We start from the raw sequence: 144,179 nt of genomic DNA on the forward strand, positions 1-144,179 counted from the left end.
TGGTTATGATTGTTCCTCCCTTTCCCACAAAGATAACTAAACTACCACTGCCCCAGACTGAAGCCCAGCATTAACCTATGTCCTGTCAGGCTCTGTGTTAGTGAAAGCCCAGCAGCAGCACCAGGATGTGCAAACACAGATCAGTTCATTCCTAATCCACCCCAGAGCTCACAGTGTGCTGCAGACTCCAGGGCCAAACTGCAATGTGCACACAGCTTGCATTGCATATTGCACTGCCTGGCACCCAGCTGTTCCCAGCAGCCTGTCCTTTGGAGAGCTTGAGCAGCCCCACTGAACACAATTCCCTCTGAGAAACACACTGGCTTAGTGACTTAGTGACTAGAGGGACATCAGTCTCTCAAAGACAAAAATTTTTGATTCTTGAACTCACAATGCACCAGAAAAAACATGGCTTCTTTGATTTCACACAGGGTCCAAGCTCAATCTCTTAACACACTGCAGCTCCTCTCCCATGGTCTCCAGGGCTATGCATCTTTCCTGGGAGGTCTGTGATCTACACAGTTAGAAGATAGAAACAGGGTAGGGTGATCTATAGATTGACTGCTAGCTGATCCATTGGGAGTACCAATACTGCTGTCAGATGCTAAGGCTGATAGAATGTTGAATTAGATTCAATCCTGCTTGGCAGCTTTCTGAAATCAGTAGCTATTATTTGTGAGGGAAAGAAATTGCTGTTGAACATGACCCACCTTTTAATGCTGACAGTTATGGCGGCCATGGGACTGTGATGTGCACAGGCATTGAGTATTTATATTTGGAAGGAATCTGATTTTCTGTAATCCAAGTTAATACAATCTGTTGCTTAAATCATCTTGTGGGATCATTATTATTATTGGGTTTGGCATTTTTAACTATTGAAGATTCCTGTTTGAGATAGAGAGTTTCCCACAAGATTGCCTATGTCTGAACTGTGTGGAAACAACTACTAAAACTCAGAGACTGAGGCCAAAAATATTGAATTCTAACTCAAGAAGACATGTGGACTTCACAAATAGTGAGGTTATAGCTTGTGTAATTACTAAAAGTGTTCTCGGGCAATACTGGCCTGAACAGGAGGAAAAGATGGACTCCTTGCTTCCAGAGGCAATTGCCTGACACAAAAGAGACACACTGTTAAGAGTTCTCTGAGCTGCTACCATTTATTTTTCTGTGAATAATGGATTTCTGTCTCTTGACTGTCACTGCCGCATTAAAACTGCATTGAGTTGAATTTCTCTGCATATCAGACTAATCAATAACAGATCAACAAAGTATCTCTCTTGTGCTTCTCTTCCTTTCAGGTGTTAGCTCATCAAATGGGAATGGCAAACTGCAGCTGTATAGTATTTTCTGGAATTGTTATTTATTTGGCACTGGATTATCACATAAACAAATGGAAAAATATGCTTTGGGTCTTTCCAGTTAAGCATGTGTGACAATATCTGTGGCACAGTTCCTACCAATAGCACTTGATGAGTTTGAGGGAACAAGAATAAATCTTTTAGGGGATACTCTTGCAAGGGATTTAATTCCACATCTCTGGGAAATGCTGAGCATAGATTTCCTTATCTCCTACAGAGTCACTAGTAGTGCAATTAACTTCCCATACATCAATCATTGAGTGAGTTATCGAGCAGACAAGTCTTGCCCTGTGATTCCTGCCACCTACCCTCTCACCAGTGACATCCACTGCAACTCTAAAATCAGCAGCCAGCTAGATTTAGAGACATAAAAGTTGCTAGCAGTATAAATTCCCTATCTTTTTACTTGCAACCTCTGTTGTCAGCCTGGGTGTCTAAGCCTTGTCAGTTCAATCCTTTTGTGCCTATGCTATGGAAAAGGTCCCTATTTATAGCTGGACCCAGACAAAAGCATAACCTTTACAACCAAGGCTCTCAAAAAATAATGAACTTTCTTGCCTTCCACCAGTGCTTACCGAATTAGACTGGCCTAGGGGTTTCTTCCAGCAGAAGATTTAGCCTGACCAGAAACAGAGATTAGAAATACACAACAGTGCTGATGTTTAATTTTTAAAGGAACTCCCAGTGGAATGAGTTTGCCTTGTTGTTTTTTTTCTGTGGTTTTTTTTTTTTTTTTTTTTTTTTTTTTTTTTTTTTTTTGTATTTCACAAAAGGATTGCACAAAAATGAAATCTGAAGCAGTTTTGATGAAAGCAGTGAGCCCTGTTGGTAAGTCATTTAATAAGCTAAACAAAGCTCTTGACAGTTCACAGTAGGAAATCTGATTCAAAAAGGGTGGAGAGAGTGATCTGATAGATCTGTATTTCAACATATGTATTTCATCAAGTAAATCTTTACTGTTTCCTGCCACCTAATGGTATACGTTAAAAATTACAAACCAGTAAGACAATTCTCAATTTATACTATTTCTAATAGATATTGATATATTTAATACACTCTATATTAAAATTAAAAATCGCACCTAGATTTTTTTTTTTGCTGGGATGAAGAGAATTGATTGGGTAAAGGAAAAGAGAAGTAATAATAAATACCACAATAAATACCACAGCTACTTTATTTAAAGACAGCTGCAAGTGGGTGACTGCAGTGGTGGAGAATGCAGTGCCACACTGAAAGCAGCATTAGAATCTGAATGTGAACCAATACCTGAAATCTAGTCTAGGAAAAACCACCTAGAACATTCTATAACTGCACAGATGGTCAAACTAAAAGGAAGAGATACATAGAAGCAAAAAATCTCTTGCAGTTTGGAATAAATTTAGGCAAACTGACAGCTGAGTATGGCGTTTGGCTCTTATAAAATTAGTAGCACAGGTATCCCTAAAGTATGGTCTGATTATGGGTAGCTTTGATTATTCACACTCTGAATACAGTTCTCTTCAATCTTTTCCTGCTTGACAGCAATGAAACATGGGTCTGGATACTGCACTGACTTATGCAATACTGCTTCTCTGGCTAGTGATACTAGTTCAACAAATGGCTGGGTGATGCACAAAAGTTGATGTCTCCACATGTAAAAGTTTGGCATATTTTACAATTATATGGCTGCAGTAGGACTTGTTCACTGGCTGGTAGCGTACACATTTGGTATGTTTAATGTCAGAAATTACTATTAACATTCTGGGGAGAGATTTGTTACTTTTGTAACTGATCACAGCTCCCACTCCGATAGCACCTGAAGGCCGGACTGTGGCAAGGTGAACATTGCCTCAAACACTTATTTAAACCTCTTGAATGTGTTGCTTGGTACATGGTTATCTCTAGAGCAGAGCCAGCCAGCAGCAGACAGAAAACTGTGGACACCTGTTGGGAACTCATGGGATCCAAATGTGACTTCTTTAAATCACACGACCATTACTTAAAGCCATCTTTGTATATTTGTTTTTGAACACTACTTATAATGTCAGCTATATGTGTATATATATATATATATATGTATAAACATATATACATACACACAAATACATTCCATGTACCTGAAGAATCCATCATTCCACATCTTTCTTAATCTGATTAAGATTTATGATTTGAAGAGTGGAAGTGATGAGAATCCAGTATGTTCTCAGGTAAATTGTTCCTACATTTAGCTCTCTCAAGGATAAAAATGTGATCCCTATTCCTCACACAAATTGGATTTAATTATGACTTTTGTGGCATTAGAATTGTGAACAGTTGAGTATTAGAAATCATTTCCCTGTACAGGCGTTTCTAGATTAAGTTACTAGAAAATAGAGTTAAATATGCTCTGCAGTTTCAAGGCAATTAAAACTGATTGAATTAAAGAGAGTGGGATCCTCATCCTGTAATTATGAAATACTGAAATGTCATATAAAGAAAGCTGAATAATGTCTCTATGGAGAGACACTGCAGTTTCTAGCCTTGATTCACTTAATGTTATTAATTTCTCATATAGTTTTAAATAGGACTGTCTTCAAATTAAGAGTGCAGTATTTAAAAATCTAAAAGCAATTGGTGATGAAACCTGCAGTTACTATTCCAGACTGAGTGGGAAGCACTGTCTTACTACAGAGATTGTCATATGGCAGAAGTAACTGGGTGATTTCTGACCTTACATGAAAATGAGTGCAAAACTATGCCATTAAAGATTATTTTCATATTTTTTTCCCTGCTCTCTGCCAGACTACAACTTGTCTGGTTCCAGATAGGTTGCCCTGACCTGCTTTTTATCAAAGTGTAAAATAATAATTTCTCTGCTAAACTGCAAAAGGATTTCTGGCGTTTATGCTACCTAAGATGAAACCATTTATTTCTAATTCCTGTTGATCAAAACCATTAGTGCTCTGGTCTTGTTCAGTTTGTCTTACTCATTCTTAGGGGTAAGACAACCCTTCTGTTCCCACATTTAATCTGTACAGGACTGACAATAAAACCAGTCAGGCCAAATGGTACAACTTTTCTTTTTCATGTATCCAAGAAAGAAATGACTCTCCCTAATCAACAAAACCCCCCATTTGTCTGAGGGAGGAGGGATGGGAGAAAACAGCTCGAAAGTATCAGCACAGAAAAAGGACAAAGCAGACAATAATTAGGGTAGAAGGAAGACAGAAGACAGCAAACAAAGCATGAAAACAGCTGTAACACCACGACCTTGTATTAGCATGACAAGAGCGCTTAATAGCAGCTCCTACAAGAGGGGGTGAAACAGCTAATCAGCTGTTGAGGTGGAAACATGCAACAGAATTCCTTCCACAAACCACAGAGCAGGGAGGAAAACTTACAGCAACACTACAATGTCAGACAGAAGTGACAAGAAAACAACTGTGCTCGAAGGAATGCAACAGAAATCGCCTGGATGCTTCATCATCTACAAAAATGTAATTTAAAGTAACACCTACTAGGAAATGTGACAAGTTTAAGGTCCAGTTGCAAGCTATGTAAAAATTTTGAGAGATTTTGAAATAGAATAGTAGACTTGGAGCCATATGTTTATGTCCAAAACCAATACTGCAGTTTGCTCACAGTGAGATCCATGTAAATCAGAGGCAACAACATGGACTTCAAAGGAGTTACATCTGAATGATGCTGCCGTAAATATGGGCATAATCTGGTCTGGGTCAGTAGGGTCTGCAACCATCATCAGATCCTTATTAACTGCTTTGCATGATTATTCACAAATTATAGTAATCCCTGCCAGAGTTTTTTAATGGTTGTCAACAATACTAAGGAGTGCAAAATGACTAATACACACAGATGGGGAATGAAGTTGATTATCAGCTCTTAATGTCTGCTGTACAGATTTAACAGAAGTGGCCCTAAGTGACTGAACAACTTCCAAAAGAGAAAAATGTCTTCAAAATGTAATTGAAGTTGCTGGAATATCACAACATATACCAGCAGCAACATGGATATAATTATTACCCCATCAGAGCTGGAAAGAGATAAATGCGGGGACTAAACACCACTAAAATATTGCTCAGCCAATGTACATTTGGACAAACCTCTTTGACTGCCTTTTTTTTTTTTTTTAATTACCAGTGCAAATATCCAAGGCTGTGTGGACAAGCCATCTTTTGTACTCAAAAGACAACAACAATTTAGGTGTTAGTATCTCCAGATACTTTTTTCTCTTTCACGTAGGTCTGACTTGCAGATGAACTTCTTACTGAAGATATTTCTTCTTTCCACCCTTCCATCATAAATGCTATAACTTCCTCTGTAAGATACTGGGCCACACGACCATTCTTTTCCTTTTCAAGTTCTGTGTATCACCAGGTATAGGAGACAAGAGTCACAGCATGGTATCTACTATCTGTACATAAGCAGAATATATCTTACAGTTTATAGTATGAGTTTAGCAATTCACAGTAACTGACACATTAGTAATAGATGACAGACTCACATGTAAAGTAATTCCTTTCTATACTATTGCTCTCCATCTTTAAGTATTGCAGATCTTGCCACAATGATGTGAAATATAGCTAAATTCCTCCTATTCAGACACATTGCTTTCTGAGACAAAAATATTTGAATAGTAAACTTGGATATTTTTAATATCTTACACAATTAACAATACATATTACATGATTATATATATCACGTGATGGCTATGATGTTTTCCAGGTCCTAAACTTTTTCAAACATCTATGCATTGCCTTCAGTTGAAATTGGAAACAACCTCAACATTTGACATTTATAGTCCTTGTTCATTGCAAAGATGGCTTTTCTATTGTTTGCTAAAATTCTCAAGCCCTTTAGAAACTTAAATAGTGCCTTTTCCTCCTGGAGTATACTGGGATATGTTCAAACTTGTTTGATCCCATGATCAATCACTGAAAACTTGAGTACTTTTTCAGCAGTATCTAAGGATAAAGGGCATGTTAAAGAGCAAGTGGATGGTCTCCCCAGTTAGGAGGAGGATTAAGCCTTTTATTTTGCACAAATCTTAATGATTAAGAAATTGTAAATCAACATGAAAAAAAATTTTTTCGCAAAATACATAATGAAACAATAGTCTTCAATGAAATGGAACTGTGATCATTACAAGGATATTCAGTAATGGCTTGGAACTCAGATAGAAAAAAAAATCTAATCATAACAGTTATACATATTTTATGTTAGACATGAAATCTAACATTCCAGTGTTTAAACCAGGTCCTGTTCGTAGAGGGTTACATACGACCCCTCTCATTTGAAAGAGGTGATGCCATTTAGATATAATTATAATTTCTAGCCTTTTTCTTTGAGGCACAATATTGAGTTAGAGTTCTTGGAGCAAAGTAAAAATGCTAGCAAGAATGGCTGGTCTAACAGATAATATCAAAACAGACAGAGAAGAACAACTCAGAGCTTGTCACATGCATTGGAGGCTGCATGAAAGGGCTTGAGAAGAGGCATGCACGGGGACAAGATGTGAAGCACTGACAAAGGGAAAGTCAAAAAAGATTGACCTGGGGACAACTAAAAGGCAGCAAGGATGGGTGTACAGAGGAAGAAATGGAGGCTGCAAAAGTAGACCAAGTAGGTCAAGGAGATTCACCTGGATGATGGATGGAATGTGAGGTCGTCACACTTGGATGAGGAGAACATTAGAAATAACGTTTTTATAAAATCTAACAAAGAAAACATGTGCATATAAAAAAATCATAATTTCAATAAAACAATGTAACAAGAGTCTGAGCAAGAGTGTTTGGAAGAAAGGACCTTGGAAAAAATTAATTTAAAATAAGACTGAGAGGCAGGCTGGATGGGCATTTGAGAGGGATTTTGAGAGACAGAGTAGAACAGGTAATATCTGCAGGTCTATGAATTCTTTTTACCCTTCTGGGGCAGTTGCTGGGGTAGAATTTGAGGATTTCAGATATTTGTGAAGGAAGCCTAGAAGAAAGATGGAGAGTTTTATAAGAACATGTAGTGACAGGACAAAGGGGAATGGATTCAGACTGGAACTGTATAGGTTTAGAATGGATATTAGGTAAATAATTCTCTACTGCAAGAATGGTGAAGCATTGGAACAGGTGGCCCACAGACGCTGTGGATGCCCCATCCCTGGAAGTGTTCAAGGCCAGGTCGGATGGGCTCTGAGAGCATCCTTGCCTAGTGAAAGGTGTCCCTGCCGCTGGCAAGACTGTTGGAACCAGATCATCTCTAAGGTCCCTTCCAACCCAAACCAGTCTACGATTTGTCAGTTCTGGGGTGGTTCCACCCTGAAGTGGTGGAAAAGAGAAGAATTTAAGGGGAGAGGTGAAGTCTTTGGTTTCAGCCACGAATGGGACAGCACCGAGGTGAGGCCTCCTGTGGCCATGGCTATGGCTGCGGCCATGGCTGTGCCTATGCCTATAGCTGTGCCTGTGACTATGACTGCGGCCATGGCTGTGCCTGCGCCTAGGGCTGTGGCCTTGCCTATGACTGCGGCCATGCCTGTCCCTCTGGCCATGGCTTGCGGCTCTCCCTGTCCCCGTAGCTGTGAGGGCGCACGGGAGCAGCGCGCTCCCGCCCTCAGGGCGCTCTCTCGGCTGCCGCGTGCCGCGCGCCTACCCGAGCCCGAACCCGGGCCCGAACCCGGGCCCGAACCCGGGCCCGAACCCGAGCCCGAACTCGCGCCCCCCGGCCACGCCCCCCGCACGCTCGCAGCAAACCACGCTCCCTCCCACTCCTCCACCCACCGCGGAGCCTCCGCTGATTGGTCATTGTCCCGGCAGCGCTGGCCAATGGGAGGCCGGTGCGGGACCCCGCCTCTTTAGAACGCGCTGCCGGCGGGGGGCCGGCATCGCGGCGATGGCGGCGGCGGGGCGGGCGCTGCGCGCGGCGCTCCCCGCCGGGCTCTGGGGCCGCCTGGCCCCGCTGCCGGGCGCGCCCCGCCGGACCGCCGCGCACTTCTCTTTCCAGCCGGACCCGGCGCCCAGCGAGTACGGTGAGAGCGCGGCTGGCCGGGGTCCACCCCGCGGGCCGGCCTCAACCTCGCTCTGCCGCCGGGTCCGCCCTGTCGCCCCCGCCTTCTTGGCGGAGGCCGCCAGCAGCCCCGTCCGGGATGGGAGGGAGGCAGGCGGCAGCCGCCGAGGGCCCGCTGGGGCGCTGCGAGCCGCGCCCCGGGCGGCGGAGGCACCGCACGGCCGTGTGACCCCGCTGTGTCCTCTGCACTTCCAGCCGCAGAATTCGGGTGTCCGCAGAATTCCTGGGCTGGGGGTGGGAAGGGCCCTGCAGGCCGCTGGCCGGGCGGACAGGCCCCCTCGGCGGTGGGGGGCGAAGTGTTTCGGGCTGTCAGAGCCAGGGCTGCGGTGGATGGGCCCATGGTGTGCTCTCTGAGGCCGTCCTCGGCCGCTGTCCTGTACCAAAAGCTTCTAGCAGTAACGTATCTTGACATCTATCCTGGTTTTTGTACGGCATGCTTAGGTCATGAGTGTGATAATAAACCTGTGATGAATAAAGACTGCTTGCTGTCCGCTGAAAGGTTCGAGGTCGTGCTCGTGGTCACATGGTTGAGAGTAAACACAGATAAGTTGGAAATGAGCAGCGCATGGCGTTTGACTCATTTCTGAGATGCTTCCCTGCAAATGGCTAGTGCCGTGTTCTCCTGGAAGAAGCCTGCCAGCTGCAGAACAGCTGTTTCTGTCACGTGAACCTCGCTATCCTCTAGAAAACTTGGTACTTGGTTGGGTGCCTTGGTGTTGCATCTGGATCACGAGCGACAGAAACAGAGTTTCCATTAGTGACAAAGATGTACAGGTGACCAAGGTGCCACACGGTGAAACTTGGGCATGGCAGGTCCCTGCTTGAGATCATGCAGAGAAGCTCTGGAGTGGCATGCCAGTTATTGCCACTAATTAGTAGAAATCTAATTCCCCATGAGTCAAAATACACTTTGAAATTCTGTGAAAAGCAGTGAAAGTGAGATAAAATTATGGCAATACGGATCCTGATATTGTTGAACTATTGCTTTTCCAACTTCACCGTTCAAATCTAAAAGGCACAATTAGTTTTCCCTTTCCTCTGTGGGGCTATAAAAAGGCCTGTGTTATAAGCAAGAGAAGCAGGTTAGAACTTTTGTGGTAAGAAGTCTCTGTAGCTTAAGTAGCTTAAGAAATAGCCATTTATTTATTTGAAATACTGGAAGGATGGTATCTTGTAGAAAAGACAAACTAAGTACTAATGTGGGTGACTAGGGAAAGAGAGAAACAGCTGCCATTCCTGAGCTTTTCTTCTCTTGAATTTGTAAATTCCGTTCATTAGGGCTTTTGTATAACTTGAACAGTTCCCATAACATTTTCTTTTCCACATTTTACTCTCCTTAAACGGCCGTGTAAAGTATAACAAGTGAAGTTAGCAAGCACAAGAGTGTGTAGGAATGCAGCTATTCAGCTACTCAGGTGTGGTGTGACACGAGTCTAACAAAAATATTAACGTTAATTAAAGGTTTAGAAGAAAGGGAAGCTGAATGTTTGTTGAGAGGTACTATAACTTCTGGGAAAAGAATGTATTTCACCTTTCTGAGTTCTAACATCTGCTAGTTTGTGTGGGATCTTCATCTAATAATCTCATTTGTTTATTTAGTTTTACACACTGTGTGTGTTGGTAGGTAGCATTTGCCCGGACTGTGGCTTCTAGTCATGACTGAAGAGGTTTTGCCAGTAAAGAGCTACCAAATGTATCCGAGCAGTTTCTTCCTTACTTGGTTTCTTTTAAGAATTACTGTATTTGCTTGGAGAGTATGAATTGGTCACAGTAGTGAGGACTAGGCTACTGTTTTGGTCCATCTTTGCTTTCAGGTCTCCTGGTTTTTCCTGAAAGTGCTGGAATGAAGAAGGGCATTCTGGTAGCCTTGGTATCAGTTAAATAGCTTGCTTTACTTCAGCACCGAGTTTCTTTCTTTGAAGTATGGATTTGGAGCTTCAGACACTTACTAACTGTAGTGCAGAGAGCAGGCCAGTGTCTAGAAAATTTCTGATTATAATAGATGTATGTAAATGGGAAAGTCTGGAGCTTAAAAAAATGTGATCAGTTCTCAAAACAATATTGTGTTGGTTTCTTCCACTGAAAAGGAAGGCATTATTCCCAGTCCTTGACTGAGCTTTGCAAAGCTGCATCTGCTCTAGGCAAGAGCATAGTTTTTTGAAAAAAAAGTTGGAAGTGGAATTACAGTCCTTGGGAAGGCCAAGTATACCATGCTCAATCCCATCTACCCCATAATTTAAGTGTATTCAACAAATGAATCTTGGGTATTCCTAACGGGGATCTTGTTTTTGATGGTTAAGCTTTTAGACATGTTTGCACCAGTGTTTTCTAATATACTTTGTGTTTTGAACCAAATTAAATTGCGGAATGATCATTTTCACACAGGGCAAACTCAGAAGATGAATCTCTTCCAGTCCATAACAAGTGCCTTGGACAATGCTTTAGCCAAAGATCCAACTGCAGGTACCTTGCACTTGTATTTTGCTTTATACAAATTGTATTTCGGTTTGCCTATCTATGTACAATATTTAATGTATTTCTCATGGCTTGTAAAGTTTTCTAATAAGTTATTACTACACTTTGATCTCAAATCTTAAAAATGCGTTGCATTAACAGATTACTAATGGATTATATGGTCTAAAATGCAGTTGTAGCTTCTGTATTAGCTTTGTGTATTTCACTTGAAAGTGAGTACAGAAGATACATAATTTAACATGTTTAAAGTATTACTGATGAGAACTGCCCTTGAGGGCAGCTTGAGTCCCACTAGTAGGAGTTTTAAAAATGTAAACATTACATTTACATTTCTTAAACTTTCTGTTCCCTAAAACTGGTATTTTTTAAGAGACCATATATTCCTTGCTCTGTGCATTCTGCTTTCTTCCCTGCCCTCCAAATTTAATCTATAGCTTTACTGTCTTCTGTTCATTGTTGTGCATAAGCAGTGTAAGATTTGCTAGGCATTGTGGTCTGGATAACCCATGACTTGGAAGATGCTGCTTCATTATAGTGGGATTTGAAAGGCTTACCATAAACTATTGCACAAAACTATTTACTCCACTTTTAACTCTTATATATAACAGGAGATCTTTTGCATCTGTTGTCCTAACAAAGGGATGATGATGGCCAGATATCTGAAAGAGATGCTTCATGCCATGAACACAGCTGCTAAGGCTGCATCATCTTGTGTAATTTTGGGTTTTCTTTTTAGTTTGTTAGTAGCCCTTTTTGGCATTGCTTGAATCACTGCTCAACCTACAGTTTGAGTAACTGTCTAATTTGTTGGGACAAATTCCGTGTTGTCTGTCCAGTACTATGCCTGTGTACATTCCCTCTCAATCTCAGCTGTTTGATATGCACCTCAATTTGATTAAACTTAGAGTACTGAGGGTAAATTAGGGCCAATAACAGATTTTATTGCCATTTCTGTAGAATCAGCTGTATAAAAGCAAGTGGAATGTTAGTCCATCAGGAGCCTAGACTCATATATAATCTTGAGTCTTTAGAGAGCCAGTTGCTCTAAGGTTACAGTCTTGCTCCTCAGCATTGCAGGGCTTAGTCTTTGTAAAGCCCTTTGCAAGGCCATGTTGGAGTTCTATGGTCCAGATGTGAGTTCTCAGAATCACTGCACTTACTGAACTAATTAGGACTTTTCACAATGGAAAACATGTCCTTCATATGTTTTTAGTTGTATAGGAATTGAGCAATTGTTGTTTAAGTGTGGAAATCCTCATAGTTGTGTTGATGAGAATTAGAATGTCTCCAGGAAAATACATTTCAGTGGCTGAACTGAATGAGTAAATCCCTTCAAGTCTTCCATTTGTGGATACCAGCATTAAACGGGAATATTTTTGTAGATGCCAGCTGGCTCAAAAGTAAGGAGCCATATGGTAACAAAAAGGACTTGCAAAGATTTTAAGTACATAAAACCCCACCCAAATTGTTAAAAATTAGAGAAGTGATTTAAGGACATAGTTCAATCATACACTCCATGAGTGCATTCCTTTTACATCTTCATAGAATTTATTTTTCTTTGTGGTGTCACTGATGTGATTAGCACAGGTATGCTAATCCCTTTTAGTGATTCCAATCAGAAATTTATTTTATTGAATTAAGAATACTATTTGAAAGGCAAGAAGGTTAACTTATTATTTTGTGTCCTTTAGAATATGGAGAATATTGAAGAATTGTGGAATAATTAGAACTGACCCTGCTTCATGCAAACACCTATTGGTGGTATTGCTGCACATCTTACATGCTTAAAAATTTGAAATGGACAATAGTTGTTTCTGTGAAACAGACAACAAAACTGTGTTAAGAAAATTAGACATAACCATCCCCTAAATTAAAAGAAAAAACCACAAACAGATTAGTTGATATGAAGCTAAGTTTTAAAGGCATATACTTTTAGTGATAAAACTTTATTGACTACAAGAATAGTAGTGTTAAATACTGAGAACTGTCCTAGTTATTAAACAGTCATCTTTTCTGTAAAGGAGTTCCTTTGAAGTCACTCTTCAGGGGTCTGGCAAGTATGTTTGAAGAAGGCTTGACATTTCATATTGGATTAATATTTTGAAAAAAAAATCAATTTGATGGTTTTCAAAACATTATATTTATTGAAATCTGTGGATGAAGAATGAAAATGGTTCTGATTTGAAGCAGAAAGCTGAATTTCAATGACTCATTTGTGACTGAGTGTAATTGCTTTTTGGAATTTTACTAATTTAATTTTAGACACTGTGTTACTATAGGATATTTCAAAAAAGTAGATAGCTAATGAAAGCCTAACAGAATAACTGTCATGAATTCTGTTTTGAGGCAGCTGTGTTAGTGTTCTGATTCCTCATTAACCATGGTTCTTCATTTGTTATAGTCAGGCTGTGCATGAGAAATGCTTAGATCTAGATAAATCTTAAGTGAAATGAAATGTTAGGAGTTACTTTTGTTAGCATCTCATATAAAAGCCTTTGAAACACGATTGTTTAAAAGTAAGATGTGTTGGAGTAATGTTAACCTCCCCTACTGTTCTTATTTTCAGTTGTATTTGGTGAAGATGTGGCCTTTGGTGGAGTCTTCAGATGTACAGTTGGCTTGCGAGACAAGTATGGTAAGTTTATGTAATTTATAAATCTGACATCAGTTTCATATTAACATCTCTGCTCTTTTTTTTTACCCGTTTTGCTGTGAGAAGTGTTGTTGCTGGCATGGTAAAAATCCATAAAATCAATGTTTCATGTAAGCAGGCTAATTAGTGTATAGCATTTTACAGGTCTTGGAAGCTGGTTGTGGAGACAGTAACATGATGCAGCTTTTAATTTGGCAATTGCTACTCCCCCACTGGGCTATTACAGAGAAGAAGAGGTTATAACATACTAAGTTTCAGTAGCCTACTTTCTTCAAGGTACAGAGATGACTTGGACCTTTTGCAGCAAGTGATTAAATCTATTCAATGATGATAAAGATGTGTTACAGCCATCTTGGAGAGCAAACATGCACCTTTTTTTGAGTAAACCAAAAAAGGGAGAGGACGAAGACTATACTTCTAAGAAGTTTCAGAAACACAACCATATTTTGTTGCCTTGCTTCTCTGCTTCAATTATTATGTAGATGTTCTCTTGTTTACATGTTAGTGTTCAAATAGTTTGACTTGAGCTTCTGTTAGCCATGATCTTCAGAGCTGCTTGTTGAGACTGAGTTACATTTCTGTAACTGGTGTGATATATTGACTGTGTGTACTAGACTCCATATGAAAACCAGGCCTCTGAGACAGCAACCAGTTGCTGGAAACATGGACAACAGAAGATGTTGTTTGGGAAGTAAGTAACAGCAGCAGATGGTTGTGTAAGCAACCTTCTTGGGTTTTAGTGAATATCTCCAGTTTAAAAGACAGAGGGGACAAACTTTATATTGTTAAGGTGGTGCTGTGAGGATCATTTGATGGGTTTTTTGATGAAGGTGTCATATAATATTGGAATGAAGAGATTATTTAATCTTTGTAGTAGCATTTTATTGATAGTGTGTTTCAATGTGCCATGTGTTTCAAAGACTCTGTGACAGCCCTCAGTGCCCTGACAGAGCACAGGGGGTCTGTTGAGGGAGTGCAAAGGACTGTTTACACTGTGCTCCATCAGCATGATAACCAGCAGTCACAGCACATCAGCAGCCTAGCTAGAGTCAGGTTTATTTCATGCGTATAATAACAGAGATTTTTAGTGAGATTTTTGAGGAAGCCATGGTGTGACTTCAGGAATATTTGGAAAGAACTCCTTTAAAATGTGAGAGGGAACATGGGAATTGTGCTTACATGAAGTACAATTGTACTTATATGAACATTGAACAAGGATTAATGAAGCTAGTATTGCCATTTGCTCAAAAAGGGTACTAACCTCCTCAGGGTGAATAAGAGGAAATACGAGTTTGAACAGGAAGAGAGCCTGAAGATAAGGTCCTGAATTTAGGACTCATTTACAGAATGGGATTTCAATTTTGTAAGGCAGATAAGAGGACACGGGTAACTCAACTTCTTTTTTCACTGATAGTGAAATTCAGTAGAAAACAGGCAGTGGCTGAAGAGGGAATGGCAAAGATGAAGTGGAGGATGTACTAAAAATACAGTTACAATACTGAGCAGAAACAGAAAAGACCGAAAGTGCAAAAAATTGAAAGAGTACAGTGTTTTGAGGGGTGTGTCTGCCCATCAGTGCAGTCTCAGAGATTAAATAAATTCTAGATGGAATGCTTGTTTTAAGAAAATAAGGAGGAATTCCAGATGGAAGTGACAGCCAACCAACCTGATCTTATGAGATCTTATGAGGAAGATTACGTATACTTACTGACTCTTTCCCCTTCTCCCTCCTGAAATTATAGTAGGTGATGCAAATAATATAATGTGAGGTTGTTTCTATATGTTGATATAAAATATGAAGGAATGGGGATTTTTTCTTCTATCCTGGAAGACAGGCTGATTTTTGTTTCATTTGTTCAGTTTCTTTTTCCTTGTAGATAATTAAAATCACTAGGTGGCAGTCTATGCCTGTAAGTTGTTATTTTGATAAAAACTGATAGTTCATTTTAAAGCACTTTTATAGAGGTCAAGGTCTAAATATAATCTAATATTATAGAAGGAAGAACTTGATATAGTAATTCTCAGTAGTAGTATTACAGAGATGTTGGTTGGTGTCCAGAATGTTACTGAAGTCTCTCTGGAGAGACAGAAAAGAAATTTGCTTTTAGAATAAATTGGTCATTAAATATAAAAGCTGCTTATTTTTTTTTTCCAGTGGAGTGTTACAAACATAGCCAGAGGCCTGTACTAGTAAGTGAAGGAAAGCTTATTGACTTTTTAAGGAAATAAATGCAACCTTTTGAGCAGATGAATTTTTAATGTGTTGCCAGGAATTATGTTTAAAAATATTTAATTAAGGAACTGTATGTAAATAAGTCAGTATGTGGAAGTTTAATTTTCATGGTAGTGTGACTAAAGATGGCATGTTTGGTCCTATGCATCTTATGTGAAGGTCTGAAATACATTATTCTAGTTTCCTGGCATTGAGTTGAATGTTTAAAAATCTGTTGCTGAATAATTCTGAAAATTAGTAGGCTTTCTGAAATACTTATGCAGAGTGCTCCTTTCAGATAAAGGAAACAAGTGTTGGGCAGTTTTTTTCCTTTGTCCCCTCTCTCTGGTCTGGTACCCTGGAAGGCATATTCACGTTTTATTTTTTATCTCCTTCCCCATCACCCTCTGACAGGTTTTAGATTGTCACTGTTTTGCAGAAGTTAAATCCTCTAAACTCTAGAGTATCTTTATTGAAGTAAGGAATGCCTGCTATTCCATAGTCCTGCTCTCTGGAGGTGTTTCCTGTCCTTAGAACAGTGTGATGTAAACTGCCTACTGTGTTTTCATAGCCTAGGTAATGTGTGCAAACACTTTTAATTTTTTTTTTTTAAAGGGAAGTACATTATTTTTCCAGTCCTTCAGACAAAATGCTGGCCATTTGTCTTTGAGTCTGCAAATGGATTTGAAACAATGATCTTGAAATAGGAATATATGTTCTGTTGCTCTGCCTGAAGTGTGAAATAAGGTGGCAACATGTAAAGATTGTTATCATCCACATGACAGAAATATAGAGGAGATCAGAGGTAGGAATTAGATGATAGGAGGTAAAGAAATTGGATGATAAAATAGGGGTAAGAACAAGGTAAAAATGGAAAAAGTGGACAGAAGTGAGGACTGAGAAACAAGAATAGCAGAAATAGTGATTGACAAGGGATGTAACTCAGAAGAATGCTAGGGCAGGTGTTTTTTGTGTAACTCAAAAAAAAAAAAAGACCTCTCTATCCTACTGTGGCCAAGAAATGAAAATTACATAAACAAGGAAGTGAAGTGTGTGTATGTGTGTGTATATATATATATATGTGTGTGTGTATATATGTGTGTATATATATGTGTGTGTGTGTATATATATGTGTATATATATGTATATATATGTGTGTGTATATATATATGTATATATGAATGTTCTTTCTGCTGTCCTCCAAACACCCACAGCTTGGGGACTTCCTTACCTGTGAGTGCCTCTGTGGTGTTTTTCTTTCATACCATTCTGGCCTGCACTTGAGAATCTAATGTGCACGAGGGTAAGGATCAGGAGCGTTTTGACTATTTCAGAGCTTGATATTTTGAGAATGTGGAATAGGATCAGTCCTTTCTCAGAACTCTTGAGAGTCCAACAGAAGAAAGGTGAGCTTGGCAGGTCTTTCCCCATAGCAGTGCTTGAATAGGGGCTGACTTTTTTTGAGTGTATATGTTCACTTTTACAGATGAAGTTTGCAAACCCTTTGAGGTTCTGCTCAATTTCCTATTGCATAGCAACTTGCAGTCCTTGTCATGGAATGTCCTTCTGTTTGCCATCAGGGGAGTCTAGGTGACTGTATTTACAGGCCTGAATAGATTGTTTTCTAAGTTTTTGAGCTATTGAAAATTGTTTTTGACTGAAAGAGTAGTGTAAATGAGTCCTTTACTTTTTGAGTAGGGAATTCCTGAATAATACCATTTTCATTCCCTTGCAACTATTTGCAAATATAGGTAGAATGTGAATACTTTGAATGGGAGTTTTTATTTCAAAGATTCTCTCAGTTCCAGGAGGATGTCACTGTGGTATCTCCTACCAGAAGCAAATGCTTGCCCAGGGTATAAGTGACTTGGCATAATGCTGTCCCTCAGGAGTTCTGAACTTACTCCACAAAGAGTTGGCTGAGATACCAAAGCGGATCTTTGTGGAGATACAGCAGAAATGCTTTTTTCAGCAGTTGTTAGCTTGAAATGTTTTGGAGTGAATTTGTCTTTTGCTTGTGTGGTTAATGTGTCACTGTTTGGGATCCTCTGTGTGATCGCAGAGTGAACAAGAGGAAGATGGGGCTCTTCCTTTCTGGATTAATGTCCCATCACTGATTGAAGAGTTCCTGACTCATGGCTTTTTAGTTCTTATCTGTTCTGTTTGGTCTCTGTTATTGCTGTTCCCCTCTTTTTGTGCGTCAGTGCACACAGAGATGTACTGCCCACAGCAGCTTATGATACCCTCAAACACAATCAATTAAAACAAAGTGCTTTTCCTAAGGTTTCTGTGTAACATTGCTGAAATGTTCTGGAGGGATGTTTGCTGCCTTTATTAGCAATGCAGTGTTGGCTGTCAGTTTGTGGCCTGATTTAGTCCCCAGGTTTTTTCTAATCTACTGCTGTGCAGCCACTAATTGATTTTTTGCTGGGTGGATGCTTGATAAAATGAAACTCAGTAAAAACAGCTGTGTGTCACTCCTATATGTGCGTAGGATAAAACAAAATCAATCTCAGCTGATTTCCTTTTAGGTAATACTGAGGTATACACATGGCTAGAGACATTAATACATGCAGGTAGTAGTAAATATGTAATAAACAGCTTCATTTTTTTTTTCTTCTTACTCATTTTCGGTTTTGTCATGTAGAGTGGAAGGAGAATGCACAAGTTACTTGAAATTTAATTCTCTTTTTTTCCTAATGTTTTCAAGCTTATAGGATTATTTTTTATATAATCCTTCCTGTGCTGCTTTATTATTATTATTTTGATGCAGCTAGGAGTGTAAATATAGTTGCTAGGATTATTTTCTTACAAACTGTATTTTGAAAAAAGTATGAAATAGGTGGGGAGCAGATTCTAAACATTAATTTCTGTCTATTCAGCCAGTTCAGGATATTTTCTTGCAAATTGATAAATCACAGGCAAAAAAGAAACATCAGGAGAAGAGGTAACACTTGTATTGAATCCTGTGAGAACAGGGAAAGTTGATCAGAAATTTCCTCTGTGGCAAGTTTCAAACTCAGCGAAAAGCAAGTGACTGAGCTACATATGAAACCACAGTTGTAGCTGTGAAAGAAAATAGTATCCTTATGTTCCTTATGTCAGGATGACCTAGCCACATTAGCAATCAGCTGGATGCTTTAAAAATGATTTTATTTATCACTTCCATATTTGTTTTTCTTTTCTTTCTGTCTTCCTTACAAAATTTTTTCTCTGAAGCACAGGGTATGTGTTGGGACAGATCAGCTGGCAAAGGCTGTTTTTAGCCTTCAGTGGTGAAGTTTCTCTGGCTTTCCTACACACATGGTCCCAGTGCAGGATTATTGTTATGATTTGAAGCTTTTCTCTATTGATCAGTTTCTCTAAACTCTTGTTGCTGCAGCTGGAGGATATAGGGCATCCAAAACCAGATACTTTCCTCTTGTGTTTTACTGAGTAAAACCTGGTTGCTTACAGCTCTCTGTTGTTACATTCCATGATAATGCTAGCTTGTCTTCAGCAGTAATGTTTATTTACAACACCTGATCCACTGTAATCCCTGGTTGTTATTCTGTAGATCTTGTGTCTAAGGTGTAAACACGTGTGTGAGTTTTCAGGGAACGCTTCATTCTCAGTAAATGAATAGTTTATTTATAGTCCAGTAAACTAATTCACGAGTCTTTGTTTATTTGGCCAGGAGATGGCTGTACCTAGCCATGCTCAAGGGACACCAGCTTTTCAAAAATAATAGTAGTCATTCTTTGAAGATAAGTATTTACTTGAACACAATATTATTCTATGAGCTTTAGCTGTAGAAAACTCCTGAAAGCAAGTTCTGTGTTTTAAATGAAAGCCTATGGAGGAAAACACGAGTGAGAACATAGAGTTGTCCCCACGTTTTGTTATGGTATTTGGTGAAGGTTGTTGGCTGAAGTTTGGATGTGCTTGCAAAAACTCCTTAATGTCCTGATGGCTTTTAGTAGCATGAAATGATGGGAGAACTTTTTGGAGCTGAGCTAATAGAAGTAGATGTAGTATAGGGTTGTTTTTAAAAAAATTCTGATCATTTGCCTCCAAAATACATCAAATACTTTAAAATGTTTATATTGTAAATATTTTTGGTAGTGATTTCAGGACATTTTTTATTGTGTAGACTACACGTAATGTTACTGGTAAGGTAGCAGATATCTGTTAATGGAGATTCTGGGTTGTTCTGGTTGTTTTTGTGGTCCCAAATGTTACAGTGCAAAGGTAAGAAGTACAAGAACACAATTTGTATGGGCTGTAATGCAATATATTAAGGCAGTGTGTTCTGCCTCCCAAAAGCTATGAGTAGTTGGGTCTTAATTCAACAGGTAGGAAGACACTGAAGTTTTTATGTGGAATTTTGAATCAATAATCATGTTGTCTTTTATATTCTTTTAGAACATAACCATAGGCTTTTATGAGGAAGAGGAAAAACTCAGCCTAAAGTATCATAAGCGTTAGGGCTTTACTGTATAAGCAGATAGAAAAATGTTATCTCCGTGCTTCAGAAGGAGACTGCAAGCTTGCTGGAGAAACATGGTACCTCTTTTGCATAAATCCTGGTCCTTCCTAAAACATTGCATGTGAGGGAAGGAGGGAGTTCAGAATTTTTAACATCATGAACATAAGCTAAGGGTGGAACATTTTATGGTGTTCATAATGACTACTTGTGTGTGGATTGAATAAAACCTAAATAGCCTGGGGTTTGGTTATCATCATTTCTTTGTGCATAGATTTAAGTGGAGAATTCTGCAGCTTGCTTGCCTGGTTCTTCCAGAACAGTTTGGCAAGACCTGGATTTGTTCTGATTTATAGAAATGTCTTTGAACAGTAACATCTGGAGAACGTGTTCCGGACTCATTACACAATAGTACATTTTGTTCATTTTCATCTTAAATAGCCAATTCTTTTTTGAAGATTTACAGTTAGAAGGAAAGTTATTTGAAAACTTGGTAAAATGTAAAAACTTGGTAAAATGTAGTATGTCCTTTCTACACCTTTTTTATCTGTGGGATAATGATACAAATCAGTCACTGTCACAGCTAAATAGCTTTTATTTTAGTTTTGTTTTTTTCTTTTTTTAAAATTTGTTCTGATAGTGTGCCTGGTGTGAAAACTGTATTTTATTTATTTGAGGCTTGCTAATACTTATTATGTTTCTTTTCCTGTGTTGTAAACCTGTTTGAGGGAAAGATAAGGAATGTGTTTTTTAATATAGAATTTGATACTCAGTGCAGAGTAAAAAGAGAAAGCTGTTCTCACATTTTTAAGATATTTCAAGATACACTGCTGGGCAAAAAAGTATGTGCTGCTGAACTTCATAAAAATGGAATTTTCCACTTAGAAAATACTTGTAGTGAATCATGTAAAACCAGTATTTTGATAATATCGTGTCTAGGAGGATGAAACTTTATGTATTAAAGACCCAAGATGGAATTGATGAGCATAACTAGTCTTTGCAGCCTGTATTAATATGAGGTTGCAAGCACATTTTGTGTACCTTCTTTTAGATATCTCTTTATGCCTTTGCAATTTCTTAGGTGGAATGAAGTGATTCTTAATTTCTTTGGTTAGTCCTGTGATTCCCTCTGTTTATCTGTGTGTTTATTTATCCCGCTCATCAACTGGGGTTAATTCATTATGACTGCTGTTTTTTCTAATCTGAGTTTGGTGGTAAGAGGGTGGTAATTTCAGTTTAAGAAGGTTCTGCAGTCTTTATTACAGGGAATAAAACTCTCAAGAGTTTTCTTGGAAGTAATTTGCTTGAAGCCTAAAAGGGTGAAAAAAATCAAGACTAGTATCCAAGTCTGGGAATTGTTTAACCAGATTTGAAGCAGAAGCACTTTGAGGTATAGGTTAATCTTATTTTGACTTGATTCAGAGCCATCTTTCAGTGCCCAGGTTGATATAACATGCTAGTCATTTTTTATAAAAGATCTCTTTTCTTTTTAATTTGCAGAAACATTAAATCCTCAAAACCTGGCACAGGGTTTTCACACTTAGATGGAAGCACCAAGTATAGACTACTTTATTAATTTTTCTCTTGCACATGCTTTGCATTATAAAAGGACGGGCATGGTTACCAGTGAGATTTGTAAGATTGCTTTCATTACTGCAGTTTACTGGCCATTAAGATCTTTGCTTCTGAGTACTTCTACAGCAGCATGAAATCTTTGCTCTTGAGAGTACTTGCTTCCCAATTCCAGGTGGATCCAGCATGCTTTCACATTTACTATGAAATACATCTACACTAGTGATACTGAGGAATGAGAGAGGGTAACTTGTATTTGACATTTTTGCCTGTTCCTTGATTTGTCATCCAGATGGTGTGTGCAGCTTATTACAGCAGAATTTTCATTGACAGGTTGCAATACTTAGCTTTGACAACTGTTCTGTGTTTCCTGCAGGATCTCTGTCATGTCATGTTGTAGATGATGTGGAAATGCATGGAACTGACCTAAGCCTTGTAATTTAAGCTGGTGTGTTGTCTTGTGCTTATACCCACATATAGTATTTGGTAGATGTCAATTTTGGGGCTTATTTTTGCAGGTAAGCACTTGGTCATCTGGCATAGCTTCTCATGTCAAACTGTATGTCAGTTATGCTTTTCTGCAAGTGTGCTTCTCACGCAGCAAAAGTTTTTTGTAGTTGACAAAGGAATGTTATTAGTCATAGCTGGAGGAATATTTGAATGCTTTGTCCAGTTAGGCATTGCTCTTTTTTTATTTAGGCTGCAACTGGGTGTATGAGCCAGATGATGAGGAGGATTTCAGTGTGGAGTGGGCAGCCTGCATGAATGTTTAAACTAACAGTTCCAGCTCAAAGTGTTCTCAACAAGTCATTCTCTTACTCAAGATGATGTATTTTCCTTCCAAGAGCTCATTAGATCACAACTACACTTTCACCTCCTCTTCATCCAAGAGTCCCTTAGAAAAGTAAAATAAAATTCTGGTGAGGAAATCTGCCGCTGAGATGTGAGCTTCTTTTAAAATGTTTTCCTAAGAGTGTGCATCTCAATGAGTATTATTTTATCGATGTCATGGATTGCTTCCATGAAGAAGACAGGTAAAAAAGACAGGCATAAAAAGTTTTGGCAGTCAGCATGTAGCCCTGCTTGGGGCTGTTAATAAACCACAGAGGGATGTAAGGAGAAGACCTTGAAAGTCATCTGTTTTGAGCCAGTCAGTACTCAACACAATTGAGTTTAGTTTGCCTGTGAGTCCAGGTGAGTTTTGAACATGTCCAAGGCAGGAGCTTCTACAACCTCTTGGGACAGCTTATTCCACCATATAACTACTGTCATAGTCAGGATTTTTTCTTTATTATTAGTTTACTTTTTTGCATCATTCTTTCACTTGATGCTGTATACCTGAAAAGAATCTGCTTCTCCTCCTGTTCATATTACTGCCTGGCTGCTCTTCCATTTTGGGAGGATTAAATGACTTGTAAGGTCACCAGCATTCAAAGCTAAAGCTTTGCATTAACCTCCCCCAACTCCTCCCACTTCCCTGAGAAAAGGAGAGAATTACATAACATATTTTAATATTTTCATTTTATTCTTTAGCTTTCAGTGGCTGCTAGTTTGTCACAAATGACAGGAAATCTGAACTGGGGGAGAGGGCTAAAAATGAAATCTTCACTCTTTGCTTTAGGAAGGCGGAGGTATCTATGGAGTTTTTCTGGGTCCTCTTTAATCCAAAATTCTATAAGCCTGACAAGGACATTATTAATGTTATATTCATGCTATGAACTTTCAAAATTTACTAAGTTCTAGTAGAAAGTTTTCCTTCTAAACCTGAAATTTGGTAACTGCAGATTACAAGAATTTCTGTCCATGGTAGCCTTTTCTTTGTACTTCAGCAGTTCTTCTGACTGATACTATTTGTAGTGTGTGAGAGCGAGGGCTGAATGGAAATGCAGTAAACAGGCTTTTCTCCTGAGGGAATCTTGGGGGAGAGGAGGTGAAAGTGTACTTATGATCTAATAAGCTCTTAAAAGAAAAATGCATCATCTTAGGTCAAAGAATGACTTGTTGAGAACGCTTTGAGCTAGAACTGCTAGTTCAAACATTCATATTTCTTCAAATGATGTAGTAACTGGGGAGACTTAAAAAGAAAATACATCTTTCAGCTGTTCCTAATTTCTAAATTACTTGAAGTGCTTTTCTAAAGTGTTGGATATGTCAGTGACTTATATAATAAACCTGTGAAGAATTCTTGTTCTTAGCAGTTTCCAGGCAGGTGTCCTTTACTTTGGGCAACGCAGTAGTGACAAGTGGTTCAGAAGAATGTATTTTTGTGAGATTTTCCTTTTTTTTCCCCAAATGAAGCATAATTAAGACTCCTGTGAACAAGTGAAACCAAGTAAGAAAGACTTATCTGTCATTTGATCTTTAAAACTTCTGTCTAAAAGCATAATAGTCAGCTCCTTTGTTGCAAAATAGAGCATGATAGTGGATTTTGCAGCAGCAAAATAGGAAGCAGCAATTTAGTTTAGTGCATGCAAATCTCATTTCTGACCCTATTGTCAGTTGCTCACAGATTTTTACCTTTCACAGTTAGTTTTTTTACTAACTTTTGTATCTTACTGCTATAATATGACTTTTTGGAATATTTATGGCAAATGTAATGGGAATGTGATGTACTTAGTTGCTAAATAATCAAAATTTGAATGCCTTTTCATTTCAAGGTACCTAAATGTTGAAATTGTTTTGAAGGCATAGGCAGTGTGTACACAGTGTGTATGGATACACACATTTCTCCTATTAACAGACCAACTCATTGCACTTGACTTTACACTGGAGGCTTTACACTGGCTTGACTGAGGGCTGAGACCTGGTCACTCAGCCCTGGGGTTGGCTGAACATGGCTGGGTCTGTGAAGCCTGTTATGAACGTTTGGGCACACAAAAATGTTCTTGGCTTTTGTACAATACAGAGTTGGGGAAGAACAGGAGAGGAGTATAGCTAAATTCTGTAAGCTGTTATTCTATGCACAGTAGGTAGAAGTAATCTCCAGAAGTTAAAAGCTACTTGCATATGAAATCCTTTTCATTTCATATAATCACTTTTCATCAGTTAGGTGAAATAATGCATTGTAACATGCATAGTTCTGGAAAAAGCAGCCTTTTGAACAACGCAGCATGTTAGTGTTCAAAGTTTCAAGATTGAGAGTTAAACCATTTCTGTGTCAGTAAGCCTGAAACCCTGCTTTGGACAAGTAGCTTGGAAATGTCTATATTCAGCTGTAATGTTAATGTATATTTACTGGTATTCCCTTTAGAGCAACAGGGCCTATTTTTTTAAAGCTGGAGAACTGAGACTAGGTTATCAGTAGAAAAAATGGTAGAACAAATGATTAAAATGAAGAAGTTAGTAGAACTATTTTTTGTTAACCCAGGAACTCCAAAAGAGCCGAGTAAATTTACTTGCTGTTTGGCTTGCCCTCTTGTATAGTATCAGAGAAATGGAAGACTACAAGTGTCACCAGTTGTAAAATGGGGCTTAAAAGGGATGGTGGGACCAAGAAAGCTTAAATGTTGGATAGATTGTTTTAATTATGTTAAGAAATAAAATTAGTAAACTGATGTAGAAGTACATGTGTGAAAAATCCTAAATATTTTAAGGTTAAAAAAGGTCTTTAAAGGCAGAACTGATTGGAAATCAGTAATTCCTATTTGAATATTCTACACCAAGTCCCTGGTGGGTACCAAAAAACCTCATCTTTTCTTTCCAGTCCTTTCTGCATGTGCAGCCTGACTGCTTTGGTTGAACTCCTAATATATTTAGTTTCTTAGACTTTTCTATTTGACTTCTTATGGATGTTTTAAATGGAAGTAAGTGAGATCATTGGGACAAATAAAATACTGTCTGTATATATTGTTAATACTGCTCAGTACTGATATCTTTTAAGATGTGTTATGCACTTTTTAACACCAGTGATACAGCAGTATTTTGAAAACAAAGCACAGTTCTCCTTTGGCTAAATCACCAGCAGTACTCCTTCAAGCACCCAAATGGTCCAGGATGGACTCTTGCAGAGTGATATGAAATTATTCAGAGTTGGAGCATTGGGTGGTGTGTTAACATTACAGGAGATTTAATATTGTTTGCATATCTCATTTTTGAAGTTAAATTAAGGCAGGAATATGACTCGTTGCAGTTACTGAATCCTGAAATATTTTTTTCCTGATGGCTTGGAACAAATAAAGATGAAGCAGCCAAAACATTAATGCACAATAATCGACTACAAATGTCTGTAAACATGTTCTGTTAGGTTGCTACGAAACTCTTCATTCCTGGCGAGCGAGAAGATGACTATGAGACTGCCTTAAAGCTTTTGTCTCTTACACAAAGGGTCAGTGGTGATTTGAACAATCATGGGGTACTCTTTGTTCTGAAAATCACAAAGATCACTCCTTTTTTATTTAAGTAAAATTGAACCAAGTATTGCTTTTTTCTTTAATGCTTGTTCTTCATAATTTCAGATTTTCCTTGTTAGGGAAGACTTACAGAGTGTTTTTTTACTTCCTGAACATGCATCTGCTCTTAGTCCTGAGTTATTGGGATGGAGAGATGAGAAGAATCATCCTTTTTTTTGCATAACCTTCCCTGTTTGCCGGATTGCTTCCCTCAGTAGCTGGCAGAGGGCACGGACCTGTTGAGATGGCTGAAACCAGGGGTGTTTATAAAGCCAGGCAGGTTAATTGAAATGCACACCGGCGTAATGTCTTCCTGCAGCGCTGACGCACCTGGCTGCAGAAAATGCAGAGGTGCTGCTTTCACCTGGGCTGACGAGTCAGCTCCTTTAGCTGATGTTTGTTCTGAGGTGTGTGGCTGACGCAAATCATAGGAGAGGAACACATTTTAGGAAGTGTTTTTTTGTTGGTAAGGAAATGAAATACAAAAGCACAAAGTATCTCTGGGCTGTTTGTCTGCTTCAGTCAGATTTCAGCTGAAATCTGACTCAGCTTGTTTGCAGAGGGTTCTGTGAATGGTGGTTTATCAAATTGGACTTCCTTTTCATGTTTTGGAAAAACGTGAAAAATAAGAAATAAAATAGATAAAATATATAAGCTTAATGCGTTTAAATGTTAAATATTTAAATATTTTGTGTTACTTTTAGTAATGATGTTCATACTGTATCAATAAAAATAGAAGGTTAAAGCAACACCATACAATTTTTAATGTTTGGGGAAGTGAATATATTTGTTTTATCCTAACAATGTGTATGTCTTTTTGTCGTAAGAGGCTAGATTTTATAAAGAAAGCCCTAGTCCTCAAAAATCTGCTTGAGGTTGTTTTCTGATGTAATATATAGTAAAGTGTTGTAGGATTTTCTTTTAGGAGGTCAGTATTATTGCTTTAATGCTACAATCAAAACCATTCCTGAGTAATAAATTTCATTCATTGGGTTCTCTCACTCACTCTTTTCTGTTTTAAGTCATAGTGCTTCAGAATTGTACCTTTAGTCCTGAAACTCCAAACTAGGTACTTCACACTCCTCACATTACAGCTGCCTTGTTACTTCTCACTTTATTTCATCATACTCCATTGATAGCAATGTGATACCTCTCATTTAATAATTCATTAGTATTTCAGCAGTTTTATTAGGATGTATTTTATATTTTGAATTATAGTGTTACATGCTAGTATGGTGGGGCTAACATGCTTTTAAATTAATTCACTACCCTAAGTTGATATTAAAGAATTAATTTTCAAGTTTATATCAATTATTAGTTAAAAGCTCATTTTACAGGATTGTTCAAACATTTCAATTTTTGTGTGAGGTTTAATTATTTATAGAACCTGTGTATTAGCCTATTTCAGTGTACTCTGAAAAATCTGTTAATAAAGAACAAGGTTAGGTGAGCTATAAGCCTTAGATCAAAATATCCTATAAACAAGTGAAGTGACAAATAGTGATCTGCCAAGGTGCTTATAAGAAACAGGAAAGTAGGAAAGAAAATGATGAACATTACCATATATCATCATATTGTTAATACATTTTTAGTTTATTAAAATATGATTTGTTTTAAGTTAAAATTAGTTGTGTCAGTGCAAGAGAAGGGAATCAAGACGGCTAATTCATGGTATGCCAGATAAATAAAAGGGAGGGAAGGAAGTGTTTGCCAAGTGTTTATGGTGTTACAGATGGATATGGGTACAGGGCTTCTGCTTGTGGTGGTAAGGCCTGGGACAGCTACATGTTTGCACAGGAAGTTTATTTACCGCTTTTTTTGGCTATGATGTCTGTCAACAGAGAGAGTGCACCAGAGAATGCAATATGGGAACTGAAATTACAACTCCTTCAGGGATGAAAACAATTTACACAGTGAAGAGTCCCTCTAGGGGAAAAATTAATCTTGGATTCTCTTTGTTTCCACTGTCTTGAATGAGAAATCATGGTGTGTTCTGCAATTGTGGAAGCTCTTTGAACTTGTTGTTGGCTTGTGTAGCCTCACTGACCCATCAACACTGTAGTTACATTTGATGGGATTTTTTTTTTTTTGCTTGCTTGCTTTAAGTGAATATTCCTGGTGGAGGGAAACAAAGGAAAGCAGAGGAAGAGCCAAAAATGTATTCACTGATATGTATACATACATACATGCATATGGACAGGAGACAGGGGGTGAGAGTGGTGTGCTGGGTGTCCTGTGAAGTAAAAGATGTGTCCTTTGAAGATTTGTAAAACATACCTCCCTTCAGTATATTACAAATACAGCCTTGGACAATGGTTTTTCCCTAATCATCCCTTTCTGAAAACTTTTATTAGTTTTTCCTTTTTATAGTTGATATTGAAATTAGAAGTCCTCCTAGTAACAGCTTTCCCACTTGTTAGTTTGGTCTGGTTTTTTGGTTAGTTGTTTCATGGTTATTTTGTTATTGTTTAATTTATTTCATAGCCACTGGTGTGCACTGTGCACATTTTTTCCATCCAATTTGAAGTCTTGGCATTTTCATGCATGATGGATTCCTATAGAAACCTACTGTCTACCCAATGTTCTAAAAGGAAGATTTAATAGCAGACTGAGATTTTTTCTGCTGTACTCCTTGGCAGAAAAGTATTGCTGGCAAATATTGTAAATATGTCTTATACAGGATATTGTAGTGGCGTTTCATCTCCCTCCCATTCCTTGTTTTTAATTTCATGAACTGAACAATTTTGTGTGCAACCATCTATTAGATTGATGCATATTTGGGATCTGAAATTGCTGTGGCACAGAAATATGTCAGCACTAAGGTAACCTTTTGCACTTCCATAGGGAAAGAAATGAAATCAAGTGTTTTAGATTTGTAGCAGGAACTGCAGTTCCTTGGAGACAAAGCAACTTATGTAAATGTGGCTTTACCTTGGGAGAGAATGGGCACTGCTGACAAGAGGCAGTGTGCTTTTGTGCAGGTGCCCCTGGACATCTGCCTGCCTTTGAGCAGGGACAGTTACTTGTCAGTGCCTGGAAAAAAATGGAAGAAGCAACACTTACCTTTATTGTGAACTATTAAAAATACTTGTAAGTATTGTTCACTTACCTATAAGCATGGGGGGTATGCATGTTTAAATGCGAATACATCAGAGCAAATTTTCCTTCAAATGTTAAGAACGTTTTAAGTTTCAGAAACTGTTCTTAGCTTTCATTTAGTTTCTCATTTTCTTCCTCTGAGTTGTTGCAAGTTAAAGTATCTGTACCTGTAATGGATGGTTATTGTTGCTACACCTAAAAAAGCTCATCTAAACAGCCATATGTCTAATTGCATGTGACTTGTTTAGAAGTAAAATATTTCTGGGACAATATTTTCTGCTTAGAACTGGTTGTATTAAAGGAATTGTCTGGGTTTTTTTTTCTTTTTTTATGTAGGTAAAGACAGAGTTTTCAACACCCCTTTATGTGAACAAGGAATTGTTGGCTTTGGTATTGGAATTGCTGTTACAGGTGCTACAGCCATTGCAGAAATTCAGTTTGCAGATTACATTTTTCCTGCATTTGATCAGGTTAGTACTAATAAATTTGAGAGTGGTTAAAATAAATCTTACAACTGTTTAAATTACTCTTCTGTTAGCATTAATACTTGGTTTGAATATGTAATTTTTGCAAATATAACCACAGCTGTATTACTAATATTTATGCATGCTTTAGGTAAACAGGCATAAACTGCAAACAGTGCTAGTACTGTACTGTAAACAGTAATCTGTACCATGTCCAATTTGAAGGCTTATTAAATAATGGAAATTAAAGATCTGGTTTGAGGCAGATGTCTGTTTGTTTTAATTTTTGGTTTTGTGGCTGTGTTGGCTTTAGCAGCCATAAAGTCAACAGTCTGTGTCTTCTCAACACAGTCTCCTTTCTGCATACAGCTGCAGCTGGCCATGTGTCCACAGGACAAAGTACAGGTACTGTACTGTACTGTCCAGTACTGGACTGGGCTGATTGACAGAATAGAATGGTGAAACAACTGGGTTATAAGGCTACCCCTGAAGCTTAGGCATCTAACTTGAACACAATAAATTATTGGTTTATTGCCTTGGGAAATGTTTGTCTTTGTGCTGATTTACAGTATTCCTTTGCTTCTAATTTCATCCTCTGAGTCCTATGCGTGGAACAGATGATGTAGTTACATTGCATGTATTGAAGTGTCTTGATGCACAACTAGAGGTATTGGACTGAATGTTACTTTTGTGTATAAATCTTCCCAGATTGTTAATGAAGCAGCAAAATATCGTTACCGCTCTGGAGATCTGTTCAATTGTGGAAACCTCACCATTAGAGCACCGTGGGGCTGTGTGGGTCACGGTGCACTATATCACTCTCAAAGTCCAGAAGCCTTTTTTGCTCACTGTCCAGGAATAAAGGTATAATAACTCTTATTTTATGAAGATTTTTTTTAATAATGTTTTATAATGGAACCTGACTAACAATGAGTCTGAGTGCAGGCAGGAGAAGGAGAGTAGGTGTCAATCCACAACAAAATATCTGAATATGTTAATTAAAAAACTATTAGAAAACTTAAACTCTGTTAAGTGTTTGAAAATTTATGGCCATTATTGAAGCAATCTTTAGTACACATAGCATTTTGTATTTATCTGTTTTGTGCACTACAGCCATACATTTTACATAGTTTTGTGTCCAGTATAGAACAGAACCTAAAAATTAGCACTTAATAAATAGTACTTTCCTTTTATTTTTTTTAACATTTCTGCATCTCTCTTAAGTGCATTATTGAATTAATTTATATGAAAGATAGTGGTGGGCAGTAGGCACAAACTGGAACACCAGAGGCTCTTTCTGAACAAGAGGAAGTGCAGCTTGCCCAGAGAGTTTGCAGAGTCTCCATTCTTGTAGGTACTCAGAATATGTCTGCATATGGTTCTAGGCAACTGGATCTGGATGCCTCTGCTTGGTCAAGGACATTGGACCAGATGACCCTCTGGAGATCCTTGCCAAACTCAACTGCTTGCTGATTCTCTGAGTGAGAACTCCAGGCAAGCTTTCTGCCTGAGATGGTGGCTTCCCTTGAAGTGAAGATGCCTAGTGCTAAGGTGGATAACTTTCCTAGAGGAAGGAAAGTGCAGGATCTAGTCATCTCAGATCAAGAGAGCAATGTTTGTCAGGCTCTCCATTTTTTCCCGACCAAATTTTTGTCTGTGAGCTTGTACTTCTGCTCACAGTTAGTTGGCATCCAGTCTGTTGAGCAATGACTCATGGTAGATTAATGTGGAAGATTTATCAGAACCAGTATTTGTGTTCTAAAGACACATGTTCATTGTTTATCTGCTGTTTATACTGTTGTCTCTGTATGATTTTGGTGTTCTAAAGCTTCAGATATTACTCATCTACAGGGAGGCCATAGGCATTTCTCCTACTTGTTCTTCTCTTAAATAAAAAACCCTGTATTATTCACACTTTATTTCATTATATTTGAGGAATAGGATACATTCTTGTCTTTGAGTGTTCTTTTTGGCATTTGAGGTCCTCTTCTGAACTTGGAAGTATTTCCTGATTATAGACAAAAGCAATCTACAAAGTCTTTTGCCGGGTTATTGAGTCAAATGTTTTCTAGAGCTTGTTTTAAACTAAAGTAGTTTATTATTGTATGAAAGCAAAACATAGCTTAGATAGTTAAAATACTGACTCCGGGTCCAGCTGATTTCTGCTGATCTTGTAGTCTCAAATTTTTATATACTAAACCAAGGGATGAGGTTTAGTGGTCCACTCTGGTGATTAATACTCTTTCTGATTCATACCAACTACCTAGACTGATGGCTAGTCTTATCAACAAGTTAGTAAGTCAGAATTTTATTTAGTCACTCCATGTAATATCATTTCTTTGATCCCACCTCTGATCTTTGTGTTGGTTTTTCACTTTCTTTCACTTTTCCTTGGGTAAAATGCTAAAGTAGGTTGCTACCACTAAGATCTGTCATATCAGTTAAAGATAAAGGCACATTAATTCTGTGGAACTGATGGAGCAATCTACTAGTATTTTGTGCACAGAGAAGTGTTTTAGACTCTATCTTTTGAATATTATTGCTTTGTGAAGAGGGTGTTGTAACTTCAATATTTTTTGCACGCTGTTTGTTGGTACAGTTCATAATGTTTCAAGATTGCAGGTATTTATGAATAACCCTGGCCCTTAAAATAGAAATCAAGACGTTAAAATGAACTGGTGTTTCAGTTGCATCTTCAAATGTCCCATATCTAAGCATACTTTCTCCATATTACAGGAGCAAAGTCAATGTCTTACAAGCTGAGAAAGGTAGCGTTTGTTCTTTGGAAAGAATGGCTTTCAAAACAGCCCTCTTATTAAACTTCCTGAAAGGTTTCTGGCTTTTTATTTTATGTTTTTCTTAAGTGGCAGTTAGAGTTTGGGTAGCTCTAGCCAAGGGGAGTCTGTTCATCTTTGGTTATTCAGGGGAAGGATTGTGGTCATTGGTACTTAAGCAAAGGTTATTGGGGTTTGAGAATGATACTGGATGGGTGTAACTTCTGTCCACTGTTGTGAGGGTGTACATGGAAGACATTAATATTGATTCTCTGCATTCCATTGTACGGCTATCTCCCCTCATGGTTAGAAGCTTTCTTTCTCATTTCCAGCCTAAATTTGTTCTGGACTAACTTGTGTATTTAACTTACCTGTCCTTCACCATCCCATTTATATCCTAAAACACTTGCACTGTCTTCAGTCTTTGTTTTGTTAGACTAAAGAAATCAAAGTATCAAAGAAATGTTAACAGTATCTGGAGCTCTTTTGACATCTGTTTCATTCATTTTCTTTTCAAAGGGTTGAAAGAATCATTAGGTATTCCACTTGAGTTTCTAGTAGTGATTTTTAAAATAGCAGTAACGGTTCCTTGGTTATGTTGTTACTTTTTTTTAGGGCTTAACTGCATAGTATGCTAATAATTTTTTGAGTAGATAATAAATTCACATCTGAATTTCTACTCCTGAGTTCTAAGTCTGTAACAAAAATGTAGTCCTTAAACATGTGACTTTCTCTATGTATTTTTCAGTTTGTTTTTGTGAACTAGGTCTTTTTAGTATCATCCTTTGTAGTGTAGTGACTTCCAGCTTTGGAATAGTCTTCATCACCATGTTCTGACTTAACATTGTAAATGAATAAGGTAAATAAAGTTTGTCCTAAAAACGATTCATTCCTAAGGAGCTGTACTAGTGACATCCATGGGTAATTTCTCATGTGTCTGTTACCAAATACTTTGGTGAAATGTTAATAAACTGCTTCTCCCTTGTTGAGAAAAATCACTTCTCAAGTTAATTTCATGTAATAGGAGATTTAGGTTGTGTCTTCACTCTTATATTATTTTTATATAAATAAATGATATTACTCTCAAAATAATATATTTTGAAGCCATGGCTGTGTTTAAAATGTATATTCTTTTTTAAACAAGTGCTAGAGCTAATGTTTTCAGTGACTTCTAACTTCACAGCTATAAAAGTGTTTGCTGGTAGACTTCATGCTGCATGTTCCAGCTCTTTGAGGTCCCTGGGATGGAAATTAATTGGTTCTTGTGATTTGAAAGAAATTGACTCTTGGGTTCTATTTTCATTTAAACTGTGATAATTTGGTAATTTTCTTTTCATAACTGAAATTCTCTTAGATCATCCAAAATTACCTCTTCTATTGGAAATTGGATTATACTGTTTCCTTCCATGTATTTGTATTACATGGGGAGGCCTTAGGCTTTTTTTCTTTTGCTTGATAATGGTTTAACGTATTTATTGGTTACTTATTTCCAAAATGAACAAATTTCAAGCTTCCACCATAAGCAAAGAAAGTCAGCTTTAAAGAACTATTTCCTTTTGTAGCCTTCAAAACTTACTGGACTAAGTCTGAATACCTTTAAGGTCTGTTCTGATGAATCTTTACCCAAGTAACTGAGGATCACTCAGCTGCATTTTTTTTTGTTGTACATCTACTTTAATTTTACCAAGGTTATGCATATATATATGTATATTAATCTGACTTTTTTCTGTTACTTTTACCTCAAATGTTACTGTTAAGGTGTTACTTCTACGTTATCTGAGCACAGTACCTTAGTATTTAAATCACTGTATAGAGGGGAACTATTAAAGCCTCATCAGTGAACAAAATAAAATTCAAAATTTGGAGTATGTTATAATAATGTAGCACTGATGTCAATTCACTTGTAAGGAGAGCTCAATCTGTATGTAGATTTATTTAAAGCTAATAATTTCTTAGTTTTAAGTATTATTGAGGAAGTTTCTAGCAGAATTGCTATTTTAACTAAAGTACTTAAAAATATTTTTACAGATTGTTATTCCGAGGAGTCCTCTGCAGGCCAAAGGATTGCTGCTGTCATGCATAGAGGACAAAAATCCATGCATATTCTTTGAACCTAAAATACTTTACAGAGCTGCAGGTAAAGATTTGTAAAGATTTGTGTGTGGTATTTTCCAATAAGGCAACAAGGTTTGGGTTTTTTTGCACATATATGCTAATAGTCACAGCTAAAACAATGCTTCAGTAGAAGTCTTGACTTGTTTGGTCTCTAGCTATGTTGTGGATTGGGTTTTTAGAGGAATTGTGAAAACTGAATAAATATTCGAAGTTTGACTGCAAAGAGAAACGAACATTGACCATCTGATTTATGTTCAGTTATCTTTGGAAGCGGAATGCTTTACAGCCTAAGGTTAAAAGAGGAAGTAGAACTAAGAGGTATTATTCTTTATCAAATTCCAGTAGAAATTTAGCAGCATTTGAACTGCTTTCTTGTGGTAACTCTAAATACTAAAATAAGTTTCCAGATCAGTTTTTATTTTTCCAAAATAACTGAGCCTCACCATGACCATTTTCTCAAAGTTAAAATTTCTTTGAAATGCTTAATTTCTAAAAATCTTCTAGCAGGAGAAAGAAAACCATACACATTCAGAAATTGTCTTAGACAGTAATCTTCAACTATGTCTGTATTTATTGTGTCTTTCCATGAGTGTCTCAAAGCAGTATAGGGTTTTCTGAAGGCTGGGAACATGCAGGCTTTCCAAAACAAGAACACAGAATGGTATCAGTTGCCCTCTATTACTTAATTTATCTTTTTTTTTTAATTTCCTTTTGTCTTGGTTTGAAAAGACAGGAGTCTGTGAAGGAAGGCAAAAAGCCTTCTGTGAAATGGAAAAGGTAAACCCCCTCCTTCCGAATTATCACAATTTCAGAATTAAAAGGGCTCTCAGGCAAAGATATGGGAATGGGAATAACAGTTTTTTACTAGGAAGAAAAAAAAACTAAATAACAATGTAATTTAGCACAAGCAAAAAAACCACTGGCAGAGTGAGAAAAACCCGACACCCTGAGAAGTCAGGGTGTTGATAGTAGTCCAGCCAGATGGTGGCTGCTCCTCCTGGAGCGGCGATCTGCAGAAGGGTGTAGATCCCTTCCGAAAATGCGGCGAAGGAGCAGCTGGGCCTTGGTTCCTGATTCCTCTGGGAAATCCAGCAAAGAAGGCTGTCTGTGGTCTCAGAAATGCTTGTTTTATGGTGGCAGGGATGCTTGGCTCCTCACTCTGGGTGGAGCATCTCCCAATGGGATGATGTAACTAATCTTACCAGCCACAGTGAGTAATTCAATAGCCCATTAGCAGGACATTATCTTCCTGGCAGTGTCATTGTTCTTGAAAGAGATAAGAAAAACTGCCTAACCCCCAACAGATAGCAAAAATAGAATACATGCTTATTTTACAAGCCAGGACATTATATAGCCCATTAGCAGGAGATTATCTTCCTGGCAGTGTCATTGTTCTTGAAAGAGATAAGAAAGACTGCCTAACCCCCAACAGATGGCAAAAATAGAATGCATGCTTATTTTACAAGCCAGGACACTTTTTAGCATGGTGTAATACTTCACCTAAGATTTGGGATCTCATTGTTCCAGATGAAAATAATTTTCTTTATTTCCATGATGATGGCTCAGTCATTGAATAATGAAATTATATGCCCCTACCGTAGCTTTTTTTTTGTCTTTAGTTTCTTGTGAATAGACATGTTTGTTCAGAGAGCTTTGTGACTGCTGTTACAGTGGGTGTGTAGGGACTTAGTTGAAAAATTAAGGGGTTAAGGATGTTAATGAGAAAGAAGATTTTCTGTCTGTAAAATTAATGTAGGCTTTTGAGCCTCGTCATTTTCCTCTAATGGACTTTTTTCTTCCTCTGAGGCCTCTAAATATTTGTCTCTGATATTTTGTTAAGAGTTGTTGATATATTTGAAATTACAGTTGAAAAGAAACTGTAGGTGGGATAGTCTTTAAAAGACAGGGTATCTGTCCTTATGCAGGACAGATTATTATTATTATTATTATTATTATTATTATTATTATTACTACTACCTTCAGGAGGCCTGAAAGTAATAATGCTTTGTTTAAAACAAGCAAGCAAAAAAATTAAACTAAAATAATGACAAAAATCCCACTCCTGCTCCATTCCAACCACCAAAAACTTATAAACCTTCTCTGAGTGTTCCTGACAAGGTTTTTTTCTTGTCTTAGTCATATTTGTCTTCACTTATATGTCTGCAAATTTTGTTTATAGCTTCTCCTTTTTCTTTATCATCCCATGAGATAGTTTTACTACCAGTGTACTGAAAGAAACACTCACATATTCCCCATACCCTTATCAATAAGTGGGACTGAACAGGTTTGGTTCTTGTAACTGCAACTCTCAGTCTTTGTGGTAAGGTCTGTCTCACTGTGTGTCCTTCCTCATGGCTTTTCTCTCTTCCTGTTATCCCCTTTTACATTGTAAAGATCCTTTTCTAGACACCCTTCAAGGAGCAAATGCCTTCTTCTTTCACATAACCTTACAAGTGTTTATCAGAAATATTGTGTATGTTAATTTTCCTTCAATTATATTAGGAAGAATCAAAGAAATGTAAACCTTTCTGAGTAAAAATCTAGAGTTAAATATGCAAGTACACGTGCAAAGAAAGAATTCTGTTGCTATTTAACTTACGAGATCATAATGTTATTGAAAGTGCCGTAGTGATGTCCCCCTAAATGTCAGAAATACTAAGAAAATATCTGAATTAAAAAGGAAAAGGAGGCTTTGATTTATAAAAAGTGTTAACAGCCTGTGCAGTGTCAAGAGAACATAGTGGTTATGCATCAAAGGAGAAGATGAGTCACCTTGACATTATCAGGTTTAGACATCTTGTGGAGAACCTACTCTGATGTTTTTTGACCTTTTCAGTTTCATTTAATTGTACTATATATGACATTGGCGGTGTAGAAATAAATATAACTTGCATCAGTGGTTGTTATAGAGACAAGGCAGGTAAGATGAGAAAACATGTATTTTCTTTCTGCTGTTCAGACTGCTCCTTTAGAAAATGCAACAGATGTTGTAACCTCTTAAAATTGCCCTGGCCCTTTTTCACTGATAATTACAACTTTTTGTTAATTGCTGTATTTGAAATCTGTGTTTGAAACATTTGGTTTAAAATACTTTATTTCTTTAGTAATAGATGAACAGGCTGCTTTGTATGTAAACCTTGTTATCCTGAATTAGGTAATTATTATGAAAGAATATTAATAGAATAATTTCATATGCTATTTTTCATCTGTATTACTTGGGAGAGGTGTTTTTGCAAAGCAATCAAGAAAAATCCTTCCAAATTGGACTTTTCTATAAATTTTTGACAAGCTGAATTTTCCATTTAAAATTGTCAAGTATGATGGATGAGCTCATTTAATGGACATTTTAGTGCAGAATAGTTCAGCTACAGTGAGAAATTAATTTGTGTAATTGTATGTTATATTTCATTTCCCTAAGTGGATTAAACCATTGCACAGAGAAAAAGCTTTTAATTCTGTATCGTGTACACCTTCTAGTTCTTCCTCTGGCTCATCCCACTCCCTTCAAAACCTAATTCATGTCAATATCCTGGGTTTCCAGTCAAAGGTCCTGTGGTATGTTTTTAAGTTTCTTGTTCTCCAGGTTTCATGTAGGTGACCATTTCATGACAAAGAGAGTCATGCAATGCCAATTAGTATAGTTGTGGATTTCATTATCTTTCAGGATCTCTTTCTGTTGCCTGGGGGTTGTACAATGTGCAAAATTCATAGAAACCTGGTCTGCCACTAATGTGCAGTGAGCAACTGCTGGATGTGCATTTCTTTCCCTTGCTTTCCCAGTCCTATATTTTTCTAGCCACTTATTCAAACAATTATTACAGAACAGGATCTTTGGACTAGGTGATCTCCAGAGGTCACTTCCTACCTCAGCCATTCTCTGATTCTGTGATATATGTGGTATTTATAGATCATTATCAACAAGAAAAAAAGGAAATTGTCTGCCAGGATTGAAAATTACTTCCTACTTCATTTTTTGAAGTTACATTTGGAACTTGTGAGCCAGGAAGAAACCTAGGTCATTCTGCTTGTGTTGGATTTGCCATAACAGTGAAGGAAAAATATGAACCACTTCACTACTGGTATGACTCAGAGAGATTCTTTATTGTTACTTCAAGAAGCTATTTTGTTCAGCAGGGACTCAATAAGTATTTTATAAGCTGTGAAACAAGTCAAGAAAAAAAGGCAGCATGTTTTTCTTATAAATTGTTTCTGTGTATTTAGAAGATTTTTTTTCTACTTATCACTAGAATATGTTTCAAAAAGTATGATATGACTTGCTGGTACATAGACAAGTTCATCTTCAGATCAAAGCCAGTATTTCTTTTAAAATCTGTTATATGGATGTCTTTAGTCATAGTCATTAAACCAGTCAATGTGTAGTGCATTGGAGCACTGATTCAAAACTAGTACAACTGACCTAACATTTTTCCAGCTGAAAACTAGTAAATGAGTCTTGAATGGAGGTATGTTAAATGTCTTAGGAGAAGACAAGATGCCTAATTCTTGCCTTCTCTCTTTTGGTGTATTTTTGGTGACTAGGTAACATTTTGTAAAGGAAAAATATTTAGACTTACTTAAAACTGCTATAATCAGAAGTTCTTGCTGACATTCCCTATGTAGGTTCTGAAAACTTTTTACTTCAGTTTACATATAAAACTTCAGAGCACCATACTTGGGGCATCAGGAGGATGCTGGCACAGATGATCCTTCTTGTCTGAGTATTAAAGTATAATTTCCTGACTCTTCTGATGATTACTAGAATAATCAAGAATTCTGATCAATTAGTGGTTACTTGAGAATTTTTTTATCAACTATAGCAGTGTCCATTTCCAAATCTGATGCTGACATTTTGACTTGGTGTACACCAGAACTTATTACTATCTTTTGCATGTGTATATATGCATAATCTTGTTGTGGTATATAACAAATTAAACTCTACACTGAACATATTTGTAACAGTCTAATTAAAAATAATTTGAATTGCAGCTAAACCTTTGAAATGAATGCTAATACTCAGTTATTTTGGTCTAATGCTAATAAAATCACACAATTGTTAGGGATGGAAGGGACCTCTGGAGATCATCCAGTCCAACCCCTCTGCCAAGGCAGGGTGACCTAGAGCAGGTGACACAGGAACACATATATGTGGGTTTTGAATTTCTCCAGAGAGGGAGACCCCACAACCTCCCTATGTTGTGGGGTGTTCAGTGCTCTGCCACCCTCAACATAAAGTTCTTCCTCATATTGAGGTGAAGCTTTTTCTGTTTTTGTTTATGGTCATTGCTCTTCATCCTGTCACTGGGCACCAGTAACATACTCAGTGTAATTTTAGTCTATTATTTTAGATGGCTTCAACAGTGAAGAAAGATTTTAGTGTATGTTTTTATGGGATAATATTGACTAATAAAGGAATCTAATACTTATTCTCCCCTCTTTCTCTTTTTTCAGTGGAACAAGTTCCTATAGAGCCCTACAACATTCCACTGTCTCAAGCTGAGGTGCTGCAGACGGGAAGTGATGTGACAATGGTTGCTTGGGGCACTCAGGTCAGTAACTCTCTTACAAGTTATTTGTCACCCACCAAAGCCTGGCCTAGGGGATAGGTGATGTTTGCATGCAAGCTCAAGTGCCAGACATTAAAATGTGTGTGTCTTCCATTACTGTGTGCTGGGATGAATGTTTGCCAGTGTTTAAATTTCTATGAAAACTACTTTTTTGTGTAAGTTTTTTGCTCATTTTTGGTTGAAGATGACTCTGGAAGTGTGGAAGAGGTACCTGTGCATCAGGCTAATGATTTTTCTATGATTATGAAAATGATAGATTTAAGAATGGGGCAGTGAGATGTAACTCTGAGGAGGGCAGTGGGAAAGAAAATGGTATGCTGAATGGAAAGGATAGATCTTCATTGCATGATTTAAAGAAGTGTAACTTTGGGGTCCCTTTCTACAGAAAGTTAAAAATCCATGGAACAGTAGGGATTGGTATGGGTTTGACTCTAACAGTTACATTTCAAAGCTGTTCAGGAACATCACTGGCAACCCCCCCTGCTTCCCCTCTCCCCCTGCCGAATAAGGGTCTGCAAATACCAAAAAAGCTTTTAAGAAAATACATCTTTGTACACCAGAATTACAGAAAAGAAATTTTGAGTCTAGCTTGGACTAATCAGAAGTTGCTATTTTCTTGGCCTAGTTGTATCTGAGAAGCTTTTAGAGGAGAGGAGCTGACAACTTTTGTGACAAAGAGTTTTGAACATGTAGGATTTATTAATGCCCTCTGATCTTTGGGCAACTGACACTGCCTGACCATGTCCAGGTTGTGAAATTCTGGTGCCTTCAAGATGAAGATGACTTCATCCAAATTGATTACTGGGGATAGTCCTTGGCTTCAACTTCTTAACTAAGCCTAGAAGTTGCTTGATGGAGGTCATTTGCCACAGTCTAAACCTTTATTGTGAAATGTTCTAACAATAAAGAGAGCACCAGAGTTTATTGGCAACATCATATTGAGAAATTTTTCTACCCTCATATCTCATGAGCAAATGTTGCTGAGATATTTGTGGAGGATAATCTGAGTTGTAACAGTTCTTATTTTCCATGTTGGAGCATTTGCTTGCAAATATTTGTTTTAGAGAAGCCAATGCTTAAAATACGTTTTGCTGAAAAGTGTATTATAACCTAATGTCAAGATACAGTTTTGAATGTGTATAGCGTTACATTCTTTTCTGTTCTTGGCTTAATACACCTTATGTAAAGGATGGGTATAGATGTGGATGATTAATATCTACTGTGATTCACTGCTATTAAATAAAAAGATTCCTTGACTGGTGGATAAGAAATAATCAGTGTTCCAGTTTAGTGATAGCCTCCTGCTAGACGGGAATACTTTTTTTGTTTTAGTAGAATGTTAATTGTAGTAATCAGGTAATGCAGCATTTGTATTGTTGGTGTTAAACTTGTGTTGGAAGAACAACAAATAGTTATGATGTCATGCTACTGCTGTATGCTTTGACTGTGGGGATCAGGAACTGGATATTTACAGGTAGTAGTAATTACTTTTTCTCCTAGCTGTTCATAAGATAATGCTTTGGAGATGATCACTTGGCTATATTTCAATAAGTCAGAGTAATTACTGGGACTGCTAGAAGTATTTCTCGGCTTTTTGGCTAAGATCAGATATGGTGCAGTGTAGCATTTCTGAATGTATTTAATGCTGCTTGCTGGATTGCATGGGACTGCTACATTAAAATACATTACTCTGATGTGTTTGGGTATTAGCTTAGTTACAGTCCTAACAAAAATCTTCCAAAAGTCATTCAAGCTGATTAAAAAAAAATAATGAGGACTGATACCATTCACTGAAAGACACTTCTCTAGAAAGCAAATTTTGTTCTCAGTGATTCTTCAGTGAATTTACTTTTTGGAGTGCTTCTAAAATACTGGGAATTATTAGGTACTAAATAAGAAGAATGCACTAAATACGAAATTATTATTATTGAATAGAAATGTCCCTACTTAACATGCCAGTGATATGTTAAATTACTGCTTGTATTCCAGATGTGTAATTTAGAGCAATTTGTACAATTTAGATTATTTGGTGATGATACATTGTTTTTTCAGGTGCATGTGATCAAAGAGGTGGCAGCAATGGCTCAAGAAAAGCTTGGTGTGTCCTGTGAAGTTATTGATCTGAGAACCATCTTACCATGGGATACAGAGACTGTTTGCAAGGTAAGGAAATGATGCATATTAATTTAAAAACAACCTAGCCTGTTTTAAAAAAACCTACATTTTTCTGCTTTGTTTTGTATTTTTTGTTCTGTATCGTAAGTGCAGAGTACATGCATATTGCATGGACCAGACGTTTGCTTTAGCATTGAAAGAGAATTATGTTTCAGGACTCAAAATAATGTCAGAATACATATTCTTTACTTTCAAGCAGAGGGTATGATTTAATCAGACTTCTGCCTGAAAATTGCTTTTCCATAATTTCTGAGTCTTCATCTTTCTGACATCCTTGCTGTCTTTGGCAAAACCTTTATCTTTTTTATTTTCTTGCTGTTGTACATTAAGGTCTTCATCTAGTTGTAGATCTGCAATAATGTGCCTTAGTGTTGTTTATCTGTATTTTTAGAAAGCAGTGTTTTGATTTAAGGTATATGAATTCTTGGGTTGTGGAGAAAAAGCAGCATTTACGCTTCTCAGAATACCTAGTTTGAAATTCCTGGGTACCAGAAAGTTCTTTTCTTCTTTGTGGAAGTCTTTGATGTCACTGACAGAGCACTTACTGCTTCTGCTAGAGCTGAGAGTTTCCTTAATCTGGCAAATCCACAGTCCTGCAGGACCATGGCTAACAACCCCTTGGGTCCTAATTCAAGCTGGGTTCACTTGTTCATTTTATGGCCCTGAACAAATTACTCAGAAGATAGTGAAATGTCTGCAGCTTTCTTAACTCACACCTAGTGACTGTAGCGTACTGAGTTAACCACAGGAATGAGAGCAGCCATGGGCTTGGAAAAAGGTGTGTGATTCCATCAAATACTTCTTCTGCCTGCAGTTTCTAATGTTGGGCAATATGGTTTCGTATATAGCTAACTCAGCTTGTACAGATGTTTAAATAGGGCAGATCAGGCACATACCTGACTCTATATACTTGGAATATCTTGATTGTGTAGACAAGTGTTTTGTCATTCTGTGTTTGCTCAGTAAGGGCCTTGCTTCTGGTCAGGTAACATATAAACACATTAAATATGATAAAGGGAAAGATGGACCATTGGTCTGCTACTCTATGGCAAAGCTTGTATTTCTCCTCAGTTTCATTGATCTGAGGGACTGCCAGTGGGATGGGATGGAATAGATTATAGGAGGAAAGACCCATGTTGTGCATTTGCTATTGGCAGTGTTCTGCTGTCTGGTTCTGTATGTGTTACAAATTGTGTACTTATATGTGTAGCTATCAGTTGCCTCATATAAATTTGATGTTCTTGTTGAAGTGTTTTCATTTCTTTGTTTGAAGTGTATTTCTTGTTACTTGGATGTACTTTCTAGCTGTAAAAAATGAAATGTGTTGAGTTACTGTCATCAATATGAAGTGAAATTTTGGCCATAATAAATACTTTATAATCTCTTCTGGACAAGTAAAATGATTTTTTTTTAGGTAATTCTTTTTCCTTCTTTGAAGATTTGAGCTGTCATTCTTTGAAAACAAAATGTCTCTTTGAAAGAGCAGTTAAGTCTGTTTTGTTGGGTTGGACCTGCACTGAAATGCCATGAGGAAAAAATGTAGCTGTGCATAGGAAATGCAGAGCTTTAGTTGTGCAATATTTTGCAAATATGTTCTTTAAATTTGGGTACTCCATGAAGATTTTTTTCTCATTCTCATGTTCTGTCCTGAACATCTTTTAAGTAACTGGGACATAAATAAAAATATCATATAGTGGTTTGGGTCCAAAGGGACTTCAAAGATCTTGTAGTTTCAACACCCCTGCCATAGACAGGAGCATCTTCTATTAGATCAGGTTGCTCAGAGTCCCATCCAGTCTGGCCTTGAACACTTTCAGGGCTGGGGCATCCACAGCTTCTCTGAGCAGCTTGTTCAGTGCCTCATTGCCCTTGCAATGAAGGTGTTTTTTTTTTTCCTAATATCTAATCTAACCCTTCTCTCAGTTTGAAGCTCTTCCTCCTTGTTCTGTCACTACATGCTCTTGTAGAAACTGTCTCTCCATCTTTATTGCAGGCTCCCTTCAGGTACAGGAAGGCTGCAATTAGGTCACCCCAAAACTCTCTTTTCCAGGCTGAACAACCCCAATTCTTAGTGTTTCCTTGTAGGAGAGGTTCTCCGCCTCTCTAAAAGATGGAATAGATGGACCTGTTGTTTAAAAGTTTACTATTAAGAATTAAGAGAATCATTTAAAAAAAGTATAGTGCTTGTTGGCTAGGCAGTTCAGCTGTTTATTATAATAAATACCAAACAGTAAATGTTTTTAGTTAGCATTGCTGTTATGTTAGTTTGGCTGTATGCTAGCTGGTCTGATGGGAGAAATGTTAAATTCTCTTCTTCTTTAGATCTTGTCTGTTTTGCTCAGCTGAAAATAATTAGTGGTTTGCATTTGTGCATTAGTTGGTTGCATTATGTAACACTGAAACTTTTTAAATTTAATTTGCATCCTGGACAGTTTTTAAGGTGATTGCTAGTGTAAACAGATGGATGGAACTACAGCTCTAGTCTCATCCCAAGAGGAGCTGCTTGTGGCAGCTGTTACAGTTGATAGTGGCTTACAGCATCAGTTTGGGTAACGTGACTTGTTATTCCCTTCCTGAGATGCCAGTGTCAAGGTCCAAAAGATCAGTAGAAAAGTTGGCCATTCCAGAGAAAGTCATCAGCTGTCCATTGGTCTGCTTTGTTCTCTCTGTGGGCTCTTAAATGCTAATGGAATTACTTTTACTCCAGTCCAACCAATAAGCAAATTATCAGCTGTTACAGGTCTGACTGTTTGCCTCTGACTATTACTTGTGTCAGCATTATGAACATCAGGCCAGCTTTTTGTTTTTCCTTGTCTCACATGTGTGTTTGAAATGCATCTGTTGTCTGTCCTGTTGGATGCAGATGGTGGTGCATGTAATGTGCTGTAACCTGATTGCTCTTCTGCTGGTGCTGGAATGCATGATCCATGGCTGATGGGAGTCTGTGTGGTGTTGGAGACCAGGACTTTGGGTTTTGCTGTAAAAACACATCCCTCAGTTTCACTGCTGGGAGTGGTGTCCTTTGTGATTAGTGAAGGCTGTCATCTTAGTCTTAGCTACGTGCAACTTTAATTTGACAGCTGTGGTGTAGCTATGAAGAGGGATGGGCTGAAATTATTAGTGCTTTAGAGATGAGCAGTAATATGTAAATGTTCACTGCAAATCTAACTCCTTGGTCTGCTTTCTGTAGCTTTTTTGCTACAGAAAATGATGTAATCAAAATTCATATATTCTAGAATGATGAGAAGCTGTACTTCACAACTGCCAGCAGAGGCCTCTTCTAGCCAAGTTAAGTGTCTGCTTTGACTTTGCATTGCTCCTATGAGCGAGTTTGTGAATAAATATCTCTGAAGTGTAAATAAACATAAAGAATAAATACAGTGAGCATAAATAGAAATTGCTGCCTAAGTTTACTGATTTTTTTTTTGCATTTTTAAGATTTCAATATTCTTCTCAGTTTTGAAATAGGTTAGCATTTGTCATCTGCATGAGGCAATGAGGTTGCACCTGCCTGGAGCAGACTACCATGGACTTCTAATGGATTCCAGCAGTTATTGAAACTTTTTTTGGTACAATTGCTGGAATGGGTCAACATGCAAACAGGGGCTAGATTTTTCTTTTGTTGATCTTCAGATGTCTAAGAAGGAAAAATGAAGGTTGACCTAGTTACAGGAGCTCATAGAGCTATTCTAGAGAAAGTATATTTCCACAACTGCATCAGCAGTCTGGTTTTTTCATGAGATAAATTGGCCTCTGGAAATGTCATGGTTTAAAAGTTTGGTCTTTAAAAAAAAAAAGGGAAACTGTAATTTTCCTAGAGTAAAGTTAGGTGAGGCAAATTGAACTCTAATTTTATAGCTGAGAAATGACACCTGCTGCTGACATAAAGGACATAAGTAGTTTAAAAAAACATATCTGGCATTTTTACTAGGATAAAAGCAAAGAATTTGTGCTTTATATACATTTTTATATATTAAAATGCACGCTGATTTGTGATCTTTCTGAGCTCTTTTGCAAGAAAAATGGGGTAGATTGTACAGGTTGTACATGCACAGGCTCCCAGTATATTGCTTCTGAATGAGACAGGAAGCAAAAGCAAACATGTGCTTTTTCCCTGCAGGATTGAAAGTAAACCTACATTAACTCTCAATATGTAGTTGTAGAAATGAACTGAAAAAGTTTTGTTGTTATGTGTCAGAAAAGTAACACAAGCTTATTTAAAGAGTATGTGCTGCCTTAGCTGCTTCCTTAGGAAGTGTAACAGCAAAGGCTGTCCTTAGATTACTGAACATCTTGTCTGTGTATACATTTTCAAAGCACAGTGTCATTGTGGTCAGTGAGAAATTTGTTAGGTCTCTTGTTTACCTTGACAATCCCCACTGATTTCTGACTAAAGCTCTTGTTTTATTCACTAGGACTGGAGTACAAGTGGTACAGCAGTTATAACTCAAAAAGAGATGAGCTAGCTGTCCATAGAGTTTATTTGTTTATTTTTTGAGGGAGAGAATGGTTTCCCTGTGCTTATTCTAACATCAGCATCCTACATCTGTGTGTTTTATTAATGTGTGAGTGGACTGGGATGAGGAGTTATTTTTTCCCATTATACCTTCACCTGTAAACAGGAATGCATGAAATTAATGTTTCTCAACATATCCTGCTGGTAAAGAAGCCTTGAATGCTCTGCTGACTCCCCAGTTGTGCATGTGCATGCAGGCATCTTCATTTAGTGCAGCCACAGCAAAGATGTCAGTTCCTAACCCTGACAGATAACTTTTCCACTACTTGATTGATTAGCTGTGTTGTTATTGAAAGACTAAGCTGCCATGAAGGACACTGCTTAGAAAACTGAAACATGAGTCATGTATGAAATGTCTATAAAATTGATTATTTATAAGCCACAAAACTGTTTAAAAGGACTTTTTCCTCCCTTTCAGAAATGAAGTTTTCAAGCAGAAGTTTTATTTCCTTCACTATACTTAACAAATTTGCTTGGACACTTTGGATAGATTAGGCTGTGTGGACTTTCCTGTCTATGAACTGCTGGGTGGTGTGGTATTGATTAAAAAACCCATGGCACACTTCCCAGTGCTTCATCGGTCACATTCTGGGTAAAATTCTGTAGCTGTAGTGGTTTTTATACTGAAAAATACGTGTTACTGGAAGTAAGAAATCTAGCCCAGGATTAAGTACTCCTAAAGGATTGTGCAAATTACTGTAGTTTTTTCACCCTGAATTGAGGCAAGAATATTAATTTAAATTGTTGTTAATTTAAATGTTGGACCTATTAGTATCAATCTGTCATTTTAACTGTGCAAGTGAAGATTTGCAAATACACCTTTTACCCTTTTGAATTATTTAGTAGGCAAGTATTTGCCATGCACCATGATACCTAATTAGTCATCTTAACTGTCTCTGAATGGTTGCTACATTAGTGCAAAGAAATGTTGAGAATAGTAATTCAGAATTTGCTTCTTTAGGACCCTATGCTACAGTCAAGTGAAGGCATGTATGTAGTTCAGGGCACTCTGTGTTATTTTGCTCCTCTTCAGGAAGGATTCTGCAGAGTCCCTCATGGAGGTCAGCAAAAATGCTTGTCAGGCTGCAAACACATCTGCTGCTCATTGGTAAGAGCCAATCTGAGCGAAAGAAAAAAAGAGCTCCACAGAGGGAACCAGAGGGTAATACAGATTGGGCGAACTCTGTGCCTGTTTTCCATTGAGGCTCTTGACAGGAGCCTTTGTTTCCAGCGTGTATTGAAGCATTCTCCTTAATGCACAAGTGGCATTTTTGTCAGATGTCATCAGTGAATAATTTTCAGTAGTACATCTTTCATGTCCTGTACTTAATAGGCAGCATGTCCTAGCAGACCTATAGGTCTACCAGCTTGTTCCATTCCTTTGAGTTTACTTCATCTATTTGGCCTGTGAATAAAAGGAAAATCAAGATCAGCAACCCTGATGTGGGTTTTTTATGCATTAACTACACTCACCAGGCATTGAACTGTACAATTGTAGCACAGGTATCCTGGGATCAGATTTATGTTTCTTGGCTATCTGTTCTTGGTCTTTTGCCATTTTACATGTTGCTCCTTGGATTTCTTATTAAATGGATCTTGTACCTATAAAATATGATTAAAGTTGTACTGCTTGCATGATGACAGTTAATATTGTCACTGTTTCCATAAGAAACTTGTGTCTTTTTGGTCTTGTAGTTTCAGGTTGCTAGAGCGTGCCGTGGACTGTTGCTTGGCTTCCAGAAGCAGAAGGCTGGAGCCATACGTGGAGGCAGACATTTTAAAGTTACGAGAATATATACATAACCATTTTAGAAACTAATTATTCATATCTTTGTTCTTCTATGCTTTAAGAAAGCTTTGAAGCCTTGTTTTTTGCTCCTATGCATCTTGTTTTTTTAAGGGAAGTACCGCCGTGCCAAGGTGTTTGTGTATATATAATTCTGTTTTCTCCTTTCTCCCTCCCAATATGAAAATAGTTCTCAGTCTTTTTGCCTAGATATTGACAAGTGATACATGAGAAAGAATCCGATTAGAAAAAACCATAGGTGAGAAAAGGCACTTGTGTGTAGTTTCTCTTAACATAAAGTATAGTGCTGGTGATACTGTCCATCAGTTCTTCATCAAACCTTTTCCCTTATGCTCACGTTATGTATTACAACCTTCAGCTTTAAAGGCACTTATGCAAATAAATGGGTAGTGGTACACAGTCTATGGTTAGAAGCTATTTTATGGCTCCAGTATGTGCATTTATTTTTTTCCTTGCAAGTGGTGCTGATTGAATTCTAATGGAAGTTGGGATGAAGTTCCATGATGGTAATCATATATGAATCATTCTTCCACAGACATAATTATTGCTTCTCTACAGTATTGCCTTTCTTTAAAAGTCTGTAGCTATTTATCCTGCCATTATCACTTAGTTGAGCCAGCTGCTCTTTTAGTTTTAGGATTCACATGCTGTAGATTGTTCCTATTTGTGCTTTATTAACCTTTACCCCATGAGAATGAAGTTTTAAGTATTTCTACAATAATTTTGTACTTCTAAAGATAATGTTGAAATTTGTCATGCCAAGATTTAATCTTCTTTTTACTTAATTATTGTCTGACAATATGCATTTATTAATAGCACAGTGCATTGTATTTAGCCTCTTGTAAGTATTTTTATGTTCACAGTGAAAGCAATTTGAAATGCTTGTAATAAAAGCATAGACTGCAGAGATTTCCAAAGGTAAATACTTCTGGATTTTTTTTTAGGAAGGCTTTGTTTTTCTTTAAGATATATATACTCAGATATACTTTCCAAAGGTCTTAGAGCTATACCTGGTATTACTTAGTTTTCATTATGCTATTACCTTCTGTGATACTACTAATATGGAACTGAACAAATCATTTCCTATCCCTCTCATCTTTGTTTTGTGTTCAAGAGTCTGTACTTAAAGATTGCTTTAATTTTTTTGTCTGCCACACGACAGTGCTCAGCACAATCAATTTGAGATTGGGTTTCTTCTAAATAAACTCAGTCTATTCCAAAATAACTTTTTCTGTCAGGCTGTTATGGAGTACTCCTAAAATTCCCCAAGTCTCGTGAAATTCTTTTATGCTGTTTGACTCTGCTCCCTGCATGGGCTGAACTAATGCATGAAATCCTGAGTATGTGATTACCTTATTGACTCCTTATGATAGAACAGTTACTGTCTTGTGATATGTATTATAACTTCTTGTTATACAATTTTTGATAGCTCTGAGATACATTAAAACCTTTACCATATTGAAATATTTGAAATTCTGGTTATATGTTAATGAGTTCTCTACTATTGTTTTTGTCATATGGAGGTTGAACTACTGTAAACCTTGCAATTTGCTTACTTTTTCTGTGTATGTAATTTGCACTGTCCTGAAATTTATGATATTTCACTTAATAATATGATAGAATAGGACAGAATTTGCTTGGGCTTGGTGGACATTTTACTTTTGCATGTGGATATAGAAAACCAAAAAATTGCTGTTTTGTAATGTCACAAAAAATGTCCTTGAATGAGATGCATGTATTTAATTATTACATGGTTTTATGGTGGTTTAACGTGGAAAAAAACCAAGCCTGCATTTTTTTTTCTCTCCAGAAACAAATTAGACTAATTTTGTTTTCTGAGCTTTTTGTTTGCAAAATATGCTTTTGGTATGTAAAGCTGTTACTGCAGAAATTTTCACTTGATGTGCAGTTTTGAGAATCCTAAAATTTTTATGTTTCAAAGTTCTTGAGGACTTTAACATAAAAGGAAACTATAAAGCAAAATAATTAATTATATTTTTCTGTGGTACTACATTTTAGCAATGTACTTTAGCAACTTTTCCTCCTTATCTGTGATTTCTGTTCAATTATTATATAGAACTAACCCTGTACAACCGAGAAGCTGCCTGTTGTGCAGAGTATTCTTTTTCAGATAACACATGACAGAATTTCAAGGGACAGATCTTAACTTTTACTCTTAGTTGCTTCTGCTTGAAATTTTGCTCCTGGCTAAATTACATTTGTATTTGTAGTGTTTGCGTGCTGGATACAGGAAGTGATTAGTGGTGCTATGACACCATATGTGGCTTCATCTCTTGGAAGATGCTCATCTAATTTACCTTTAATATCAACCCTTTAAGATCTCTGGAGATCTTTGTGCCTGTTCTTTACTGGCATCTGAACATATTCTGTTTTCTGTGCTGAAAAAGAGAAAAGCTTTGCTGTTACTCAACTTCATTCTTCTAGGCACAAAGGGAAAAATAAGGAAAAGAAGTATCTCATTAGAGAGGTTGTCTTTGTCTCTCCCAGACACAAAGAGCAGGAGGAATGACTGTTGCACCATTTGCTACTGCTCTTGTTGCTCTCTTCTTCAGGTTCACAGAGATGTGTCACAATAGTTTCTAGCCCTTGTACTTGAAGTACAAACTAGTTAAAATGAGGAGCCAAGTGAAAGGAAGTGCTTTGAGCTGTGGCATGCATACATCATTGTTACTTTGAGAAGAATGGAAATGGCCTTAGTGATAGGAAATGCAGGATGGACCAATGACATCTGACAAAAAGCAGGAGATTCCATTGGTAGTGCTCAAATGTTGTCATATGCTTGATTCATGTCCTATTCTTCTACCCATGACTTGACTAAGAACTATCCGTCTGTGTAGTTGTGGAAGTGATGTGATTTTACTTAATGCATAATGAATCTCACTACAGTGCTAAATCTGGAGGGAAATAGGGTATTCTCTGCTTTTTGTGAATGTTAGTACAAAATAAATTTCCTTTACTATCTTGACACTGTTCTTCCCTACTTTGCTACTTGTGTTATTATTCTGCAAATGCTTTTGCCATTAATCAATTAGAAAAACTACCTTGTAGCTTGTGAGCTGGTGTTATATAGTTGTTTTATCAACTTATTTAATTTAAAATAGGAAAGATTTTATTATTAAAATCATAAAAAGTCTTCTGGGAGAACTAGTTCAGACTGATTTTCATCTCATTGATGAGAGAATATGAAGAATAACTTAAAAGAAAAGCAGTCAGAAATTAAATTAATAAGGTACTGGAAAGTCTTAATCTGAAGCAATCTAAAATAACAATGTTAAACGTAAAAATAATCTTCAATATTTTTTCAAATAGTGTGGTGTGAGGGGAATTGTTCATTCAGCCTGCTGAGGAAGCTGTCAGCATAATGCATATGATATATGAACATGATATATGTTCAAGATCATGCAATTGATTAGTTTTTTCCATTTGATTCATATGTGAGGTATTTATTCACTTGCCTAAGCATTATTCTGTTTAAACTGTAGTCACATTACTTGGATCAGCAGTGAAGTGTGCTGTAAATTGGAACTGTGCTTTGGTTTGTGTCTTGTAGCTTAAGACTCAGAAAAGTTTACACAGGATGCTAATCAAACTGTCCAGATGAGAAAAAGAGGAAGTGGTAATTTAATACCACTTGGTTGTTGTATAATGCTTGTGCTATAAATGTGCATTCTAATTTCTCTGTCCATCTGAGAACCCCGATATTGCCAGTTTTAATAAGTTCTTTGATCTGCACATGACAAAACTGTAAAATCACTCTTTTGGCATGTGGTCAGCGCGTTAGCAATAAGTACTAATCTATACTATATTATCACATCTGGCACTTGTGGTGCATTTGCTGACGTGGTACCTAGACTTAGAAATTTGCAACAGTGCTGTGTTGGAAGGTTACAGATTTCTTAAGGAAGGAGGACATACATGGCTTTGCTGCAAAATGGGAATCAGTTTTGAGTTTAAAGACCAAGTGGCATCTATTTTTCATTTGCCATTAAACTGGTATGTTACTTTAGTATTAAAGGGAAAAGTTGATTTATTAAAACTTTTTAAAAGTTTTAAAACATTTTTCTTAAACATGTCAATTTTTAAATTAAATTTAGAAGATGTGTGTTTTCTATCTGTTTTTTTTCTTACAGGGAAAATGGTGTTGAGGGAAAAAAAAAAAATTGGATCGTTAAGCTCAGCAGTGGGACCTAGTTTTTCACATGTTAATATGGAACTATTTCCAAATGATGGGAAAAATTGTTGTACTTTAACAAGCCCATGGAAACAATTAATTTCTGATTACCAGCTATGGTGTTTTGCTGACATTAGAAAACTGTCTTGATACTGTCATTTTTTTGGTTTAGAGCTCAGTGATGTTTTAAATAATAGATTGGCAAGGGGAAGATGTGATTTTTAGATCTTGAAACACTGTCAGCAGTTTGTGGTAATACAGTTTTATTTTCCAGTGAAAGAAAATAAATCTTTCAGATTTTTCTTCACAGTCACTTGTAAATTGTCCTTTCTACTGGACAATCAAAATACATTTGAAGTAGTTAATGCACATGTTACTGGGTATGCATGTGCCTAGATTTAAAGTATTGATTATCTAGACATCTAAGTATCATCAGGATTGATGTATCTATGTTGAAATTAAACCTGAAAGATCTTGGCTGTTATATCTAATTGCGTAGATGCAGTACTGAAGTGTTTCAAAATGTAGAGATTTTCTAGGGCAATTACTTGGGGTAATTGAAAAGCTAATATATGAACCCTTTCTTGTTTCAGAAATGACTTAGTAACACACTGGGACTTGCTCAATAGAGAAGATAAATTTAGCTATATGTTTTTTTCTCTGTGACTTCAGTAGTTCTCAGATATTTAGTATAATTGTAACTTGTTTTGCTCAAGTCATCAGTGTTAATTTTCTGACCTGTACCACACTAGGAAAAAATACCTTTTTTTTCCCCAATATTGGGGAAAAATCAAAATAAAGGTGTGTAGAAGACTCACATTCCCCTCTCTTCTGTATTAATTTAGTATTTATTTCATTATGGCCTAATGTAATATCAGAACTGACACAATTGAGCAGCTGATGATTCAGAAAAGTACAGAGGAAATTGCTGATGTGATGAAGTTTTAGGCTTTCACCATCTGTGTTCCAAAGAAATAAAATATTTTTTGGCAATAGAGAAATGCTGATCTTTAAATGAATCAGAAACTTTGAGCAATCTAAAATTATGTAATTTAGGCTCAATAGTTTTATAAGTAAACATCACTAGATGTGGAAGTATTAAGGAAGAAATTGGGATTTGCATTAGTCAAGTGTTTTACAGACCCTTTAAGATATTTGTGAAATTAATTTCTTTATGCTGTGATCTTCCCTTTTATAAATTTTGTATTAATGTTTCATTTTTCCAGTGTTGCCTGAGAAAAATACATTAATCATTTAGGTCCTCCAGAAACATTTAAAGTTTTAGGTCTTTTGTCTCATTTTCTTCAAGACACTACAGTATAGACCCTTAGCTCCCCTTCCCCTTTCCAATTTTCTAAATTTAGCATGCTAACTGTTAAACTTCTGCTTAACCAATTCCTCTTTAAGGAAAAGAAGTGACAACAAAGATTAAGCAACAGTCTTTCTCTAAAATGTTTATATTCTACTCAAGAAAATTTTACCTGAGAACTCCAGAAACTGTGATAAACTTGCTTCTGAAAAGCTTTTTGCAAACAGACCTCTAAAGAATATCAGAGCACACAGAATTTGTTGTGGGGCAGTAAGTTGCTGAGCTTGTGTGAGAAGTGGTGTGCAGCAAGTGCTTTTCTGTAAGCAAATGTTGCTCAGAGTAAAAATAAAAATGGAGAAAACTAGTAAACAGTCACATGTTGTTTGGTACCTACAGTGCTGGATAATTGGTCTTCCCTCTGGCCCTTCCCCTAGCACACCAAGGTTTTTAGAGATCCTTAACAAAACTACAGCTCTGCTAATTACTGCTTTCCAAAAATTAACTGACATTCTGGTTGAATATAGTTTTGCTCTGTTGACAAGCTTGGTTTTGCTTCTTTCATTGTCCTGCTCTGAGATGTACAAAGCTCCCCAGTATTGCCATGGATCTGTGTTGAATGCCTTCTCTCTCTGGCCTTGCATATGTAGAGGATGTAAATGAGGAGATCTCTACAGGCATTTCAGCTATTGCAATGATGCAGCATTAATTCTGGACTGGGAATGAATGTTATTCAATACTATTGCATTTGGAAATTAAAGCTTCAAGACAGGAAGGTCTCATTTGTGCCTTGTATGGTTCTTACAGCAACTTCATGGTTTTTCTGTCTGTATCCCCTCTGCCATCCAACATGAAAACTGCCTTAGCGATTTGGGAGAAAAATATTCATGTGACACATAGTTTATGACATTTCAAACTGCTGAGAGGAAAGACAGTCTCAGATATGCAGGAAGCACAAAATAAGCAGACAGGAGGGAACAAAGACTATTATTCAGCAATAGTCAGAACTCTGCAGTGAATGAATTACAGGCTTTGATTATTTTTCTGTCATGTACAAAGATGACTGCTGTCTTCTAGTTGATAAACATTTAAAGGGTTCAATGTCTTTTAAGCTGCTGATCTAAGTGAAAAATGCAAAGCCTGTGTATCATGTTGAACAGAAGAAGCAAAATAGTTAATTCTTTTAGGAGTATACACCAAATATATAAGGAATATTTGCAAACTCTTATTTATGATTATTTTCTCATGTTGCTGACTCATTGTAATGCTATGGTGATCAGAGATCAATGAAAAAAAATTATATCAGGCTGTTTTTCCGAGATTACTTCCACAGTTTTTTCAGCTCACCAGGAGAGGCTATTTAAAAATAAAATGTCTTTCTTAGTCTCTGGATAGAATTTATTATTTCTACATTTGAAAATTACTGTAATTAGTGATTCTTAGGCTAGCATGTTAAAAGGTTCGATGTAGCGATTAAATAAAATACCTGTCTCAAATATGAGGCTTAATTTGGTATTTGCCACTAAAGAGACTTCTTCCACTGAGATCAGTGGCAAATGCATATATTTTGTGACAGTTTTTGTGTGTGCTAATGCTTTATTGTCCTGTGCTAACCTGTGCTAATCAAATGCCATTGGCTTACTGTTACTCTCAGTAGCTGAAAGACCATTAAACTTTATGAAAATGAATAATTGGAGGATGACTTTGGTTGAGTACAAGTAGCAGTAAACTGCATATGATTCACCTCAGTAATGTTTTTGAATGTTAGAAGTTCTTATTTTAGTATAATCTTAATATTTTTATTAATTTTAGCTTGGATATGAAAGACATGTGGAGCATGCTGAAAGATAATAATAGCAGCATTTGCCAGAAAATAGAATCATAGTTTCTAAAATTCAAGTCTATCTAATAAAGAAAAAATTGCTGAATATTAACCTTTCTTTTATGTGATACAGACTTTTTGTTACAGACAATTGGTCCAGAAAACAGGAATAATAAAACCTTCAAATTTATATATACTTGAGTCATCATGTGATGTTATTCAGTTGATATTGAGAATTATTGTTTTACCTTTATCCCAAGCACTGCTAGTGTAGTCCCTCTTCTGGGGAAAAATAAGTTATATCCAAATTAGTGGCTTGAAATTAGGGTCAAACCATGACAGTGACAGACATCAAAAAGGTCACATTAATTGTTATAAAAGCAACAGAGTTATTGCTTAAATAAAAAAAAGCTATTGTTTCATGGTATTTTAATGGAAATTTAAATGAAGAAATTATGGGCAAATTACTGAGTTTCTAAATCATCAACTCTGTGTTGATGATTTAGAAATTCTAATGGCATAGTAGGACTGTTCCATGAAAGAGAAGCCTGAAAAAAAACGCTAGAGAACTCTCAGATATGTTTTCCATGGGTTTTGCATTTATGGATGCCTTACCATATTTTCCCTTTCCACGCAATGCTGTGAAGACACAGAAATTACTTTATTTCTTTACTTTGAATAACAACATTATGATAAAGAATGAAAAATAATTACTGTGTGAGGAGTGAAACCTGTTTTTCTATGAATTTGTGTCCTGTATTTCCTGCCTTCCACCATTCCATGTCCTCCATTTACCTACATTAAGATTCATAGCTTCTTTCTAAAATGGATGGCTAGCAAAAAGTTACAGGGATGATTTATTGGTGCTTACCAATAAAGAGCTATGGGAGAGATAGTGTTAAGTGCAGCTTGGCTTTCATGAGGTTGTGAAGTTAGTAGGAGTTCTAATCTTCCTCATACAGACTGATTTTTACCAAGCTTTCAGGAACTTAATATTTTTAAGACTTGCATTTGGCTGCAAAATGTCTATGAGGACACTGACAAATGGACAGAAAAATGAGAGCAGGTTGTGGGACTTTCATTTTCTTGGCTGACAGGCTGAAAATTAATACATACCTTGAAAATTACTATTCTTCTGTAAGTTGAAGTAGGTCAGATAGGGAGAGAGTGTAACTGATGGAAAAAAAAATGGAGATTGTAGAAGAAATGACATGAGGATTGCTGAGATAGTTTGAATGAAGAGAGCCCAAAAGATAGAAGAGAGAATAGGACAAAATATGATGCTGAAAGAATGAAAGGAGAAGGTGAATTCGTTGTTGCTTTAGAAAAATAAATGGGAAGTAATACAGAAAAAATATATCAAGAAGAACCTAAACAAGAAATACAGTAATTTTTAAAGCATAAGTTTGCAAGATACTTGGCACAAAATTCTGTAACAATCTGTTATATATATATCACTTCACCTGCTAATGCTTGTTTTTGAAAGGGGCAGAGGTAGCTCAGCTCTCATTTTCAGACCTCTACTTTATCATCCTGGTCTGCTTCATGTTTTTATTTAATTATTTAGTGATTACTTTGCTCAGATCTTTCCCTTATATTGTCTTGTGCTTTCCCATATAGTCCATGCTAGTTATTCAAATACTAAGTCCAATAAAGCCTAGGTGAGTTCAACATCTGCAGTGAAATGAATTCAGATGTCTGTGATGAACTTTTTGAATTTGTGCTATCAGAATTGAAAGTAATTTTGCAAATAAGAATGAAGCAGATGCTGGATGCAGAGATGCTGAAGCTCCTGCTTCTTTGGGAGGTTTAGTGAAACAAAGTCTTGCTTTGTTTCACTAAACCTTTGTATCTGTCCTGGTCATGCTACAATTCCCAGTATGAGCCAGTGTGAATGGTGAGGGGTGTGCCACAAGTGGTATTGCCAGTACTTTTCCCGGTTCCTTTCTCTATATCTTTCAGAATCCAGATATTTTTTTCCAGAACTTGGCATCTCTCTTGCTATACCCTTTTCTTTTTTCTTGCTGTTCTTCATTGACATTTCTGTACTTTTCATTTTCCAGAATTCATGTTTTTCTTCTGTCTGTTCTGCCTTCAAGTTCTTATATTCTTGCAGTCTTCCTCTTTATGTACAAATTTAAGAAACATCACTTTTATTTTAATCTTTCTCTTTGGACCAAAGCAGGTTTTTTGCTGGGACACTCTAACTATTGTTTGTCCTACAGGGTTATTTGAATTGTGTTAAAAGCTAGTGACCAGTTCAGTGGAGGAAAATGAAAGTATCGTTGTCTTTAGCAATGAAATTTCAGTCTGTTTTACTTATTTTATTGGTGACCTGATGCTGTTTTTCTCATTTCTTTTAAAAATAGTTGGCTTCTGTCAAGTTCTCCAAATCTATAGTTAGCTCCAGTAAAATTATTGTGAGGAGACTTGTTATGTGGGTCATGTGTGGCAGGATGGTGTTTTGCTTCTGGATGAGCACTGCCAAGATTTGTTCCAAGACTGTGTTTTTGTGTATGTGTGTTGGGCTGTGAGTGTGGCAGTGAATTAGCTGGCCCATTTTTAGATCCTCCAGAAGAGCTGGGGAAGTTCTCTCTCTTGTCTTTTTCACAGAAAGTATAGTACAATATTTGGATTAATAGAGGATTTATGGATCTTGCAAATCACTGGATTGTCCATGGGGGACCTTTAAGAATTGCCCAGGATCCCATTTGTTTTTCAAGAATAAAAGAATAGTGTTCATCCTCTTGCTTTATAACTTGGCTTCACTATCTGACTTTTTGAGTCTACTTGAGAATCAGAGCATCTGGAAGAGCAAGGGTACTGAGCAGAGGGAATGGTGGTGGTTGTGAAGAAGGGAGATAAATAAGCTAGCTAGAGGCTCTTAGTATTTCAGGGGTTTAGGTACCTTTATAGTCCTGGGGTAGATCCCTCTAAGATCTTGGGACCTTCATCTTATGGAATGTGGGTGTTTTCCCTGCCTTTTTGGCTGTAGAAGACTGCAGTCTTTCCCTATAGGTTATCTTGGAGGAACCTCAAAAAACACTCAGACTTAAAAGCTTGGCTTTTATTTTTTTTTAAAGTGTTATAGTGAAAAGAATATGTACTATGTCAGCCTGATTATTCCAGGATTTTGAGGGACAGATGAAATTTTCAAAACCTGAGAATATTAATAAACGATATGCATGTTATTTCTGAAAGGCAAGAGGAAGGGTAGCTAATCTCAAAATTTAACTTATTAATAGACTTGCAACATTTAAGGCCTAAAATAAGTGCTGGATTTGAACATGAATATAGAAAAACTGAAGAAGCAAGTTAATTTATGAAGGCACTAATTAGTATGTTTGACAATTAATTAAGATTCAGAAAGGACTTTTCTCCATGGAATGTCAGCTGAATGTGGTAATGCCTCACAGAGTTGAAAGGTGTTTTATAATGTACCCATGAAGATTTTTGGGATGAAAAGGATCTCTTTAGTGTAAAGGATCTCTTTGGTGCAGTATTGTTCATCTGTATTTCCTGAGACTTTCTAATTTTGCTCCCATAAACAGGGAACTAAAAGGTATAGAGGATGAAGGAACGATAGGTCTATCCACAGTTTTAATCGTGCTGGTGAAGGGTCGAAGCTGCTGCAAAAGTTCTTGTTTTCTGAAACCTTTGCTATTAAATGTTATGTTTTAGTCTATACACAAAGAAGGATTATTTGAATAGATGTATTTAATTGTGGTCAAGTAGGCAAATGTAGTTCATAGTACTGAGGAATCATGAGTTACCAGTCCAGTGGATTCATTAATATTTTCCTTGAGTTTTGTTGCCATTATACTTTAAAAGTCTATTTAAGGGATCTGTTCATAGTTATTACTAGAACATAATGACTGGGAAATCTAAAGGTATTTGGTTAAAAGAAGTTTTTTTAACATTCATGCTACTTATTTGAGTAGTGTTAGTAGATTGTATGTGGAGTCCTCAGAAGTAAACATACTCTTGCACCAAATGTATATTAAAATTATTAATTGCCACTATTAAAGAAAGCTTCCAGTGCCAGAAAGTAAATGAGATGTGAAGAGGTGGAAGAAAAGAAGGCAATAAAATCAGTGTAGTGTATCTGAAGTTATAAGAATGAGTCAGATGGGTTTTGTTTTGTTTTTAAGTTTACTTTTGAATTCTGAATCAGTTTTCATCCTTAACCAATTCAGTCTAGTTTGTATGTAGCAATTTGTCTTAAGGATATCAAAAAGCCATGCTATGGAATTCCAGAAGTACTTTTTCTTTGCCCATCTCTTAATGAAGTTGATAAATGTGTTCTTGAATGCTTTAAATTTAATCAGGAGTATCCATCTACGTAAAACATCAATTTTCTACATTGTCCCTGCAATCTATGACCATTGTTATCACCTGTTGTCTTCTCAGCAATTATCTGTTTTAGGGTGTGTAGAATGATGTTATAAAAGTATTACAAGAGGGTTTGTAGCAGTGTTGTATTACAAGAGTAAGTTTACTGAAAGGCATTGGAGAGTTAGTCCCTACTTGATAGAATATTAGTCCTTTTAGTGTACTTTAACCTCTTCAATTAAAAATTATATCAAGCAGCCCAAACTGTATTGAGATGCACCCTGCTGTGTGTCATACCTCATTTCTCTTTTCATGGTCTCAGCTATTTAAATTGCAAGTTCTTTGGAGAGGAATTTTCTGCTACTCTGCATATGCTACATGGGGGAATCTGTCTTTGGTTCTTGGCTTTGCATGAAGCTTATAAATTTTTATGCTGATCATCTCAGTCATATGCTAACAATGGTGTGTAGGGTATAAAAGCCATAACTGTTTTATTATCATCTCTTCATTGTTTCTTAGGATGTTCTGCCTAGCCCTGTAGCAACTCCATTTGGTTTTGACTGCAATTTAAAAAAATTTCCATGTTACTTTGTATTATTCCTGTGCTTGTTTTCATTTTTCTTTATCTCTGCACCACCATCTTTACACTACAGCATTGTTCTTGGTGCTATGCAGGAAGAATCCACATTAGTAATTCAGAATTATTTTTGGCTTTTATAGTGTAAAATGATACATACTGGAATATTAAAATCCTGGTATGTTGAGTCAGTAAATTTTATGGTTGTGTTAACATTTCTCTGCAAGATGTTTCATATGTGCTTCCCTGCTGTGGTCACATTAGTTCTTTATGAACTGTTTCTGCCATACATACAATTAGGGAAAAAAAATCTGTCCTGATGTGGATTTCAGTTTGCAGCATCAGCATAACAACAGAAACTCTGCCTCTGGGATCCACTGCAAAGAGCCTGGCTCCATCTTGTTTGCACTCTCCCTTTGGGTTTGTAGATATACCAATGAGGTCCCCTCATCCCAGTCCCCTCATCCAGCTCTTAATTATCTTTGTGGCCCTCTGTTGGACTCTCCAGTATGTCCATGCCTGTCTTACTGAGGAGCACAGAACTGGATGCAACATTCCAGCTGTGGCCTCACCAATGCTGAGCAGAGGGGCAGCATCACATCCCTTGTATGGCTGCCAGTGCTCCTCTGACTGCAGCGCAGGATACCATTTGCCTTCTTTGCTGCAGGGGCACATTTCTGGCTCATGGTCAATGTGGTGTCCATCAGGACGTCCATCTTCCTTTCTAGCCAGGCTGCTTTCCAGCTGTGCAGCCCCCAGTGTGCACAGGTGCCTGGAGTTGTTCCTCCCCAAGGGCAGGACTTGGCACTTCCCTTTTTTGAACTACATGAGGTTCCTGTCAGCCTGTCTGGGTCTCTCCAGATCGCAGCACATTCCTTTGGCCCATCAGCTTCTCCTCAGTTTGGTGTCATCTGCAACTCTACTAAGGCTATACAGTCTACCCCATTATTCAGATGCAACTGCAGATTTGCCCAAGAAGAAAACAGTAATATTTTCTAAATAATGATGTAGAATGTAGATTTGAAAATGTGTATTGAGATTGCTGGAGTGCTCTCAGCTGTGGGTCATCTTACTGACAGCACTCAGACTGCTCACAGATGCAAGTCCTCTGCTTCAGTGAGCACTTGGTTGCATTTTCTGATCAAATTTAAGAAAATGTTACATATTTCACAAAAGAGTTATCAGTAAATGTTTTTAAGCTGTTTTTGATAAAACTAGTGCTCTTCACCCAAACTGGAAGTTTCGCATGATTTCTGAATGTGTTAATGAGATGAGGAAAGGTAAGAATGGCCTTGCTAAGGCTAAATCTGTGATGAATGTCTGCATCTGTGGATAAGGGATGAGCAGTGAATGACACCTTGACTGCAAGAAAGCTTTTGATACTCTCAGAATACTCCTGTATCCAATGAACAGGTCTGGTCCAGTGCACAGCTGGGTAGGTACAATACTGCAGGCATAGTCATGGGTATTGGGTAGAGCACAGCATTCTGCCTGGAAGCCAGTGACAAGCAAGGACTGCAGGGATCTGTACCAGGGCCTGCCCTCCCTCCCTTCCTTTATCCATGCGACAGTTTGCATTGTATCCTGCTTCTGCATTTGCACTGTCAAGAATATAGCCCATCTTCTCTCTGTGCTGCAGATTGTTTGCTTGTTGCTTCCCCCTCCTTTGAACTCTCATTAGGATTTTCTTCCAGCTATATATTGCTAATACTAAGGAGTTGGTAAGAGGAGCAGCCAGGTAGAAGCACAGTTGGATTGATTGTTTAAGAGAGAACAGATTTAAAGGGGCTATGTAAAATGAACTTAAGTTTATTTTTTTTGAGCTTTGCTCCTTATTAGAAGTCAATATTCAAATACATAGTATTAATTCTCAAAGAGCTGAGTAGACAGCATGGCAGCTGTCTACAACATACTACACTTGAGTACATGGTTTGATAATTTAAATTATTATGAATCATTAATCATTTGGTTTCAGGTAAACATCTTATTGGGCAGCAAATACATCTCTAATACTTCTCTTAATTTTCCTACATTTTTGTCCATTGCAATGATACTTACAGTTGTAATGCATCATACTTTAGGTCTTTGTTGATTTTCTCTAATATCTGGTCATTTATTGTGATTTGAAATCAATTGGAAAGGAAAAAAATTCTGGGGTTTTGTGTGGTGTTTTTTTTGTTTGGTTGTTTTTTGGGAGAGGGTGTTGTGGGTTTTGTTTGTTTTCATATTTTACTCCAGAGAAAGCAGGTAGAGGTGTAGGGACAGTGTCAGAGGGGGAGTTGGTAGCAGGACAGCCTCTCTTACCACTCTTGATGTGCAAAGGTCACACATTTTGTTCAACACTAGTGGACGACTGTTCTCTGTTCTTTCCCTTGTCAGAGTTACCTGTTAGTGTTGTCATCTTCTTTGTTTTGCTTCTTCTTGACAGAAACCAGAATCAAAGTGTCTTCATCTTTGGCTCTTTGCAGTCTGGGAACCATAAAGGATCTACTTGTCATCATTCTTGACACGTAAATTAGTTATCACAGATCCTTTTGCTTTGGGGAAACTCATTCTGTGCTTCCAAAGCTGGCAGTAGGTTTGAGCCTATCCCAGCAACTTTGGCTGTGCCATCTGCAGTCAATGAATTCCAGACTTGTAGGTCAGAAAGCACAGACCTTGGTTACGTCAGCTGAAAAAGCAGACAGGAGTGGGTTAGAAGCCTCAGTTTTGGTTAAGTAGTAACAGGAAGACTAAGATTTGTGCTCTGCTAATGTGGGTCAGTTCAAATTTGCAACTGTTTAATTGTTTAGCTGTTTGTCTCAAGCTAGAAAGGTGATGGACTTGTTTTCCTCCATTCCCTGCTGTTAATCAGCATACTAGTTTATTACAGAATTGCCTATGGGTGGTGGTGTTTTTTTTGTTTGTTTTGTTTTGGTTTTTTTTCATTTTATTGTTTGAGAAGTTTTGGTTAAAGATTTTTTTTGTCCAACGGCCTTCCTAAGTGATGTAATAAAAATGACTTATTTTTCTTTCCAAGTAGATTTATCTTTGATCTTCATAGGTTGTTGCCACTGTTAGGCTAGGATTCTCTGCTATACAATTGCAATACTGTGATCATATTTGTTATACTTAAGAGTACCTTTAACAGAAGAAGGGTAAGGCTGACTGCCTTGTTACCAGGAGTTGAGAAACCTCATTCATGCTTTGGGATGTTGAACTGATGAAATAATGGTTTTCATGTAATTTGTTTATCTGGGAATTGTGTTGGTTTTATTGCAAAATGACTCAATGAGTTTTGGTCAACTTTTGGAAGTGTAGTGTAGACACTGTGATAGAGTACATCTCTCATTTTCCTTCCCTGGAAATCTAGTTCTATTGAAACCCACAGCAAATGATGTTATTTTGTTTTCCTGTTTCATTTTTTCTTCAATGTTAAGAATTATTTTTTGTTTGTTGGACCTTTAAAGAGGGCATACTTTTCCTAGTTTTGCAGACTAGAATGTGATTGTTAGGAAGCTGCAGGGTTTTCTTGTGTTCAGGCTACTAGGACACAAACTGTTCCCCTTCCTTTCTATTCCTTCTCTTAGGACCCTAGCAGGGAAAAAATGGTGCTTGAGGATCTTTGATTTTCCAGAGACCACAAAAATGCAGTGGGATTTGTTCTCTGGGATGTCTGAAAATAGGGGATGGAATAAAAGCATTTTCTAGATTGTTGTGTATCACATGCACAAACAATTCATTGTAGCTGGGATGTATCATCCTGTGAATCTGCATGTGCTAAGTGAATGTAATCCTTAGTGATTTATCTGGCAGATTATGTTACATATTTCTCTGTAGGAAGTGCTGAATAGAAATCTGGGATCATATTTCCGTCCCTATGCTTGTGGTGTTCAATACCAAGAATGCTGCTATGCAATTTGTTATTGAAATATTAAAGGGAAGGTAGAACTAATGGGCTGGGGAGAGTAGCCTCCCTCAGGTTTTACAATTTCCAAGCACAAATTCATTAAAGCTGGTCTAAGAATGAAAAAGGAAAATGTTTTTCGAATCATTTATCAAAACTTTACCAAGTAATTTTTTTTAAAGTTTCCATATTCTGATTTGTTTTCAGCAAAAATACATATAAATTAATGTTCATTTTTATACAGTTTTATAATTGCTTCATACATGCTCAGTACAAAATGGAATGCAATAAAAATATAATTTCAGTTCTCTTGCCAGCTTTTTAAAAATTATTGTGGAAAGCTAGTTTTTCGATTATGCAGGAAATTTGTATGGTCTCTAAAGAACACAATTAAAGGTATGCAAAAATTTAAAGGGGAAAGTGAAGATAATAAAAAGCCCTTTTCTGAAAGAGATGGAAATTTTTTTTTTTTCTGAGAACAGAATTTTCTTAAAGAAAATAGCTAGCTTACCATTGTGACAAAATAATAGCTATCAGCTATTTGTAAGAAAAGTTTGACTTTGATAATAGCTCTAAAGGCAGTGTCTGTGTTAGTGAAGCAGCTGGATACACTGGTAGTTGTGGTGTTGCTGTATGTGGAGAGCAGTAGTGTTACATGTGGTTTAGCATCAAACTCATTTTGGTTGGCTGCTTTCTCCTAAGTAAGGGCAGAACATGTCAGCACTTGGATTTCAAAGTGCTTGGAAGTGCCAGGCTTGTGTTGTTTTCTTCTGTCATCGGTGCCTGTAGGAGAGGAGAAAACATCCAACAAAATGAATTGAGAGTTGAACAGAAAAGTGATTATAGAAACTCTTGGATAGAGAGTGTGGTCAGAGAGGTTGAAAACAATTTGCTCAACTGCTTCACTATAAAAACACTGGGCTGCATCTCAGAAAACCTTCAGAGTGCACCCTGAAAGCATTTGTTTTGCAAAGGCTCTTAGCCTTTTTCTCTGATGCACTGTCAGTTGTTATTCTTGTGAATGACACCAGCGTAAAACAGAAATGACATTGAAATTGAGGTGGAAGAGTATAGTCAGTATTGGTTTCTGTTTTTTTGGGGGGCTAATTGAATAGTTTAAAGCCCTAGACTTCTCTAATGACTGGTTATAGCAGAGGTGACATTGGTGTGCCATAACTTGGGTCACTGCTGCCTTCTAGAAGGAGAGGGAACTGCTGAAGCTTTTTCTGTGCAAATCTTGATATGCCTTCCATCTCAAAATCTATCTCTGAAGTGGTGTTTGCTGCTCTGTGCTAACTGTACAGGATAAATCAGATTATCCCCATCAAGTGACTTTCCCAGTAGCCGTGTCGGTGATGAGGAGATGTCAGGGATGGGTTGGGAAAAGGAGGTTCTGGGTAGAGTAGGACCTCTCCCTCTTGGAAGCCCAGGGTTGTATCATCTGGACTTGGCTGTGACAGCACAGAGTGACCATGATACAAAGAGAAGCCATGCTCTCTAAGTGCCTGAATGTTGCCTCTGACTTCCCATTATGGCCTGTTACTGAAGATGGCAAAAAAAAAATCAATTTTCATTTAATTTGAGTTGTGATGTACATACAGAATCTCTTGGTGCCCTCTGAAGTGTAAAACACTTCAAAGATCAGCAAGCAACAACTTCTAGTTGTAAAGAAATACATTTTTATCAGTGCTAATCTCTAAAACCATACCACACTTCTGAAGATATATTTTCAAAAGTAATCTTCATGAGCTGCAGAATGTGCATGCATTTCAAAATCTTACATTTTTACTTAGGTAATAAACTGTAAAGACTGCGGTTTTGGAAGACAGAATGTGGATGTTGGGGAAATGGGGCGAATCAATCCCGTACAGAAATAGAGGTGTTTACTTATGAAGGGACAAATTGTTCTTTGAAAGGCCATCCTTTTCTCTACCTAATCCAGACCAATAAAACCACTCCATCTGTCCACCTTCAGAAAAGGTGGTAAAATGGTAGGATTCTATGTTGGCCAGTTTGCTACACTGTGCAGATTTAGCCACTGTTTTCTCCAGTTTTATGCAGTGGTGTTTCCTAGGAAGTCTGGTTGAGGACCCCATTACCTGATGTTATTGAGCTGCATTTATTTGTACTCTAAATGCTCTTCTGAATATTGGGCTTTGATTATCCTGGTGGTTGAATGATCACCTCATCTAAATTAACAGGAACTAATGTTTTGCCATAGATTTATAAAGTGAAATTAATGTCTTATAAAAGAGCAATGATGATACATGCAAAGAATCACTAACCATGTCTACTGTGCCCTGTAGATAGTAGAGCAGCTAGTTTTGAAATTTGAACTTTTAACTGAGTGACTATTTTTCTTCTAGGAAATAAGGTTAAACTTTCATTTGAAAATACAGAAATTAAATGTTAGCTTTCTAGGACACTATGAATCTGTTCGCAGGCTTTGTTCTAAGCTATGTTGACTGAAATATTTTTTCATTATAATAGGTATTTAAAAATTGTATCTAGATGAATCCCATCTGTTGTTATTGTCTGCTGTTATTGCTGTATTGTGCTGTCATATGCAAGAGAAAAAACAATATCATAATTAAAATTAAGAGGGCATACAAAGACTGCAATATATTTGCAATATGTTTGCTAACTCAAAGTATTTCTTGACCAGGAATTTCTTAGTCTGATACCTTATGGGTCAGTTTTCCCCCCCAAAAAACTGTACTAAATTAATTGGGGAGAATGATCTGTAAGTTCAGAAGACACTATCAAGAAAGAAGCAGCTGTTCAAAAATAATTAGAAATACGTGCTCAACAGTTCAGCATTGAGAACGTTTAATAGGTGCTCAAAAATAAATTATCATGGTTTGAAAAGTAAGACATTATTAGTGAGCTGACTCGTAACTGTGTGGCATAGAAAGGCAGTGACAGTGAATGGAAATAGTCTCAAGGTCCTGCAAAGTTGGATTTTGAACCTGTTTTTTAAATATTTCTATCAAATATATGGAAAACATTATAACTGTTACTGGTAGAAAGTTAGAGGTAAGAAACAGATAAACTAGACAGTTACTAATAAAGAGAACATAAGCTCATTAACTGAGCTAAGCTCAGGCGCATAAGATGTTTTTTAGTATGTCCAAATATAATTTTGTGTCTTGAAGTAATAAAGGCACACTATATTTTCATCGTTACTCCAGGACCATTATGCTTTAGCCTTCTTCCCCACAAGCAGGGAGTTGAAGTTATCACTAAAAGCTGGACTTGTCCTGTTATGCTTTGGCCAACAGGCCTCATACATCCAAGAGCTGCAGTGCTGCATTATCTTTGCATTTGATGGTGTTCTGAAAAAATCTGGAATGCTGGCTCCAGATGGGTGTGCTTCAAGAAATACATAGAAAACTGGAAATGATTCAGGGTAGGGTTTTAAGAATGATGAAGGAATTGGAAATGTGCTGTTTGCTGAAAGATTTAGGGCTCAGTCTGCTTAATTTAGCAAAATTGTGGTAAGAGACCATTTTATCACAGTCTTAATGCATTCCTTTAGGAGCAGAAATGTGATAATAGATAGTACCTTCTTCTAGCAAACAGAAATAAAATACGAAGCAGCAGCTTTGAAGTTTAATCAGCCAAATTAGTTTGGAAATAGGGTGCAAAATTGTAACCAGGAAGGGATATAAAAACTGGAACAATTTACCAGTAGGTATGACTCATTTACAAACACTAGAAATACTTAAGATTGCATGTGTTCCTGAAAAACGCACTGTTGGGTTAGTTTGGTTCTAAAAGCACCAAACCTCTGCATGATTTTATAGCAGGAATGATACATGTAGTGTGTTATAGTAGGGCTGAGATGTTTGTATGCAATCCTTGGTGATCACAGCTGCTTGTTCACTCTTAACAAGCTCCCACAGACGTGGACTTCCTTGAAGCCCGTGGGAATCATTTGTAAAAGCAAGGATTTCTCACACAGTAGATGCAGGTTACCAAGAAGAGAATATTTTTCCCTTCCCCCCACCTTTTCTTTATTTACATAGATTCAATTTGAGAACAGATGAAAAAAAAGTTATTAATTATTTAGTATAAAAGACATATTAGATTCAAGAAACTGGAGATATGAAAATAATTGGAGACTGAGACATAGTAAAGGAACACATTAAAGGTCCTTTTGTTATTTTTCCCTAAACATTAAATTATCTCTTTAGGGAGATAATTTACTGGACTGATGGATTATTGGTTCAACCCCATGTGAATTTCCCATATACTGACAGTGTTGGATTATACTCCATTATCCTCTGAGAAACAAAATCTGTAACTTTAATGACAGCTTGTAATGCAAAAGAATCTTTCTTTGAAATGAAGAGGATTAAAAAAACCCTGAACAACCAGACTGAACTTTAACATAATTAGTTGTATCAGTTTTACTATAGCAACTGATTGTATCAGTTTTAATCATATCAGCTTAAAACTGGAGTGTACATTTTGTTCATGGAACTGTTGTTCTGATGTACTGGACAGATTTATACTGCAGTTAATACCTCTGTTCCTTTAGATATGAGTTTCCAGAGCTGGAAATATACCCCAGGAAATCAGCCTATGTAACTGGATTACTTTCCAACTGCTGCAGTTGCTTTTTCTGTCTTGTTTAGCTGTGAATGTTTTGAAACCATTTTGTAGTACAGTATACGGAACATGTTTATAGCCTGCAAGTTGCCAGTACATCTGTGCATGAGCTGCTTAGAGCCACTGATTGAGTCATTGCTAGAAAAGCAAAAAAAATAATAAAATACTTGAATCAGAGAGAAAGCTGCATAATTAGGGCATTGCCTTTATGTATCCTACTATGTAGATAACATGGAGCTGTCTGACTGGAGAATGTGCTGGTGTAGACATTAAATTAGAGATCACAGTATTCAGAAGGTCTGCTCTGATAGCAAGCACTGTCTTGGGCTCTTCCACTTGGTGGATAACATGAGACCAGCAGTACACTATGTACTTATCTTAAATGTCAGACTATAACTGTTCTTGAAAGATTAACATACACGATAATCTGATTTTTTTTCTGGTGTACATATCTAGAAGTTTATGAAACTCTTTAATGAGCCTTTTTTTAATAATAATTTTAAAATGCATGTCATGAAAGCAGAGACTTTGCTACCATATTTCTTATTAAAGGTATCTGATACTGTTTGATTCAGGCAATTTAGCATAGTTCCAATAAACATCAATATATTTGTGTGTGGTGAAGCTTTATATTTCCCATAAGATTAAAAATATTTTGTTACATTGTTACCTTTTCCAATGAGCACAATTTTGGTTTTTTGATCAAAGATGGTTAGATCATCTGTATATATTACAGATGTATATTACATAACAACTGCACAAACATTAAAATCTAAAATTAGAAAATGGTACTTCTTATTGCCATGTAAAACTTAAATATGCAGGACCAATCCATATGTTTCTTGCTAAAATTTTTATTTAGTAATTTTACTTTCTGAATAGCAGTGGTTCATGACTTTATATAGGATCTATTTGTACAGCGATATCAGGGAAGAATTTTTTTGTGTATGTATATTTTAGTATTTTGAGGACTCAGTTTTTTCGTGGCTACCTGTTAAAATCCTTATTCTGTTTCAGAAATGTTGCATTTTGCATTGATAGGGTAAATTAATATGAAACTGGTTTAAATTTATTCTTGATACTTGCTTAAAATTGAGTGGAAAATTTGAATACTTTTATAGTAAGTATAAAACCATCCTATTAATGACTCAGTTGAGTGTTTTAGGATAATTTATTGTTCACTGGAAATGCAGGAGGGGAAAAGTAGCTGTGTTCTAACAGTGCTAACACAGTCACATATTTCATATATTCCACAAGTAGTACAAGTAAGAAATCACAAGAGCTGTAATTTGATGACATTTTTGGCATTTGTTTTTCTTTTTCAGTCAGTGGCAAAGACTGGGCGATTGCTGATTAGCCATGAGGCTCCCTTGACAGGAGGATTTGCATCTGAAATCAGTTCCACAGTTCAGGTACACAGGTTATTTGTTTTAAGAGTTTTGTGTGGATGAGTATGTTTCCCTGTAGAGGAAATGCTTAACACTAAAGTTGAGGTTTTATATTTTTTGAAGGTTTTTATGTTTTTAAAGTTATTCTCTTTTGCAGTTTTGTGCATGCTTGCCTTTCTTTAACTGAACAGATGAGAAATCTTGTACCTACTAGGCATTGTGCATAGTGTCTGCTAAGCTAGAAATTTAACTTCACCTGCAAAGCAGGGAGAATATGCACTGTGAGATGCAGGGGAAAAATCTTCATGTGTAGTCTGGTTTTAATGTTCTTTTTTATTTTTCTCATATGCTTATCCCTTGAGCTTCTTAAAAATACATTTTAGGAATGTTGAAATCAGACACAGAAAAAGCATTCATGTCCAGTACAGTATAACACACTGTGAAACACAGTGTTCAGAGATCTCTTGAGAAAAGCCTGCAGAAGTTGTTCACGTGGGTTGTGGTGATTCTCGTGCACGTGTTGAGCTCGTACACACAGAACAGCATGGAAAGGCTGAGATGTACATCAGCATCAGTTCCATCTGGAGCATTAGGTTTTGGAAGTCCTTTTGAGCTTTCTGATGTGTTTTATACCTGTATCTCCTTGGAATTTTCTCCTTAACTTGATTTCTTTCCTGTGCACATCTAAATTAAGTGTGTTCATCACTATCTGATGACTGTTTTTTGATTATTTCAGAATAGTTAAATTATTGGACTAGAGTGAAATGGGATTGTAAAATTCACAAAATATAAATCATATAGGCAGTAATTAAAACTTGCTAATTAGCCTTTTTATGGGAAGGAATAGAGTTATTAGTTCTGGGAGTGTATTTCTGAATTAAACAGGCAGAAGGAATCAGAATACTATGTTTCTTTATCTTTGTGGTACAGTTTCTTTTAAAGAGTAGTTGTACTAATTTTAACGTAATTCTATTAGGGTAAATTCATTTTGACTACCAAAATGTTTTCTCCATTAAGAATCAAATATTTGATTTCATGGAGACTTTATAGCAGCCCTCCAGTATCTGAAGGGAGCTTTACAAGGAAGCTGGAGAAGGGCACTTCGTCAGGAACTTCAGTGATAAGAAAGAGTCATGGATTCAAACTGAGCAAAGGGAAATTCGTGTTAAATATATGGAAGAAATTCTTCACTGTGAAGGTGGTGAGGCACTGGAATAGGTTTCCCCAAGAAGCTGTGAATGCCCCATCCCTGGAGGTGTTCAAGGCCAGGTTGAATGGAGGAGCTCTGAGCAACCTGGTCTGTTGAAGATGTCCCTGTCCATGGCAGGGAGTTGGAATGAGATGAAGGTCCCTTCCAATCCAAGCCATTCTATGATTCCATAATTTTTCATCCTTCTAAATGATCAGCATTTGACCTCCTTTCTTTAGTAGATAGCCTCTGATTAAACTAAGGCTAATAAAGCCATAAGGTACTGCCAGCTGTGAGTGCAGAAAATTAATTTTCTTTATAAATTCTCACAAAAATGTGAAATAGACTCAACCAAAAGAGCCTGTCTTCTAGAATCTTGTATTATTATTGACACTTGAGGAGAAAACTATTCTAAAGTAAGCAGCAAAGTCAAAATCTACCATATAAGAGAGGAACGCTTTTATGGTGGATAAAAAAGAGAGTGGAGAAAAAAATCTTATCAGTAAATACTGTTGGAAAAACATATTGCTAAAATTACAATATGAGTTTTTAAATGTCTGACCTTCACTGAAAAAGCTACCTATCTGATTGATCCTTCTTGAGGTGTTGTTTTTCATATCAGAGATATATCTGACAAGTATCACTTGTTTAGAAAACAAAGTTGAAAATGCTTTAGTAAAGGGCTATTTATCTCTGTCAATATTGAAAGAAAATATTTGTTTCATTATAGTTGCTCATAATTTTATATTCATCTTTCTTTGGAAACTAGGCTTTGTATCTTAAGAATTATTGGTCTATTAGATATGCTCCTTCAGAATAAATTTGAATATAATTCTTTGCCTTTGCATTTATCCATGACAAGTTTCTTTAAAATAAATTGCTTGACTTGACTCTGTGTTATAACCATTTTGTCATTACTCTGTATCTCCATTCTTGAAGATTCTATCATCCATACTAAAATTTTGATATGAGTACTTTAAAGATTTTACTGCAAAAGAGATTAAAATAAAAAGTTACAAATTTTTAAAGAACAGTATTGCTTTATACATAATAAAGACTTTTCCTTTCTTATTCAGTTAAAAATCTTGACCTCTTAATGATCAAGTTATGTCTGTATGTCTAATATCACTGTACTGTAAAAATGAAATCAAAAAGTGAAATTCTCTTTTGCTGGATACGATGCATGCTGAGGAAGCCAAAAATTGGAGATTGCAATTGGCTTTAGTTTCTTCTTACACATGGAAGTAATAAGACTTCAATAAAATATGTCCAGTTGGATTAGATGGTTAGTTTCCATATTGTTATTCCATCCTTGCTGTGAGGTCTCATCACAGAAATAAGGTGAATAGAAGTATATAGGCTATTTTAAAAGTTAGTGGTCACATACACTTCATGTGATATATAATTCAAGGAAAAGAGATCAAATGGTAATAATGGCTTTCACTCACAAACTATAGGAAAAAATACATAGAATATTTTCCTTTTTGCATATGAGAGATTAAAAGCAGCATTTGGAGAGCGTGTAAAATCAGATTTGTTGTGTGTTGAGTACAGAATATTTTAAAGGGGTAAGTTACTGCACTGAGTGGTCATTTGCTCTGCTCAGATGTAAAAACTAAACCCAAGAAAAGATGGTATACTTAAAACTCTACATGATACAACTTTTCCCTTTGCTTCAGTATTTCATATGTGGTCTCTGGTTATTCTGGAGTGAGCAAGAGATACCAGGACAGTATTAGTTAAAATTCAGTACAGGTATAGTTAAAAGTCAAAATAGTTTATATTCTGTATAAAAGCTTGCAAAACTGTCATGTTCAGCAGAGGAAGGGTTAAACTTGCATAAAGCACAGTTTGAGAAGCATTGGGAAAGAAGCCCACTGAGATGTCACTTCCAAAATAATGAAGAATTGTGTGTGGAAATCATCAGTATATTAATCATTCATAATACACAGAAACATAAATCCAGTAACTGTATCCTGTTTAAAAACAAAAATTAAAAAAAGAAAAGAGAAACAGGCGGGATGGAGACAGCTAGCACAAAGAGTAAGAGACTCTTCAGATTACTTCACAGGGTTGCTGCCTGCCAGCACTGGGAACTTGGTATGGGATGCAGGAGGAAGCATTTTGGAATCATACAAGCCTTGTGGGATGTTTAGAGAAGGAATCAAAACTGGAGAGATGTGAGGGCCAAGGTGGTTTGGGGAAAACAGATATGGGAAAACAGAGAGAGAAAAGGATAAAAAGGAAGCTTGTATTGTGGCTTCAATAATATGGTGGTTGCTATTTTCTGACAGGGCTGAAATAAGTTCAGGGAAGTAGCATATACCCTCTGGCATTGATCCTGCAAACACAGGAAATGTACATCTCAGGAAGATATTGGTGGTTTTCTACCCATTCTCTGCAAGAAATGGCTAAAATTATTAAAAATGGAAAATTATTCTAATAATTTTTAATGTTTTCATTTAAGGAATTTAAATTTTCTTTTAGGATTTTAGATTTTTGTGTATATTTATGCCATTATAGCTAGATACACCGTGAAAATATATACTGTTATTAAAATAAAAGAAATGTGTATGAGTAAAGAAATTTGTTAGCTGACCTGGTAAAAGTCACTGCTGTCTATAAAGTAATAAGTCAGCACATTGTTTTTTGTAGGCAGTTGCACAGATGCATCATTCTTGCAGGAACAGAGCAATTCTGATTTAATTGTGGTTCCTGTCTTTAGCACAGTTTCTTTTCTTACTGCCTGATAAATTCTTTGTCCTTGGTCACCTGCCTGCACAGGGGATGTTGGTCAGCTACCAAAGCAATGTACAGGTGAGCACAGCTCAGTCCTCAGGAGCCCTTCCAGAGGACTCTGAGAATTGTTTCTCAGAATTACACAGAAGTATTCGTCTTCCAGAGGACTGGTATCAATCAGAGGATAGGACTCAGAAAACCCTGTGAAATAACCTGTTTCTGATAGTTGAGTTACATGATCTTTTTTTTTTTTTTCAAATCTTGCATTCTCTGCCTACAAATTGGATATAACAATTTGACTGTTTGATCAGTGATGCTTTAGATTTCTTCCTCCTGCAGCAGAAATTAGGCTTAATCTCCAGTAAGTGGTGTAATTTCTTGCTAGAGTGTGGCATTAGGGGAAACTATTAGATGAGCTGGTTTTGTGAGAGGCATTTCAGGAAAAGGAAAATTGGGTGTATCGTGAAATACCTTTATAAGACATAAGAGTTCCACAGCAGTTTTATCCTAAAGGAGGTTACCATAGGAAAAAATGTGCCCAAAAATGTTAAAGAACAAGAAAAAGAAATGTGGTGATTTCAGCTGTATGAACATTTAAAATAAACTGACCTCGTACTGACTGGTATTGAACAGGAACTGTGTTGAGTAACTGTTATTTGACAGAATCCTAATGAAAAATTTCACCTTTCCAACAAAATGCTTTCAGAATATTTGTCCCAAATACTTCTTCATACCACTGCTTTATCTGTCTTTAGAATTTGGGATGTTGAGATATTCCAAACAGTTCCCTCCCATGAGGAGAAGTTAAGGAGGGATTTCCCAAGCAAGCTGTAACAGTCCTCTGTGAGTTTCTGTGTTGCTTTCAGGAAGTGAATGCAGTACAGTACTTAAAAATATCCACAGGACCAGGTTTGAGTTTCAGATTATGCACCTGTGTTGGTACTTTGTGCCAAAGGAACTAATTAATAACTTTATCTCTGGGATTGATTTTGAAGTTACAATGAATAGCATCTGATTTTATGCTGGTGCCACTTGAAATTTTATTTTAATGAAAAGGCTGTAAACTGGCATCAAAAGTCTGACTTTACTGAAAGCAGTGATTCTGGTTTAATTGTTATTAATTTATAGGTAAATGTTTTCATTCTCACAAGGTGTATTGAAGCAAATTGCCTTTTGAACTGACCTTTGAGACATAATGGAATGTGTATGTGTTAAGAAGCTGGAGGAGCTTGAGGTACAAATTGTTACAACTACCTAATTATGGAAATGAAAGAAATTTTAGTTGTTCTCTATTCAGCTGGAGAAATAATAAAAAGACTCAATTATATTTCCCTGAGTTGATTAGAAAAATAATTGAGGGCAGCCTGGACAGCTTTTCGTAGGACACAAACCCTTTTCACTGAGTACCATTTCATGGAATGTTTAAAGAAAGAGGCTCTGGACTAAATATAACATAAATATCCAAGCAAAAGGCTCACTAAAACATACAGGTACAGCAGTATGGTTGTTCAGCTGATGTAAGAAAATTATTACATCTGAATTGATGTTTTTTACTTCCTTTGACACAATTACAATACAGTAAATCACAATTACAATAGGCAGTAAAATTGGAAGAGATGAAATATTGACACAGTGTGGTCCTTCATTTGTTATCCTGTTTAACTTTCACTATCACTCCCTTTTGGCACATCTAGCAGCAATCACATACTACAATATAAAAGTCTGGTTTTATAGCTCACACCATCAGTTTCTGTCAGTAGGAGTGTGATCTAGAAAATATTAGTATAGAATGTAAAGGAAAGCTAGAATAAATACAGGCAAATAAATTCAAGGTGGTCATAAATTGTTTAGCAATGCAAAAAAACCCAGGGTTCTGAAGGAAAAGAAAATCAAAGTCTACAGAAATAAGCCATAATGATGAAAACCAATGAGATTATTAAGTGAGGGATTGGGAGCAGTAAGGGAAATACCAGCATAAAGTTGCCATTCAGCAACTGGAGACAAAGGTACATGAAAATGTTGCCTATGTTTATTAAATGTGTCTCTAAACAGTTCAGCAAACTCCCAATTTATGATGCAGGATGAACTAGAAGCAATTTTTGCTAAGTCTGAAGTCTTGTATAGCATTGAATGTCAGCATATTTTGTTACACAATTTAGAAAATAAAGGTAAGTAGACAAAATGCTACAAACCTGGGGTTTGTCAAAGGAAATGGAGCTTTGTTATTCATCTGTTTAAAAAAAAGGTTTATGCACTATGAAAAATATTTGAAAAGTGAGATTCAACAGTGATTCTGTAAAGCTCAGTAAACTCAATATTAAAAAAATCTGCTTTCAGCTTAGGAATTTGATGTATGAATTTAATGTGAATAGTTTATATTAATTATCAAGCTAAGAGTTATTCTTTATTTGAAAAGAGCTTTCCAAAGAGCTTGGATATAGCAGTAAACATTTAGCTTTTTGTTTGTTTGTTTTCCTGTGTAAATAAGAAAGAAGAAATTCTGTGCCTTGTACTCCACTGTGTGCCCTGTGGAGGAGCATGGCCCCTCAGTGCTATAGTGCCTGCACAGTCCTGGGCCTGTGAGCCCAGCTGTCAGGATTTGGTGGTTGTGTTTGTCAGGCAGAGATGGCCTTTTCCTGAACCTGTATCACATTTAAAAGAGAACCAAAATCTAACAAGCAATGCCTGTTCACAGGGTGATGCCTGGGACATTCTTCACACTACCTCTATGAGGCCAAAACTGTTTTGGATGTTGCACAAAAGTCTCTTATTATAGTTTGTCTCACTGCATGGAGGTATCTTAATTTTCATTTGTCTTACATTCTGGCACCTATGCCCATACAGATGTCTTGGTTAACAACTAGGAAATGCAGTAGAGAATGTAAGAAATTCAACACAGGATGAAGTGAACTTCTAGGATGTTTTGTTTGATGTTATCATGTGATAAAGTCCAATTTACCCATGAGACTTTATGCATACTTATTTGATTTTAGTGAACATATGGAAGAACAAATTCTTCTACAATGAAAACAGCAAATGATTGTAGTAGTGGCATATGTTATATGTTACCAGTTCAGCTGCAAGGGACTGTTGTGTTCTCTCTAGGCTGGAATAAATTCAATACTGAGCAGAGAAAAGTGATTTAATGAATTCAGTATAGCCAAATATTGAACAGGACACAGTATCCTGTACTGTGCAAACCTACCAAATACATTTCTTAAAACAAGCACTCACCCCGCATATCCTAAAACAACATTCAACATTGGGAAATGAAGTGCTCAAAAATGGTGGTGGATTTTCATAAAATCAGCCCCAGAATACATTCTCTAAAGGTGTAAACATTAAGTGTTTACATGCCCAATTAGTCCTGTCTCTAGACATAACACATATCAAAATGTCTTATTCATCTGCAGCTTAGGTTGAAGTGTTTTCAGCTTCTGTAAAGCACTTCATGAAGAAGTCAACACAAGAATGGGTACATGGGCTAAGAGTTGTCCCAGCCACGAGGTTGGTCATGCGCACTTGTTCCTCTTGGCTTTGGGCACAGTGTCATTCTGTGTGTGAGAGAGGATGTGAACCAGTGCCTTGCCTTCAGGTGGTGTTTCAGTCAGCCACCTGTGGCACATCCTTCTTGATAGCAGGTGATTAAACTGTGTTTGAATTCCACTGGCACTGATTTGGACATGAATTTCTACACTGTGTGGGTGTGCCCCAGCTACTTGGCTTTGGGTCTGTTCTGTCTAAAAAATATGGGTTGGGATAAGCTTTTCCCATGTTCTATGGGGCTAAAGCTGTTTGTTTACATGAAGAATGAGACAGGAACTTGGCAGTTTCCATAGGCACTGAAAGGAGAGGAGAACAATAAGTTCTGCCTCAATAGAAGTCTACTGTAAGTTAAAGAACAAGTCCAGCAGTAAGGTTTTGAGGGACTGTTCCCAGTGTATGTGGCTAAATGCCCACTCTTATGGAGTGTGCTGCACATGCCAGCTTTGCTGCTGCAGGACCTGAGCTTACAGATAGAAAGGATGGGTTGGAGGGGAGCTGTGTGCCATGGATGGAACAGGGAAAGCTCAAGCCAGTGATCAGCTTGTGACTGCCTGCTTCTCCAGGCTGCCATTTATGGCAGGCAAAGCCCTGCGAGATGGGCACTTCTAACAAAAGCCTTCAACTGAGAAAAGAGCATTTTTAAAACTTGAATGCTTTCTATGGAGTTACTTATTTTGAAGTAATGTATTGAGCAAAGGCTTTTGGAATTGAAACAAAATAACCCTTTTCTGTCCCACTTTCAGCTGCATTGTGTGTTAGGCAGAGGACAGCATTTTTTCCAGCTGCATCAAACCCTGTTTATCTTGTCCTGTCAAAACTGGTTTTCCTTGCATTGGTGGGGTACAGAAGTGTGCAGCCAAGTACTTCTATTTTTAAATGCAAATTCCTGAAGAGGCACGAGTTTATCTCTGGGCAATACAAAGTGTTAAAGTAGCAGAATATGCTGAAAGTCATTGTGGTTCAGTGAAATCAAAAGTTTTAACTACTGAACAATTCAGTGTTTGATTCACCCTAATCACTCAAGTGTAGAGTATAAAGTGTGCTCTTAGTGTATCCAATGAGGACATTTTTTCCATGTTCTAATATTTAATTTGGCATGCAAATGTTCATATGCCTGAGGCTGAGCTCCAGCATCATTGTCCTGCTGATACACCCATGTTCATTCGTTGTGATTTATAACTTCAAACAATGTGTTTAGTCTTCCATATGCTAATTCTGAAAAAGACCAAAAACATGGGCACTGAGGCAGAATTAAAATTTTCTCTTTTCTGTACACTGCCCTCTATTTGCATTTTCATCTTTCTAGCTATCATGAATTCTTCTAGTGGAAGGAACCTCTTTGTGTTTTTACTTACTCTACCTTAGAGTTTGCATTTACATTTGCATTTAGAGTTTTAATGCAAACGGTTTTGATTGGAATCATATTGTGATTTTAACATTTACATTTTTGATAGCTCATGGAGCTGATAGAAATGAAATGGTTTTAATTGTGAGGAGGGCAAAAACGCCTTCTCTGAAGTGTACATTTTATGTTTTCTGCTCTGTGATCTAGTGATATTTTTCCTTTTTTTTCTCTCTCTAATACCATATTGTAGTTCAGTAATGTCAGCATTTCTAACTGATATGTAAATATAGCTAATGATGATCTAGGAGAACATCAGAGCTATGAACTTCCCTCTAGCAATTTGGGGTCCCTGATAAGCCTATTACTCAGTAGGCCTTTATATTACACCCTGTCCAATCACTGACTGTTGCTTAATGAAATTTAATATAAATAATTTTTTAAAAAAATTCTGACTCTAGTCTGATAACAGGTGATCTCTGACAGGGCTGTAGAATAAGGCAACTCTGCAAAGCAACTACTGATTCAAGGATATTCAATTTCTCTTCTTCTGCCTGAAAACTGAACAATATTGTGTATAACTTGCTTTATTTTGTTTGGCATTAGCTTTAATTCCCAGTAAATTATGAGTTGCTTTAGAACTACTAGTAAGTGCTTTGAACAGCAGTTTATGATAGGGAGCCCAGGAGTCCCCTGTAAAAGTGTAATAATGACCTTTCTTTCAATTTTCAGTGCTCTGGAGCAGTAAAAAAATTCTTGGGTGGTGAAAGTCATTCAACCTTTGGCATAATTTTTTTCAAATGCCTCAGTGGGATTCTAGAATCCTTTACTAGCCACAGGTACAGCAACTTAGAACGTGTTAAGGCATCCTGGCCAGCCAGGGTAAAGAAAAATGTGGAGATTTAAAATTGCACTGTATGTCAGGTTTACTTCCTTGGACCATACAATCACTACTTTGTCTTTTTTACTGAAAACATTATTTTAGTGTATTGGTTTGGGGTTGTAAAGTGCTGATTCATGCAAGTATATTCTGTTTTTTTCCTAGCCTTTCATATTTTCATATGGCTATTACAAATGGTCTGGTTAGACTATTAGTTTAGAGCAACAGACATAGTTCAGAGTAGCATGATTAGAGAAGAGTGGCCTGTGGCATCTAAAAATCTATGCAGAATAGGGGAAAATTATAGAGCAAAACAGAAAAAAAATCTATCCATCTATGTCAACGGCTCAGTGAAGTTTTGAAAATAAAAATAAATATGTAAGGAACTTTGCCTTTTTAATTTTCTTGCAGGTTTTATCTAATAATTACATAAAAGCCTTGTAAAACAGTGTGTGTGTGTGTATTTATTGATGTTTTATGTACACTCGCAAGATCAAATTAGTTCTGTGGTGGAGTTATTTGTAGGAAGGGCTGCTTTATATTGCATGAATATCCAGTACTTACTGTATATTGGGAGAACTAAATGGGTCTGTATAGCAGACAACTGTAAGAGTAGACTTGTAGCTTGGACACACTTATTTTAAGCTCTATTAGTCAAAATGAAGAACATTTTTTGAGAGAACTCAGTGTTCCTCAACACAATGATTCAGTTCAAAATTGCACCCATGCCACATGAAATGGTAAAAGCAGCAATGAAGAAGGAATCTTCATTATCCAGTGTGTCTTGCCTTGCTGGAAGTTTTAAAAGGCAATGCAGTGTATTTATGGGCATCACACAACCATATGAAAAATATGCAACAATTATGGTGGGTCTGTCACAGACAATCAGAAAAGGAAATTCTATTATTTTAGCCTTTGTTTTTAAAACTATTTGTGACACTCCCCTGTCTTCTGTTTTCCAGTCTTTCTCATATAAGTTTTCTTTTTAAAGGTGTCTAGTTTTCTCCTTTAGAAGATATCTGTAGTTAGACTGTGAAGTCTGTATTCGTTTACCTAAATATATTGTCTGACTTAAAAAAAAAAATCCACATCTGTCTTGAAGCTTACTGAAACAATCCTGCTTGCTTCTTTTTTCTTAGTGGTTCTCATTCAAGAAACTGAGGGAAAAAAGATTAATCTAATCTACTCTAAAGTAATCTAATCTCTTAGTTCTTCCTTTTAAAGTTGATAGTCCATAGATCATCTGTGGAAGAAATGAGAGGAAATGTCATAAGCACAGTGATACTTTTTCAAATGAAAGTACTGAAAGAAAAAGGAAAGGTCTGTATCTAAGTTTTCTGTTTGAAGGTAATTGAACTACTGAGATGAACACGTCATTAGTTAACTTTGGCATAGCTACAATTTCAAAACTTCTTTATAAAGAAGCTTTTCTCCGAGTTTTACACAGCAATTTTGTAATTGTATGACTGAAAAGGTGTTGGGTTTTCTGTCCATATCTGACCATTTATGTACTGGTTTCAGAACTTCTTCAAATTTAGAGTGCTTTAGAAATAAGAAGATGTGAAGTTGTGTGGTTTAAAAGGGTCTCTTAAAATGGGTTGTAGATTTGGGAGTATCTTATTTCCTGAGGCAGCAGCACTTTCGTGCTTAACAGTGTTGTGTTTCATGGTTTGCAGATTTAAATGATGAAATTTGCTTCCCCATGGACAGAGATTGAGACTTGGCTTTCACATGTTTATTCCAATATATGCAAAAATCTATTATGTTAATATAGCGAAAATTTTTTTAAATAGAGATAAAATTAATATCTAGAATAAAAATTATTTTTCCTGTCCTTTCCTCTGATTTATTTCCTTACCTGTGGGCTGAACTTGCCCCTGAGCAAGTATTATTTATAAGTAGGATGGCTTGCAAAAAAGAATGGCTGAGAATTATTGCAAACTATGTTTTAGAAATCTTTCCATACTGAATTCAGAGTTTTCATGTCAGAGATGTGAACCTTTCAATTGCTTAACTTTTAGAAAATTGTGTGACTTCTGTGATGTTGTGAATACATAATTTGAGCCTTCTGTGGTTAAAAACATGGCTTTACCAGGAATTGATTCATTTAAAAGATGCAAAAGTAATAATCTCTACCGTGCATATAACATTTGTTGGACAGAGGCATATCCACTGTGGTAAATGAATAGGGTTTTTTTCTGTTACACTGATCATATATTTTGTATTTAATGTGTGCAAACAGTCTAATAGAAAGTAAGCAGAAATAATTGAATAATAATTGATGCCATGGTAAGGGTATTACTCATTATCACTTCTCGTGAACATCGCAGATAAATACACTCTAGATGACATAATAAAATTAGCTGCTATGAATATTAAAGAAAATCCTGTGTATCAGTTTTAAATACAGAGTTATTGTGATACATACTAGAGTTATACTATGAGAACTGTTGAAACGCTGGCAGCCAAGTGACTTCATATTGCAGAAGTGAATTTCAGGTCTGAGTTGTGGTGGTACATGATACTGCTCGAATTAAAGATGAAAGAAAAATCTGCTACTGAAACTTGCATTCCAGTGTTAGTAACTTAAACTATGACCAGAATAAAATGTATTTCTAAGCATACAAGCATGCATTGCCAAAGAAAATATCTTCCCTAATCTGACTGCAGCTGGTAGTTAAATAAAATTGCTGAATATCTAAAATAAAATGGTTTTACAGTGTTAAATAAAATAGAATTTTGGTTTGTTATTGAAGTTCTATAGGCTACACATTTTTATAATTATGTGGGCAGTTTTTCTTTAATCAGCCCCAAAAATATTTATTATAGTAAGTATATTTTACATTATTAAAACCAGGTCCTCCTCACTGATATTTAAAAATATTTCCTGGGGAAAAAAACCCTAGTTGTTAGCGTGTGTTCCAGTGCTTTAGTGCTTTACTGTGGGATGTAGTTCTGCATACGTTAGTCCTACTCTGAGTCATGAGCTGGGAGTGCTGCTAAAAATAAGATGAAGATCACTTACACCTGTGGAAGTAAGATTTATTTTACTTGAAAAGCCCTGTGCAATATTTAAAATTCATTGCAAGTGTGAGATCTTGGTCCTTTATTTTGTGCTGACAGGTACTGTGCCAGCTGCAGGCAGCAGCCCAGTGCTCACTGCTGTGCAAGTTACCTGGCACTTTGGGTATGAGAGGTATGAGGGCCAATTATCAGCCCTTGTGTAATACCTGTCTTAATACAGTCCTGCTTTGCAATAGTTAAGGTCTGTAGCACTGAGAGGCATAAAAATAGAGCTAGTTATTACAGTGTTTCAAAACAAGACTGAAATCAATTACGAGATATGTAAGGGCCAATATATAGGTTAGTTCTATTCTTGACTGACTGTGACAACATCAATATCACAGCCAGGATTGCAGTGGAAGTAAACACTTACAATGCTGATTGAAACCATCAGGAAGAAAGAGCTATAAAAGTGTGGGACAACATTAGGAAAGGCTGGGCTTCATGATTTACTGGATATACAGATCTCAGAAGCCATTCAGTTGTGACTGAATTAAACACGTATGCATTACCTTTGCTTTCCTCTTTGTCACAAGCAGGGGAGGAAAGTCTCTTCAATTCAGCCACAGGGAATGATATGAAACGTGTTCTCCCTGAGAGGAAAAATACAACCTGAGTAGTATCAAAACACTCAAAGCTGCCTTCTGTCATAACTAAAGTTCTCTCTGATACTCTGTAGAATGGAGTCTCACGAGATATCACAAATGTGTTAACTTGAATAGAGCAAACAGCATCATTTTCAACAAAACCTGAAGGTGGTATCTTCTCCCTCTCCCCCTTGATATCTATTGAGGGCTGAAAGGAAACCCCCTGTTTCTCTTAGAGAATTGTCATTTACACCCACTCCAATTGCTGGAGCCTTTGCAATTTGCTTGGAAATAGCTGCACTGTGCAACAGCTTTATTCCTTGTAACTGACAGTTTCTGCAAAGGCGTAGAGACAAATTTCTGACAGTATTCCAGGCAGCTTCACTGTTTAGGAGTCCTAGATGTTCATCATACCTTTCTCCAGTCAGTTGCAAAATACTTTAATCTGTGTTTGCTTTTAATTTTGTCATAATTCACTAGCAGTAGATATACTAAAACATGAAGCAGTTGAGGAAGATGGCTGAGATAAGGGTTTCAAATTACTATTAAGTTTGGTCTGGCAGCTGAAGTGATTAAAAGTAATTATATTGTAACATGCTTTTGTATCTCTCCTGAAGGAAGTGGCAGTGCTTGTGCTTCCTGAAACCTTAGGTGTACACAAATCAGAAGGAAAAAAAATTGGAGAAGTATGGCTGCAGATTTTACTGGCAATTTTCAAGCTTGAAAATGGTGAAAATAAAGATTGTTTTGATGCTTCCAAAATGGAATAATAACTCTTAGGTTTTTTAAACTGTAAAATTTTTCTCTTTTTTTTTGCGGGGCGGGAGGGGAAGGTTTTGTTCCTAAGCTCCTGACTGGACTAAGTTACGTGAATGATGCTGAACTGCTGGTATACATCAATCATGAAAAATCAAACCAGTCATCACATTAAGCTTCCTATAGAGGTGATTTTGTTTTTCTGTCCATTTTGACAAAACATTTTTTTCTGGATAACAAGAAATAATAGTAAAAACCAGTTTTTGGGGAGATATGTGCCAGTGTGCTGCTTTTATACTCTCCTCTTACTATGGTGCTTGCAAACCCCACAGGTTTACAATAGTCATTCTGCTAAAGAGTCATGTCTGTGTCTTGTCCTAAAGATGAGTGTGAATTGAATTATTGCTCCATAGTTGCTTTTGGGCTGAAAAGGGTGTGTTTGTGCTACTGTTCTTCTGGACTCTTTTTCCTGCTTTCTCATTTGTACTTGGCAATGTGAGCTGCAGCTCTTGAGAAGATAATTCTCAGATCTTGGAGATATTTTCACAGTTGTGGCCACTCTTCCTTCCATTTTTGTGTGCCTTGGCAATGGCATGGGAGAGAAATAATAGCTTTTGATTAACAGGGAAATGCATAATCTAGTGCACTGTGTTTATGGATTTTAAATAGTCATATGTTGAAACTCAAGAATGTCACATCAACAGAAGGCATGATACCTCTGTCACGCAGTGCTGGGGACCTTGCCCGCCATAGCAAAAAGTGTTAATTAGAGAAAGTAGAGCAATCAGGGCTTAGAATTTTCTCAGTTCTCACAGTAAATCCATATCTGTTATTTTAGAAAGGTTTTAAATCCTAAAAGCTTTTTGCAAGAGGTCGTCCAGTATCTAATAACCCTACAGTCCTGATGTCAGTGCCTACGCAAGCAGGCTTTCTGGTTTACTTTGCACTTCCCCATATACAATGCAAACAGATAGCTAATGACTGGGTAAATACAATGGGAATGTACTTTGTGCACTGTGTGTTCTGAGCTTGAGTGTTTTGGTCTTTATTTTGTTTGCCTATTTTTATATTCTTTCACAAGCACATTTTGTAATGATGGGATATTACAGAGTTTCTGGTACAGTACAGAGGAATAACACAAGGCATGTATTGTGCTCACTCTCTTTAAATCTGAAATCTTTGCCGATGCCAATTATTTTTGGCTTTTATTCTTTTGAACTAATATAGTATGAACAGGGGTTATGTGTTATGATTCATTAGCAAAGACTGTTCATTTAAAGCAAGAAAAAAAACCTGACAAAAATGTATCTGTCAGACTTTTGCCTATCTGTTTTCCTTTCCTAGCTTTTTAATTTATTTTTTAAATGAAAATCCAGGAAAAGCCCTGAAAGAAAAGACAGTGAGAGCTGAGGAAGAAGTCATTAGCTGAGAACTACTTCCAGCTGTAGTATTAACCCAGGAAGATTACATTTGTGTCATGTAAGGAATATGATTTTCAAAACCACGAAACAAACACATTGAAAGCAAAGTCTTTAAAAACAGTCTGATCTTTGAGCTAACACAGCTCAAAATGCCATTACCTGCCCTTGATGAAAGTGCTTGATGCTACTGTCATGCAGCTCATTGCCTGGTAGGATTTCCAGCATCTTTTCCACAGAGCTGCTTTCCAGACAGCTGTCCCCAGCTGGCAGTGGTGCTCACAGTGCTTGGATACTGAGTGTAGGACTTGTGCTCCATGACGTGCTTGTCATTGCGTTTTTCTGTGTGATGAGGTGCCTCTGAATAGCTGCTCCATGTCCCTGCTTATCAATCCTTTCCCCCCATATTTGTCCCCTCTGTATTTTTGCTATGTGTCCCTGAAGATTGTTGGTAAAGCTGTTGGTGAACACTGACACCAAGGAACATATCTACTAATTGCCTCCTATTAGATTTTGTTCTTCTGATCACCACCCTTTGAACCTGACAGATCCAGATCCTGGTAGAACAGTGTTTACTCTTCTCCCCTTTTTCATTATCTTTGACATCTCGTGTTAGGAGGCAGTCAGGTTGATCAGGCAAGATTTGCCCCTGTTTAATTAATATTGACAATTTGCAAACACTTTTGCTCTTAGACATGGCATTGAGGCCCCATGGTGGTCTTGGACATGGAATTGAGAATGATTTGCTCTGTCTTTTTAGACACTTGATATTAGACTGACTGGCTTACAGCTGTAGATTCACATTTCTGTAGAACCTCCTTGCCCTGCCTAAAAATGTGAATTAATTATATTGCTCTGTAGATCACATCCCTACTCTGATTACTACAATCATACAAGATTTGAGGAAGAAATCAGCTTTTATAAATCTTTTTGTGGTACCAGGGAGTCCCTCTAAGCAAAAACCCCAACCCTGTGGGAACCACCTGATTTAGTTGGAAGGCCATGCTGGGTTTTGTTTATATAGTACCCAGTGGCCTGAACAGAATGGATTGGCAAAAGTGCATGGGCTAGTCTATTCTTACATAACTAATTTTTCTAATTAATCTAGAATATTATGGTGGGAAGAAAAGAAAACTAATGATAGCACTTCTGAAAAAAAACCATAGCAACTCAATGCCTGGCAGTTATTGTGTCAATATGAAAAGCTGCAGTGACCATATGAGACAGGAATGCTTTTGCTATGCGTTAACATCTCTCACTACCTAAATTACCTCTCATCTGGTCTGTCGAGCCCAGTCATCATCAAACAGGTTAATTTGGGTTTTCTTTGAACATTCTCTTGACATACTTTATGGTTCAAACAGTGATACTTTGAGATACTTGGAAAAGATAAGCTGAATTAATATTTTATTATTTTTGAAGGAAGGAAGGTATTTTGTTTGGAAGTCTGGTAGGCTTCATATCCTGCAGAGTTGCATGGTTTTTAGCATCAGATTTCTCTGAAGGTTTTTTTTTGCACTACATTCCTTTGCAACAGCTGGAATTGGGCTCAAAAAGTAGACAAATGGAACAGTGCTCAGAAGGAAATCTGGAAAATTTTCTTTCCTAAACTCCTGGTTTGTATATTGCTGGCTGATATAGATAAAAGGGGACTTTAGTTTGGAAAGTTTGGGAACCCATGATGTGTTTGTTTGGAAAAAATAGCAAGACAAGCAGCAGAGCATTGGAGCATGGGTGTCCATCTCTTATCTAGGATTGCTTGACCTTATTCCTCCTGATCCTTGATGCTAGATAAGGCTTGACTGCTGTTGACAAAACGCTTTTACTTTATCTCTTACTTCTTGGTGTCACATAGTTTCCATAAGGTCTTAGGTGTATGAATCCATTTTATCTTTGGGATTACTGGAAGCTGTCTGTGTGAAACAGAATGGTTCTGTATGGGGCAGGGGACTGGGGTGTTTTGGAGAACACTTCAGATCTCCACACTGTCAAGTTAGATGACCCTGTTGCATAATTAAACCTTAGTTTGTATTGTTTTTTCTTATTCTCTGTTTTTAGTGTACCTTTCTTATTTTTATTTTTGCCTTTTGTCTCATTCAGCACTGTTCAGTTATTTTAGCAGCTCTTTCAAATACTCCTGGAAGGAAAGCAATTATATGGTCTCATTTACAAGAAGATATTTTTAAATGATCTAAGGAAAACCTGTAATGGTAAACTGTTTATAACTCAGGCCATAAAAATAATTAGAGTAGCATTTTGAAGTTGCAAGTAAACCTGTTACTGTCTTAAGATGCATTGCGTCTTAAGCAAGGGCACTCTGTAAGGGATTTTGCAGAGCGCAGCACAGTTTCCAGAAGCTGCAGGGGTGCAGTGACTTTGAATGCAGGGGACATCCCCTAAACTGTGGCAGTATTGGCAGGTAATTGATCTTGCTGAGACTTCTGCTCTAGGTGGGTGCTCATCAACAAATATTGTGTAGCTGAATTGAATTACTGCTTAACTGAGCTCCACTGTTCATGTAGTTTACCTCCACTTGGCATCAGTGTAATCAATTAAAATGTCAACAACTGAAAATAAGTTCATTAAACTTTGAGTTGTTATATAAAGCTTGCTGGCTTCACTTACAAATGATAGCAACATATGATCTTTGTTACGCTGCGATGTGTTGATTGGTATCTGTTTATTTTGCATTACTTAAAAATTGTTTAATAAAAGTCAAAGAAAATATTGAATCAATTACATTTGTGACTGTTTTATATACGTATGCTGCATATATCTATACTTGATTGGGAATGTTCTCCAAAGGCAATTTTTCTGCTTCTGTAATTGAATACAAGCCAATAGTTTAATTTTATTGTGGATAGATAATTTCTTAATGTGAACTGTCAGACATAGGTTTTATTGATTAAGGTCAGATTTTAATCTATTTTATAATAGCAGATGAAATGGGATTTTACACAGAAGAGCTGATCCTTCTCTAATACCGATTAACATATGCAGAGGGTGTTTAATCTCTGTTATATCTTGTATTTCGTGCTAGGTTAGGATGCCTCACTTAAACTGAAGTTAGGGAGAAGTTCCACTCTTAGAGGGAGTAATGACAGCTGAATTGTCTGCATAATTTGCAATAGACTGCATAACTTACAATAGATCATTTATGAATTCCATGTCTGGTAAGAATTACATGCTGAAAATCCCTAATTTTGAGTAAGGAGTGCTAATGTTGTCTCTTTGGACAATTCGTAAACATTCATAAGACCGCACACTGTTTTCAGGAGTACTTGTTCAGTTTTACTGTTTAAAGGAGACATGTTAATAAATTATGTGTGATTAGCACTTGAAGACACTCTGGTTTGTCCATTCAGAATCAAACAATTTATCTCCACATACATGATTATTTACCAAGTAAAGGAGGACTACTGTGCTTTTTCAAAGAACAGTTGTTTATTCAGGATAACTCAACATTTCTAATAAGATAAAGAATGTATTTAGAACTGAGATTAACGTTCTGATCTCTGAAGATGTGTTGTGGAGATTAGCTTTAAAATGCAGAGGTGACTAAGAATTTTGCACTGAAGACAATAATAGCTGTGTACCCAGCCCTTTGAGCTGGAAGGCAAAAAGGGGGGATCTGAATGGAGATCCCATAACCCAAGGGAAGTGGTCAGCAACCTCCTGCACCACACAGACACATACAGGTTTATGGGTCTGGGTGGGATCCACCCAAGTGTATTGAGTGAGCTGATGGAAGTCGTCACTGAGCTCTCTGAGACATTGTTGCTCTCTACAACTACCTGTAAGGAGGTTGTAACCTGAGGGTTGATCTCTTCTTCCAGGTGACAAGAGAAAATGGTCTCAAGCTGCACCCATGAAGGTTTAGGTTGGGTATTAGGAAACATTTTTTCACTGCAGGATTGTCAGGCATTGGAACAGGCTGCCCAGGAAGGTGGTGAAATCACCATCCCTGGAGGTATTTAAAAGATGTGTAGATGTGACAAGTTGGGACATGGTTAAGAGGGAGACCTGGCAATGCTACGTTAATGGTTGGACTCAGTTATCTTAGTGGTCATTTCCAACCCTATAAATTCTGTGATTCTGTGAGCTTAGTAATAAAATGTAAGTGAAGCAGAAGGACCAGCTACTCTTGAAATACCTTTGAATATATTTACATACCTCCAGATTGCTATAAAATAAGGAAAAATCACACTGAAAAATTGTGGTGAGAGAAAATCTGTTAATAAGTATTTATGGTATCATAACCAAATCAAAATGACTATTTAAGCTACCGTAGCATATTTAATAAAGATCCTGTATCATCTAACAAGACATAGTTTCCCAAGTATCTAGAAGCCTTAGTTTTATATGCCTAAAGTTCACCAGATAGTAGGAGTGCCTTTTAATGGTGTCTGTGAAAAGAAGGAATTAAAGGCTAAAGATATATCTGTTTTTCTGAGGATAACTACAAAAACAGCCTGTTACCCTGTAATAACAAATATTAAATGGGAAGTTTGTAAGGTATATCTAGCTAAATTTTCAAATCCCAACCTTAAATTATTCTTTAAAAAGAGGTAGTGTATCCTTTTAAACATTACTACATACATAAAGAGTAGGTAGTAGTGTTACCTACAATGCAGCTGGGAAATGTGAATATTAAAAGGCTTTGAAAATGACTTAAATAATAAATGTTTCAGATATTAAAATACAAGAAAGTGAAATAGGTCTGTCAAAAATCTGACTTGTTTTAGTGTAGTGCTATAGATAAAATGACACTTTATCAAGTGAAAGGAAGCAGAAATTCATTCAAATTTTTAAGTATTACTAAGAAATACACTTCACAACATGAGCTTTATCAGTGTGGTGTGTTTGCTCAATGCCTGAGTTGTCAAATATCCTGAAACAGTGACAGAAATTTGGATTTTTGTGCAAAGCAATTGGTCAAATTCTAATACTCTCACTAATAGTACTGGAAAGAAATAATGTTGGAGTTCAGAATGGAGTCCAAAAGGAGGACTGAGTTCAGGGGATTTCAGGAGTGTTTGCAAAGTTCAGAATTCTTAAAAAGGAGGGGATACACAATCAAGATGGTAATCTTTAAAATGACAGATGACCTTAATTCTAGAGGACAAGCCTCTGAAGCACAGCAAAATAAGTAAATATGATTGAAGCTGTGATATAAAACTGGCATTACCCGTGACTTTCTGTCTTTAGTAATTGTACAGACTGAGAGGATTGCATACATAAAAGTATTCAAAATAGTTATTTTAAAATGCAAGAGGACTGTATCAGGAAACTATATTCTGTTGTTGAGAGATATTCTTCCAGGTCACTCAGGCTTTTCCACAAACATTTTGTTACGGAGATTTGTTGCATATGGTTGTAATTATGTTTACACTTTATTGGACTTTCACTTTTTTTTTTTTTTTTTGTTCTTTATTGTGAACACAGTTTCTAGAGAATAAAAATAAGATTGCGAATAAAACACGTATTTGAAACTTCAAAGGCTGTTCTTAGATTTTTGCTCAGGTTCATAAGATCTACATTACTATGTGGGTACCAGTTTTTACCAGTGAGCACATTTTACTATTCAGAAGACTTAAGAATGATCTCCTGCATTTGAATGTTTGAAAATCCTGATGTTTGCAGTAATTTGCTCTGAAATGCTGTTGGTGTTTTGATTTTATCATGTGCTGTAACCTCTAACTACTCAGTTGGTTGGAAAAGCTGATTCAGACTTACAGAACAAAGTGTTTGATCCGATTGGAACCGCTGATTTTTTTGTTTCCGTAGCTGGGAAATGGTGAGTGACCCGTTACTCATTTTTCTCCTGCCAGTCTTCACCCTTGAGTATTAAGGAGAGAAAATGATTTCTCAGCTCAGAAATGCTTAGCATTTATAACAAGAGAGGTTGAAAATTAGGATTTTCAGCTGCAGAACATGGGTATCTATGTTTTAAACTGAGGGCGGCCAGAGTCATTAATCCCGGATAGATGCACTTACTTCATCTGGGCACTGAGAGATGCCATAAAGTGGTGAAGTTCTGGAGGCAGAGAAAAGATTTGATCTTTGATATAAGACAAATATATCAGCTATATAAAATATATCAGATAAGCAGATAACCATACTAATAGGCAAGTATGTTACAGTGTTAAAAGCTGTTGAGCATTTCACCACCACAAAGTATTTTTTTACTTTCCTTTTAACCCTGTAGCACTTTTTGGCACGTGGTAGATTTTAGTGCCGGTTCTTTGCAGTTCTTTGGCTGGATAGTTTTTAGGTATTCCTCAGTGGCTCTCTTGATTTAGACATGCTCTACGGTGTCATCTACCAGCATGATTTATTGCACTGTATGGAAAATAAAGGTTCACCTCACTATGTAGCTAACCGTCAGGCTGACCAGGGCTCACGGTAATTGTGTACTCTTTGTATGCAGTTTTGCATGTTCTCTATAGCTCAGATACATTAAATTTAGTGGTGATAACTCTTTATATAAAGGAAACTTAATTTTTGATTTAATTGTTGCTTGACTGAACAATTGTCTGGGCTGGGGTCTGTGAAGGGACTGGGAAGTTTTGGTGTCATAAGCTCCTTCTGCAGTCACAAAGCAGAAGTCTCGGTCACACGGCATGCCCGGGGTCTGCCATGCCCCACAGGGGCCCTCTCTTCTCCTCAAACTGAGGAGGTTTTGGACAACTGGCTTAAACCAGATGCTGGCTCTAAAATAGCCAGCTGAGGTTAGAAACTGCCCACTCTCTTGGACCAATTTCAGACATTTTGTTGACAAAACAGTTCTAAATTAAATATTTTACTGTCCAAGTGCATCTTGAAGTCCTTTCAGGTAATACTCAGCTGTGGTTGTTGCCTTTTTCCTATGAGTAACAACAAAAATTTATTCAGCGGCTTCTGAGGAACAAAACCTGCTTTTAGGTGTCTTAAACCTGCCAAACCTGGTATTCACTGTTTGCTTTGTGACTTGAGTGACTGAATTTTACTGCCCAAGGTTGAAGAGTGGTCATTATGCCATCCCTGCCTGCTCAGTGGAGGGGACAGCTCTGTGCCCCCTGGAGATGCCCCCTAACTGTGGGGGCTCCACCCTGAGGAGCTTTGCCAGTCACTGCAGTGGTGCACTTACGTCTTGAAATGTGTCCTGAGGGAAGTGGGAATTTTGGATCTGGAAGTTGCCTGGAGAATTTGCAGGTGTTTGGCACTTGAATTCAGAAATAAAAGTGGAAGAGGGCCCACAAAATTGATTTTATTGAGTGGAACAGATGGCTTTTCTCAGGGCCCACTTCCAGAGCAGCGGTTGAAGCAGACTGGTCTCTGTCTTCAAATGAATTGAATTACAACAAGTATAAAGCAAAATCAGTTGTTTTAGCTCTTACAGTTTTTGACCAGATACTGCAGAAATGTGAATATTTGATGGCATGGATGCCTATGTTCCTATATGGCCAAAATACCCAGGGAGCTGAACTGGAGTCCGTGCCTGAGGGCACAAAAACCAAATTGAGGAGTTGTTTTAAAAATTAAATTTTTCTTGCTTTTAGTCCACAGTTTAGTGGGCTGTAACACGTTCAAGCAGTAAAATAAGTAAAATTAAGAGAGTTTAGTGCCTTAGCATGTTTTGTACTGTTTTTTTCACAAAAAATTCAGATCTAACCCTTTGTGTTATTTATTGCTGTCACCTTTGACTGAAATCTGAGTTTTAAGTAAGCATGTGAAAGCATTTCACAGGTCACAGGGCTGGAATCGTTAATGTCTATGCAACTTTTTTTTTTTTGACAATTCGGAGCCAGTCATTTTGTTTACATTGTAGAAAGAATTCAAAATGGTGATTAATGGAAGTAATAATGGAAAAATTTAGTGACTGTATTTATATAAATATTAGTAACAATTATGAAATATATTCCGGAGAAAGTGTATGGGTTTGTTTTTACTTCAGTAATACAGTATATTTCTTTGCATACTTTGATACTAAAAAAAAATAGATTACCTCTAATTGTCTTTATGCATATCCCAAGCATATTTGTGAATTATTACAATTCTAAATAAGTATTTTTAAAGCTTAATTTTCTATAAATACAGCAGAATATGGTTGCAATCCGAGTTAATTGCTTCCATGTACTCTGGTTTGTAGTAGCACTACAGCTTTAAAATCTGAAAGCCATTCTCATGCCTATTTCATAGCATGAAATTTAACAGTGAATTATGGAACATACATTCAGAACTTAAAGATGGGACTGTTAGTTTAAAGAATTTCTTTCTGTGCTAAGTTAATATGCTTATCATTTATTACTGTTTAGAAATTATTAAATTCTAAAGATCAGAAAAATGTTGACCATATTAGTAATTGTCCTTTAGAAAAAAACCCATAACTTCTGATTTAAAAAACCCACTGACTGATGCACTGTAAATCTTAAAAATTAGTTTTCCATACTTGAAAAATATGATAATAATTGTTTTATGGTATGTGGAACTCTGTATATTTAATTTTTTACATTTTGTCTTTTTTATGTAACTTATGACTAAAGGAAAAATTATTCTTTCTACAGCTGTTCATAGGCTTTATAATCAAAGCCAGGTTTAAATAATACAATAGAAACATAAAGCCAGTACATTTGTATTTTTGCCAAATAATATAATTAATTCATTTCAAAATTCATTAGAGTATAATATAATTATAAAAATGCACAAACTTTAAAATGAAATCTAATAATCTTAATTTAAAACAATTTACTCTATTTGAATAGTCTGTTAGCTGAAGTTGAAACAAAAGTTTAGTTCCATGCACTTTATAGTCTGATCACAGTGTACAAAATCTTTGGAGCAGTATAAACATATGTGTAAATGAATTGTTTTAACGTTCAGTTTTTATGATATAATTGTTCTGAATCATGAAACCTCGGACCTAAGATGTTCCATCAGGGAGGCAGAAATATTGGTAACAGTGATATCCAAAAAGCATACAAAAAATAGTTGGTGAGGCCAAAGACAACTCACGTGGTGTTCCTGCAAAAACTTGAAGGGAAAAAAAAGGCAGAAAACCCCACTCCTTAAATCCTGCATTATAATGTGAAAGCTTCATGCTTTTGTTGGACAGCTGAGATGGATGAATTGTATTTTAGGACTGGCTGCTGCTCTAAATACATTCAAACTTATACAGTTCAGTATTGCCACAGAAAAAAAGTTATCTGCAGGCCCAAGTTTTGGTAATTAAATCCTGGAAGGCCCCTTGGGTGGCTAGCATTGACTGGTGTTATTCCAGAGAAACAAGCATAGCAATTCATTTATGAAATAGTCAAGTAGAAATGTGATGTATCTGTCCCTTTGCCTAACATAGTTTCAATATTTTTCTTCAAGATGAATTATAAAAGATGTTCAGACTCTTACATTTGAATACCTCTGTAAGTCATAGTTGGATCCAAGACATTAATGATAGGAGAAGAAGACAGGTGAACGTTGCTGAGGACCTGGAGGAGTAATAACCAATTCCACTGGGGCTGCTAATATTTAGTCCCTGCCAATCTATTATTTCAATCAAGCAGGAAGCTAATTACATGCAATACTTCCATTCTTTAGCACAAAAAAAAAAAAGATGAAGTGCCTCTATTTTGAGACTGACCATGGTCCTTTTGGCAAAATACTGTTCTGTCAGAAAATGCCAGTGTTAAATCTTTTTGCCAGTTTTAGCGGGAGGTTTTTCAGGGAATACTAGTTCTGTCTTTCCAGGTGGAATTTCTGACAAACTTGGTGTTCTTGGTTGAAAATTTGAGCTTCTTCCCTATTTTCTGTTTTGTGTTCATGTACATTGGATAAAATGCTTATGTGAGGAGCATGGGGGGTCAGGAGCTGCCATCCCTGAGATGAGCACCCTGGCCATGGGCAGAAGTGCCCTACTTAAGTTTCCTTCTTTGCTGTTCAGTGGCATTGTGACTTTTGGGGTCCCACAAAGAGAATGTCCCTCTTTCAAATTTTACCCATCTCTGTGTTTATTGATTCTTCATGGGAGTACTTAAAAAATTAAACTTTGTTGTTTTGTTTGTTTATTTTTTATGTGCTTGTTGTATATTAGCTTCAAATACCTTACTTGGGGAGTAGGTTCCAAACACCTGATTCTTGCTACCTGGCCACCACCTTACATTAAGAGTGCTGTTTGGCTGAGACTAAGAAATACTGGTTATAAAAAGCTAGCATTTAATATTGTCTATTTTAGGTGTCACAATACACATTCTGTGTATTGTAGGTGTCAAGTTCGGGTCTGTATATGCATATGTCTGAGTCAATCACAAAATATATTGATATTGATGGAATTCATGTGATTATATGCTAATAAATGTGTTGATGGACTTACCTCTATTCAGTCCCAAAGGGCAGAAGTGAAAGGAGACAAAAAGTCTCTGAAATATGAGTTGTAACACCATATATTGCTATATGTTGACTCAGAAAATTGTTCCCATTTATTCAGAATGCCTCAGGTAAGCAATTTGTCTCCAGAATGTATTGAAAATGTTTCAGATGTGCAAGGAACCTGGTAAGTAATACAGAGGTGGCAGTCCACTGTTACTCAAAAATCAAATTACGTCATCAATGTTGCCTTACCAAGACAATTTTAACAGCTTTTCTCTTTTTTTCCCACTTGGTTGAACCAAAATTGAAAAATCTACTTTCCTCTGAGGCAAAATCGTCTAATTACTGTGTATTTAATCACTGTCTAGATTCAGCATACTAAGAAAAGGATTAAGTAAGTATGATGGGATTATGTGAATAAATGTGTATGTTACCATCTTTGCACAAGTTATAAAGAAACTTTTACTGTTGTTTAAGGATTGAAATTCTGATTTAACTTTGAGTAGGAAGATCTGAATTTGCCCCATTTTCCTATGGAGTTTTGAGCTAGTTCAGGGAAACATTTGGCTCTAAATGCTATATGTAACATTATATGTGGATTTAGAAGTTTCAAAAAGCCAATGGGTTTGCCAAAATTATAGGAGCAACTTCAGAAGTCACCTAATGAATGGCGTTTATTTTCCTTTTATATGTTTAATTACCTGCAATCTTCATTCACCTGTAAAGGTGGATGTTATACCAACTTTGAATTCCAGGTAGTTGAGAAACTTGAAATATCTAAAAACCTTTCACTGTCTGCGTACTGACAATTTTATGTCCATAAAGATTTTACCACATTTGACAGTGGATCTGGACTGAAAAGAGAGGGAAATATGGATTGATTTTTCAAGTATCATTGTCTCTTTCACTGTTCCTGATGGACACTCTTACTCCTAAAATTATCTCCCTTTCAATAACATAAATAGCTTTCCTTGACTTTTAATGGTAACCTAATGAATTACACAGAACATCCTGTTTTACCCCTAAAAAATTTTTCATTGGGGGTAAATCAGAAAGAAAGAAGTGTTGAAAACAGCTTGAATAATTTAGAGAAATTATATAAAATAATTAAGAAAACTTTCAAAAGATGTTTTAATAAATACAAAACCATTGTATTCAATAAGAAAACTGCAAAGCAGCAACTTGAATTTCAGCATGCTGTTGTCACTGTGCTGCAGCAAATCTCAGCCCTTGATCTGTTCAGTCACTGGGTCTTTCTAGGCTGAAGTTGTTTATTAACCAGTACAAGTTAAGATTTTCTTTCTCTATATAATTTGTGGTGATCACTAAAATAAGTAGAAATGCCTTGAAAAATTATATACTGTTCAGAGAAAGATTCTTAAACCTGTATTTTTGTACATAGAGTATTCAAAGTAATATTGATTTTACAATGGATAGGAAACTATGAAGCCAACAAACCCCATAATTTCTGGAGTATACCTGAATTCACAGCAGAAACAAACCAGGAAAATAGTGCTATGTGTGACCTTTATTTCATTTACTTTTTTTAAAGGATACATTTTACAAAAGAAGCCATTTGAGAACATGTTTCTTGTCTTGATCAAGAAAAAGTACAATGTCAAACACTTAAACTGGATCTTTAGCAATCTAAACCTATATCAGCAGTGTCTGCATGTATCATTCTTACAGTTGTTAGCAGGATTGGTTGACTGTATTTCTACCATCTGACAAGTGAAAAATCTCGCCAAATACAGTGAGAAAAGCCCCATAATAACTTCTGTACTGGCTGGATTTTTTTGGAATACTGTTTTTTAGTCTTGACAGCTAATAATTCCCTTCTAAAAGCATGAAGTACTAGTTCTCTTGTGTTACTGTGCTCTGATAAAAATGTTGTCAGCCTCATGTTTTCGAAATTTAATTTGTCAGTGAATTTGCTGAGCTTTATACAGTGAATGTAGATGGTGGCAGATTAACCTGACAGATTAGATCCTGACCTTACAAAATCTTGTCAGTACAAGAACTGCAAAGTGTATGATGTGGGGATTGTGGTATGGTGGGCTCTCAAAAATATTACCAAGTTGTAAAGAGTAACATTTTTAAAGACTGGGTGATATTGAGGGTCTCAGAAGCAGAGTTTCTACATGGCTAGGAACTACTAGCTTTTCTAAGCATAAGCTTATAAGTGATTTGTTGGGCGAAAGAGGAAGAACTGGTGTATCAGTTGGCTTCAGCTCAGTTGTATATCCTGCAGTTGGATAAAAAGACAAGTGTGTTTGGAGAGGCCCTTATGGTAGAAACAGTAAGGACTTACTTTATTGTAGGAGACAGTGGTGTGGTGAACTAGTTTTTAAAACAAGTAGTGAAACCAGGCAACATGAGTCAGGAGCTGTTAGGGTCATCAGAAGCTGTGGAGATCTTGCTCTCTGCCTTCTTTCCACTGTTGAAAAGAAGACTAAAGGCATGTAAGTCCTGTTTATAAATTTACTGGGAAAATAAACAAAGGTAACCAACAGAAAAGTGTTTGCTGAAGTAATACTGGGGGAAAACTATGAATGAATCTGAAATGCATAGCTTGAAATTAGAAAAGGAGTTTCAGGATTACCTGTCATGCAGAACGAGTATGAATAAAAAAAGCCAATAACCATGTTACAGCATTATCACCACAATAGATTACAATACAGTCAAATATATCAATATCAATTTGTGATAGAAACTGTGGCCTTCTGTGATGTCAGAGACAGGACTTCAGTTCTGAGAACTTGCCAAGTTTTGTATCCTTAAGCTTTGTCAAAAGTTTGGGGAAAAAGCTCCAACTTCAGCTGTGCATGGCTGGTGGTCTCATTTGCTGAGAGGAAATCAGGCATATGGGCTGGTGGGCACAGAAATTTCCATGACTGGATAACTGTTGTTTAAAAATGTGCTTTGATTTTGTGTCCATTTGTGCTATAGTTCTGCTTTATATTTATGATATTCTGATTTTATGTATTATGCTATTGAATGCCATTTGTTAGAGATATCTAGTCCAGTAGAGTCCTGATGGATTGAGTTCTGCAAAAATTCTAGTTAGTGAATAAACTGAGAATTTCTCTTAACTACTTACATGAGAGAAACACTGTTTTTTTACTGTTTTGCAGACACATAGGCGGAAAAAAAATCTCAGTGTGAACTCTGTTGCAATTTTCCTTTTGCAGTACTACCAATAGCTTATTTTTGCATTTCATTCATGGCAATTTTATGTTGAGTACTAACTGAAACAGAAAAGAAAATTATGAGAGGTGCTTCACAGTAACTAAGGCAGTTGTGTAGGTATTTTACTTTGTTTCTTCATTAAGAAATTTCACTGTACAATTGAAAACATTGACAGAAGACATAGGTTAGGTTATGTTATATAAAAGATTTATAGTTTCAACTTAAAAGCAGTAAGTTCATTAGTGGGGTGAAAATTAAATTTGTGTAAATGATTTAGTATAAAAATAAAGTTCACATAACCATTTTAAGACATTTTTTTAAATGATTTAAAACATAGACCAAGTTAAATACTTGGGCTTAATCCAATGAAAACTTCAGTGAGACTCCTAAAATATAAATTTGACATCTATTGTTGTGTTTCTGTCTTGTGTAAAAATAATTAATTCTGTTATCTATGTTTCTGTGTGTAATATTGCTGAATATGTTGCAGGTCCCACACATTTGTTTTTATACACACTGACTCCTTGAAATCAGGGCAATAATTTTCAAGTGTTTGTTCTGGCATAAAAGAAACTCAAAATTTCATAGCCTCTGAAATATGTTATTCTTTGTCTTCATTTTTTGGATCACTTTTTAAATTAAGAGATGTAATGTGAACTGTTTATGGTCTTATTAAACATTTTATTTTAAAAGTGTTTCATTTGCAGCCCATTTCTTGGTCTTTTTTAACAGAGTTGCATTGACTATTTATAGTTGCAAAAATTAATGAAGTATTAATTTCTTATTTTCTTTGAGGTTTGTTTTCATTTGTTTTGTTGGCAATTTTTCATTACACTGGAATATCAATGTAGCCTGTTTGAATAGTAATTTAGGAAATGAAGTGTAGAATGATGAAAACCATAAAAAATTGCATCTCTCTGGGAAAGAAAAAAAACGGATTAAGAAATTTGGTGAAATAATTATTTCATGCTATTTAGGTTAGCTGGTACCTAAAAGCTCAGTCTCCAATATAATTATTTTAGTGTTTCTGAGTACTTTTTTACATAAACTTTTATTTTAAAACCTCATTACATTTTTCTCCAACTTTTTAAACTTTTTCTGTAGAATAAAAATTACATCTCCGTTCTCACCAGTCAGATTTCTTAACTGTTAATTTTGCCTTTATATGAGAGAATATTTATTATTCACTTGAAGCTTTTCACTAGAATTCTTCTACCTGAGGGCTTGTACCATCAAACGGCTTCTGAGAAATTAAATTTATAAGTAAAATTATGACTTGGTTTGAATAATACACCATGAAATTCCTTATGTCTTTGTGTCAAGTGATCTAATAATCCCCTCCACTCTGAGCCTGTTTTGCAAAGGTGATCATGTAAAAAATTCAGGAAAGATATTAGGTAAGCCCTGACCTTTTCATGGGAGGACAGGATAGTTCCTTTGTGCTTGTGCCCTGGCTGCCTGGCCAAGCTCTAGGTTTGCCCTGGGGAAGGATTTAGTGACAGTCACAGTGACAGCTTCATTCTCACTGCGCTGTCCCAAAATGCAAATGCTTCAATATAAAAAGAGAAATGTGCTAGTTTAAATTGTTTAGTAACAGCAGCTGAAATTGCATTTCCTTTGAAGTTCATTAGTGCATGTTGAGTGAAATACTTCTAGGAGAATTTTACTGTGCCAGATACGTAGACTGACAAGGCTGTCTTTGCAAGAACCTCTCAGCTGCCTCAACAGCTGTAAAAATAAAAATGCCACTCACTGACTATTAAAACTCATAGCAGCAAATCCTTCCAGTCACTTTTGGCATGCTGAGCTTAACCAGAAGATGTTTTTACAAAACACTGAAATAAGTAATTAGAATGGTAGGTGATAAATGATGATCAAAAAGTATAAAGTTTGATTACATTGGTAGCATATTTCTACCTTTGTTATTAAAAGGTAGGAAATAACTAGAAGTAGGTTAATCATCACTGCAAATCTTAACAAATGTTTGTTGTGCAGAACAACTGCTCATTCATGCAGAAAAATGACCTGTGATCTGCAACATTTTCATGTAAGAATAATTTTATGCAGGCACTTCAGTTCTGTTGATTTCCCTTGGATTACTCAGCCATGTTATTGCACGTGTAGCAGTTTGCAGGATCATTTACTGAACAGATCAGTTAGTAATCCCAAGTAGCTAAATAAAGCAAGAACGTTCAGATATTCATGGGCCTGGGAAATCATTCTAGCTCTGAGGCTTTGGGCATTCTTTTAGAAAATATGTGGGTCCCGCTGCAAATATTTGTAATTGTCATTTAGGAAAGTGTACAGGAAACTTGGAATATCCTATAGAATAACATAATTTGTAGTGACTTCGCTGTAAGGTGGTTTGCTGCTATATAGAGTAACAACTTCTGTTTGAATAATTTTGTCACATTCTGCATATCTAACATAATTGCCTAGGAAAAAACAGTATTTCTAGTTTTTATAGCAAAAAGGTGAGAAGTTATCATCTAGTGGATTGTAATTAATTACCAAAAACTTGACTTGCCAAAAGACATTTTTATGGGTCACTTAAAGTAGCATATTCCATAACCTGGAAGCCATTCCACATCCTCTTGAGTGTATCTGTCTTGTGCCCTTTATTTTGTGGAGAAGAATTGTACTGGCTGCTGCACCTCACATCCCAAACAATGCAAATTATACATTTACCAGGAAGACCTTAATTCCTGTCTGTGTGTTCCTCTGAGTTGAATATATTTCAATTCTAGTCCTAGATTCTACCAGGGTCAATTTAGCTGGTTTAGTATTTTCATAGAAAGTCTTTTTGACTTTTTGCATAAAACACAGGGTTAGGTTGTGAAGAAATAAAAATTACTTTTTATTAATTTCCATCCGTGTTGAAAAGGTAATTATTTGACATGAATGAAGTTTTGAGTTGGTTTGGTTTGTGGTTTTTTTTGTTGTTGTTGTTTTGTGGGGTTGTTTTTTTTTTTTTTTTTTTTGGTTTGGTTTGGTTTGGTTTTTTTTGGGGTTTTTTTTGGTATTGTAAACACCTTGGGAGTGCAGTGCTGATTTCTTTGTGCAGTTCTGCCACCAAGACAACTCAGCCAACAGCTTCTAGTTAATGCTCTTGCTGTCAATGTTTGTTGGAACAGTTCTGTTGTTAACTTGATAAGGAGAATTTAGCAGACCATACCAGTTGTGTATTGGGTTATTAAAGATTGTTCCATTCATTTTTGAAGCTGTCTGAAATGAAATTCCAAAGCAATCTTCAAGCCTGTGTATGAATTGTTCATTTTATAATACTTTATCTTTTATCAATAAATGTGACTTATTCTATAAATACTGTTTTATGTGATTTATTACTGCAAAGATAATATTTGCAGTTAATTGCTTTTTAATGGTAACAAGGCAATTAATTACACAAAACAGACTTTTTCCCCTCTAAATTTTTCTTTGTTTTCTAATTACTGAAGTATTTTGTAAGTAAAAGTATTATCTCTTTTGACAGTTAAAAACACATAATTTTAGCAGCTAACTATTTTCTGTATTTGGCAAGATATTAATTACATAAATTCCAAGAATTGGTAACAAATAAAATGCATCATTATTAATCTCTGCTAAGTTATAAATATATAGTCTTAAAGTGATTTGAAAAGGATAAAAATATTTGATAGAAGTTAAAAGTTTACAACCTACATCTGCAGAGTTCTCTGAGGAAAAGTTGTGTCATGGTTGTAACTATCAGGAAAAGATTTATAAAAGTACTTTAAGACAAAAATGGCTAAGCTGGCGGAAAAAAAATTCCTCTAAAGAAAGGATATATAGATCACTCTCTCTACTCATATCTCAACTTGAAAATATCTCATGGGTGCATTGTATAGTACTTATGTGGCTCATAGAAGTGACTGTTCATAGGAATGTGACATATATTTGTTGTCAAAGCAAATTGTGTTTAAAATGTGTAGCATTTGGTGCTTGTAGCTGTAAAGGAAAGTACTGTACTACAACTGAGAAACATATGAAAACGGGAGACGCTTGACTTTTCTGTTTTAGAAAGTAGATTTTTTTAATAAGACGTTATTTTAAAGCAGAAATGGTGGAAAAAGACATTTAGTCTTTATTTAGTGTCAGCTTTTTTGCATGAAATCCTCATTTTATAAAATGGGACTTGATTGACAATGTCTTTGGAAAGCTTCTTTTGAAAATCTAAGCTATGAGTTTAAGAACAGATTTTATTGCAAATGAGATTTCCGTGTTCATTATTAACCTATAGTAGCTTTCATCTTATTTTTGCAATAATAGGTAATTCACAGTTGAAAGTCTGTATGTGGAAGTAATAGATAATATAGATGTAACAATCATGAAAAAAGCGATCTGAAATAAATTTTCTTAATTGTTTAAGCCCCACACTTTAGTTTATGGCAACAGCATAAATAAATGTGAATAAAAATACAGAACAGAAAGTGAAACTCTGATGCAGTAAGTTTTCCCTATGAAAAGCTCTTTAATTAAATATGTGGTTCTTAAAATGTTATGATCTGTAGATGAGATGACAGAATTCAGAGTTCTAATTGACAGAACTGACCACAATTTAATTAAAGCTTGGCAACCTGCAATTCATTTGCAAATGAATTCCTGAGTCTAAATTTTGTTGTATTGTCAGCCAAAAAATGAGTATTCCTGCATGAAGAATGTTCCTACAGTTTGCTTTGTGTAATGGACTTTATGTTTAGTCTTTTTTTTATTATAACAGCTATAATACCAAAATAAACATCAAGAGTTATATCTAACTCTTTGTATTCATATTAGCCTTTTATATAAACTTTTTGTTTATCATCCTTCAGAAAGTAAATTCCTGTACTGAAAAAGTTGTTGCAAAATCAGTGGTCTCATGTAGAAGCCATCTGATATTCTAGTAGCTGTTAATTTTTTGGGTACTTGTAGTGTTGCAAAATAAGAATAGTGTGGGAGAGACTCTGATGACATAAAATATTGCAGAAATAATTTATTTTTAAAGAAGAGCTTTCTCACTTAGGAAATATTGTACACACAATAGAAACAAAAAATTAAAAGAAAAAGAATCCTGTTTATGGATTTTAATCCATGCCAGCTACAGGGGAAAAATTAAGTAGATCAAAAAAATACAGAAATAAAGAAATTAAGGCTATAATAGGGGGAAAGACTGAGTTGGAATTTGTCTGATTTTCTAGCTATGCATTAAATAGTCTCATTTACCAGTACTTACTTACCAAAGTGTTTGCATTAGAAGGTCTGTTTACTGTGACTGTGGAATTGTAGATTCCCTTCAGAGGAGGGACAAGCTGGAGCAAAAAAACTCCTTTAGCTGTCTTCTTCTTGCCCAGATGCCTGAAAGCACTTCCTCCAAATGGCAGATGAGATTGCTTTATTTTTCCATACATTGCAGATGGATGAGTAATGTTTTCTTTCAGTTATGCCCAATAATGGACTTGATTTTTTATTTTATCCTTTTTGTACAACTGTATATCTCTGTAAATGTCTGCAGTTCTCATTAAAAGATTTTTCAGAGTTTTTAACTCAGAACCCAGATTTAGCAATGAGTACCTGTATCTCTGATAACAGCAAAATATACTTTTAATAAAGCTAAAACAAACTTGGATAAAATTTTCTATATTAGCATACTGGGATATTGTACTCTGGGTAAATAGATTGAGTGTACCACATACTGGAGGATCCATTTCACATACAATTATGCAGCATCCAGCAAGTCCTTAGCTTTAGCTCCTATTCTAAAAAATCAAGGCATGTGATTGTTTTAAAGTGTTGCATATGTGATTCATTTGAATGGTTACTGTGAATTTCAAGAACAGATTTTTACTGGGACCTGTGCTCTTAAGTTGTTTTGAAAAGTCTTAATAAGAGGATATTAAGCATCAAATGTTGAAATAGAATTATGTGACCAATTATATGCCTTTACATCTTAATGTAATAATATTTTTTCCAGAAAGCTTTCAGTGAAAATCAGGCAAATTAAGGAAAATTGGCAAAGGTCATATTGAATAACTGAGGCCAGAATTTGGCCTCTGCAGTTAGGAAGCAGGGCAAGAAGAACAGCAATTTAATGTTTTGTTGGATTTTTTTACATTAAGAAAATTTTAGATAGATTGAACTAATAACTATAGCTGTTGGTTTCATAAACACTTATTTTTCTAACAAAATAATAATTTTTTACTTTAATTTAATTTTGGAGGTTATGGATATCCTGCTAATAGAGTATGACTTTTTCCTACAGGTTTTCAAAACTAAGCATTTTACACTGAACCAGAAATCCCATGCCTACTACTTTATTTCCAAAACCATTTAACTTTAAAGTTTTTTCCTAAGGTCTTTCCTGGGGAGATACCAGTTTGTTTAAACAGTCTATCTTCTAGATAGTGATCTGTGTTGGGTGCTTGAAAACAGCACTGCAGGCCTGAGAGGCTGCAGGTCTAGGATATATTTGCATGTTTTGGTGTAATGCAACTGACAGGTGGAATGGGCAGTCAGTTTTGGGATGGTCCAAAATCTATTGCCTTGTCTTACTGGTTAGTTACAACATGGGAATCAAGGTCTATTTAGTATCAAAATTACCTTGCCAGCAGGTCAGAGTAGGACATCATTATCTATCTCATGGACAGATAAAAGACTTACTACACTCTGCTTTCCAGGGTTTTGTACTAATGTGAATCTTTTGCTTTGCAAAAAAAAGAGTGCCTGGAAATGGAGCTCAAAAATATTTATGTTGTTTACCTTTATCTTTTACCTCAGACCTGCTCAGACTGTGAAGTTTTCTAGGTGAATTAATGCACTATTAGGTGTAATTTATACTGTCTGCAATCACACAACTTCTTGGACTTTTTACTTTGGTTCATTGTCCAGGAAAACCCACTTCACAATGCTGGAGTGAAAGGTTGTGATCTCAGTGTGTTACCGGGACCTTCCATACTGCCAAATAGTGATGTATAGAAAGTAGGTAGAGTTAGGCTGCCATGGACTGCAAGGCAACGTGCGTTCAAAACAGTTCATCAGTCTGAGAAAATACTTGGCACTTATTTGTAGAAAGGCATTTTGACTTTTCGTTCAAGCGTTTGTAGAAAAGCTTTTTAACTGTTTTCCCTGTGGGCCTGGCGGAAAAGGGCCGGTAGATAATACTTCATCTTCCATTTTGCTGAGCCAAGTACAGGGGAAGTTGGCCAGGATTTCTCAGTTGCTGCACTCCATAAAGGAGAGACCAGGAGGAGACATGTTTTATCACTTCATTTGTCTGCTTTGGAAAGCAAATACCTATACTAAAGATATGGGGAGAAAAAGGAGCTGATAATTAGCACCAAGATCATTTGGTCTGGCTAAGTTATTTCTACATCCACTTCTTGCAGATTTTTATGGTGCATGCCATCATTCTGGTACTTGAGAATAAGAAGATGGAAACTTCACTGTTTATTTGGTTATTAAGGCTAATAATGTTACTTATTTATGGGTTGCTTTCAAATGAATGTGGCATTTGTAATATTTTGTGCTGTTCTAGGTCAAGTAATGAAACTCTCAGAATCATTGTCAAATCTGATCTCCAAGTAGAACACAAATTGTGGGGGGTTGACTAATGCATGGATTTGACTCAAAGGTTGGAGATAATGCAAATCCACTTACTTTTCCTAATTGCTTAATGCTTAGACAGAGGCTTAATAATCTAAGAGTTCAAGGAAGTTTGAATATGATGTTCCTTTAGCCAACAAATAATATGCTCTCTTAGATTATATAATTTTTCTATATTTTAAAGTGGCACAGGAAAGAGACTCTTACTTCTTTGCTCCTAAAATATTTGTTTCTTGGCAGCAGTTTTCTGAATGTATAGCAGATGTACTAAATATAATCTGCCTATGATTTAATACAGCATATATGCAGAGAATGAAAATAACAGTAATACAATTTGTATTTTTAATAAGGACCTTTGTGCAAGAGGAAGCACTGTTCTGGTTATGACTACTTATTCAGTGATATAAATAGAACTTTTGAGTTTCCAGGACTGTCTGTCTGGCAAAGTTCATATGACCCCTATTTGTGATGCAAGACTCCTGAAAAGAACGTCCTCACTAAGATTTATTCTCTATTTTTATTAACAGGAGGAATGCTTTTTGAATTTAGAAGCTCCTATTGCAAGAGTATGTGGCTATGACACTCCCTTCCCTCACATCTTTGAGCCTTTCTACATCCCAGACAAATGGAAATGCTATGATGCTCTTAGAAGAATGATCAACTACTGAGCAGTAGTACAGGTGAGAAATAACAGCTTGTACTGAGGGTTACCTGCGAGGGTTCTGACAGGATTGCTGCAAGGTTTGGGCCTATAGTACTACTTGTTTATTTAAATATTTATTTATTATTAAATTATTTATTTAATTTACTAGTTTATTTAGTTGTTTATAATAAGATTTGCCTCTTATGGCTTTGGGCCTTCAGTCTTAAAGGTGTCTTAATATTTTTGAGTACTGCCATTTAAATCAGTGTTTAAAATTCATTACCTTGCTTAATCAATTTAAAAATTGTCTTAAATCTTGAGTAATGAAAAGAGTATAAAGTGAAGGGTGAAAGGAATACTTATGCAAAGAATATATTTTCGTCTCTATTAGAATACTCAAGGGTTACTTCATTGGCTAACCACGGTGTTAAATTTTATAATTTTTCACTCCTCAGGGTGGCCTGTAATCCTGCAATGTACAAATAACACCCAGTTTACTCTGGATATTGTCTCTGTATTGTAAACATGCACAAACCATTGGAAATTCATGAAGCATCTGTAGTGTCTTACAGTTCTGTTAAAGTACTACTGTTTAATACTTATTATAAAAATAATTTTTCTTTATGGTCTTCAGTGTAATTTGGTCATGCTTGAAGATTTCTGTTTGCAGAGCACAAAGACTGTGAGGTGATACATATTCCTGTGTCTGTTACTCACAGTCTGTAACATCTTTTGTTTCATTATAATATTATACTAACTAACATTTGACTGTGGGGTGGGCTGATCAGGATTTTAAATTGTGCTATGAGAGAACTTCTGGTGTATAATGACCAAAGTTAAAGAGTTTAGAAAATGTGTTAACACAATGTATTCTGTGCTTCCTTTAACTGAACAAAGTAACCTAGTTTTTGAGATGCAGTCTTGATGGGTCTTGTACATGGGAAATGAAAAAAAGGAAACAATAGAAACTGTAATGGACAGGCAAGGGATTTTTAGCTGTTGACACCAAAGACAGGAGGGCCAAGGTAGGCCTTCTCTTAGGTGCCATCTTCTGTTTTATCTCTACATTAAACTGTGAATTAAATTTAGAGCCATGGATATGCAGAGTTACTTTCAGGAGACTTTTTGGCATTCCACTCTGTTTCTCTCAGTAGCAGGTAGTGGAGTTTTGGTATGAAAAATGGAATTGCTACCAGTGATGCAATGTCTCCAAAAAATAATGTAGTTCTACTTTTCTCAAATATTGCTTGTTACTGACGTACCAGAGCATTTCACAGAATCACAGAATATGCTGAATTGGAAGGGAGCCATCAGGATCATTAGGTCCAACTCCTGGCCCTGTGGAAGGCACCCCAAGAATCCCATAATGTGCCTGAGATTGTTGTCCAAATGCTCCTTGAACTCTGTCAGGCTTGGTGCTGTGATCACTTCTCTAAGATGCCTGTTCCAATGCCCAGCCACCCTCTGGCTGAAGAACCTTTTCCTGATATCCAACCTAAACCTTCCCTGACACAGCTTCATGCTCTTTCCTTTCGTCCTGCCTTATCATGAGAGTGAAGAGATCAGTGCCTGCCCCTCCTCTTCCCCTCTCGAGGAAGCTGTAACTGCAGTGAGGCTTCCCCTCAGTCTCCTCCAGGCTGAACAAAAGTAAAGCTGTTTTCTGACCTGTCATCTTTTTTGTAGAATATGTAATCAGTGCGCTCCTTTTTATAACAGTTGCCCTTGCCTTTGATCTGGGTTGAAGTAAACTCATTAAAGATTTATTTGCTTTTTTTGTTTGGCACCTCTGTAACAAAGTCAGGGTATCTTACCTAAGGAGAATGGTTTGGTTGTATCTGTTCCTTGAGGCGAGGTACTGGGTCATGCTAGATAGCCTCTGATTTGCTACTTTTCAGAGGAAACCAAAGGACCAAATACTGTTACCTCTGTAAGAAAAGGGAGACAAACTAAGGGCATTTGGTGGTTCAGAGACTTAGTTAACCCCCTGTTCCCCTATAGGATGGTAAAGTGGGGGAGGTATGAGCTGAAAAAATGGGTTCTCAGATTGGATTGAATTTTGCACAACCCAGTTTCAACACTGGAAATCCACACTAAACCTGGTCTAAAAAATTTGCCTGGATTTAGCATATCAAGGAGCAGATTCATTAGTGGTTGTCTGAAAAACACAGAAAATTCTGCTTTCTGCCTTGTCTAACATCCAGATGTTGGTGCCCATAGCATTATATCTTTTTGTTGGTGTGACTAGATGTTAGTGTTACAGAATGAGCTACTAAAAGTTTTTCTGTGTTTTTCTGTGAGAGAACATTAATGTCCATTGTTGTAAGGCACATTTCAGGGGAGTAGTCCCTTATTTTTCTGTTTGCTACACATTGCTTACAAGCTTACATGCTTGACACAGCAGTTGCAATAGAGCTCCATTCTGCTGTCAGCTCCACAGAGTTTGCCTGTAAGGTAGCCCACTTATGTTTCTAAGAAATTGAAGGATTGCTTTCCATGTGCTTATTTTTGTACTCACGGTAACATTTGTTACTTGCCATTAGTACAGAGTGAAGTTATGTGTTCCAAACCGTCTCATATGTTGTTCTAAGAAATGGTTATACAGTTTGTGTGGGTTTGAGCACAGTCAGTCCTTCTTGGTGTTAGAGGGGTTGGGCCCCTTCATGTCCTGCTGTTGGAGAGACAGGGCAGCTGGGAGTTCCCTGTGGTGAAGAGGGGTGTAGAGTTGGATTTTGAGTTACAGAAATAGTCAAACTGGTGTTGCGGTTTAACCCCAGCTGGAAACTCAGCCCCACACAGCCTCTCTCATTTCCCCCCAGAGGGATAGGGGAAGGATAGGGGATACTGGAAGAGTAAAAAAATCTGGGTAGTGGTTAATAATTTCTAAAGTTAGCCTTATTATCTTAATGTACATTTAGTTTTGTTCAGCCTATGTTGTTCAACTACACACAGGTAGTTGCTTATCTTGAGTTTGTCAGTACAGATGGATTTCCTGCGTAAAGACAGTGTTTGTTAATGTGTCCTGTGTACCTCACCAGCGAGACAGGCAAGAGCAAAGTCTCTCTTTCAGCAGCTTCTCAGTTATTAAAAGTTGTAGCTGTGTTAGGTATATGAGAAATAGCTTGCAGGTAGTCAGCTGTGTTCCAGATAACTCTGTAGTTGGAAAACATATAAAGCTAAAAAAAGCAGTGAGATTAGGATGGATATACGTTTCCTGGGTAAATGGAACAGTGTCTGGCTGTTTGTTTGAGGAGGGAAAAAACCGCATAAAATAAGAAACAGAAGATAGCCATGAAATCGAAGAAAATAGTGACAAGTTTTATAAAATATTCTCTTGTTCACAAATATGTTGAGGGCTGACTCTACCATAGAAATGGCAGGTATCCAAGTGCTTTTCTGTTATATTTTGCAGCTTTTACTACCACATTTGCATATGTTGTTTTCTTGTCAAATTCTGAATTTTAAAGCTAGATTAACTACCTCCATGAGAGAGCGTGTGTGTTCATCAGGAACCATTGTTACTGTTACAAACAGTCTCTAAAAATGCAGTTATCACACTGAACTTCATTGCAGAACTATTTTATGAGAAGTTTAATCTTGGTGCTTAAAGGTAATGTTAGGGGGCTGATTTAAATTTTTTTTTCTTTCCAAGCATGCAGTTGAAATTGGTTGCTGATTACTGAAATTGGTGCTGGGAAACAGGAAGGGAGCTGGAAGGTACTTTAGTTAGTAATTGTGTCTTCCTTGCACTCCTGGCTGTTTGGCAGGGCTTCATACAGGTTAGCTTGAGAACAGGACAACTGTACTTCCTCTCTCCCTGTCTGATAAATAATATATGAGAGACTGTGAAATATCTTTTTAACCTGAGACTAAAAACCTTTTTTTTTTTAAATACATAAATCACAAATGTGGCAGGCTTGACTGCCTGCTTAATAAGTGCTATCTGTAACCCACTAGAATAAACAACGTCCAGAAGCTTGAGTAGGACACAACATTCCTGGTTTATAATCTTTTCCTTCTGGATGACAAAAATCATACAGGTGGTCGGTGAATCGTGTCTTACAACGAGTGAGTCGTCCACATATAAGATACCACTGTACTAAAGCTATGAGTTGGACTGTTAGTATGGCTGCTGCAAGTCTATACTTGCATTCAGACATTGCTGAGAACTTATGCAGGATCAATAATGAATTTTTTTTAAAAAATCCCTGTAAACAGGAAAGGTGTTGACTGTAGTTTCTTCAGCAGACCCCTCTTCTCTGTAATAGTAGAATGATAGTATATCTAGTAGAAAAAATACAAAATATTTGCTTAACATTCTAGAGTAGGAGGGAAGGTAGTTCATCATAAATTTCTTTGCATAAATGGCAATCATTAATGGTGTGTTGACTCTAGGTATCATTTGCAGCATTTCTAATTTCTGTGGGTCTACCCTGGCAGCTTTAAAGATGTAAAATAGTATTTAATACAAAATCAGTAAGTAATTGGTAGTAATTTGTTTTAGTTCATACACCTTGAAGTTATGACATTATGAATTTAAGAACTAAGATTACCCTAGAGTGTGCTGTCTGTTCAATGTGCAGATATTAGTTTCAGTCTTCAGATTTATAATTTATTTTGTCATCTTTTTCTGCAGAGAGGAGAAGAACAACAGGGAAATACAGAAGCTGCCTTCAAAACTCTTGACATTTTAATCAGATCTTTTGGGTTTGGAATTTACATAGCACACTTTTCTTTTAACTCAGCTATCCTGAATGTTCATCTTGGCTACTCTTCAGCAAGTTCAAATTTTCCTTAATTATGAAATCAGTGATGGGCAGGTGATTGTTACAGTAAGTTGTTTCAGATGTATTTAAAGATATTCCAGATGTTGAATGAAAATTGCACATTGCCATGCTTCACTGGGTTACATCTAGACTTCACTCTGTAAATATGAGAAGCAGAATTTTATTCAATAAAACATATTATGCTCATGTAGTCTCTTCGTTTTGCTATTGTTTTGGAAGAACCCAAAAAAGTTATTTGAATGTGACTGTTTTCAACACAATAAACCTTACACAGCCAGCCCAGCTTGTTGATGGAGACCTGCTTTAACTGGTGGCATCAGTGTTTCACTTGAGTGGCTTCATGACAAATAGTCCCTAATACTGATTTTCTTTTCTGCAAGGGGAAGTCCATTTTTCTTGAGAGAGAAAGAGAGCTTTTTTTGCTTTGTTGCTGTGAGTGAGAGGCTTAATTGGTACATCTCTGCTGCAATATCCTTTCTTCTAGAATTGGAATGTGTTTCTACTAAGCAGCTGTCCAAAAAGCAGTTACTCTTCTTTTTTGCCTACTTTGCTCTCTGTACAAATCAGTCTCATGTTGCATTGCTTCTTACTGAGTAGGGGAAGGATGGGGGGGGTGTTGAGGAGATGGATGGCAGTAGCCAGATAATCACATTTCTGTGATTATTCAGGGGGTTTTTTGTGTGAGAAAGAAGAATACCTTTGTACACAAAGCTGCTCAGGACAATTCTCAAGGTGACTGGTGAAACACACCAGGGAGGAACTTGAGGAGGATAACTTCACATTCAATATCAGTGGATCTATGGAAAGTGCTAAACTTCACTTTTCGGGTCCTACCATTTTGTGTAATTTTCTGTCTTCACAGTTTGTGCATTCCCCAAAGAATTCCCCACCTGATAATGCAGGTATTTCTTAATGTATCCAATCAAAATGAGATTGTTGTCAAATCTTGTAAGTCTCCTGTAAATGCCATGTATAGAACTTTATTGATGAAATAAGATAGGTCCATTACATACTTTATATTTTTTTGCATTGGATAGAAGCTATTTTGGTCATATAAAGAAAAATGGTTTTAAAAATTATTTCTGTCTTTGTAAAACATTAATAGATATTTTAGTAACTGTCTCCTAAAAATGTACTGTTACTGTATTTCAAAGCATATACAATAGATGCAATTATAGTACTGCCTTAGTAAAATGTACTTTGGTAATTAATAGCCTTAATAAAATATACTTTGTATTTACAGTTTTCACAGAAAAAAGTGATTTCTGATTTAGTGCAAAGCTTAAGTTCAAGTTGCCTGTATTGAAATATGGAATAATATATTTCTTAATAAACCTGTAGAAAATATTTGCTGTTAATGTGGACTGCTACGATCTGGTTGAGGGGCAGGCTTTGTGTTTTTGGTGACTGGTGGTGTGTCAGTTTTAATAGTATAAAAAGTTGTTCCTTTCTCCTCCGTTTTGGGTAATAGAATATTTTTCCCTGGCAAACATGGATTAATGTTCTAAAATAGGTGCTGCCTCCAAAAGCCTGCCTAGATGGCAGTATTCACTCACATAACCTGTGCTCAAGGAGGGAGGCTGTTTAAGTGCGTGTTACGGAAAAATTACTTACTGTGCTATTCTGGATGGGAAGGTGTATGCTGGTACATACAAATAACTATTTCTTATTAAGTTTCCTAATAATAAAATCCAAAGACAAGTCATATTTTCTGGGTTTTAACCACTTAGGTCTCCTAATTTTATTCTCAGATTTAACCTGGGCAATGATTGTTTCACTCTAAGTAACTCCTAAAGGAAAAATCGTGTCACTACTCCTTGCTAATAGTCCAGAAAATTAGTAATCTATCTAGTCATGCACATTTAACACCAATTGCTGGAAGTACTTACAGTACAAACTTTATTGCTGGGTCCTGAGATCTTCACCAAAAGCGTTGTCAAGTATTGGAAGAGCTCCAGGGAAATAGGGGAGTCACCATCCCTGGAGATTTTTAAAGGATGTGTAGCTTTGACATTAGGAGCATGATTTAGTGGTGGACTTGGTTGTGCCAGCTTAATGGTTGAACTGGGATAATCTTAGAGGTCTTTTCCAGCCTAAATTATTCTATGAAAGACCTACACAGTCTTCATGGGACCCCAGATTTATTAACTGCAGATGAAAGACTTGTATCCTCTTCTGTCATCTAGCTCAATTAAGTAGTAGTGCCATAACAACCTCACCATAATAAACAGTGCACTGATTATATAAAAATTGGATTTAAATCATTAGAGGTATTCTTCCTCGTGGATGTGCATGTGTTTCTAAGAGGATTAGCCAGTAGTACATTCTCACTGCAGTAGCCAGGAGCCTTGACACAATGACCTTCTGCTCCTACGGTCTGATAACCAATTCTGAGCCCATTAATCTTTCCAGACAGATTTCTTGCTCCCTTAGCTAAAACCTGGTGTTTCTGGTGCACTAGTATACTGCAGAAGCTCTGTTCCAGCCACATAACTTCAGAGGCAGCAACTGAAAGGAATCCATTCAGCAAGCTGGCACAGATTGTTATCACAGCAGCTCATGGGGTTCAGTGAGCATTATATGTTCATAACAAAATAAGCTGACACAGTCTGTAAGCTCTGCCAGATTTCAGCAGACCTGAAATAAGGATGCAATTCTTTTGTAGCTCTTTTTCAGCTTAGCTGCTTTGCAAGATACACGTTGATTAGATATGGGAGAGCTACAGCTAACTTCAGTATAAAACATGATTTTTAGAACTTTGTTCAGTTGCTTATGCTTTGGCACCGAGTGCCATTTGAGATACCCTGGGGTACCCTGCATGGTCTCCATGTCTCAGCTGCTGCTTCCATAGGTCCTGTGTGGTATCTGCCAACCCCATGTGTATCTTGGGTGCCTCAGGGCATCTCAAATAGCATAGATGCTGGCATTCAGGCATCTAAATGGAGCCCTTTGTTTTCTAGAAATTTGGATAGCTGATGTCTGACTATTTTTCTGTGAGCTTGCATAAAATGCCAGCACTGAGATTGGTCCATTCCTTGATTTTCCAGATAAATTGCTCAAATCCTCAGGGTGTGCATAAGGTGGGATACATGATGTTGTGTGTGAAAGAAAGTATCATCTCCTAGATGATGGGCTGATGCTGCACTGGACTGTTAGTTCCTCAAGGAGAATAATTTAGAGCAAAACCCCAGCCTTGGAACTGATACGTAGTTGGAGTTGGTTGCCATATGTCACAAGGTTTCTGATGATTATTTGAAGGTAACGGGGCAAGGACCTAGTTCTATTTCAGGAAAACCATGAGCAACAGTAGTCAGTTAATGGGAGATGAGTCCCCTTGCTTTCTGTAGGCTCTGTGTGGGATTCAACTCAGGATTAAGCCACCTAAATGTGTAGATTTAGGTGTGTATGGCTGAGCAAAGCAGTTGAGCTGGTACTAAGTTCCTTTAAGGTAATCTTGACTCATTCTGCAGGCTGAACTGACTCCACTGCCTGGTTGTCTCTGCATGGTGGCACATTAGGTGCTGTAAGGTGTCCTGCCTGGCCCTCAGCTGCTTGTCTGGAAAGGTTCAGGTCTCCCATCAGTCCTTGGTCACACCTGCTACTCAAGGTACGTCTTTCACCATGCTCAAAGTCATCTGGGGCATCACTGCTACATGTGTGGGCAGCAGGATTTAGTTCCCCAGTGGCTGTCATGGCTGCCATGGGATCACAGCCCAAAGGCAGACATTAGACTCTTCACTTCAGATGAAGTTACTCATTCTATGCTTTTGGCCAAAGGGATAGAATGGAGAGGAAGCACATGAAATGTTTTGTGGATGCTGGGGCCATGCACTAAGTGGTGGAAGAAGCTGGGGGAAGATGGTCTGTCCTTCAGTCCAGCTGCTACGAGCAGCATTGGCCTAATCCATACTTAAGGTCATGTAAGTCATCCCCAGCGCCCTAACAGAAAGAACTAAACCTCCGGATGAACAATACCAATTAATTTGATCAGCTGCCTATTTTCATATTTCATGGGCAACACTGAAACAGCCCCAGCCTTGGTTTTATGTTACTTGCTCTGACATTGCTTTATGGTCTTTGGTGATGTTTAAACCCTATTTTTGTCTGCCAAAATAATTCTACTACTCTAAGAGCAGAAACTAGTGTCTGGTCTTGCTCATGTAGGTCTGTGGCTCACTGTTCTACAGCTGACAGTAATGTGCCACCAGTGTCTCATAAGGCATCCCTGTTGATTCCTGTGTGTAATTAATTACTTTTATATGGTAATTAAATAATTTCTGTTTACTTGCACTCTGCTTGCAGCTGAGTACTTGCTGAAAAGAGAAATTGTCTGAATTGCCTGTGGTTGCTCTCTTGCAGCACTGGTGAGCTCTGCCCTGCCTGAGTTTCAGGTTTGAGTGGTCTCTGGCAGTTCTGAGGACACTGGCCCGGGCTGCTGCGGGACTTTACGGGTACTGAAGTCCCCTTGTGATGCAGCCCTTCCCCTCTGCTGCCCCGCCAGCTCCAGCCCCTGCCCAGGGTCCGGCCGGCAAAGGGCGCTGCGGGCGTGCGGAGCTGTGCCGGGGTGCCTGGTGCCTTTGGTGTGGCTGGGGCAGGAGAGCTGCAGAGCCCTTTCCCTGTGCGGGCTGGGACAGCCGCACCGCCCGGCTCTGTGGCCGGGAACGGGCTCTGGCACGGCTGGAGCAGCGCGTCCAGGCGGGTCTCAGCGGCAGCTGCACAGGGAGATAGTAGAGATTGTGTTTCAGTGATGACCCGGGAGCTGACAGGCGCTGTGTGACTCCAAGCCTGCCTGCATTTGCAGTGCACAGTGTTCCACATGCAGCTCGGCTGTCTCACACTCGTTATTTGCTAGTCTAGGGGTTTGCAGGAAGGGGCAAACCCAGATATGTTTAAAATTTTTGGATGGTTTGTGCAGGAGGTGCAGGGAAGGTGCCTGCAGCAGGACCCATGGCTGTAACATAGTGGTGTATGCTTTTCTCTACCATCCAGCCTGCTGCAGGGTAGTGCCTCAAGTCTAAGCATAAGATGATTGAGATGTGTGTGTCACATAATAAAGCGTTTTGGCCTCAGGAATTTTCAAAGATGCCTCTCAAGAGAGCGGTGAGGCAGTGGAGGAACAAAGTGCAGCCTTGTTCAAGTGCAGCTCTGATGGTTTCATGGCATCTCTTGTTGTAACCTACTGATCCTGTGGTTTGTTCACAAAGCAGAATTTAGCTTGAGAAGGAAAGTGTGAGCAGGTTGGCATTCAAATGTTAATACATGGAGAACAAAAAGGACTAAGGACAAGCTTAGCATAATCATAACTTAGTCCTCTCAAATTATTTTTGTCAGTGCCCCCTCCCATCTCTTCAGTAAAGTTTCCTCCCTCCCTTTTTGACAACAACCTAGTTGCTCCTTCAACTACAACACTTTTAAATGTTTGAAGTAATTTTTGTCACACTTTTTTTTTTTTTTTGGTAATAAAACCAAACTATTGCTCCTCATTTGCTGTGTTACAGCTGAGTTAGAGGCCACTGAAGTAAGTGGATGTTGAACAGTCTTACAAAGCAGAGCTGGTCTGAAGCTCTGGCCTCCTCCTTGGTCCTTCCCTTCCTGGCTTGGCCCCATGCCACAGACAATCCACAACTTTCTTGGGTGTTTTGCTGCCCCAGGCTGTGGGACTGGGCCTGGGGAGGTCACAGAGTGAGTACCAGAGCAGTGGTGGCTGCTGCTGCTGGGTGATGAAGAGTGAGGGAGAAGAGGTGTGAGGCGGGCATTAGCATTTTGTTGGAGGGTCATAGCCCTGCCTGTTCTCAATCAGTGACTCCAGCCTTCCCACTCCACTGCCAGTCCCAGCCTCAGTCCCTTGGGAGAGGGAGCCAGTCTGGGCATCACAGACTGCATCTCTCCCTACCTGTGGTGTGTGCAGCCACCGTGTCCCATCCCCATCCCTTCTTGTTCCTTCTCACCCAGCTGGAGGCAGTTTTGGTGACTTACAGCAATTCACTGCTCAGGCTGTGAAACACCCACTCAGGCAGTGATCTGGGTGTTGTCATATGCACAGCTTGAGCCTTTGGGAGATGACACTTTATCTAATTAGCTTTCAACGAAGAACATGTGATTCATCTTGTGTTACGCGCAGTGAAATCACTGAGCATTTTGCTGTCAGCATCGCTAACCGAGCCCTCGGCTTCCATAGTACTGCGGTTTAAGGGATGCCCTGTGCAAATTTGTCTGGGTTTCTGTCATTGCTGCACCAGCTCACTCCCCTCAGCATCATCTGCCTCTGCTCTTGCAAAGCTGTTTTGTGGCAGCATTCATCCTTCCTGCTTTCATCCTGATGGTTTGGGAAGAGGATGTTCAAGTTATTAATGCAGTTAAAATTATCTCGGTGGAGCATAGCCGCAAAAGCAAACTGATGTTTGTGGTGTCTGTAGACACACTGAAATTAGTGAGGCTGCTCTTGAATGAATCTGGCTCCATGAGATTGAAATTTAAAGTATTTTCCCAATGAATTTGATTAATTTTGTTTTTAAGGACAAGCAATCCTTAGGTTACAGTAATTTCCTTCCACTGTCCTGGTAACATAAATATCCATACATGAAACATATATCCATAGATGAAATCTTAAGATTCTTCAACTAAGTATTCAATATGGGGCTATCTACTAAGCAGCTTCTTTGGATTTATTTGCTTGTTTTTCAGCCAGGGGAAATAGTTAAATTCAAGTGAGATTTGTTCTCTTGTTATTTATTAAGCTCTTTAATTCTGTCATTAATTCTGATACTATGCTGAAAAAATCTGCTCGGTAAGTGTTGCTGCAGTCCCATGCAATGAGTTATGTCTGTGATTTCTCCCCTTCACAGCCAGGGAATATGAAGACCTCATTCTGTATCTGCATGTCCTGGTTTTGGCTGGGATAGAGTTAATTTTCTTCACAAAGTAGCTGGTACAATGCTATGTTTTGAATTGAGTATAAAAATAATGTTGGTAACACCCTGATGCTTCGGGTTTTGCTCAGTAGTGCTGAACTGGATTCAAGGATTTTCCAGTTTGTCATGCTCTGCCAGTGAGGAGACAAACGAGAAGCTGGTGGGGAGCAGGGCCAGGACAGCTGACCCAAACTAGCCAAAGGGATATTCCATACCATAGAATGCCATGCCCAGTGGATAAACTGGGGGCAGTTGGCCAGGAGGATTGCTGCTTGTGGATGGACTGGTCATCAGCCAGCAGCTGGTCACCAAGTGTGTCGTGCCTCTTGTTTCTCTTGGGTTTCATCTCTTTCTCTCCTTTCCAGTATTTGTATTGTTATTATAATATTTTATTTTATTTTGTTTTGTTTCAGTTATTAAGCTCTTCTTACCTCAAACCGCAAGGTTTACTTTTTTCTTCCCTATTCTCCTCCCCACTGGGGAGATGGAAGGGAGGAGTGAGTGGCTGTGCAGCTTTTAGTTGCTGGCTGGGTTTAAACCACAACACTGAGAAATAAAGCCGTGACTACACTGTCCTGTGTCCTGTACACCTGGAGAACATCAGATCTTGGTGCCTCATCACCAGGCCCTTGCCCTACCAGCCAATGCAGCAGCAAGGCTTGTGCAGGACTGACCACCCCTCAGCACAGCCCTGCAGCAGAGGGAGGGTGCTGAGGGCTGGGTAGTGGCAGGAACATCAGATCAGAAATATTCCCATGTGTCTTTGCATGTGAATAAATGGTTCAGGTCTGGGTCATCATCACCAGCTAAATGTTGTGCTCACTGAGGCTGAACAAAATTTCAGTCTCTCTGTTGACATCCTGTGCATCCTTACTGGCCTGCGGCTGTAAGCTCACTCTCTGCACAATCCTGCATGCCAAGCCAGTCAGGCAGGAATATTCCAGGCTCTTATTTGCACATAAACCCTCTTTTATTTCCAGGGCTGCTGAACTGTGTGGGTGGCAACCCTTTCAGCTTCCCCAGCCGGTCATTTCCTCTGCCCACACTGGAAACGATTTAGGTGTCCCTCTGCCTCGAGATGGATGCTCCTTACTTTGTAATTTGCAAGCCCCACCATGATGAGAGTGCAGCACAGAGCTCCCAAGGCAGTGTCCCAAAGCAGGGCTCAACCTTGGAGACCAAAAGTGAGCTCAGTTTGGCTGGTCTGGGGCTGTTTAAGTGCTTCTGGTTGGTTTGATCAAAAATGACTTGCAATGAAAATCAGTGGGGTTGGGACCATCCACACGGTGTACATGTGCATGAATTTTAGGCTGGTGGAGCAATGACTACTGTCTGTGCATGGATGTGTTACACACTTCGGTGAAGAGCATACTCAAGTATGAGTATCTTGGAGGAAAAAAAAAATCAACAGAACACTGCTCATGAGTTTTTAAGAGGCTGTATATAGTTCAGCACTTGAGCTGTGTTCTATTATTTGAAGTAAGACGTTCAGAAACATCAGTTAAGAAATAAGAAAGTGACAAAATGTGGTGAAGACTAAAAATTGTAAACTACAAAGTAAGCCCACATTTTGCAACAAAAGCTGCTTTATTCAGACAAGGAAGTGCACTTAGGCATAGCTTTAAATAGCATGCATCAGGAAAACTCTCAAATTCTATATAATTTTGCATAATTAAATGTAGGTATTTCATCCTACTACAATTTGCTGCCTTGCCCCTTGTGCCTACAATGTTGATATTCATCATAGATTCGAGCAGTTTATTTCAGTGAGAGCTAACCCACACTTGCAGAGCCCAGATTATAATTATCCTTCTGCCAAGTGCCAGTCACGGTTGCTCTGTTGCCCGTCTGAGAGCCGCCGGAGCCAGCACCAGGCAGAGAGGCGTTCACGGCTGCAGGCGGAGCCCTGAGCCCTGGGCAAGCTCTGGCTCACCCATCCCCAACTCCTGTCTGCAAGACTCTGTTTTCCTTCTTTTGCTCCTCTTAGTCCCAGGGTAAATGCAGCTCTGCCTTTTGGCTGCTGAGATCTGGGGATGTCTGGAGAAAAACATTGTTTCAGGCAATATAAACAGTAGGAGAAAATCCTGGAAACCTTTTTGTCTTGTGGTCTTCAAATCACTGAGAGCCCAGTGATGATGTGGACATATGGACAAATGAATCAGTCTGGTTTCTCTTAGACCTGAAAGCTGTTGGGGTTTGATGCACGATCTCACAGGACTAGGATGTTAAGCATGAATCATAGAATTGGAAGGGACCTTTAAATGTCATTAGTCCAACCCTCCTGCCATGGGCAGGCACACCTTCAGCTAGGTCAGGTTGTTTAGGACCCCATCCAACCTGGCCTTCAACACTTCCAGGACTGTGGCATCTCCCATCTCTCACTTACCTGTTCCATTGCCTCATCTCAAAGCGGAGAATTTCTTCCTACATCTAATCTAAATTTGCCCTCTTTCAGTTTAAAGCCACTCCCCCTTGTCCTATCACTACATGCCCTAGTAAAAGGTTCCTCTCCAGCTTTCTTGTTGCCTGCTTTAGGTCATAGAAGGCTGCCATGAGGTCTTCTTAGACTCTTATCTTCAGGCTGAACAACTCCAGCTCTCTCAGCCTGTGTTCACAGATGTACTTCAGCCCTTCCATCATCTTTGTGGCCCTTCTCTGGACTCATTCCAAAGGATCCATGTGTTTCCTGTGTTGGGGACCCCAGAGCTGGATGCAGTGCTCCAGCTGGGGTGTCACAAGAACAGAGCAGAGGGGCAGAATCACCTGCCTCAACCTGCTGGTCATGCTGCTTTGGATGCAGCCCAGGATACAGCTGGCTTTTTGGGTTGCAAGCCCACATAGAAATAAACAGGCCAATGAAATTACATGGTGGTACAGGGCTCCAGCTACCCAGTCCCACACCTGGGTAGAGCTTCCAGGCCATGAAACAATGCAAACCTCCACAAAGGTGGTGGTGGTGTGTTCAGGGATTTGAAAGGCTGTGACCAGAGTGCTGTCAGTTTGGCCAGAGCATTCCTGTCACACCAGGAAAACCTTTCATGAGCAGTGACACAGATGTGCCTGTGCCTGCAGCATCTGTTTGTGTGACCAACAGGTAGGGCCTTGCACTGAGCAGGCAGGCAACCCCATGCCACAGTGCCAGGAGCAGCTCTGCTCTGCCACAGAGCTGGGAACAAAAGGCTGTTATCCAGTCCAAGCTGCAGCCCCTGGATTATGTGCTGTTATGGGTGAAATTCCACTGGAATATTGTGACACGTGCAGTGAGCTGGATGAGATCCTCACCTACTCCCTCAGCTAGCAGTCCTCTCAGGAGAAAGCACAGGAGCACCAGGGAACAGCTGAGGAGCTTCTCCTTCAGCACCATCAACATCATCACCTTAAAAACTACCTCATCACTTGCATTTCTAGTTGAACTGTTTACTGACCCAATATTGTCAGTAAACATTGTATACTGCTATATGCTTTTATTATATATACTCAGCCTCGTATATGCTATTAGACTGACTGTATTTTTTGCTGTGATGGAATCTACACATGTATTACCAAAGTTCAGCTTTATTCCTTTTCTTCCCCTATCCTTGCCTATTGTTGTTTTCCTTGCCTTCATTGCTGAAAGGGAAAAATGACCAAGAGGCATCTCTGGTGTTTCATGTGGAGAACACCTAAAACTGGCCAGCAATGTACTAAATCAGTTCTCTAAAGTGGATTTGGTGAACAGATCTCTGATTAAAATAAGGAGAATTGAGGAGAATTTCTTAATTTCTGTTGGATATGCCTGAATACAACACCTCCCCCCACCCCCATTTTTTTCAGTCTATTTTTTTTCTTTTCTAAATGGTTTTTTTCCTCTTCCTTTTACTTGTGCGAAAAAAAAAAAACAACAAAAAAACACCTGAGTGAAAAGTGCTGATTTTCTGCCAGTGTGCTATATGCCAGAAATTCACACAGGTAAGCATATTGAAAAAGAGGGATTATGCTTTAGTTTGTTTGCTAAGATCTGGTTTTAGCTCCAGAGACTTAAGGCAGGGCTTGTAGCAATGGTAGCTAAAAATACTTTCATGAAGATGTAAGATTTCTGAATTGACACAATTTCTTTAACAGAAAAACCTGCTTAAACAAAGTCCTTGATTCTTTTTTTCTCAACCCCACCTCTCAGATTTGGCCACCTTCAGTCTGCAGCACAGGTACAGCTAGAGATGATGAAAAACATGCAGGAAAGTGTGATGGGGGTCAGCTTGCCTGTTTAGGCATTCCCTAAGCAGCACTGGCCAGGCTTTCAGGGAGGGATTACCACATCCATACATTTCTATTTTTACATCCTGCAGCAAACATGTTATTACCACTGAACTGAGCGGGGCCTGCTGAGAAATGAAACTGTGGGCATTGCCTCTCACACGCCAGAGGAAGGCAGTGCCACCAGCCCAGCCAGGGGCGTTTGCAGCATGCCAGCTCTGGAAGCAGTGGTGGGGGTGGGATGGAACGGGTTGGGATGGGATGGGGACACTCACCCCAGAGGATTTTGCTCATTGCTCAACCCCTAGGGAGCCTCAGCCTCCCCCTGCCCTGGCTGCCATTCCTGGAAGGGTTCCAGGGTGAAAATCAGAGCTGGTTCCTTGTTTTCCATGTCCTCAAGGGAAAGTTGTAGGCTGGCACCTGGACCCAAACCTACTGGCACCTTTGTGGCTTTGCAGAGAGAAATAACCTTTGTCAAGCCCTTTGAAAGTTTTCTATTTTGCAAGTAGTCCACAGGTCAGTGGTTTGACTGCACAATTCAGCTACCAGGATTAAAGTCTTGACTGCACTACTGAGTTTCCAAAATAATAATCATAAATAACCCCCCCCAAATTTTTTCTATTGTATGGACATGCCAAAAGATACAGGAAATCCACGGATAGGTGGCTTTTTCATTTTGGCATATCCTGTAAGGTTAATACGTTTGCTGAAAAGCCCTTTTTCAAGCAGTATTCATGCCAAGAATTCCCTTCTAAAGCTCACAAAATATCTAAAAGTATTAAAAAAATCCGTGTTCAGTATCTGTATGGCTTCCAGTTATAATAAAGTCAGTCATGTGGCAGATATGATTGGCCTGATCTTTTGTAGCACTTTGGGTGTGTTTACATATTTGAAGTTTTCTAATTCAGACCCCTGTGCCGGAAACATGTAGCAACCTTTTCATGCTGAAATCTTTGAAGTATTATTTTTCGCTGTGTTCTCCCAAAATCCCACTTTGTGTTTTGATACAAACTGAGAAAACCAATAAATGAAAGGTAAAACTGCTTTTCCAGGCATGACCTTCACTCCAAGTGCTTGCTGGGGTGAGCTGTCCTGTACAAAACATGCCAGTTTTGCTCTCCAAACCTCCTTTGGGCAAAATTGTGTGGAAGTGTGGCATGAGTTAACACCACCATGGACGGTTCCAGAGGGGCATCTTCTGCAGTGGAGAGGCTGTGGCTTGGCCAGGCCAGTGGCACGTGTGCTAACTGCAGTAATAACAACTGGGGATGTCTTGGTTACCTGCTTAACGTGTGGAGCCCAACGATGAATGGTGTTCCTGAGGAATCAGTATTGGGATCAGCACTGTTTGGCATCTCTGTTGGCAGCATGGATGCTGGGATTGTACACAGCCTCAGCAATTCTCCTAACAAGACCAAGATATGTGGTGATGCTGCTTGCTGGAGGGAGGGGATGTCATCCAAAGGGACCTTGACAGGCCTGAAAGGTGGGCCCATGTCAACAAGCAAGGCCAGAGGCAGGGTCCTGCACAGGTGTAAGGCCACAAATACAGACTGGGAAGAGAACGGATTGAAAACAGCTTTAGAAAAAAGACTTGGGAGTGTGGCTTGGCAAGAAGCATAGAACTGCTAGTGTTGGAAAAGACCTCTAAGATCATTAAGTCCAACCATTAACCCAACACCAACATGTTAGCACAAAACCATGTCTCCAGGTGCCATATCCACACAGTTTTTGAGCACTTTTCATGATAGTGATTCCACCACTTCCTTGGGAAACAGTTTTCAATGTCTGGCCACCCTTTTGGTAAATACATTTTTCCTAATATCCAACTTCAATCTCCCACAGCTTGAGGCCGTTTCTTCTTGTCCTATTGCTTGTTATTTGGTAGAGGAGACTGACCCCCACCTGGCTACCACCTCCTTTCAGAGAGTTGAAGAGAGTGAGAAGGTCTCCCCTTGAGCCTCTTGTTTTCCCAACTAAACACCCCCAGCTCCTTCAGGCATCCCTTTCAAGACTTGTGTACCAGACCCTTCCTCAACTCCACTGCCCTCCTCTGGACACGCTCCAGCACCTCAATGTCTTTTTTGTAGTGAGGAGCCCAAAAATAAACCTAAGATTTGAGGTGTGGCCTCACCAGTGCTGAGTAGAATCAGTGCCCTGGTCCTGCTGGCTACTGCTGATACAGGGCAGGATGCCATTGGCCTTCTTGGCCACCTGGGCACACTGAAGCTCAGAATGGGCCAACAATGTGCACTTGCAACTCTAAATGTCAGCTGTATCCTGGGCTGCATCAAAAGCAATGCGGCCATCAGGATGGGGGAGATGACTCTGCCCCTCTGCTCCTCTCCCCACCTGGAGTGCTGCATCCAGCTCTGGGGTCTCAACATAAGGATATGGAGTTGTTGGAAAGAGTCCAGAGGGCCATGAAGATGCTCACAGGACTGGAGCACCTCTCCTATGTAAACAGTCTGATAGACCTGCGATTGTTTAGCCTGGAGAAGAAAAGACTCTGGGGAGGCTTTATAGCAGCCTTCCCATACCTAAAGGGGGCCTACAAGAGAGAGGGAGAGGGACTTTTTTGAAGGGCATGTAGTGATAGAACAAGGGATAATGCCTTTAAACTTAAAAAGGGTGAGTTTAGATTAGATCTTGGGAAGAAATTCTTTACTATTGCGGTGGTGAAGCACTAGAAGAGGTTGCCCAGGGAGGTGGTAGATCTGGAAGTGTTCAAGGTCAGGTTGGCTTGGGCCTTGAGCAAACTGGTCTAGTTGAAGGCTGTGGCAGGGAAATTAGAACTAGGTGGTCTTCAAGGTTCCTTCTGAACCAACCATTCTATGATTAATTTGATTTGGTCTTCAACTAGCAAGAAAAACTTGGCTCTATGGGAAGAGACAGTGCCTGACGATGGGGGTAGATGGGAAGGCTTCAGAGATGGGAGGTTGTGTATGGCCTAAACACAGATGGTGACAGAGACTCAAGAAATTGCACTGGGGAGCCTGGGCCAACCATTACCCATAAAGTCTCGGCAATGATCTCCTCACAGTAGCTGTGGTTTGCAGTGACCCCAGGGAAGATCACAGCACCTGGGAGATGTTGGAAGAAACAGAAAAAACAAAACTGCAGCTCTGTGTCAACAGTGAACATGGCATAAAACACCATCCCCAAACCTGTCAGCTGTTATAAGGTAACATCAGGAATTGGGCAAAGGTGATGGTAATCACCTCTTCTTTTTTGTGTGGGTGAAAGGGATGCCTCTAACAGCAGCACTGGGGTGGTGCCAGCTTTTGGCAGGAGCCCTGGGTGTGTGGGTGAGTAGACACCTTGCAGCACCTACTCCTGGCACTCCGACAGAAGCGCAGCACCTGACATGGCAGGAAAGCCTGGAGAATTCTCTTTTGCTTTTCACTGGAGAAAAAGAGCGGGCGCAGCTCTACAAGAGACAATAAAGGCCAGTAGTGCTGCAAAACACTAGAGGAAAGATCAAGGAGAGAAGCTGGCAAAAACCCTTCAACAGGGAAAACAGTAAAGCAGTGACATATTGTTCTTCCTGGGGAAAAACAAATATGGGTGGTAAGAGTTAAGGTTATTCACATGTTCTCATGATGTTGACAGGGAATAAGAGTTAAGGGAACATACTGGGTTATGGGTCTGGAAATGTCTGAGAGAGCTGGACCACTGCCAGTAAACTATGGTAGGAAAGCTCATTATATCAGGAAGATACTGAAGTGGAAAGCTGGCAGGGCCCTATGGCCAACAAGGGTCCAGAAAATGCTTGGGAAGACAAGTCAGGGATGACCAAGAGCATTGTGTCAACAAAACATTAGCAAAGACCTAAATGAGCTGAAGATCAGCTGGGAAGTAGATGAAAGGACCAATGTCTGCGGTTTTAGAGAAATAATCTGCTGGTTTATGAGTCACAGAGACCAAAACCAGATAGAAACAAGAACAGGGCAGGCAGAATTATGGCCTGCTGGGTCTGGGAATGAACCAATAATTTATTTTGCATGTACTGCATTGCTGATTCTCTCCATATTTGAATTAAAAAATAGGGGGTTTTACACCCAGAAAAATGAGTAACACTTGTGAGTTTAATTCATACCACTTGCATCACTGCTTCTGTGAATCTGGAGGCAATCAATTTTAGTGTACGTGGGAACCTTGGGCTGTTCTCTTCTTTCATTTCATCTATTTACTACACTTATGGTGGGACACTGGAAGCGGTGATGAGCATTGCAAAACTAAGTTGTTTTTGCTAGATCCCACTGCTCCAGCTACTTTCCTTTCCCATGAAGCCACTGACTACTGCATGCAGAACTTAATGTCCCAGAGCAATAGCTGGAGAGGTGGCAGCTGTCACGCACCCATGGCCAGATGTGTGCACATGGCTGCATCTGCATCTGTAACCAAATGAGATGCAGCAAGTTATGGACTGTGGTTTTACACGATGTGCTCTGTTTGCTTGGAAGCTGGTGGAGGGCAAACTGTTTCTGTCACATTCCTGAGAGTTTGGGGAAGCATTTCTAAGGACCTTTTACAGGGTGTTACTGGAGGCCACCATGACACAGTAATTCAAATATGTGACACCAAGAATTTCTCTGTCACTAATAGCCTTGTGGTGCTTGTGGATTGGGATGCCAGCATGACTGATGGATCTGGTGTTTTCCATTTGCTCTTGATGCTCGTTGACTTGCAGGGGAAAGTCCCTGATGTGTTTTTCCTCCTGTTTGTGTAGGTAGTGGCATATCACATCTTGCAATTGAAATTTCTAATAACAGCAACAACCATGGTAAGCCTGCAGTCCAGTTGGGAAGACCAGTGGAAAAAGCAGTACTGGTGATGCATCTGGGTTCAGTTTCTACAGTCCTAGCTGACAAATTCAGGATTTCACCCAGCAGACCGAATAGAAAGCCTTGCCAAGACTTCTTTAACCTACAGAAAGAGATTGGAAATGTTTTTTTCCTAAATTAACTTTGATGCACACCTGCAGTCTCGGAAAGATAAGTCACAGGGTTCCTTCACACAGCATTTCAAACAGCTCATTTGAAGTGTGGCTGCTCACTAGATGAGGTAGTTCCCTTTTCAGTTGTCATTCCAGAGCAATGCTAAGAATGCAGGCAAAAAATGCTGTGACATAAAACTTGGACTGACTTCAAAATAAGTTCTAAATTTGTTTTCTGCATAATCACCTCTGTCTAGAGGTAAGCATCTTTTTTCCAAAATGCTGATGGCAGTTTGGAGACCACAATACTTCTCTTGACAAGTGCAGTAAGCTTCTGGCCCACACCTTCCCGGAGTCTCTCCTGTCACTTCCTTGTGCAAATCCCATCAAAGACGCCTGTAGCTCACCAAAGAACTCAATTATGGTTACATTTCCGTAATTATACAAGAGGCACAGGATATGTACCTCTCTAAGCACCTTTATTTTTTTTCCATATCAAAACCATTTGTTCCCTTGTGCAGATCAAAGACACTTCTCAGTGTTAGAAGTTTCTTAAAATGAAGAACTAAGCTGAACAATTACAGCACTCCTGCTTGATACCTCTATCAAAGGATACCTCAGCATGCTCATTACTTTTTGCTTTATGCTTTGCTGGGTTTATGTTTGTTTTCTTTTAATCCCAGAAGAACAGGAAGGCTGCCACTGGACAGAAGATTTGGTATTCCTGTTGCTGTACAGATATTTTCTTAATTTTTTAAGGCTTCATAAAGTGCTTATGTACATATTCCAGAAGGTTATGGCAGGTATTTAAAATTGGACTATGGGCTGGCATAGAAAATGATATTAATGAATAAAAGATTAATTGCCTAGCAAGCTGGATGCAGCAGGGATGAGGAGCTTCAGGGAACTCTTTCTTATTGCATTTGTATTTCTGGAATATTTGCCTCTGTGCTCTAGAAATTGCTCGGGGTGTCAGGCCACATGCACTTCAGAAGCACAAGACTATCCTTTGTTAATTAGTCAGCAGGCTCTGACAACACTGGGTAGGGAAAAAATCAAAAGCAAGTGGGGCTGACTCTCTTGGCTGTCTTGTCCTCTTCAGTGAAACCTGCCCAAAATATACAGACACCAGCACCTGGAAGTGAAAGCCTCAGACTTGTGTAAGTCAAGTTTGAGCCTTTTCACTATTTTGGGCTCCTGTTGATAAGCAAGACAGCCAAAAGAGAGGGGGTGGCTTTCCTTTTCCTTCCCATGGTGACCATGGGCATTTTCACAATAGCCCACAGTGGGTAAAGCCCAGAGTTAAGTATGAAGTAGGAATGAAGTTAAGTGTGTTGATTCCAGAGCTGCTAAACATGCAACAAGCAGGGGAGGTGTGAGGCAGGCTGGGCTCTTGTGCCTTTCAAGCAGTCACAGCAACAGAGCCCAGCTGCAGGAGTGCTACAGCTGCAGATAAAATGTGACCTAAAAAGAGCTACTCATGTTTTAGGATGAGACAGACAACATCTTCCCCCTAGAGATGGGAAGCATTAGCACTGCTGTGCAAGGCTTTGTGCATGATTTTGTTTAGAAAACTGGTTCCAGCTCTGATCAGCTGTGTTTTAATAAAAGATAAACTGAAACAGATGTGGTGAAAGGCTCTAAGGGTGATCAAAGCAATGGGATGTCTATCTTCCACGTGGAGACTGAGAGTGACTTCTTTGGCTTAATGAAATGAGGAAAACAGGCCCTTCATGAAAAAAATCATGTATTGCAATCACAGAGAGAGAAAATAACTATTTAAGTTAAATGGCAGTGTTAATAGTAGAAAAAAAGAAATGGTGATGAAGAAAATTAGGTCAGAAATTAGAAATTGTCTGGTTACCTAAGAAATGGCATCTGGCAGGAGCTTTCTAACAAAAGAAAGTGTCAAGTAGTTGGGATGGCTTCAGAAGGACCTTACTGTGTTATATGGAAATTATTGTGTGACACTGGGAATGAACCTTCACATCCCTCGGATGCCCTTGAGCTCTCCTGGTGCAGTGACTTGCCTCCTGCTGCCCATGGATTGCAGCCCATGTGGGGCACTGGAGGGAGAGCTGTACATCCCTGAGCCTCCCTGTGTACTGTAAAAGCAGCAGGCTATAGATGCTGCTGGATCCATGCTGCATTTCACAGAATCAGCTAGGTAGGAAAAGACCTCTGAGGTCATCAAGTCCAACCTGTGATCAAACACCACCATGACTAGACCATGGCACTTTGTTCTATGTCCAGTCTCTCCTTAAACACCTTCAGGGATGGTCACTTGCAGGCAGCCTATTTCAGTATCTTATCACCCTTTATGTAAAGAAATCGTTCCTAATGTCCAACATAAACCTCCCCCGGCACACATTTCATCGTGCTGGGCAGCGGAATGCCCGAATCTTTTTGTGTCTCTAGGTCTTGATTTTGGTACTGCCATTTATCACTTGCTGTAAAGCAGAGCTGGTACAGTCACGCTGCTTGGCAGAATGCTGGGAAGATTAATGTCTGAAAGATGGTGAGGTGCTTGGATGCTGCAGTCATGAAGGTCATGGGAGTACATGAGGCAAGCAGGCTGGGATTTCAAAAGCATGGAGAAAACTCTGCTGAAAGCCAGTGACACCTTTATTCCTCTATCACTGTGGAACTTTTGATAATACTTCACTCTAATGGCAAGGAAAACACTTTTTTTGCAACTTCTCTGAAATTGTAGTGGGAAGAAGGGAGTAGGGATGTACTAGCTGGCCTGTGATTGGCATGCACTGAGGAGTTCTCCCCCATTTCTGTATTCTCCTGTTGTATAATACAGACCCAGACTCTGCCCTTTAGCATCCAGCCACTTCTGCTCAGATCTTCATTCACCCATGCTCTTGCAGAATTACTTGCGGCTCATGCTGCACAAAATCTGATGCCTGCTTAAAAAAAACCCCAAACACTAGTTTCTGTCCTCTGTCTTTTGGGAGAGTGAGTTAAAGGCTCTTCTCATTCCCAGCAAAAGCAGCTGAAGATAAACTTACTATCCTTCAAATGTTCCCTCCCTCTGGCTGGTGGTCAAATCCACAGTAATCAGCTGGTCTAAGTTTATCTGTACAAATGTATATTTTTGTGTAAACAGGAAGGAAAAGTGCCATGGTGTTTGTGTAGTTTGGATATTATTTGCAGGACTCCTGAGGACTACTAAAAAATCACAGATGGGCAGGAGTGGGATGACAATTACTTTAACCTGGTGATAGTCTTCGGGATGTCACATGTTCTTTCAAACATCTATGAGGGGATTGCACTGATCACAACTCATTTTTGGTGGTGGTTAGGATATATCAGAAAGGAGAGCAAAGGACCAAAGCTAAATAATTTCTGAATGAAAACCACAGCAAACTGAAATGTGTTTTCAGTTACCTGGAATAGGTAGCACAACACTGCAGCACTGCTTCTCCTACCCATCCTCTTGGGCTTTCTGCTGAAGTTTCCCTCTGAGACCTAGTTAATGATTTTCACCTCACTTCTGATAGAAGAAAGATAGCCAGCTTGTGTGGCTTTGATTCCTGTCTCATTTATCTCTGCATGTTGCATCTGTGGCTTTACTGAGGTTGTTTCTCAAATAATAGGTTCTGCAGTGCTCTAAGTGTTACCCAAGCACAGGTCTAAGGAATTAATAGACTTAGAGGATCTGGTCAATATAACAACAGCAACAACAAAACCACCAATTTCCTCTCAGTCAGCAGCCTAATCAGTTTTATTGCAGCTCATGCATTATCAGCACTTGCTTTTTGATCAAGACACGTTTGGGCTTAGGGTTTGCCACTGCAGTTTGTCTGCTTAATTCAATTACTTCTTTGATCACTTCTGAGAGAAGTACCTGTAGATTAAATTTCCATTTAGTTTTTATTGGACATGAGCAAAAACCTCACTCTCCCCCCATTTCCTGGTATTGCAGCAGCAGCATGAAGTGTGTCTTTATTTGCACAGACAACAACCAGATGTCCTTAATCCCTCCCGAGGGCTTTTGAAAGCAAGAGCAAGTGGCTCTCTTTCCCCATGAGCCTCAGTTATCTGCTGGAAAATACAAGAGTCCCTCTCACTCTCCCTGGAATGACACACACCCTTTCTAAAGCCTTAACTTGGACCCCAAGTTCAAGACACACACCCCAAGTTCTAAAGCCTTAACTCTGCTGCACTATTTTGTTGCCATTGTGTCAGATATAACAGAGACATGCAGCCTGGAGTGACAGAGACTTGTGGACAGATTTTATTCCTGACAGAGCTTCAGAAACAGCAAAACAATGGGTTTCCTAAAGGAGCTGCAGGTTCATATTTCAATAAAACTCCATAAAAGGAGCAGTTTATAGTACCCAGAGAGCAAGTCATATGGAGCTGCAACAAATGGGGTGAAAAAGACATAAGCTGCTCAGGCTTTTTTCCCTCACAGGGCATTTGACAGCACAAAAACCTTTTTTTTTTTTTTTCCATTTGAGGACACCTTGGACTTATACGTGGAGGACAGAGTTAACCAGTTGTACTTTGTTCCCTTCATCAGCTTCTCTGGACTTGATGGCAAGAATAACAAAGAATTTTTTTCAAGTCAGAATGTCTGTAGTGCCTCACTAATTATTTTTAATTATTTGTGAGTCTCAAGACTAACTGTATTATGTATCTTGTTGTCCTGGTTATTGTGTCATTGTCATATCGGTGGAAATGATTTTTTAGAACCAATAAGGACATTACTGTATCACAGTGATCAGTGTGGTGAAGAAATGCTAAATGAATTTGTAAAATTGCAACAAGACATATAACAATTTTAAAGAGCTAGTTCTTCACAGTCTGTCCTCAATCTTATTTCTGGATACCATTTGCTTTTCGTGAAAACAAGCCAGGAAAACTAATAGGAAAGCAAGAGCACTGATTTTAGCTATTAGAAGCATTAATCCCACCTTTTAATGCACAGTTGAATGAAATTATGGCTTTGTAGGGCAGCTGTTCTGAACACTTCTGTTCAACAGCAAGGAACTGTTAATTAAGTCTCATTTAATCTCAGCCTGACATGGCAGTCCAGAGTGCCCTCACCATGAAACCAGCCCAGCTGAAGAGTTCTGAGTGCACCTCCACTTTCTCCAGATCTTGGTTGCCCAAAACATTCCTGTACCAATTAACATCTCCTTCTTAACTAAACATCTCTCTCCCCAGAGCTTCTGGTGCTTAGCTAAACCCTTCCCACAGGTCCACTTGTAAGAGGCTACAGCTCTGGCTCTTCCCAGGCCCTGAAATAACACCTGAAAAGCTGGTCTATGTGGCCAGGTCAAAAAACCAATATGGAAGGCTTCTTTTCTGCAAGGCTTTTTATTTCTCAGTGATGGTTTGTAAGCCTCAAATTAGCTTGAACTTAGGTAAACTCCAGAGCTGTAGGCAGGATTTGGCATGTTTGAACATAATACTTTTCTTCTACTTTCAGCCTGCAGCCCTCAACATTTCTATGGTAAATTGCTTCTGTCTATTTTAGTTCATGTTTAATATAGAATATAGTTATGAAATGTGGAAGAGCATCAAGCTGTAAAATAGTCCTTAAGTGAGCCATGAGGCCCAAACAGCTCTGCTGAAAAACCAAGAGTATTTTCCAGCCCTTACCCTCTCCATGGCCACCCACATTTCTTGTGAGTACCTACCCCACACTGGTAGGTCTGAAAAATCCTATTCTGCAAGGTGTGCTGAGGGCATAAGCATAGCCTCACTGTGCTTCATGTGACCCCTATGATTTAAGGGCTATTTCACATTACTAAATTCTTTTGTGTGTGGAAGGACTTTCCAATCCTCTTCTATTCTCTAGTGAACTGGGGTCACAAGTGCACATTGCCGAGTCACGTCCAGGTGTAACCCACCAGCACCCCAAAGTCCTTCTCGGCAGAGGTGCTCTCAATCCTTTCATTTCAACCGCCGTTTTTGATACTGGGGGTTACCCTGGCCCAGGTGAAGGATACTTCATATTTGGCCTTGTTGAACCTCGTGAGATTCACGTGGGCTCACTGCTCAACCTGTCTAGGTCCCTCTGAATGCCAACCCATCCTTCAGGTGTTTTAAGGACGCCACTCAGCTTGGTGACATCTACAAATGTGCCAAGGGTGAGCTCAATTCCTTCATCTACATCATTAATGAAGATATTAGATAAACACTGCTAAACTGATAAACAGGGACACCACCTGCCACTGATGTCCACCATTGAGCCACTTATCACAACCCTCTAGATGTGACTATTCAGTCAATTTCTATTTACCAAACCATCTACCCATCCAATCCATCTTTCTCCAATTTAGCAAGAGGGCTGTTTGTGGGGAAACTGTGTCAAAAGCCTTAAAGAGGTCCAGACAGATGACATCCATAGCTCTTCTCTTGTGCACTGATGCTGTCATCTCCATCGTAGAAGGCTACTGAGTTGGCCAGGCAGGACTTGCCCTTGGTGAAGCTGTGCTGCTTGTCACAGATCATATCCTTGTCTTTTGTGAGCCTTATCACAGCTCCTAGGAGGACGTCTCTGTTCCATGACCATCCCAGGCACAGGTGTGAGGCTGACAGGTTGGTAATTCCCAAGGTCCTCCTCTGTACCCTTTTGAAACATGGGTGCAATGTTTCCCTTTCTCCAGTCACCAGGGGGTTCATCTGACTGCCATGAGTTTTTGAATATCATGAAGAGTGATATGCAGGGCAGCTACATCAGCCTATTCCCTTGGGACTCTGGGATGCATCTCACCAGGCCCCATAGGCTTATGTATGTTCAGGTTCCTCATGTGGTCATGAACCCGATCTTCTGCTACAGTGGGAAGGACTTGGCTCCCTCAGTACCCATCTTGCATTCCACCCACTTGAGAGGAGTGGGAAGAGAGGCTGACAATGAACACTGATGCAAAGAAGTCATTGAGTACCTCAGCCTCTTCCTCATCCATGGTTGCCAGTTTGCCAGCCATGTTTATTGGGGCAGTACAGTTTCTTTGACCTTCTTTTTCTGGTTAACAGGTAGACCTGGTTAACTGTAGAAGCTCCTCCTGTTATTCCCTTGCCAGGTTCAGCTCCAGCTTTGCCTTGGCCTTCGTCACCCACTCTATTACCTGGCTCAAGGGATTATCCTCTGAGCATTCCAGGATTCTTCTGGTTTGCCTGCAGCAAATTCTCCTGTAAACAGATTCTTTTGGTTTGCCTACAGCTCATCTGCTACACATCCAGCAGATGCTGGGGTGGTTGAAATCCCCTAGCAGGACAAAAGCCTAGATTCTAGCAGATTTATCTAATAAAAATGCATGTATTTTTTCAAATCACTGAAATCTACATTTTATAATAAACTCCAGAGAAATTCAGTGTATAACCGGTATTGTCTAAAAACATAATTTAAAATTATTTTTATTAAAAATTGGAAAACATTGCATAGCTAAATGAAGAGTTACAAAACATTATTTATTCTGAAAACAACTTTTTCTGACATTTATACATGTTCATGTAATTTATTATTGAGTTGTGGCAATTTAGAAAGTTGTACTTACGTGGTAATAAAAGATACTTTATCTTCCATACAAAGATATCACCAGAAAATAATACTGACACATTTATGATTTTTAGGTCCATGTTCAAGCTGTGGAGGAAATATCAAGTATATGTTTTTGAACATTATTTGTACTCAGTGTTCCTTTTCCTAAGCTGTCTGCTATTTCACCATCAGAGTTCTTGATGATGTTCCATAAATTATGTTAAAGGCTGTAGTGGCATTGTAAGCATTGTAACTTAGAGGATTTCACAAAAAGAGTTGTGACTCCTTTCTGTGTGTTTAAAAGACAAAGTTACAGTTACTGCAGGCAGCAAGAGAAATCTATAACTTCTGCATCAACAGGAAACCCAACAGCAGCAGAGCCTTTGTACTTGGTGGTTTTTAGGGAAGTTTTACTGGGGTTTCAGTATGTGCTGCACAGAGTCAGAGCAGCTCCCGTGATGTCTTAGTGCTCTCAATGCCATCAGGGAAATATTTTTTTTTTTAAAAGAAATTCCATCTTAGTAATTTTCTCACTGATTTTGTTAATCCTACCTCTAATGTCAGTAAAAGGTAGGTTTGCAGTGGGAGATTTCTCTGTGGTTATATGCTGTCAGTATGATGGAAACAGAGCACGTTTTGCCCCTTGTCCCCATTCCTTCATCCCCTATTTCCTGTTTTGGGTCTCAAAGGAGGAGCCAGGATTTGGGGCCTGCCTGTCAGTGGAAGGGATGTTGCAAGTGTCCCCTCCAAAACCGCCTTTTGGGGAGGTGTTTATCCCACTCAAACTCATTGCACATCTACAAACATGGTCTTCATAAGTTAGGACAAAGACTTACTACCCTACTGAACTTTCTGAAAGTGGTGGACTATTTGTTGCATTTAATTCTGCTAACATGTTGTGTGGGTAATCAACTAATTCATTTTTGTTTCATTTCTGTTTCTAAATAAAAGAAGCTTGTAGGCATCAGTAGATGTTTTGTGAAGTTGCCACTGTTTTTGGGCAGTGAGGGATAAATCAAAACATCTGTCTGCTGCACGACTGAGTATTTTTCAGCACGAAAAGAAGTGATAGACAAGGCAAAGTATTGTATGTGTGCATCACTGTGATTACCATGGGCAGTGTCACCCAGGGCTGAAGGCCTGGCCCCAGGGGAGACAGTCAGTGCTTTAGTGATAACTCTGAGGGTGTCAGGTCAGGACTGAGGATTGTGTTGCTGTAGTGTCACAAGTGGAATCAGACTGGAAATCTCTGCTGAGTCTCTCAAAGCCATCTTTCCAAATTAAGAAGCCAATGCAGATTTCAATCCAAATTCAGTCCAATTTTTCCCTTTCTCTAAACAGGACAAGAATGCCTGCAGTAAGTGTGTTATAAAATCAGCACTGTCAGCACTGTGTTGAAAGGAAAAATATCCCATTGATTCCTATTTAACAATAACGACTACATTGTTGCAAAATGGAAATGTCATAGCCATGTTGGTGTATTTACTAGAATACGGTGTGCAATTTCTCTGTGGCATGAACAAAATAAAATTCCCTTATAGGCAGATGCCATCAGCACACACCTTGTTTGCTGCTTTTAGTTAAAGCAGTGCTTTTGGCTATTTAGGAAGGTCTTTATGGAGCCAAATGCCAGAGGTCATGGCTATTTACCCAGTTGTCACTCTTTTAGATGCACACACACTCAGCTGCTGTAGTACTTGTTGTATGTTCTTCTAGCTTGTAAATATGTTCCTCTTGGTGGTATTTTCATGTGTAATATGGGAAACAGCAGGCATCTAATCTTTGATTACATTTATGAACGTTTTATTGCTGTCAGGGTGACACTCCAGAAATGCCCTTTCTTTGCCCTCGTAGTTTTATCGTGCTTATGCTTCTTACTCGCACCTTTAATTAATTTTTTTTCCTCAACTATAGATGTGCTTTACATGTTTGCTTGAAAATATACTCAAAGATACCACTGCTGCTTAGTTAAATGTATAATAACCAAACATTCCTATAAAACTAAGCTTTAATTCTAGGTCTTATGAACCTTAAAAGTGCATTTTATGAACACAGTCCAGACAATGAACTGATATTAAAAATCTTCATCTGAGGAAATGTTGACTGCATTGGTGTCCCTAGGGTTGCCGTGGGCTGCACTTTGGGGTGGTGAAGAGGGATGAGTTTGAAGCCAAGCTGAGACAAAGGGCTTGTGTAGCATTTGCCCAGTGCCAAAGGTTCAGGGACATCTGTCCCAGATCCCTGCATGTGGTTCCAAACTGGAGCCAGTCTCAAGGGGCTCAGCCCAGAGCTGCTACTGCTCCTCAGAGCAGAGCTGTGCCATGGTGTAATGGGAAAGGGGGAGCTCAGCAAAACATGAGGGAATGGCTCCCAGTGCAGCTCTCTCTCAAGGCATGTGTTTGTGAAGTATCTACATAACACCCCATCTCCCTCATTTGAATCCCTGCAATACTTCCAATTGCAACCTGGAGCATTGTGAGCATGTAGTTAGGGATAAAAGCGTTTTAATCAGGAAATCCTGAGAATGTGCTCATTAGTACAAATATTTGGATGTGGGTAGTTATTTAATCCTTTACAGGAAAATGAGACAGTCTCATTCTCACAGTTTTGTTAGAAGAAAAGAGCTGGGGACAGAAGGGTCTCAGCAGCTCCTCATTAGTAAGACTCTGTCCAGAAGCAATCTGCCTTACCCAGTGAAGCTTCATGCCTCCAGCAAAAGCTGCCTTTCCTAACACCGTGGGGGATTTCAGCACTGTTCCTCTATGTGCATGGCGTGGCTGTAGGTGAAGGGCAGTGGCTGTCAGCACCCACAGCAATGAGAGAGAGCAGAGAGGCATTGAGGTATCTGTGAAATACGTGCAAAGGGCTGCAGTGCTCTGTTAAAATTTAACTTCCCTTGCACTGCCATCAACAACCCCACTCTGTACAGCATCTGTTAAACTAGGGAATGAGCTCCCCTTTGGAAGTGGCAAGCAAATAAAAAAAGTGCTGTCCCACACACACAGTCCCTTCACAGCTCCAGTGAGATGTTAATGGATGGCAGAGCAAAGGGCTGACCGTGTCACTGCTCAAAAAAGAAAAGAATGAAATTAAATTAAAAAATTTCAAAAATGAAACCAAATGTGTGAGAGGACACATTTTCTTGGCAACACAGTTAACTGTTAATATCTAAAAATAATAAATCATGTCTATCTGTGTATAAATAATAAAATTATTAAATCAGCCCCCTCTGCTCGTACAGTGTCAGAGGATAAACTCTGAACTTTCCCAAAGCTGGTGCCAAATATGTTAACACCTCTGAATAGTGGAGGAAGTTTTATGCCAGCAGGGCCCAGGAGCCAGGGTACCGGGGTGGAGATGCAGGTGCCTGGGGGCAGGTGCCCCCTCCTTGCCTGTGCTCAGTGTGCAGCACAGGCTATCATTTCCAGGCACAGCAAAAGCAGCAAGTAGGCAAAGGAGAAACCCTGAAGCATCCAAAATATCTGCTCTGCCCCATCCTAGGTGTCCGTGCAGGGTACAGGGTGATTTGCTGCACAGCTGCAGGGTGTTTACCGTAAGCTGAGTCACCCTTCAAGCTTCATCTCTAATGGGATTTCAGTCACCTCCTTCATAAGAAGGCACTTTAAATGTCGGTACCTTAACCTTGAATTGCTTCCTGGCCTAAGTATTCCCTGTAGGAGAAATGCCGGCTTCTTGCAAGTGAGATTTTATTCCCAGTCTCTTTAAAATGCTTTTAAGTTCATGCAGGGGTGAAATCAAATAGCAATTAAATAAAGCCCAACAGGGAGAAAAATCGTCATGAACAATGACTGCTAATGACTGCCTGTAACCAAGTAATTTAGCCTGTCTGAGCAGAGCAGTTCCTTTAAAACTTTCCAGTGTGGATGTCCAAGGCTCGTTTTGCAAGAAGAGAGAACAGAAGTAAAGGAGACTTTAAACATTTTGAAAAAAGCAAGTGAGGGTTTCTAAACTGCTGTGAAACGTGAGGTTAGAAGAGGGGAATGGTAGTTTTCAGTCTACAAGGACAAAACAAAGTACTGGATTTCAACAAGCACTGGGCACCAGCACTGATTTTGACTGGAACAGCATGACAGAATTTGTATCTCTCCAGGGCTGTTGTTTCCATGCCATGTGAATTCTGGTGGAGAGTTATGCTTTTGTGTAGGCTTCTGGCGGATTACTACAAGTGAGAATTACCAGTGATGTGGTGCAGAGAAGATTAAGTCACTCCACAGCCTCCCTTCTGTTGGAGAACCATGTCCATCAGTCATATGGAATTGTGACAATTTCTGGCTTCTGCTAGCTGCACATTAGGTGTCCATTTCCTTTATCACTGCATGTTTAGGGTCCTTAAACATACAAATAATAGAAATAGCCACATATAACAATGATGAGTGTTTCTGAAGAGCTTATATTGGAACTGCACTTAGGACACAGCAAGAGAAGAAACATGGCAGGAAGGGTGAGGATTGAGGTTAATGGCAATAAGTTCCTGCAGTTACCTGGTTTGGGCAGATGTGGGAAGGGCCCTTCTCCGTTCCCTCCTGACAGCAGTGACTCCTGCTGTGATTAATCCCCTCAATGGAGACTTCTTCCTCTGCTTTGGCCAACAGCCCACCTCCCCACAGCACCTTGTACCATCTTCAGAAGATCTTACACCTCTCTGGATCTGTAGTTCTGTGTCCTGAGGGTACCTATTGCACCTGAATTACCTGAGTAGCAGAGGTGATGTAAATGACTCCTGGGCAGCACTGAGCAGCATGTCTTGCACCTGCCTTTGACCTGGTTTTTATGAGATGTTTTCATTATAACTTTCTGATTTAGGTACACCCCAAATGACTTCTTCTTTGCTAAACCTTGCCTTACAACTAACTTTTTCTCCAGTAGGAAGAATCTGCATCCCTAAGAAGAGTGAAAATCCAGGGCTGCATGTTGCAGCCAGTGCCATACGGCTCTCCCAGGACAGTTGGGTGTGACTGTACAGGTCCCTGGCTGCTGGGAACCTCGGCATGCTGGCTCAGCACCACTGCTCACTGCAGCACGGCTGGAAGGAACAGTGGCATTTTTTGTGGCATCATTTCAAATACCTGCCTAGCAAACCCTAGCCTAAGGCAGCCCGACTCCAGAGCCCCACTGTGGTGGTCCCCACCATCACTTCTTTAGTGTGCTGATGCAATGGCTCCTGTTCACTGCCTGACCTCACATCCCTCACTGCAGGACAAAACCCAGACAAAAATATCACCTTGTTCATACATAATAAAAAAGTCATTTTCACCCCAAACCAGGACTAGTCTTGCTCCGAAGCTGGCTTGCTCTCAATGGAAAATGGGCCTGATACTGCTTTAACAAAATGTGCAGAAGTGAACCCATTTGTTTATATGGAGCTAGGAAAATCCCTTCACTTTGCTATAGTTACAAATGTTTTTCACACTACTGTTCAGGACTTCTGCTTTTTATGTCTGGCCTAAAAGACTGCTCTCTCCAGCCATCGAGGACTTATTAACCCCATTTATGGGAAATGGTTGTGCACTGACTCAGAGGGAAGAATGACACTTATTGAATCACTGGCACCAGCATCCCATGGGTTTTCCTTGGAGGCCTCTCAACTAAATATTAGCTAGGAAAACACAGGGCCGTAGGGACTGCCGCCCCGACTGCAGCCAGTGGCTCACCTATCATCGTTGTGTCCACACAGACATGCCTGGAACCCATGGAGCCCAGGCTCTGCCTTGGCGCGGGGTCAGGCACCGCAGCTTTGCATCCAAAGCTCGCCTCTCACTGCACATTCATTCTTTCCAAGCGGTGGATGATGTTCTGTCCTCAGCAGCAGCCAGCCTCTTGCTCTCTGGGATGCTTTGAGGCAGTGCCATCTGCCTCTCCCCAACCCCAGCTCTGGCTCTGGCAGGGGCAGGGGGTGCAACAGCAGCAAACAGAACTTCCCTGCACCTTGCATCCCAGGCTTTCCCTTTGGGTGTGATGCTCCCCAGACCTGTCCTTCCAACACAGGTTTTAGTGTGGCACCTCACCATTCCTCTCCCTCTCCATCCTTTCTCCCCTCTTCTGGGGAGGTAAGGTATGGCATTGCAGGGTCAGGGAAGTGGAGGAGGACAGCTCAGGAGAGCAAAGTGCTGCAAGCAAAGCTGGGCCTCTGGGCAGCTGAGGCTGCAGAAGGCACGACTGGGTGCACTGGAGGAGTCATTCGTGCACTGAATTGCATTCACACCTGACTGATCTGTGCAAGCCATGACCAACAGAGGATCACGGTGTGTCTCTAAGGCCCTGACATCCTCACTTCTTTCTGTATTGCCAGGAGTCAAGGTGGTCAATCTGGATCAGAGTTCAACCTCTGACTCAGGTCTGGAGTAAGTAAGAGACATTTTCATGTGGAAACCAGCCCTTTACACCACCAGAATGGGTAAGGCTGCCTAGGCAAGCTGACTAGATGCAGAAGTGGATGCCAAAATAGATATTGGTAAATAATTGTGATGAGAAGATCATGTTTTGCTTAATCTGAGACCACCAAATGGTATTATATTCTAATTTATGCTCTAAAGAATGTTATCTGCTTGAATTTTTAAAGTGAAATGGTTCTTCTTTTAAAAAACATCCTATTTGCTGTGTGTGTCTAGAAGTTTGTTATTTTCTGCTGTGTAATAAAATGGCCTGTATTTGTTATTCTTCTTGCACAGATGCCTTGTTAAAATTTCCAAGAATGCTGAAAAGGTTTGATGCAGAAGGTATTTCAAGTAGTCTGGGTACATCTATTACAGTCTGTTATGTAGACTTTGCATTTGCTGTTGCACCTGAATGTGTTTTAAAGTACAAATAGCAGTATAAAAGGTATCCAGATAAAACAAAGACAGCACTCTTTCTCTGCCTTTGTGTGAAGGCAAAAGAGAAATGGAGAACAGCCATGAATCATCACAATTAGCTGGTGTGAAAACTGCTGAAATCTTTGCCTAGATCCCAGTTACATCCCAAATCACATCAAAATATCACCAAGAACACAAGTCAGGAGTGCAGAAAGAGATTGTGGGCCTGAACTGTGTCAACCAGCGATGAATGAATTCAGTAGATCTGCCAACCTCAGCAGGAGATTTCAATGTGTGGTCAATAAAAGCTTGATCCAAACCAAGGTCCCTGATGCAGCTAGCATTTCACTTGTATCTTGTAAGAGTCTTTGAACCTGACTTCTGTTATGTCACCAAATTTCTGGCCAGGTCAGACACTTCACGGCTACCCCTTCCCAAATGGAGTTTATCCTGACTGAGCAGTTTCATGTGCAGAAATGATGGTCATTCTTCCTTTGCTTTACAAACCACTGCATAGTTCTGGCAATACAAAGTGACTTTCCAGTGCTGCTCAAACCTGGACACACTTCAGTGCTGTGTGAGGCTCCTCACTACTCTCACTTACTAGGTTCCTTTCTTGGACATAAACAAATTAGTTAAATTTTAACCATTTTTTTCTGACATTTTCCATTCTGGGCATCAGCCTCAAGATTTTTAATCACATTCTTTTGGTTTTTATAGGAAGGTGACAGAAAACCTCAAAATGTCAAGATTTTTCTATGATTCCTGGGCAATAGTTTCCAGGCAGGAGGATAGAGAAAAATAGACTGATTTACTGGGATGAAATCTTGCTCCCTTACTCCTGAGTGAATGCCATGCTTTTGGCATGGTGGCAGTGGTACAGGCTGAGTGAGAGACAGAAGAGAAGGGCCAAGAGAGAGACAG

The 144,179-nt window shown here is 38.2% G+C and overlaps 1 protein-coding gene across 2 annotated transcripts; it reads left to right on the forward strand.

The window, feature by feature from the left end:
* Positions 1-8,196: 8,196 nt before the first annotated feature.
* On the forward strand, positions 8,197-113,042 carry BCKDHB (branched chain keto acid dehydrogenase E1 subunit beta). Of its 2 annotated transcripts, XM_064412523.1 has the most exons (11): positions 8,197-8,352; positions 10,776-10,853; positions 13,432-13,500; positions 29,591-29,724; positions 30,427-30,582; positions 34,521-34,629; positions 40,056-40,153; positions 42,224-42,334; positions 70,724-70,810; positions 107,957-108,109; positions 112,706-113,042. In XM_064412523.1, exons 1-10 carry the CDS (start codon positions 8,217-8,219, stop codon positions 108,095-108,097), a joined length of 1,119 nt encoding a protein of 372 aa, XP_064268593.1. In that variant the 5' UTR covers positions 8,197-8,216; the 3' UTR covers positions 108,098-108,109; positions 112,706-113,042. The 2 variants fall into 2 exon arrangements, with proteins under 2 accessions (XP_064268593.1, XP_064268594.1); XM_064412524.1 differs by lacking the exons at positions 107,957-108,109; positions 112,706-113,042 and adding an exon at positions 71,828-71,851.
* The last annotated feature ends 31,137 nt before the right edge of the window (positions 113,043-144,179 follow it).

This window comes from Passer domesticus, chromosome 3, assembly GCF_036417665.1.
Source record: "Passer domesticus isolate bPasDom1 chromosome 3, bPasDom1.hap1, whole genome shotgun sequence".
Classification (NCBI taxonomy): domain Eukaryota; kingdom Metazoa; phylum Chordata; class Aves; order Passeriformes; family Passeridae; genus Passer; species Passer domesticus.

Excerpts from the sequence above, each read along its gene's own strand:
- BCKDHB (XM_064412523.1), top strand. The coding sequence starts at position 8,217 with ATGGCGGCGGCGGGGCGGGCGCTGCGCGCGGCGCTCCCCGCCGGGCTC. Across the intron at positions 8,353-10,775 it reads CCCGGCGCCCAGCGAGTACG|GGCAAACTCAGAAGATGAAT; the intron begins GTGAGAGCGCGG and ends ATTTTCACACAG. Across the intron at positions 34,630-40,055 it reads AATACTTTACAGAGCTGCAG|TGGAACAAGTTCCTATAGAG; the intron begins GTAAAGATTTGT and ends CTCTTTTTTCAG.